Here is a 124,984-nt window from a genome sequence, read left to right on the forward strand (position 1 = left end):
CACTGCAGCTTTGCAATTAAGTCAGCCCAGCCCAGGAAAGAAACCCCATTAAAACATTACAAAAGGCAGCTGAGGAGAGGGAAGGAGGGAGCTGGGGCTCCACGGCCAGCCGGAGCGTGCGTGGGGAGGCGGGCTGGATGCCGGACCCGATTAACAAAGTATAAAAGCTCCTTGTTGTGTAACTCACTCATTAGCACGGGGCAGGGGCAGAGGCAGGGGGTGGGCAGCCTGCCATCCCGGCCTGCTCCCCAGGGTGAGCAGGACAGGTCTCTTCCACAGCTCCTGCCCCAAAAACCCTGGCAAGGTCCTGCTGTGAATTCGGCCATGTGGGCAGGGTCTGGCTGCAGGGATGGGTCTGTGGCAGAGAATGCTCCTGGGGCTCTCCAATTCCTCCCCTATGGGGCCTCCCAAACCAGCATCCATACAAGGCCCCTTTCAGCTTTTATAAAAAAAAGACACAGGCAAAATTTTTACAATGCCCTCAAGTGATGATTCACTTCTCGGAGCTCTGGGAACTGGAGATGCCACAGACCCATAAGGGAGGGGAGCCCTGGGATGTTGGAGAAACAAAGCTCAGTCCACATGTGGGTGCAGCAGGATGGCAAAATGGGTTTTCTGGGATGCCCCAGCATTCTGAAGCGACATAGGGCAGGAGAGCCCTTGCAGCCCTAATTCTTTGGGTCAAGGGTTGTGGGAGCTGTGTGAAGATGTGGAGAGGATGGAGCTGTGCTCAAGCCCAGGAGAGGAGCTTGGCCAGGCTCTTACCATGATGGGGATTTTGGGGAGGTGGCAGGGCCGGGCTAAGCACCAGAGCAGGGCTGAAGGGGCTTACACAAGGCATGTTTTGTAATGCCTCTGGGATTTACGGATTTGGTTTCCACACAGGGCTGTCCTGCAAGCGGAGCTGAGACCCCGATGTGAGAGAGGGAGGAGGAGGAAGGCACGAGACTCCAGATGAAAGGCTGGGGTGCTGCTGAGGGAAAATTCGGACCTGTGACAAAACCCTGAGCAATGCCACTGTGGCCTGAGGCACTGTGCACTGCTCTTCAGATGAGACACTCAACCCTCCCATCCCCTTCCCACACCAGCTGAGCCTGGTGCAAGGCTCAGCTCCCTCCTACAGTGTGCTGGACCTTTGTGTCCAGATCAGCACAAAATAGTGCATAACAGGGGTATATCTTCAGCATGGGGTTTCCCAAACAGACCCAATAATGCTCTGTTGGGGTGCCAGAGAGAACCTGTGATCCCTGGGGCACCTGGGCATCCTGGCCAGCACGGTCATCACAGGTGAAATAGTTTTGTAGACACATGTACAACACCTGGCATCACCAAGCTAGTGTTTTGTCCTGGGTAAAGGGGTCTCAAGGGGGACCCACCGTGATGTACTGCGACAGACCTCTACGTGCACCTCTCCTCCAGCTCTGGTCATCCCCCTGCCCACAGCCCCATGTTAAACACGCTCCCCTCGCTCAGCACCATCAACTCCCGCTCCACGTGAGCACGGGGCTTGCGAAATCCCCCACGCTGTGCTGGCACCGGATCGTTTGGCCAAATCCCGCTGCTGAAAGGCGGACTACACCTCCTGGTACGCTAAAGGCCACCCCTCATGTCCCCCGGAATTAAGGGGTTTACTCGAACCTATCCGAACCCCACGTGGGGGGCACTCGCTGTCGATGCGGGGCGGCCCTGAATGGGCACTTTGTGCCAAACGCACAAAGCGCATTGGTACCCCCGGTACCCAGCCGGTCCCCCCGGCTGTGCACCCCACTGCAGTAAGGTTTTCACTGCGCAGCCAGCACGGAACAGGCTGCCCAGGGAGGCCACGGAGTTTCCCTCACTGGAGATATGCCAGCACCATCGAGCTGCAATCCTGTGCCAGGTGCTCTAGGAGGACCCTGCTTGAGCAGGGAGGCCGGGCCAGGTGACCCAGGGCGGTTCCTCCCAGCCTGACCCACTCTGTGACTCAGTGTCACTGCCCCGCACGCTGCCGGCCCCCGCGGGACTCGAACCCGCGGCCCCGCGGGCGGCGGGGCGGGCAGCGCGCCGGGGGCGGGAGCTGTTCCCCGGGTGACGCGCGGGCACTTCCGGGCGGGAATTTCGGGGCACGGAGCTGCGGTCCGGCGGTCCCGGCCGTTCCCCGACCCCATGGCGCAGCGCATCCTGTCGCTGGCGGCCGAGGAGGGCCCCGAGCGGCTGCAGGAGGCCCTGCAGAGCCTGGCGGAGGGCGAGGTGCGCGGTGCCCGCGGGCCGGGCGGGGAGCGGGGATGCGCCGCGGGCGGGCGGCTCACAGCGTCCTCTTGTCTTGCAGCTGGGTGACATGGTGACCAGGCAGGCCCTGAAGGGCAAGGAGACTGCAGCTCTGCTGAGAGGGATCTTCAAAGGTGGGTGATGTCTGCGCTGCGCTCGGGGGGCTGCGGCCCGAGCCCTGGCGGGGGCCGGTGGGTGCAGCACACAGGAAAGTGCTCAGCAGCGCAGGGAATTGTCATTTCTGGTAAGAAACCCGCTCGTCAGGGCTGTCACAGGGAAGCACGACATCCAAAATACATGCGGGGAGATAGCAAAGGGTACTAGAGCCCGTGGTAAGTGCGATTTGCTTTTGAGAGCCCTTAGGTACCTTGCAGTAGCACTCAGCTGGCCAGGTGAGAGCTAATTGCCAAGCTGCTTCTTCTCAAAGTTTTGACACTTCCTGGTCTCCTGCTGCAGGCTGAGTGAACCACGGGATGTGGTAACAGGGTGGCCGACTATTTTATCCAAGTATCTCATTTCCTGTTCTCTGGGGTTTTTTATTTATTTTGCCAGGCAGGTAAAATAGGAAGTTGCCACCAGGTGACAATTTATCCCTGCTGGTTTCCTGTCGTTTCGCAACATGTTACTTGCATAACTTTTGTCCCCACTCTTTTGTCCCTCTATCTGCTTGCTGTAAGGCTCCCCCTGTTCCCAGAGAAGCGGTGTTCTCAGGAGACTCCAGGTTTACAAGCACTGCGTCCCACTAGTGGAGTCAGGGGACCTGCATTTGGGCAAGGTGTCTGAAATCATAGGACTGCTGATGCTGGAGGTAAAGCTCCTTTGGGCTGGCTTTCCTGGGCTCTGCTGAGTATAATTTAATTTGTAACTTGAGATACTTCACTAAGCCACTGAGGAAAATTAGTTGTATCCTTTCCATGGATCTTCCCTAGACTAAATTAGCTTGTGTTGGAATTGGCTCAGTGTGTGAACTTGATTATCTTTAGATATTTAATCCTAGGCTCAAAACTCTAAACCTATAATCACATAATCTTGATTTATTGCTCTGTTCTGTAAAGAACAGTACAAACCAGAGATATCAGGGCTGAATTCCTTGAAAGGGAGCATTTCCCTGTAAGAAATTCTGTTTTCTGCTGGGTTTTGGTGACAGTTTGGATGTGTATGTGGAATTCTGTGTGCTGCCTCAGGCTCTCTCCTGTTGTATGTTCTCCCAGGCCCGCCAGCTGCCAGGCCACGCATTAGCAGAGCTTGCCAGCCTGTTTGTGGATGTCATTAAAGGGGGCAGCCTGACCAATGGGAAATCCTTGGAGCTATTTTCCACTGTTCTCACGGCCCTGGCCAGTTCAAAGGAGAACCTGGCTTATGGGAAAGGTAACCCCCTATCAGCTCCTTCTCTGCATCTTGTCCTCCCTTCCTCTGGAATCAACTCCTAAGACTTTTGCTTTTTCAGGTGAACTAAATGGGGAAGAGTTTAAGAAACAGCTGATAAATACCCTCTGCTCCAGCAAGTACGTATGTCTGGCAGGTCTTGGTTATGTGTCAAAATACTGTGTTTCACATTGTGCTTGGAAAAGGGCATCACCATGGGCTGTGTGTCCTGTCATCCTTGAATCTGTGCCCTCTGTGACAGTGTCTTCTGTAGCTGGGAAAGCAAAGGAGCAGCCTGTTCCCAGATCTTGTGAGACTGTTGCATGAACTAGTCTCAGGAAGTGCTTGTTTTTTATTCCTTTTCTGGCATTTGTTATTAAAGAGGCTGGGGCAGTTCAGAACTATGGAAATGTGGGTGGTTGGATTGGTGCTGATGATTTCTGGTGGAAATCTGGCATCTAATTTTAGTATCAGAATGTAACAGGGAAGTGGTGACATTGAATAACTGTGTAGGAGGGAAGAGCTAAATAATAGTTCAGTTTGCTCTCAATCTTCCAACAAATCTTTGTTTTACCAGGTGGGATCCTCGGTGTGTAATACATCTTGCCAACATGTTCAGGTAATTCTTTTTCTCTTCAACATCAGCTTATGCCATGGTCCTGTCTGTGTCCTGTTTCATAAGCAATTTGGGGCAAGTACAAATAGGAGGTCTGACCATACTGGGCAAAGCACCATGGATGGTTGCTCAGTGAGCATTCACACCAGATTTGGATGCAAAACACATCTGGGCCATGGTATCGTGGTTTTTATTCCATGTGTGAGTGAGTCTTGGCAAATAAATTAATGAAAAAAAAAAATCTTTGATTCAACAGGGATATTCCATTATCAGGAGAGGAGCTGCAGTTTGTGGTGGAAAAGGTCCTTAGGATGTTCTCCAAATTAGACCTGCAGGAAATTCCCCCTCTGGTCTATCAGCTGCTGCTGCTTTCTGCAAAGGTAAAAGCTCATGAGGGCTGGGTTTCCCCCAGGTTTAGTCCAACAGAAAGAAAATGTCCAGAGTGATCTGTAGTCTGGATTTTGGCAGGGATTCTGAATGTTCCCAAACCATGCTGTAGGGACACAACAGAATACCTGCAGGTTTTGTTCCCTCTAACTCCCTCTTGCCTGAAGAAGCTCACTGCTCAGAGAAAGATGGGATCTTGCTCTTCCTTGTGGGAAAAGAAGCAAACCTTTGGGAAATAAGGGATGAGCACAGAGCTAGCACACAGCAGAGAGGATTGGTTTTTTTCAGTGTGGTTTTGCTCACTCTATTATTATGCTACAATAATAGCTAATGCACTGTGAGTGTCTACTGGGCTGTAGTCTGACTTGTAGTGGGAATGTGTCATCTCCTGTGCTCCTCTCCAGAGCAGAGGCTGCCAGGGACATCTCTGCCCTTTGACAGGGTGATCTGGCTGTTTTCCTTGCTTCATTTGTGACCAAGTCAATGCCAAAATGATCCAAAGACAAATTATATGTGTGTTATAGAGGGTCATTTGGGTCCCCTAGCCAAAATGTATTGTTAGATTTAAGGTTAGGAATTTGAAAGCCTTCCCAAATTGATTAAAACATAAAGAATCCTTTCTAATTAATAACAATTTCAAAAGAAGAAAAAAAAAAAGACAATCAGAACACCTGAGAGCTTGAGTTTCTTCCAGCTATTCTATAATGCAGTCAAAAGAAATATGAAAACTGGAAATAAGCCATAGAGGAGTGCTTACCTGCCTTAGCAATTTATGGAGGGAAATGAAGGATACCCTGAGATTTGTGAGAGGTGTGGGAATTGAGTATTGTTCTCTGGGACACTGCAGGCCCTGCAATGGCTTAATATAATGTCCTGCCTTGCAGGGCAGTAAGAAGACTGTTTTGGAAGGAATCATCAGTTTTTTCAATCAGCTGGATAAGAGACAGAAGGAAGAACAGAAGGTTCCAGAGTAAGTTCTTGCTCTGTCACCCCTTTCTTTACTACCTGGGTATTTGTAGTCACACTACTCCTGCCCAGGGCTCCTTGAATTTGAACACTTAAACCTTGTACAAGAACATCCTTCGTGATCCATAAGGAATGATTTCTGGCTTTTATTTTCTGGTAAAACTTACAGGTCAGTGGACCTTGAGGTGGCCACAACGCCCCTGGACCAGCTCCGCCACGTGGAAGGTACTGTTATCCTCCACATTGTTTCTGTCATCAACCTGGACCAGGACCTGGGCGAGGAGCTAATTAGACATCTGAAGGTATGGCAAAGATGGAGCAGCCACTGTTCTTGAAGATACTGAAACAGGGTTTAAAAATTTAATTTATTTTCTGGGCAAGGGATTTAATAATTTTTGTGATTGCAGTCATGTTCTCTTTAGGGAGTGCTGTGATATGTTTGAAGAGACATCTGCCTGATGGCTGCATGAACTTTCAAGGTGTTTCAGTAAAGACAACAAGTTTTCTCACTGCTCCTTGCTGTTTCCTAGACTGAGCAACAGAAGGACCCTGGTAGAGCCCTGTGTCCTTTCAGCGTGGCTCTTCTGCTGTCAGTTGCTGTAAAACACAGACTGCAAGAGCAGGTATGTGCTTGATAACCTTGCAGAGAGCTTCCATGGGGATGCACTCTGCACTCCCTGTAAAGGAAAGGAAGGAAAATGGTTAGGTCAGAGTCCCATCAGAATTAGCCTTAAAATGGTTTCAGGTTGCTCGTGGGTAGGCAATTAGATCACTGGTATGCTGTACTTTACTGAACACTGTAAAAGACCCCAGAGCAATATCACAATTTTCCAGAGCAGTGATTCCTGTGGGTTGGTATTATAGGATGAGAAGAAAAGCAGTCTATTTTTCTAATGTTTTGGCTCTGTTGTGGCCACATGAAGAGCATCTGGCAGCAAGTCACCCTCCTTGAGGCACTTAATGAGACTGGTGTATTTGTCCTGACAAAGAAGTGAGTTAAGATTTTTGGCAGGCTGTAGTGGAACTTGTGTCTGGCTGGTGCTCTTACTGGAGCACACCCAAGACTATACAGGTCCCATTTCAAAGATCATTTCCTCACACGTAATGATTTTATGTTCCAGATATTTGATTTCTTGAAAACATCAATCACAAGAAGCTGCAAGGACCTGCAGTTCCTTCAGGCCTCCAAGTTTCTGCAGGATTTGTTTCCTCAACAATATGATATAACTGCTGTCATTTTGGAAGTGGTGAAAAATAGGTGAGTTGCTGCCACGTGCTGCAGAACATTCAATGAGCTTTAGAAGCGGGGAGAGTTTCAGCTTTGTTAAAACACTCTAGGATGCTAAATACTTCTGACCATGTGCTGGCAGGGATCAGTGTCAAAATCCAAAGGTTTTAGCCCAGTTTTATATTAGCGAATTAATTAAAAAAACCAAACAATAACATGCGGCTGTATAAATCTGCTCCTTCTACCTCAAATCTCAAGCTCTGGTGGTACAAAGGACTAAACTGATCAAGGCCTAATCTGCAGTGTGAGTCATGTTGCTGGCTGTAGTTTGTGTTCTGATCAAGGGATGAGGAGTAGGTTCACTGTTTAATCTGGTTCACTGGTTATTCCTTTAAACATCCTGTGGGATAGCTCTGGTATGTCACCAGTAGTCCTTTAGTTTCATGGGAGGCATTCCTCTTCTCTTTTTCTCCAACTTGAAGATCTTGACATCAGTAGGGTACTCATGCATTCCAGCTGTAGCCTGCTGTTATGTTCAGGTCAGACCTGAGCAGCACATCATTCCCAAGGGTGAGGAAACCTTTGGGCTGGAAAGGAATTCTGATGGAGAACCAGGACTGCAGAGATGTGCTGAGCACCTGTCCCTCAGCCTGAGGACAGCCACAGGGTTGTGAGGGCTGTCATCTTCCCTGCTGTCATCAGGTGTCTCTCACTGCTGCTTTGGACCCTGGAATGACTGCACAAGATTTTACCTCAGCTCTAATCCAGACTTTCCTATGGCTAAGTTGTTTCTTTCCTCATCTATTTAATGTTTTCCTCAGTGCATTTGGTTGGGACCATGTTACTCAGGGCTTGGTGGATCTTGGCTTCAGCCTAATGGAATCCTATGAACCAAAAAAGCCCTTTGGAGGAAAAGCTGCTGATAACAGTTATGGCCTTTCAAAAATGCCAGCCCAGCAGGCTTGCAAACTGGGAGCCAGTATCCTGCTGGAAACGTTTAAGGTAATGTAGGTTTTGGAGAAGGTTTTTTTTTGGTGGGAGGAAAGCCACCAAATTTCTGTTCCTATTCTACCCTGGTAAACAGTGTCAAAGCCTTGCCTGCTATATCCATTGTGAGTGTTTTGCAAACAATACTAGATTTTGTCTCCTATTTGACCCTTTCCAGCTGGAAGAGGCCATCCTCATGAAGACCTAATTCTAATCTGTTCCAGCTGTCATGATACTTCTGTAATCCCTATTATTATAAACTGTATTACAGTTTCCAAGAAACTGCAGAAGTAGAGAAATTCAGAGGTACAAATAAAATCTGACAAGGTGGGATTGAAACCCATTCATCTTCACCAAACTGGTAAATTTTGATCCCATAGAGGACTGGAACCGTTGTGTTCTGAATGTACTGTGTGTGCCTTGATGTGCTGGTTCTGATTGTCTAGGGATGAAATCTGAATCAACCTGGATTTAGCTGAAAGACTTCTGGGGACCGTCCTTGCTTACCTGTCAGATCTGGATTTGCTTTGTACTGTACAATGCCAGTGCTGTGAAGTACAGGAATATCTTAAAGGTTTTGATTTTTATTTATTGTTCTTCCTCATTCAGGTTCATGAGCCCATCAGAAGTGATATTCTTGAGCAGGTCCTGAACAGAGTCCTCACAAAAGCAGCATCTCCTGTCAGCCACTTCATAGGTAACGAAAAGAGAGAGAAATGTGCTCTGCTCTGTGGACAGTCACAACTCAGCTCCTCAAAACTCATTATAGAAGCACAGAATTTGGTTTGGGTTGGATGGGACCTTTGAAGGTCATCTAGTCCACAGCCTTGTAATGAGCATGGAGATCTTCCACTAGACCAGGTTGCTCAGAGCCTCATCCAACCTAACCTTGAATGTTTCCAGGGGTGGGACATCCACCACCTCTCTGGGCAGCCTGTGCCAATGTTTCACCACCCTCACTTAAAAAATTTCTTCTTTATATCCACTTTGAATCTACCTTCTTTTAGTTTAAAACTATTAGCGCTATTCTTACCACAACAGCTATTGTTAAAAAGTCTGTCCCCATCTTATAAACCTCATTTGAGTACCAAAAGGCTACAACAAGGTCTCCCCAAAGTTGGCTTCTCCAGGCTGACCAACCCCAACTCTCAGCCCATCTCAATAGCAGAGGTGCTTCAGCCCTCTGAGCATTTTTGTGCCCCTCTGGACCTGCTCCAGCAGGTCTCTGTCCTGCTTGTGCTGAGGACCCCAGAGCTGGACACAGTACTGCAAGGCTGTGGAGTACTCTCAGGGCTCTCACCAAACTGGAGTAGAGGGGGAGAATTCCCTCCCTCAACCTGCTGGCCAAGCTGCTTTTGATGCAGCCCAGGATGTGATTTGGTTTCTGAAGCACCTGCTGAAGTGACCTGAACCCAAAAAAATCAGTTGTTCCTTCTCTGACTGAGGTATCAGCTGCATCAGATTGCCTTGTATTCATCACAGGTGAAAAATATGTTTGCAGGCAGTTGCCATGGAACAGCTGACGCACAGAAAATCAGAATCATCAGTCAGTTGCCTGTTCCACGTTCCCAGCCTTGCCTTCTCCTCCTCCTTGGGCTTGGGAGCCACTGGGACTGCTGGGATGTCAGTGCTGCAGCCTCTTCCCTTGAATCTCAGTGCCCTCTGGTGGGGTGAGGCCCTTCAGCTGGGCTGGGAGCATTTTTAGTGCTTGGTGTCTGCAGTAAACTCAGTTTGTCAGTGACCTATCAGTGTCATGGAAGGTCTTTGATTAGTCTGTAATTGTTAGCTCTGCAGACATCTTCTGCTCAGGCTTTTCTGGCCCCTTGACATCAGCTGTTTCTTTTTGTCCTTTTATTTTTCAGACTTGCTGTCCAACATTGTTGTGTCTGCTCCTCTCGTGCTTCAGACTTCATCCTCCAAAGTCACAGAGACCTTTGACAATTTGTCCTTTCTGCCCATTGACACAGTGCAAGGGCTTCTCCGGGCAGTACAGGTAAAGCTTTGCATTTCTCCATGGATCTCTTTGCTACTTTAGTTCCAGTGACAGCTCTGGGCCACAATTATATGCATGATCTGATAAGCCTCCTCATGAAATAAGCCTTCATTCTCTGCTGTGGGTTGTTTGCTGTAGCATGGAACTGTTCTTCAAGCATGGATTTGCATGTGCCCTCTAGCAAAAAGCATATGGTGTGGTCTGGCACAGGACCAAAACTGCTCTGTGCTGACCTTTCATCTGGAAGATGCCCAGATGCTGCACCCTGTAGAAAACTAAGTCCACAGTGTTTAGCTGAACAGCTGTAGCTGTCATATTGATTTTTCTCCTAAGCTCCATGTTAGTGTTCTTCTTTGCCTGGGCTGAGATACTGCCCTGGTGTTTTAGCTTTCATCTGCTTTCTCCAACCTGGGGATAACAGTTATTTTCCTAAGCCCTTGCACTGTGTCCTCACTAACCTGCTAAGGTGTCTCACTGTCACAGCTCTATGGGTTTTCTTGTCTATTTTAAAATGTTTTGGTCTTCCTACTGTACTGATGACAGTACTGGAAATGCAGGGCCAGATGGGCCTGAGGAAGATGAGCTCATATGCCCCAAGGGCTTGGCATGCCTTAGTGTTTTTCTCTCCAAAGGTTATTTTCCTTTCCAGCCTCTGCTCAAAGTCAGCATGTCAGTGAGGGACTCCCTGATACTTGTTCTCCAAAAAGCTATCTTTTCCAGGTAAGCCAGGGAGAGGATTCTTTGAAAAAATTTCTGCAACTCACTTATGGTTTTTGACCAGAAGTATTTTTTGGTTTTGGCTAAGTATCTTCTTACAGTGTTCTTCCCATAACTGGATAGTGACATCTCCTGTCCCTTTAGCCTGAAATTGTGGTACAGTCACAGCTCCACTGAATGGTAACAAAAATCCCAACCCCCATCTAAATGACTGGGATTTGCAAGTTCAGAAATCTGTTGGGAACTCCAAATACATAGGCAAAATTAAAACCAATTCCAACATGTGTCTAGCACAGCTGAATACATCCAGGGAAGGTCTGGGAGGAGCCACTGATCAAAATGCTGAGCTGCCATGTTCCCTCTGATCCCTTACAAGGTATTGTCTTGGTCATGCTTTGAGCAAACCATCCTGCTGTGATTGTAGACTGGATTTTGTTGGCCAGTGGCTGCCTGGTTATGAATATAGAATTCAAAATTCAATATTATTTTTCAAAGCAAGGGACTTGGTCTTGGGAAAGACTTGGCTTTTCTGTGAGTAAAGCAAAACACCAGGTTTCAATAGGAATTTTCCAACTCTGAGGTCTGTGACACTCTCTCAGCTTTCAAGGGATATTTAATACTTGGGTCTTGGCCTGGGCTTTCCCTGAGTGTGAGCATTGTAAGACAGAAAGGAGATTGACTATTGTGAGAGTGTAGAGCAGGGGAGTTTCCAGCAAGCTGCCCAGGTCTAGACTGTTTGGGACTGTACTGCCCTTTTGGGAAATACAGGGCAGGCCCCAGTCACTCTGTATTTGTGGCCTTTTTTTCATTGCTGAGTTGATATTTTATGTGCTTCTGAGCTTCTTGCTTCCACATTTCCTTACATAACCCTCTTTCCTGTCCCAATTCCCAGGCAGCTCGATGCTCGTAAAGCTGCAGTCGCTGGCTTTTTGCTCCTGTTAAGAAATTTCAAGGTTCTGGGCAGCTTGACCTCTTCCCAGTGCAGCCAGGCCATTGGTGCCACTCAGGTGAGTGCTGTTCTGCAGTCCCTGTGTGGCCATGTGACACAGTCTGGTGTCTAATACCCACTGTTTGAAACAACTCAAAAGGCAAGTGTTCCCCCGGCATGGAAATACTTCTTTAGTAAGGATTAGTGCTGGAAATCCAGCAAGGATTTCCTTCCTGTAAGGAAAGCTTTTTAGTAAAGAGAAGCTGGCCTAGAGATGTTGCTTCTCAGAGCCATTCTCTCCTACAGCACCAGTGCTCTGGGGAGCATTCCCACTGTTCCATGATAATGATGAGGAGCCTGGCAGCACAAGGACTATCTCAGTGATTGTTCAGGGGCCAGACCCTTATCACCTTGCTCCTGTGTTGTGATTCTGTAACCAGTATAACGTGACTAATGTTCCTTCTCAGGTCCAGGCAGATGTTCATGCCTGCTATAATTCTGCAGCTAATGAGGCCTTCTGCCTAGAAATCCTGGGCAGCCTGAGGCGATGTTTGAGCCAGCAAGCAGACGTTCGACTCATGTTATATGAGGTAAACATGGTTTCTTCTGTCTCCTAAACAGCCACAAGCTCTTCTGTGGTCTGATCTTCTCTAGCCTCTGGTAAATAACAATCATGTTATTGTGAAAAACAGCCTTTCAGCTCAGTTTTGTTCTTCGTGTGTAACATGTTTTCACTCCTGTTGCTGTTTTTTTGGCCGTTATGCACCCAAAGACACGTTGATATATCTTCTTCAGCTCATGCATTGTTTAAGAGCAAAAATATGTCAAAGTCTGTCTTGCTGTGGTAGGGCCTAGGGAATGGGAAGGATGTTTGATGTCCTGTGAGGAGGAGTGATATATATAACAGGCACTGGATAGATGTGGAGCTGTTGAGAGTTAATTATGAGCTCCAAAGAAAGCCCTGTCTGGACAGTATGGAGAAACTTCCTTAGAGACTGCATCAGGGATCTGTCTTTTCTCCTCTTCTTTTCCAAGTTTCTATAAAACTTGGCTGTCCTTAGGTCTGTTGTGATAGGCCTGTTATAAAGGGCCATTTTTGGGCGCATATCTTAGGTTATGTTATAACCATGGGGTACCACCTTGAGGAAAAAACCCTGTCCCAGTCAGAGAGGTTTTGTTTCCTTTTTGTCTTGGGTTGGATTGACCTTTGATGAGCTGCAAGTTCTGGGTGTATTCGTCACTGTTGCTAGAAAACTTGTGCTTGCTTTATCCATCCACTGAGTTTTCTCAGTCTGCAGGATCTCTTGCCTCCTACAGTTTCCCCACTGGCTTGTTTTGCCTTTGAAGCAGGGTTTCACAGTTTGAAGTTGGATCTTGTACTTGTGTTAAATAGCAGTGAAAGTCACTCTGGGCTTGATGCCACCGCTGCTAGGGAGATACAGCTTGTGAGAGGGCCCCTGTGAGGAAATTCATATTTTTTCTGATTCATACCTTCTTTCTGTGGTGCCTTTGCTTTGCCAGGTATGGAGTTTTACACTGAGCACATTGTTACTTCCTCATGGTTCCTTGCGGTGCCAAAGTGTCGTTGCAGCCTTATGACGCCAACTTCTTATGCCTGTGGTTCATTTTCTCTGCTGTGTCAGCCAACTTGTCCTTCCTTCCTGTCTCCAGGGTTTTTATGATGTCCTTCGCAGGAACTCCCAGCTGGCCAGCTCTATAATGGAAACACTGTTGTCCCAGGTAAAGTCCTGCTCCCTGGTGGGGCTGCAAAATTCTGCACTTCAACCAGTAGGGCAAACAGTTCAGGTTAAATATTGGAGAAATGGTTTTCCCTCATACTGGAAGCATGTTTGGGTGCTGTGACATTTCCCTAAGAAGGTGTTCAAACCTCTGCTACACTGAGACAGCAGAGGGTTTGGATAAACATCTGGAGACAAATTAATCTCCTGCGAAAGGTGGAAGAGGAAGGATCTTTTGGAGCTCTTTCCAACCCTTCAGTTCTTAGGTGTTGTGGAAAGTCTGAGCCCAGAGAAGTTCTTTGTGCTCTCCCTGTTCCTTAGCAGTGCACAGCAGTTACCCTCCCATAGTTCCCCAAGGATATGTGCTGACACAGTAATTATTATTGCTGTCTTCCCATCGGGAGAATACCCAAGTCCATGTAGGATCTGGGAGGATTAACTCATCCCCCAGCAGTGTTGCTCATGGCAACAAGACAATCACATTTCCTCAATCCATTGGACAGGCTGTGCTTTCTTTGAGACAAGTAATTTTCTTCCCTTTAATCATCCAAGGAGTTCATGCTGACTAATTCCAGCTTTCCCATGACAGTATAGGGTCTGGGAAAGGAACATGAACAGAGCCAAGACAGCTTTTGGGTAATAGAGAGCACTTAATAGTAAGTTGGTGTAAAGGTGTAAAATTTTATAGCATCATTTTGTATCTATAACTTTCAATAGCAGCAGCAGCTATTGATCCTCACTGTTTAAAGGAGGGGTAACACTGCAGGTGGGGTGCAAGTGATGTTACTTGTTGAGGCAACACAACAGCAAGTGGTCAGCTAATCTTGTTTGAGGGCACTGACGTGTCCTGGCTGAGCTACAGGAGCAACTCAAGAAGGGATTTTAATCACCAGTAGAGCAGATGACATGGCTCATGTACTTGTACAGTCCCCTTATCACAGTGCCAGGTTTTGCTCTCTAGAATGGGATACAAAGATGATTGTGCTATGTTTTCAAACATCCTAAGAGGCTCAGTTACCAAGTAACTGGTTATTTTTATTTCTTGTTTTCTGTGACAGATAAAGCAATATTACCTGCCCCAGCCAGACCTCCTGCCTCCACTCAAACTGGAGGGATGTATTATGGCTCAGGGAGATCAAATCTTTCTGCAAGAACCACTGGTAAGAGCTATATTGGTTAGCCACAGCTGCAAGCTCATCTGTTACTAGCATTTTAGTTGTCCTACATGAGCTGAATACCTTGTGCTTCTTCAGCCTCTTCTAGCCTGGAGCAATTCTTTTAATAGCAACAGAGCTGGACATCTCACCCCTGCCTCGGGCTATTTATTTGAGCTCCCCAAGCATAGTGGGGACCTGTGTGAAAAATGCTCTAGGAATAGTGTCCTTCTGTTATCCTCTATTGAGTTCACCCTAAAGGGTTTTTTTCCCACCTTTAACTTAATTCCACATAAAATAGTTGTGCAGTGTGTGTGTGTGTAGCAGGGGAAAGGATTTGTCCTTTGGTTTTGCTCCTTTGAAATTGTTGGAGATGAGACCTCAATGATTTGTTGGATTTCCAAGAGAACAAATTCAAATTAATAATTTTGCTTTTCCCTAAGGAAGCTTGTGTGCAGTAGCACACCCAGGAAGGGTGCAGACACTTCAGCTAGAGTGAGAGTCCCTTTGGAAATTCCCTTTCCATCTCCTTCAGTACCTGAGGTGGCTGGGTGGAGGGAGCAGTGGGAGTTAAGTATTTACATCCCGTCTAGAAAAGCTCAGGCACAGAGCACTGTCTGAAGCTGGAACTGAGCAGCTTTGTGTGAGGTTACTGATCCCCTCAATTTGGGAACAAGGCATATCCTCAAGACTGAAGGCAGTTACAAAGGCAGCCACAGCTCTTTACATCCCACCAGAACAGTCTGGCTCATGTCCACTGCTGCCAGTGACCTCCAGCTCAGAGGCTGAGTGTGACTGTGTGGCTACTTCCTCCAGGCCCACCTGCTCTGCTGCATCCAGCACTGTCTTGCCTGGTACAAGAGCACTGTGCGTCTGTGCCAAGGAGCTGAAGATGACGAGGAGGAGGAGGAGGGTGTGGGATTTGAGCAAAACTTTGAAGAGATGTTAGAATCTGTCACACGACGAATGATCAAGAGCGAGTTGGAAGACTTTGAACTGGTAAATCAGATTTTCAGTTTGACTCAGTGGGAGAAGACGCTGAGTTCTTGTCAGTTTTTGAAAAGATTTTTCACTTGTTTCCTCTACCTCTCAGGATAAATCAGCAGATTTTTCACTGTCTTCTGGTGTCGGTGTGAAAAACAACATCTATGCCATTCAGGTGATGGGAATTTGTGAGGTTCTGATTGAGTACAATTTCAACATTGGAAATTTCAGGTAAAACATTAAATCTTACCCTCTGGCACTAGCTGTACTATTATTTGCCCAGCTCTTTGGAGTACAGCCTCTTTGCAGGCACAGGATGGTAGTGCCAGCACAGAATCAGTGATCTGAGCGTGAGTGCCTCGTGGCACAGCCACTCACAGAGCCTTGGGGAGTGTTTTCCTTTGGAATGTCATGTGCTGTGGGAGATGGGATCTGACATTTTGTAGAAGAGCAGGTTGAGGAGGATTGGGTGAGGTGTACACTGTTAGGGAGGCAGGGAGATGTAACAGGTTTTATCATTTAGGCAGCGTTATTGTGTAATTTGGCAGCTGAATCTTCAAGTGGGAAACTCCAAGAATGCATTTTCTCCATTAATGCTTTCTATAATACTATTTTATTGCAGTAAGAACAAGTTTGAGGATGTCCTAGGCCTGTTTACATGTTACAACAAACTCTCTGAAATCCTGAGGGAGAAAGCCGGAAAGAACAAATCTGCCTCGAACAACAAAACTGCACGGAGCTTCCTGTCCATGGGTTTTGTATCTACTCTGCTCACAGCTCTGTTCAGGTGAGAAGGTGTCCAGTCCTCTGTGGAGCAGAGCCAGACATCAATTCAAACCATGTGTTAGTGTGCTTGGAAAGGCTGGTGCAGCTCTTACCCTCTGAGTGTTCACTACAAGCTACCAAAACAACAGGTCTTTTCCACCCTCAGTTCAGCCAGAGATTTTATTTGCAAGTGCATATTAAGTTTTGGATCTCATAGGCCACCCCTGAGCTTCCTCTGTGCATCCCCAGTTCTCTGACAGTTCTGGTCCTGCAGGGACAATGCCCAGAGCCACGAGGAGAGCCTGGCCGTGCTGCGCTCTAGCACGGAGTTCCTGCGCTACGCCGTCAGCGTCGCTCTGCAGAAGGTGCAGCAGCTGGAGGAGACGGGACAGACGGACGGACCAGACGGACAGAATCCAGAGAAGATGTTCCAGAACCTCTGCAAAATCACGCAGTGAGTCAGTGTGGCATGTGGAGATATCAGCAATGAATTTGGGGGATTTTTGATTCTCAGGTAGGGTTTTGAAGGAAGAATGCAGTCCGTAACGGTTTCATACTGTTGCTGTTGCTGGGTTGGGGTCATTGCCTTTCTGTGCTCCTGAGAAATCAAGTGGAGGCACTACAGTTTCTGTGCCATAGTGAGTGATACAGCTTTAATAACTTGGCCTGGAAGAACCAAATGCCATCAAACATTTTCAGCCTGTTTCTGACTTCTTGTTCATCACTCATTGTCACAGAGAAGGTAAGATGATTACAGGCTAGATTCTTGAGGCCTCTGGAATGCAGCAGAGTTAAAATTCACTTCGAGCTACAGAACAAAACAGAAGTGTGAGGGACACAAGCTTTAGAAATCATTTGTTTAGGACTTCTGCAAGATGCTTGAAGACATTCATGCATCTAATCCTTTGGAAATCCAAGAATGTGAACCATGTAAATGTCTTTTGGAATCTAGGTCATATCTGCATGGGGTCTTTTCAGAGCCCAGTCAGCAGAGAGCACAAAATGCAAATTACCCCTGCCATGCATAATGCCGGTTTTGTGTCTCACCCCAAATAATAGAGGCTATTTTTGTTGCAGTCATTAGGACTACATGTGAGCTACATGTTTTGCGTGATTGGACATTGGAACAGAATAAGATCATCTGTGCAGGCAACAGAACTAATGAGAAGAAAGGAGAGGGAACAAAAAAGGGAAGAAGTGGGGTTAGGGAAGCAGGAAAATGATGTTTGCCTACAAATAGAAAAGTCTTCTTTGGGCCAAACAATTTTGCTTTCCTTACAGGTTTTTACTTTGCTTTGCCTGCCTTTACCTTTCTGATTTTATTTATAGTGAGCCCTGTAGTGAATTCTGACATTTCACAGAACCAAACTGCCACGAGTAAAGCTCTTTTTGTCACTGGTGGATTTGACACCAGTGGTCAGGGTAGTCTGAGAAAAAGGGAAAGCAGGGTGGAAGAAATGAGTGTAAAAATATGGATTTGAAATGGGATTGGAAGGTCCCTTGGCACCTGGAAAGAATTAAATTATTTAGCTGTGCAGGAAGAATGCAGTAGCTGTTTTGCTGACATTGAAATAAAATATTCTTAAAAAAGATCTCTTCCCCACCATTTTCTATAGGTAAAAGACCTTCCAGTTTAGCTATATTAAAAATGGGATCCTAAGAGTAGATCTAGTTCTTTTCCTGTGCAGCCAGCTTTACTGGAGTAAATCTCATCTCCCATCCCACAGGGTTCTGCTTTGGAGGTACACTTCAATTCCCACCGTTGTTGAAGAATCAGGGAAGAAGAAAGGCAAAAGCATTTCACTTCTGTGCTTGGAAGGTTTGCTGCGGATCTTCAACACGGTGCAGCAGCTGTACTCTGCCAAGATCCCCCAGTTTCTGCAAGCCCTGGGTAGGCACATGGCACCATTCTGTTCTGGTTTCTACCCTCCAGGTTCCAGCCCACGTGTGGGCCGGTAGAGACCCAGCACCCTTTATCCATAACTAGGGAGAGATGGGTCTGGTTCTTGTTTCTCAGCAACAAGGTGGGCTTAGCAGCATAGATTTTCACACCAGAGACAGGTTCTAGAGATATATTTTACCTGCCTTTATAGAGCTCTCAGTCTGTCAGCAGAGGATAGCTGGGGTCTGACACAGCATTCATCTATTTGAAGTTTGCCTTTAACATGTTTTCAGCTCACCGTGGTTCTGCAGTCTGTATTCCTCCTCTAGCTGCGAGCAGTCTTTCCCACTTTTGGAAGTAAATCCTGTATTCTGCTCTTGGCATTTAGCTTTTTTTCTGCACCTTTCTGTCTCTGCCAGATATTACTGATGGTGACGCAGAAGAAACGGATATTAATGTCACAGAGAAAGCTGCCTTCCAGATCCGACAGTTTCAGGTGAGTACCACTGTGTGCTGCAAGTGTTCCAAAGCATTTGGGATTCTGGCAGGAAACACTGCTAGCTCTCTGTTGCTTGACCACAGGGTTGAGTATGTGATAGCAACTGTGGCACTGATTCACTAGCAGTTCAGAGAAGTTTCTGATCCCTGAGGAAAGCTACTTTAGGGTGGGTGGATGTGCATGTGTGTTTACAGAACTCTAGGTTCTTCAGTGCAGCATAAACTTGCCTGAGTATTCTAAAAGTCACACTGACCATATGCAGGCTGTATGTAAGCACTCCTATCAAAAATCAGCACTTGTTCTTGAGAAGAGTCCTGTTTTTGTACTCTCTGTCATTCTCCTTGCTGCTGATCCCTTTATCTGCTCGCAGCTTCTGGTTATTTGCTTATGCAACATGCAACATATATTCACACTCAGGGAGTGTTTTCCTTCCCCTAACCAGAGGTCCCTGGTGAACCAGCTCAGCAGTGCTGAAGATGACTTCAATGCCAAGGAAACACAGTCACTCATCACTGTTCTCTCCACATTGTCCAAACTCCTGGACCCAGCCTCACAGCAGGTACTCCTCAGCCTTCACACAGTGGCTGGGTGTCATAGCCATGGGTGTGGGAAGGAGATTATCAGATGGGGTTGGCATCTGTGGGCTCTGCCACGCGTGCCCTGCCTCCTCCCACAGACCACACCAGGTCAAAGGGACAGTTCTGTTACACTGTGAAGGGCTCTCCTGTCACACACCTGCAAGCACACTTCAGAGGAAGTTGTCTTGCCATCCCGCTCCTGCACGTCCTGATCCTGCCTTTGGGCACCTGAATGATTTGTTTGCCTGAGCAGGGACTCCTAACGTAGCCTAGTTGTGGTGTGGCCTCCACATGGGAGTAGAGGCAAACAAGGCCAGTAGACTTTTGTCCAGTCCAAACTGGCTGAGTGCCTAATTCCTTCCATGCAAGGAGTCATTTTCTAAAGTGCCCCAATTTTACAAGCTAGGAGCTGCACTAACTGTGCCAGAAGTCTAGAGTCATCATTTACCTTAAATTAAATGGAGCTGTTACTCTGTCCAAAGAGATGTATAGCCATTACCCTGTCCTGGGTCTCAGTTTTTGACTTGTTAGTAGGCTAAGTGTCCCTTGTGGAACTTGACAGAGCACAGCTGGGTTTCCTACTCATCTTCCTCTGCTATGATTCATTGTCTTGGATTTTTATTACCAGTCGTAGTTTTGTGTTATGAATTCTGTTTCAAAGTCATGGTACCTTTTCTCCTCTTAAATAGTTCCTTCAGTTCCTGACTTGGACAGTCAAAGTTTGCAAAGAAAATGCTCTTGGTAAGTAAGCTCTGAGGAGCATGTTTAGATGTGATGTGTCAGGTCTGACGTTACACCCTTACATGGTCTGTCCTGGTTTTACCTCTTTGTCAAGATACATTCAGGTCCATTCTGTGGCAGATTGCCACAACATTGTGATATAAGTACAAGTTTTAGAGAGGGAGCTCCATCTCTAAAACTATTAGCTTTTCTTAACTTTCCTTCCTATCTGAAGGAAAGGAAGCCACTCACTACTTGACTTTTCTTCCTTGTTATTTAGGCTCAAATCAGGATTTATACTCTAGAAAGACAGTACTCTTTCCAGGGTTTGTGTTGCACTTCCTCAGTGCTTTTGGTCACCATTTTTCTATGACCCAACAGCTCCAGTGGGCCATGGTTCCCCTTGCACTATTACAAGGGATGCCTGATGTTTTAAACCTTGCTTTTGTAGCTGGAGTATTTTGTTAGGATTTTCACCTACTCCTGAATCTATACTGAGACTTTCCCTCACTGGATGTCTGATGTTCCTAAGTAGCTAGGCAAGCTCTGCACCTGGCACTGTGTCACTTTCTCTCCCCCACAGAGGATATTTCTTGCTGCAAGGGTTTGCTGTCTCTGCTCTTCAGTGTCCACGTTCTCTACAAGAGCCCTGTTGGTCTCCTGCGGGAGCTTGCACAAGACATCCACGCCTGCCTGGGAGATATAGATCAGGTATGATGCAGGAGCAGCTGAGCTCTTCCTCACATAGTGCTGTCAGGAATGAGTGCATCTCTGGTGCAAACTGTGACAGCAGTTATAGTTTTACCAGGATTTGTTTTCTCTCCTCTGCCCAGGACATAGAAGTGGAGGGTCGGTGCCATTTTGCCGTAGTGAATGCCAAGACTGCAGCCCCCACTGTCTGTGTGAGTCAGAACAGCATGTCTGTGACACCTGCAGTGTCCAGGACTACTGTGCTTGGAGCAGCTTGCAGGTTCCTGTTGTGCCAAACTCCTCCATAAACCTGTTTTGTTATTGGTTTCTGTCTCAGCTGCTGGTTCTGGGTCAGGTGGATAAGGTCCTTGAAGAGGTAGATTGGCTTATCAAGAAACTCACCAGTCTGGGGTCAGACACATCAGGTAATGAAAGTGATCCATTTCTTACTGTTACACCTTTGTCAAAAACAGGTAAAGACAGAGAGCAAAAAGATATTTGAGGATTTTGAGATAGCACCATCTGAGGTCAGGTTAAACTCTCCCTTGAGCTGGTTCCACATGAAAAAAGTAAGATAAGGGCCTTGTCATAAAATCTCTCCAGTGGTTATTTTCCCTTTGCCCCACTGGGGCTTTATGCATCAGACACAAAGATGGTCTTTTGTGCCTCCCACCTGCACAACTGGATTCATTAGATATATATTCACCAGATATTAATCTCTTTCTTCTAGAAGACCCCTCTCAGGCATCAAACCAAACTCAGGCTCTGGAGAAAGGTGTAATTCTGCAGCTGGGAACTCTTCTGACAGTCTATCATGAGCTGGTGCAGACTGCACTCCCAGCAGGGAGCTGTGTGGACACACTGCTGAGAAGCCTCAGCAAGACATACGCAATTCTCACCTCCCTCATCAAACACGTGAGTGTGCTCTGCTGACAGTGGGCTGCCTCTGAGCTAAAAACCTTCTCCCCATCTGCTGCAGCAAGCTCACAGTGACCCCTGGCAGCAGCTACGCTCAGGACTGGCCTGTTGATCTCTTGAAGGAGTTGAGCCCTTGTTCTGTTGGCTTTCATGCCCTCAATTTTGTGACCTTTCTGAGCAGTGGCAGTTGTACCAGTGGAGATAAAAGGAAAGTTTCTCTCCAGCTGAATTAGGCTTTGCATAGCTTGGAGTTGCTGTTTCCAGTGTGTGCTGTGGGTTCCTCTGCACATTTGTGCTCAATGAAGGGCACTCACAGTGTTCTCACAGTGCTCACCAGCCCTGCCCTTGCCACTCATTCCCATTCCCTGAAGCAGGACCTGGGGGAACTGGGCCATGAAACACAAGCCTGTGGAGCTCCTTTGAGAGCAGGTGGGGACTACCCCAGAGCTCTCCTCTCACTGCTCTGGAATGCAGACAGAGCATCTGGGATATAACAAGCCACTGGGAAGGATAGCTGTGCAAATCCTGTCCTCCCCACTGTGCCATTGTGTGAGCTGCTTTGAGCTCCAGCTGGACACAGGATGGGAACAGCACACCTAGAAGAAACTCCTGTTTTCCTTGCAGTATATCCAGGCTTGCCGCAGCAGCTCAAATACCATCCCAGGAAGACTGGAAAAGCTGGTGAGTGTGAGCAGATTTCTGGGGAAATGGCTCATTGCCTTGAGTTAGGAGTAACAGCAGCCTCTCTGTCTGCTCCTTTACAGGTGAAGCTCTCAGGCTCCCATCTGACCCCACAGTGTTACTCATTCATTACTTACGTACAGGTGAGGCCTAAATTAACTGGCAGAATCACAGCCAGTCTATCTGATGCTGAGTGGTGTATCAGCTTCAGTACACAGGCACTCTTGGGGATTATTAATCTTCTTGACATGACCTGAGTTTCTTACAGTTCAAGCTTTACTTTGTCAAATATAGCATAAGATTTCAGCACCATTGGGACTGAACATGCTGATTTCTGCTTGAGCTGGGTTTTAGCTGGGTTTTTTTTTCCCCTCTGTTCATGTGGGGTTTTTTGGATGAGATTAATACTGCTGTTAACCACAATGGCAAATAAAGGTCAACAACACTGCAGTCATCACAGTGTGAAGTAATGTGGGTGCCAAAGACTGCAGTACTGGAGCTGGGATTTATTTGCCTGGAGAGGACCTGGGTACTTGTGTGAGGACCATAGGAATTTTGCATCATATTGGGGAAGGTTTTGTGGTGTGCAGAGCTATTCACTGCTGGAGATTTCTCATACATGCATATTTCTGAATGTATAAAATAAACTATGAAATTAGTTTCTTTCTTGGTTTGTTTTTTGTTTTTTTGTTGTTTTTTTTTTTTTTTTGAGATCACATCTAATTCTACCCTTCTATTGCTACCTTTCTGTTATCGAGCTGGTAATGCTGTTAGCTGGCTAGAGCAAGGACTTCTCTGGCCTTTCTTGGCTGGCCTTTCTTCCCTTCTTACCCTCTAATGACACATCTTTTGGCATTCTCCTTCAGAACATCCACAGTGAGAGCTTAAGCTTTGTAGAAGAGAAGAAAAAGAAGAAGAAAGAGGATGAAGCTGCTGCAGTCTCCACAGTAATGGTAAGACTGACTCACTCCATGAGAACATGGGCAGGATCATATACCTCGAGGTTTGTGGTACCTGGTGGCTTCTTACAGATCACCAGACAATTGGGCCTTTAAGAACAAAATTTAATATACTGTAATTCCAGAGAAAAATCTAAAAAAGCACAACCAAACAAAATACAACCAAAAAAAAAAAACCACAACCAAAAAGCCATCTTCACTAAATGCGGCTTAAAATCTCTTGGACATGAAACAAAGGTCAATCTGGATAGTCTGCCTTGTCTGATATTTTTACCATTTGGGGTAAGCTATGAAATTAGAGATATGGGCTAATTTATTGGAACCGATGTTGCAACCTGTTTAAGTGTTTCTTAATTTTATCAGTACATTTAAAGATGAAGGAAGGCATGGATTCCACTAAAGTAAAGCAGTTGAAAACGACTGGATTATTTGTTTGGGAGCAAGTGAGCAGGCTGGCAGGTTCCTGGTCCTTGATGTCCTTTGTTTGTGCTCCCAGACAGCATTTCCTCCGTCTCGTCAGCTGTCCCAGACATTCCTGTGATGTTAAGGGTTTAAAAAAGCCACAAGTATGATCTTCCTAGCATTTCCCTGAGTGTATGGAAATGGGCTGAAATGCTGCATGTCCTTCACCACTCTGTCACCATGGGGAACGAACACCAGTGGTGGTGAATAAGCAGGACAACAATGTGGTGAAACGTCAGGGTGCTCCTTGCTTGGATGGCTCGTGCTTGTGGTGCCTTGGGAGAGCAGGAGCAGAGGAGCTGCTGACAGGGATGTCAGGGCTGTGGACTGCAGGCAGAGCACAAAACAATGCACAGGAGAGCCTCACTGCAGAACCATCCTGGGAGTCAGTTTAAAGCTAGTGACAAAGCTGGCAAGGCTTCCTGGGTGGGGCAGGGCTGGTACAGAGCAAAGCTACTGAAGATGCTTTTCTAACCTGGGAACGTTGTGGTCTTCATGTCACACTACAGTGCCATTTTGCCCTTCCAAATCTGACCCATCTCACACCTCTCACATTTCAGGCTAAGGTGCTTCGGGAGACCAAGCCAATCCCAAACCTGATTTTTGCAATTGAGCAATATGAGAAGTTCCTTATCCATCTCTCCAAGAAGTCAAAGGTAATGTAAAGCAGAGAGATCTGCAACCTGGACCTGGTGAACAGTGGGATCAATGGCATGGTGGAGGGCTATCGTTAAAGTCTTTTTTAATGCTCAAATTAGGAAGGTGTAAGGACCTTTCAGCCCTTTCCCATACTCCTGGCCCAACACTGCTGAACTGTTGCCACATTGATACCAGCCCATGCCAATATCAGTCCTGCCTGTGACATGTGGTTCCTGGTGGAGCAGAACCATGCACACTTCATGCCAGCTTTCCTCACTGTCCCCCAGTTTATGTCATGAAATGTACCACAAGAAGTTTCTACATGAGAGTGAGAGTAGCTGGCAATCACTTGGCTTTTAGGAAAATGTAAATGGACCCCTGGACTGCACAGGGGCAGGTGCTTTTGAAGCACAAAGAGTGTGAAATCCTGCATTATTACTGTGATGGACTCTGTCCCAGTGCTGTACAAAGGACTAGGGAGGGTAGGAAACTAAAGATGCTCATGGCTGAATGTTTCCCCTGCCTGGTTTCCCCTTGGTTGCTGCAGGTGAACCTGATGCAGTACATGAAGCTGAGCACCTCCCGGGATTTCCGCATCAACGCCTCTGTGCTGGACAGCGCCCTGCAGGAGCGCAACTCCGAGGACGCTGAGAACGAGCCGCACAACGAGCAGGTCAGAATTCATTTAGCTGCTTTTACTGATAGGTTTCCTCCTCTTTAGAAGCCAGCTGTATTTGTGAGTTGTGCAGGAATGTGTGAGGTTAGAACAGCTTGTCTTCCCCCGGTTAGCACTAAGCTGATAGGAAGGAGTGAACAACTTCTCTCCGAACACCCCTTATACCCCAGCCCACTGCCTCTAGCAGCCTTTATTTTCATGCACCAGCTCTGTGTCCCTGGTCTTGGGGAAGGGGAACTGTTGGCCAGGATCAAACCTTTGCAGCACGATGCAAAGTGGTTTTGTATGTAAATTTTGTAGATAAAGACCTGGCAGGGCAAATTCTGCAAGGCATCATTCTCCTCAGACCCATCTCTGCTACATAGTGCTGGTGAAGGCAGGGCAAGACACTCGCTAAGAAAAATAAACAGTTTAGTCTGCTGATTGTCCAGGTTTTTATTGGTACTTCTGTCCGTATTTTCCTGAGTGTTGAAACAAGGCAAAACTCAGGACAGAGTCCCTGTCCTGTGCCACTGGTAGGCTGTGGTCTAAGTTCCAGCATGAACTGGGGAGGGGGTGACCTATGGGGAAAGTCTCAGTGGCTGACAGGAATCCCATATTCAGGTCATTTTGTTAGTGAGAAAAAAAGAGCTAAATCCTATTCTGCACAGTTGGCTTCTTGCTCTAGGTAAATATTCCTATTCACACAAAAACAAATCACACTCTACTGCTGCTCTCTCCCTCCCCTCTCCAGAGCAGCACAGTGGAGCAGAGAGATGAAAACCAGGAACCCAAAAAGAAGAGACAGAGAAAAAAATAAACAGGGGTTGCTGCTACTGCCTCCTCCTCCACTGCCCATTCCATGGTGGACTCGCCTTGGTCTCAGAAGCTGCAAATATGGAGATGATGGTTTATTGCTTGTCAGATGCTTATGCCTTCTTCCTTTGTGTCCATGGGAGCAACTCTGGCCCCTGCCTCAGGTTTCACAGCTGGCTGCTGTCAGCAGAAGTGCCTCTGCTATTTGAATCTTCCCCAGGAATATCCCTTCTTACAGCGAAATGGAAAGGGAGCAGCTGGGATCAGTCAGTCCCTGCCCAAAGGTCTGCTTCTGAAAGGACAGGGAAGCTCTGGCACGCGGTCTGGACAATTGTCCTGGCACTCTGGTGTCGTCATTGCTTCTCCAGCGAACCTTTGGTTATTTCAATTATCTGATATATATCCAGTGCTTCCCCTGGAAGACAAGGGGACAGTCAGTTCTCTGCAGTACAAACTGTGCAATGCAAGAGAGTGATGGTTGGGATCTGTTTTAGTTCAGAGTATCTAGCACAGACCACCCTAAATTTATTCAAACTTCTGTTTTGGGTGGTGGTGAGAATGCAGAAACCAGCACCAGTATGGAGCTGGGAACCAGAGCTGTTCTGCCCTGGAGTTGAAGCTGCTGTGTGCATCTCCTGAGCAGCAAGAGGCCACAGCTTCCTCTACCCAGGCTGGTTTTGCTGTTATGTTTTTGCTGACCTTGATTGTGATGCACTTGTTTAGTTTGCCCTGTTCTTGGTGAAAAGTGCCCACTTTGCCTACAGAGCACAAATCCTGTTTCTGAAAGCACCCTTTGCCTGTAGGAGTCCTAATAAAGGTTACTTAAGGGCAGAGCATCTGATGTGTGCAGTGACTGAGAGAACAAATATGAGGGCAGGTTCTTCCCTTATCTGGGGCGGAGCTGCTTTCCCAGCCAGGAGTTAAATGTTTGCTTGCAGCAATTGGAGGGTTACACTGAGTGCAGACAGGGATGACTTGAGGCCTTGGGAGTCTGAGGAAGCACCCAGCAACACCAGAGCAGTTCTCGGCTAAGGGACAGCAGGGAAGGAGGGAAAGAAATGAAAGATTTTGGGTCTGCAGGGCAAAACTGACCAAACAAGATTGCTGAGGTGCTTCCTTTCCAAGAAGAAATTAAATTTGGTTTGTGTTAAAAGTGCACAGGAGGGCTCCTCCAGGGGGCACAAAGCAAACCAAGTGTGGGAGAACAGAGCCAGGCCTGGCTCATCACTCACAAATATTTGGAAAGCAGCAGCATGAACACTTGAGGGCTGAGGAGGGGGGGCCAGGCTCCAGCACAGTGGCTGCCCTGTAGGTCAGATGATGTGTCAGGAGCCAAGGGGCTCATGAGGTGCCTCAGCTGAACAGAGCCCTCAGGGAACAGCTTCTTAGACCAAGTACTCTGCCTAAACTGAGAAGGCTCATGCAGAGGAGATTACAGGGGGCAGCTTGCAGGTGGGGAGGAGATTCCAGGGGACACTGCTCACCTTGAGGGATGCCATACTTCTCCATCCCCATGGGATTTGACGGTGTCACACAGTTCATGGTCACCTCTTTCCTTAAGCACTGGTCAATATCCACTGCACTGAAGAAAGCCACTGACTGTGGCAGATCCTGGAGGCCCAGTTTGTAGGCAAACATGCATCTGCAGGGCAAGAAAGCAGGTGGGACAGTGCTGGACATCACCCTTGGCCTTGCCACACCCAGTTCCAATCAGCCACATTTACCAAACACTGGCCAGCCACCCCTCACAGGGTATTAACACTCAGCAGGTGGGGGACAAGGGGCTTCCTCAGTCCTGGAGAGCAGGAGGGTCAAAAATTGCTACAGTGAGCATGGGAGGAATAGTAATGGTGCCTCCTTGAGAAAAAGGAAGAATCTTGCCCCTCACTGCTGGTTAATCCTCCCTGGCAGGCAGAGCAGATGCAGGATTTTCCCAGCAGGAAGCCCTGTGCTCACAGGAGCCAGCACAAAGGCAGGAATGTCAGGGTGTCTGCCCCGCTGTGGCTGCAGAAAGGCTTTTTGTGTCATTCCTACCTCCACACAGGAGAAACAGCTCACCTTGGCCAGCTCCTGTGTAACCAAACACCCCCTGGTGCTGGGAGGGGGATTTGGCAAAGCTGGCTGGGACAGAGCTGGATCACCAGGAGCTTTCTAGGCTGAGCTTAGTTCTGTGTGGGGCAGGGAAGCAGCAGGAACACCCCACGCTGTGGGAGGTGGGGACAGCACTGGTGCTCACAGCAGAGATGAGCCATGCCCCTTGCTGTCCCCTGAAGGCAGCAGGCGATGAGGGATGGGAGTTTCAGGCTCCCAGCTCCTCAACCAAGCCCAAAGGCTGCTGCCATGTGACAGCTCCAGATCTGAAGGGAGCATGAAGCAATGCATTTGCATCCCAGCAGAACCACTGAGTGGCCCCACCCCTGCAGGGCCAAAAGCTGATGATAAAAAAAAGCTTTTGTCAGCACATTATCCCTGGAAATCAAAGCTGAGGTCCATTTATAGCATGAAGGAACTGCAGTCTCCAGTGCTGCTAACTTGCCCTGAGCAGAAGAAAACTGCTCTGCAGCAGCTCACTGTAGGCAAAGCCAAGCCCAGCCCCTGGGGCTTGCCTGTCCCACTCTGGAGTCACAGCTGCTGCTACCCAGGAGACACCAGAGCCATCACAGCTCACCTTGTGAGAAGGTTGGTGATCTGCAGGGCCAGGGCAGCTCGGTAGCGATCCTGGTGCTGCACCAGGTACCGCACCTCGTCGTGGATGCTGATGCAGAAGCGCCCGTTGATGTCAAACTCCTCAAACAGCCACTTCATGGCAACCAACATGAGGTGCAGGTAGTCAACAGCTGAGCTCTGCACCACCCAGTTCACCCTGCTGGTCACAAACTGGTGAAAGGAAAGAGATGGACAGTAAGAGAGCACTCAAGGGCACGGTATCCGTACAGGACAGCTCCTGGGAGAAATCTGTTAAACTCAGGGTGGTAGGGTTTTCTTGGTGGCATGGAGATAAAGGCACAATGTTTTTCCTGGATAGCTACAAGAGCCTAGTGGGCCTCCAGCAATCTAAGAGGGGCTTAACATCAGGCACCCATTTCGGAATAGATAAGCAAAGCCAAAATCTCAGCATCCCAGAGCTGCATCCTTACCTCCCCCTTGACCATGGCAGGCTCCAGGGCCCTGCTGATGTGACAGCCCAGCACAGGGGTCTGTGGGGAAGGGGATAAGGCAATGCTTTCCAGCTTGTTGAACATCTCAGACTCAGTGCCTCCAGCCCACACTCTTTGCTCCACCACATTCCACTTCTTCTCCCTGCGGGACCTGTGGGGCAGAGGGGAGGTTTGCTGGAAGAGTGGGAGGGGGCTGCAGGTCCCCATTTGAGACCCTCAAACACCTCCTCCTGGTTTGGGGCAGCAGGACGAGACCCTGCTAACTGTTCACTGGGAAAGTGGGTGAGGCTGACAGCCCCCAAATCAAACCTCCTTGGCCCTTGAGGAGCAGGAAGGGCGGACCAGGACTAACCACCTCCATCTCTCTTCTCTCCTCTCTGCCCATCAGGCAGCAGCCCTCTCCCCCTCACATGCTGAAGCCACAGAGCCATGCAGGGTCAGACCATCTCACCCTTTCATGGCTTCCCTCTGGAGCCGCTGGACATCCTGGGCCGACACTGATCCATCCTCCGCCCTGTCCACAGCCAGGTCCAGCTTCGTCACCAGCCACTCCCCCTCCTCAGAGAGATGGAACCTGCAGCGGAGAGCGAGTAACCCAGCTCCTCTGGCTGGAGCACCGCCACCAGCCTGCCCACGCCATCCCCAGCAGCACCCACCTGCGGATGCCCTTGGTGACGGCGTACATCTGCTGGGCCTTGTCCCGCGCCTGCTGCGGCGTGAGCCGGTGGTTGAACTGCATCAGCAGCCGCTCGGCGAAGGGCTGCCCCGCGCCGTAGATGCGCCCGTAGTTGAAGACCTTGGCGTGCTCCCGGCTGATGCCCACGGCGGCGGCCGTCTTGCTGTGCAGGTCCGTGCCATTGCTCTTCTTGCCCTGCAGAGTCATCCAGCCGAAGGCCGTGCAGCCTGCGGGAAGGGAGGAGAGGTTGGACGCCCGGCGGGATGAGGATGAGGATCAGGGATCACCCCCTGCCTGGCAAAGCCCCGGCTCACCGTGCATGCCAGCGAACTGCGCCTCGCCGAGCACTGCCGCGATCCACAGCTCCTGGGAATCCACGTCTGCTCCCACCAGGGAGTAGCCAGGTGGCACCTGCACCATGGCTTTCAGCTCACTGCCCACCCTGTCGGCCTACAGAACACAACGCCCAGGTCAGCAGACCCCTCTCCTCCTCCATGGCACAGGAGCAGCCCTCCTCCCACAGCCATAGAGCGCTGGCACAGCACTCCCTGTGCTGCTACGTTGTCATCTTATTGCAGGGGTGCCATACTGTTGTCTCCTTATCACAAAAGTTCCATACATTCTTGGTGTTTCTCACAGGCAGCTCCTCAGAGGACTGACTCTTTCTTCTTCACAAAGCAGCCAAATAACTCCAGTCCCCTTCTCAGGCAGCCAGCCCACTCTTTTGCAGCACTCTTCTTCTCATTGGCTACAGCTGTGGCCTGTTAAAGTCAGGCCTGTTCCTAATCTTTGACAATTGGCCCAGCTGCAACTCCTCAGGGGTAAGATTACTCTGTACACTACCTTTTTTTCTTATATTCTATCCCCCTACACCTCTAAGTTTTGCTCTCAATGTCAAAACCAGTTTTAACTCATGTGGATCATCCCCCACTTGGCTACTCCAGCAGAGAAGAAAAGGAGCTTTAGAAAATATAGAAATTGGTATGTTGGTGTTTTGTTCCCCTTTCACCACATCCTGAAGCTCCAGAGCCCTTGCCAACTCTTTCTCCCACATGAAAGCACATCAGCAAGAGGACCCCAGCTCTGGCCCTGCTACCCCAAATCCCAGCATCCATATCCAACCCCTATTCCAACCCAAGCAGCTCCCATCAGTCCAAAACATAGAGAGAGCCCCAAAACACTCCCTCAAGGATCCAAGCGTGGCCATACCCGGGCGTTGCTGGCTGTCAGCCAGGTGGGCTCCACGGCCCGGCGGGTGACAGTGCCTGCAGTCACCACCTGTGGCAGGATGGCCCCATAACTGTCCTCCTCATTGTAGTCAGGATGCCTGGGACAGAGACAAGGATGAGCATCACCCATCACCTGCAAGAGCCCTCCTGGCACAGGGTAAAGGGAACAACAGTCCAGATTTGGGTACTGTACCTGGTCACCACACGAGGCAGCTCCCCCTTCTTCAGCCACACCACCATCTGGGAACTGAGGGGACACATGGCAGGTGAGATGCTGAGCCCCCGAGCATCCACACAAACTCCCCTGTCTCAACACAGCCTCCTCCCACAGAGGTGACACCATGAAAGCAGCGGCTCACCTGATCCTCTTGTGAGCATTCCTCCAGAATGAGATCATTTTGTTTATCTCGAGGGCTCTTGTCCCGTGGGTGCGGCCCACAGCAGCCCGCAGGGTACCGTCCTCCATCTGGGGCAGGAAATCCTTGGCAAAAGGGCTTCCCACATTGTTATCATTCCCATCCTATAATAGCAAAAGAGCTGTCAGGGCTCAGCAAGCCACCCCTCCACATCAGCAAAGCTCTGTGCATCCTCCTGTCCCAGCTACAAAGATGGATTTCCCCCACCCAATCCCACTGGATGAGATCACGTGGGTCCCAGCAGCACGTGGGAAAGCCTCAGGAGCCACAACTTGCCTTGTGAGGCAGCTTGAAGAACCAGCACCCAGGGATGTTGACATCGTTGTAGGGACCATTGCCATGGTGGAATGAGGGCTTGCTCTTCCTCTCTGTGCACCTCAGCTCTTCCATCTCTTCCTGTGACCAGCAAAGTGAGGCAATGCCAGGAACATCTTCAAGCATGGCAGGAGGGGGGAACCAAGGAAAGAGAGACCAATCCACCACCCCATTCCACAGGAAACCCCTCCTTACCAGCACCAGGCTCTGGTCTGCTTTGCTCATTTTCTCCTCTGGATCCACCTCAATCCGGCTCAGCTCCTCCATCTGCAGCAGAGAGGGACCGTGGGGGAGCCAGATCAAACACCAATCCTCCAGCAACCCTTATTAAAGGGAATTTCTTACTTGCAGCCCCTTGAGCTGCCCACAAGGCTGGTTACTGCATGCACACAGGAGGAAGAACAGCCCCACATCTCCCTCCCACCAGGGAACCCTCCATCCCTTCCTTCACCTTCTGCCATATCGTGCTGCTGTCCATCACCAGCAGCTCATCCTCTACAGCTGACTCCAGTCCTGGGGGCTGCTCCTTGCCCTTCTCCAGGCAGTGCTGCCTGTACAGGTTCTCAATCACCCTGGGAGAGAAGGCAGGGCTGATGCACCCACAATGGGCCCCAAGGCTCTGGGGCAGCACCTGGGCACAGTGCCAGCAGCCAGGGAGCTCCCAAATACCCCCGTGGGGCAGCTCCCAGCCCAGCACCCCATCACATCCCTCTCACCTGTGAGGGCAGGAGGGGCCATCGGTCTCTATAGGGGCTGCTGGCAAATTGTCCTGCCGTCCTGGCACCAGGTATCCCCAGCCATGTTTTTCTGAGTAGTGCAGGGGGAAGCCATCCCAGGCCAGGCGCATCAGCTTCGGGGTCACCCTCATCTGCAGGCTGATGAGGCTGGGGCCAGGCACCCAGCCCTCCTCCTCCAGCCGTGGGCACAGCTTGCGGTACCAGCTGGGCATGGGGAGCAGCAGGGTGGGTCAGAAAGTGCAGGGAAAGCCTTGGGGACACACAGGGTCCCCAACTCACCCCGGGTGGCCCGGCAGGTGCTGGAGTCTCTTGGGTTGCAGTGTGACCGTCTCCTTCAGGCGCTCCAGACAGAGCTGGCTCGCAGAGACTTTCAACTCCTCTTCCTCACTGGGGGGACCAGGGTCTGGTAGAGCAGGGAGAACTGGCTTGCAAAGGGCCCTCTGTGCCACCCTTCTGGAGACAGGGACATCAAACCAATCTCCCACCACATGCAGCAGCATGCGACGTAGCCCAGCAATGATTCACCCTGCAGCACCAACAAACCTTGTCCACCCCTGGGAAGGCAGCCCTGGAGCATCCCTCATCCCCAGGGATCACCTGTGCTCACCCTCCTGCCACTCCTGGGCTGACTCTTCTGCATCCACTGTTGCTGGGGAGACTCGGCTGTTCCCATTCTGACCTTTCTTCTTCTTCTTCCCTGGATTCTTCTTTTGCTTAAACTCCTGGGTGTCCCATTCGAGATCCCATAGCCAAGGGTCATCCTTGTACCTGATGACACACCATTGTCACACCACAGCTTTGCTCCTGTTCCTCACAGCCACTCACAGCTGGTGCCTGTGCTCCTTCCTGCAGCCCCAGCCCAGGGTACCTGTGCTCGTGCAGCAGCTGGCAGGCATCGTTGGCCAGGTTCATCAGGGACTTCTTCATTTCCTTCTGCAGCTCCTCGTAAATACCCTGAGCATCATTCAGGTACCTGTTCCAATTCCCATTGACTGGCAGGTAGGACACTCCCATCTCCAGCATTCCTGCAAACGTGACAGGGTGGGGGCACCTGGACCCCAAAGCAGCAAGGAATTAGATATCTGCCAGAGAGGACTGGCCCTGGAAGCACCAGACTACAACACACATGAATGTGTCTTCATCTAGAGCTTCCCAGCCTCACACAGCCCTCCATGCTCTTCTCCTAAACCTTAAGGATCCCTGTATCTTCTGCCTGCCCTGTGCAACAGCCCCAAAACTGTATCACTCCAGACTGCCTCAGGAAGCCTGCTCACCTCCCTTGGCCACTGTGCTGTTTATTCCTGCTCACCTACACAGGAGGGGTCTGGACTCCCTCCTGAAAAGAGGTTCAGAACACCCTAAGACAAGAGGAGCTACATCTCATGCCCAGAGGTACCATGACCCTCCCCACTGCCCACCAAGCCCACAGCCCCTCGGCCAACACCAGCCAGAACCTGGCAGCTCTCACCTCTCCATAAACAGTGGCAGCTGCTCTTGAAACACCTCATGGGTGGCCTGGACATCACGGGCACAATATGACACCAGGTCCTGGGGACAGCAGCAGGTGAGAGCAGGCAAAGCAGCCACCCCTCTGCCAGCACAGGGCAAGACATTGGGGCTGCAGGAGCACAGAGCAGGTCACAGCCCCACGCACACCCAATGCTGCAAGAAAGGGCAGCAAAATAGAAACTGCCCCAGCAGCTACTACCACCCTGCTCCCCTCTCCAGCTCCTACTGCCTGTCAGGATGGTGGGATGGCCTCCTGCACCTGGAAGTTACTCCTGATGTCAGCCATGGTGCCCTTGACAAACAGCTCCCGTGCCTCCTTCTCCAGCGGCTCCCCCCCGACGTAGAGCGCGTGCACATCCGCCAGGTTGTTGATGCTGCTCACGTGCACCCAGTCCCACGAGGTGACCTGTGATAACAGGGGGGTCACAAGTGTGGGAGAACACCCAGCTGCAGCCAAGATCAGCAGGGGTAAAGGATGCTGCTGCTCCAGCTTAAACCAAGGCCACCTTATCTGAAACGCGCTGGGAGAGCTTCACTCAGTGGAGCTGCTCCGACAGCTCCCACTCTGCCAGAGCAGCAGCAAACAGCTCCTGGCACGGGAGCACAGGGTCCCCTGCCACCCACAGCACTGCCAGCAGCTCAGTTCCCCTCACTCACCGCCGGCCCCTCGGCTTTGCTACGTGTTTTCTTCATGTGCTCCTTGACCTGCTGCAGCCCCCTCCTCTTGCCGTGCTTGGCAGCCATCCAGAGGCTGCGCTGGAAGCCCGTCAGCCCCGAGATGGCCATGTGCATGCTCAGGGTGTCCAGGAAACGCATCTTGGAGCCCTGGGACACAACACAGGGGGAGAAAAGAGAGGATGTGGGATATGTTGGAGGAGCTGCAAGTCCTCTGCTTAAGGTGGTTTTGCTAAGGGAAACTTTGCCTCCCACACTACCCTTCTGAGAGCCAAAAGCATCCCCAGTGCAGGCTGTCAGCTGCTCAAAGCCTCCTGTCACATCCCCAGGTGCCACCCTGCAGCCTCCAGCAGCCCTATAGGGTGCAAGAATATCTTCCTCTAAAGGGATCCAGCCTCAACCTGTTCTGCAGGACAAAGTGAGCACAAACCTGGAGTACCTGTGCAGAACAGCATATGCCAGAATAACCCTCAAGAGCCAATGCAAATGATTACCTGAGTAAGAAATTGCAGCTGCCAGTACAAATATCTTATCCAGGTAATCAGTGGATTACCTGGATAAGATATTGCTCCTTGATGAATGCCCGGTCGAAGGCTACATTGTGTCCCACCACCACTCTCTCCGTCCAGTCCTGTTTGCTGGCACAGCTGGCACCTGCTGGGCTCTCCATGGGAATGAGGTCAGCCAGGGTGAGGTGGCTGGACCAGGAGTAACGTTGTTCCAGCAGCCGCCTGCTGCACCACGAGTACCTGTGGGGGACACGCAGCACCTGCAGCTGTCACAGAGCAGCCACAGTGCCATGGGGTGCTGAGCAGGACCCACCTGTGCAAGGGGGGTGACCAACTCCAGGGAGAGCTGTTCTAGCTAAGCAGGACACACACCCCACATCCCAGAGCCACGCTCTGAGGCTTTGCTGTGTCCTCCCTGCAAGCCAGCATGGACTGCAGGAAGAGGTTCCGCTCAGGACCATCCCCATCCCCTCAAAACTGTCCCCTCCAGCCCTGCTGTCACCCCTGTGTCGCTGCTGGCACCACATCTCACCAGGCGTGTGGGGACACCGCCACGGCCAGCGTCGGGCAGTGGCCCTCGGCCACGCACACCTCCACATCCAGCACCAGCGCCCGCTCCTCGGGGAAGTCCACGGGCTCCGCCTGCCCCTGGGGGCTGTAGCGGGTCCAGCCCAGCTGCCAGGCCCAGCGCTCGGGCAGCGGGGGCAGCTGGCAGCGCAGCAGCTCCTCGGCCGCCTCCAGGTAGGGCAAGCTCTGCTTCTGTGCCAGCAGGCGAAAGTGCTCGTCGATGTTGCGGCCGTACATGCGGGGCAGCTGCAGCTCCACGTCGGGCAGCGTGGAGGTCTCCTTGCCCCACAGCTCGTGGCGCTGCAGGTGCTGCACGCTGCGCCGCACCTCCTCCGCCGAGTAGCGCACCTGGGCGCCCCGGAAGATCTGCTCGTGGAGGCTCCTGGAGAGCATCTGGATGTTGAGGGGGTTCATGCGCCGCTGGCCCACGGCCGGCTCCTGGCCGGGCTCCTCCGGCAGCGGGTGGCTGGCCGAGGAGCTGGACGGGTGCCGCCGGGGCTGGGGGCTGCAGCCCCTCACCGAGCGCATCCAGGATACGCGTCTCATGGTCCCCCCTGCTCCGGGGTGTGCCCCAGGCACGGGCAGCTGGAGCTGTTGGGGGGAAAGGGCGAGGGGTGAGTTCAGCACTGATCACCACCATGCGCTGTCCTGTACGGTCATGCACTCCTCTGTACAGCTGTGCCCCATACAGCCTTCCCCCCATATAGCTGTGCCCCCATAGAGCCTGCGCCCATATAGCTGTGCCCCATACAGCTGTGCCCCCATACAGCCATCCTCGATATAGCTGCATCCCCATACAGGTGTTTTCTCTCATTTAGCTGTGTCTCAATACAGCTGTTCTTCTCCCTACAGGTGTTTTCCCCCATAAAGCTGTGCCCCCATGCAAATGTTTCCCCATACAGATATTTTCCCCCATCCAGCCGTGCCCCCCATACAGATGTTCCCCCATACAGATGTTTTCCCCATCCAGCCGTGCTCCCCATACAGCTGTGCCCGCCGTACAAATGTTCGCTCATACCGATATTTCCCCCCATACAGATGTTTTGCCCCATACAACTGTGCCCCACACAGATGTTCTCACCCCCATACGGATGTTCTCCCCCCCAAAATCCCCCCTGGTCCCACCTGGTCCCAGCCAGCGCCGCCGGGGCCTGGACCGGCGGGCAGATCCAAACCGGGGCACCCGGGGGAGCTTCCGGCCGCGGTGACGTCCCGTCCCGTCCCGCCCCCTTCCCGCGCGTGGTATGGGCCGCCGGGATTCCCTGAGTAAGTCACGCGGGAAGCAGGCAGTGGAGGTGGCCGCGTGGCCTAATGGATAAGGCGTCTGACTTCGGATCAGAAGATTGCAGGTTCGAGTCCTGCCGCGGTCGCGCGGAGAGTACATTGTTAGTGCTCGTTCTTTTTGCTCCTCCGCCCATGTGCCGGCGCTCTGCGGCTCTGGTACCGGGTTCACCGCCCTCCCGGTGCCCTTTTTGCCCGTGAGTTTAACCGGCCTGAGGAAGGAGGCGGGGCGTGGAAAGCGGCCGAGTGCGAGCAGGCTGGGATGCCAGGGTGTTGGGGCTGGCGCGCACCGCATTTGCCACCCTAGCAGCTCCAAACCCCACAGATAGTCTCGAGATGGAGCATTGGGTGGGGAGCCGAAGATGAGCACAGGGTGTGGGATGAAGAGCTGCAGAGAGCAGGCAAGAGGGTGTAGGGTGCAAGGAATGGATGTAGGGGGACTGGAATGGGATGTAGTGTGCACGGAAAAAGCCACAGGTGCAAGGAGTAGGATGTAGGATGCTGAGAATGGGTGTTGGGTGCAAGGAATGGGATGCAGGTTGCAGGCAGGAAAAAGGCCACAGATGCAGGGATGGAAGGCAGGGCATATTGGGTGCAAGCAATGGGATATAGGGTGCAGGAAGAAATGTAGGGTACAAAGAATGGACAGTGGGGTGCAGGGGAAAGGCCACAGGTGCAGGGAATGAGATGTAGGGCACAGGGCAGGGGATGAAGGTGCTAGGAATTAGGGCGCAAGTTGTGGATGTAGGGTGCTAGAGATGGTAGGCAGGGTGCAGGGGAAAGGTCACAGGTGCAGCGAATGGGATGCCAGCTGCAGGGCAGGTGGGTGCAGGGTGCGGGGGATTCCGGGTGCTAGGAATGGGATGGAAGGAACGAGATGTGGGTTGACAAGGAAGGGAAATAGGACGTGCCAAGGTGCGGACAGGTGGGTGCGGGCTCCGTGGACGCCGCAGGAGCTGTTGTGGCCGGGCCGGTGCCTCCCAGCCCCGCGCTGACATTGCCGTGCCGTGCCGTGCCGAGCCGGCCCGGGCCGGGCCGGGCCGAGCCGCCAGGTGGCGCTGCGGCCCCGCCGCTGCGGGCCGGGCCGGGCCGGGCCGGGCCGGGCCGGGACCCCCGGTGCTGTCGGGGCGCGGACATCGCTCGGGTCCCGTCCCGCTCCCCGTTTCACGTGCGGCACCGGGCAGGGCCAGCGGGCACCGAGACTCCCCTTCGCCCCTCCCGGCCCCTGCGGAACTCCGCAGCCCGGGTGCGCCTCCTCTCCACCACCCCAGCTCCTCATCACCTTCCCACGGGGGTGCAGGGTCGGGGGGATGGAGGCGAGGGGCCGCTGCTGCCCTCCGCTCTCCGAAAAGGCAGAGCCAGCGTGGGAGCGGTGTGGGATTTGAGGAACACGCACTCAGGGCTCCATGCAGGGTTCTGCGGCTCGGAATGCGTTCCACAGCCCCTCGGTGCCCCCCAAAGTCCCTGCCGCCCCCCAGCTTGAGATTCGATGTGGGAGTTGTGCTTCAGCTAGTGTTACCCAGCAGCGGGAGGCACCCGCTTTGCCTGAGCCTGCCGGGAGCCACAGGGGTTGCCTGTCCTCGGCCACCTCCACACCGGCGACTTCTGCTTTCCGGGCTTTCTGCGGGAGCTCGGCGGAGCGCGGGGTGTGGAGCCGGCGGGGAGAGATGCTCCAAGACTGCGGGTGCTCTGGACGGGATGGAAGAGGCATGAGCTGCCCTGGAGTGAAGGGAAGAACATTTTAGGAACCCCTGGCTCCCGGGTGGCTCTAGGAAAGGACCTGTGTGCCCTCGATCTCCCCTCCTATGCATTGAGTTAACACCGATTTCACTTATTTGGCGTCTTTTATCTCCTTATTTTCATCGTGTTAGCAAAAAATTAAATTCTAAAAAATCCAAACCCGCCCGATCAAAAAAATTTCTCCTCTCTTCAAAGTGTAAATAGCAAAAATAAATTCTCTAAATGTTTCTCGCGGCAGCGCTCTGGGGAGGGATGATGACAACGAGCTCCGCTGCCTTGTCTGCAGGCAGGACCGGGCCGGGGCTGCCTGTGCCTCACCTGAGTGCAGGCACGAAGGTTCGGCAAGGCACGGCACCACTAAAAAAAAAAAAAAAAAAAAAAAAAAAAAAAAAAAAAAAAACCACTACTGTGAACATCCCGAAATAACCTCAAAAATCCGCCGTTTCAGCAGAGCTGGCTGCAATGCATAAGTGGGAATGGGGTGTGTACTGTCTTTTTTATTAGGTTTTTTTTTTTTTTCATTCCCTAGGTTTTTTGGTTTTCTGTCTGTCTGTCATGCAGAGAAGCATCCCCATCCAGGTGTGCCCCGTCGGGGTCCGGTACCGGCTGTGGGAGCTGAGACTTCTCACCAGCTTCTTGGAGACCCCCCTCCCCGCCGGGAGCTCAAAGCTGTCTGTCGGATAATGGGGCGGTGGGACTTTGTTTAACCCCGTTGCCCCTGAGGCCAGGGGTCAAGGGCTTCCTCTTCCCCCGGGACACGGCGGAGACGCCGTTGGTCACAAGGGGAGGACGGCGGCGAGGAGGGGGAAGTGATGGCCGCAGAGCACCCCTGTCCTCGCCGCGGCCCTCCCCGGGCCATAGCCGTGAAATCTCGCAAACCTCCTTCTCTCCCCGGCATCGAGAGGCTGAGCAGGGCTCCAGATGGGTGTTTTTGGGGGAGCAGGGGGAGGCCAAACATCACCACGGGGCAGCGGGTGATGATGCAGAGAGGCAGCCCCTGCTTTCTAGCATCCCGCGGTTCTGCTTTGCCCTCCCAGCTGGAGCAGGACGTTTTCAACGGGGTGCGGGTTTAAACGGTGTTTCACCCCCTCCCTCCACAGGTAGAGATGTCTCAGCTGCCCCCCCGGAGCCAAGAAACGGGAGAAACGGGCAATTTTTATAGGTGACGTACGGGCTTACGTGGGAATCCGTGCCCAGCACTTGCTCTTTCAGCTTCTTTTTCTCCTGAAATAACCCTTCCGTGAAGCTCGTACCCCCCTATTCCGGCTCACAACCCCTTTTTCAGGCTGGGGAGGAGTCGGGAGAGAGGGAATGAAAAGAGAAAAGCAAAGGACCCCAATATTCCGCTCTTTCCCTGCTCGGGAAGCGAGCCCCGGAGCTCCCAAAGTGAGCGCTGAAGAGGGCGGCAGGAGACAGACGGGAGCCGGCTCCGAGCTGGAGGGGTCGGGGGTGGGATGACAGTAGAGGAGGACCCTCCTTTTCGGGATCAAGGGAGAACCAGCGGAGGAGGGAAGCTGGCGGCACCGCGGGCATCCGAGGTAAGTGCCTCTCCTGCCCGCAGCCGTGGTACCTGAGCCAGGGGGCTGCTGCGGGGGATGCTTTGAGGGTTCAAAGGAGCCCGATCCCGGGGGTAGCCCCTTCCCGGGGCTGCCCCATCACAAGCACCGGGCTCTGCGGGGCCGGGGCTGCTTTGGCGGCTGCTGCTCCTGTGGAATCGGTGCCGGTGATCCCGGCCCGTGGCTGCCGGCAGCCCCTGCCCCGCTCCGTGCCCGCTCCCTCGGGGCTGGGCCGGGGTCCCCCAGGGCCGAGCAGCCCACGGATCCCGCTCCCAGCCCCCGGGGCTCCTCCCGTGCGTGTCTCAATTCGCTCAGGCTTGACTTGGCAATAAGCTCTCTCAATAGGGTGACAATAGAGCCCCGGTGGGACCCGAACAAAGAATTTGAAAGTAGTTAAATTGCAGGACACGTCCATCGCCTGGGTGCTTGAATTAAAAAAAAAAAAAAAAAAAGAAAAAAAAAAGAATAAGAAGAGAAAAAAAAAGAAAGAAAAAAAAAAGAAAAAATCAGAGAAAAGAAAAAGGAGAGAGACTTTTCTTTGGGCTGGTGAGAAAATGCTCAGGGTAAAAGTTGGTTTGGCGTCTTCATTTCAGCGACAATGGAGCAGAGCTAATTCAATAGGAAACGCAGGGATTTTTTAATGAAAAGACCGCCGGGGTTACACCGAAGTTAAGCTCTTGTGAATTAATTATTAGGGCAAATAAACTGGGAGGGGGGGAGCGCTCGGGAGGGAGTGTTGCAATTTCTTAATATTCTCCTTTTCGTGTTTAACGACAATGCCATTAGGTTTTCGACTCTGGGTGAGCAAAAGGATTTCTTACACTCCCCGGGAAGAGGAGAAGACGCGCTTTCTTTCTTTTTTTTTTTTTTTTTAATGGTGTTAATTGCTTTTAAAATAAAATACTACGGAATTTGGCAACGAGCTCCGATTTCTGCTGGCGGTGGCATTTGGGGTTGTGTTTCCTTTCGTGGCAACTCGCAGATGCAAAAAGGGAAAATAACGGGGGAATTTAAAAACACGAATGCAGAGGCGAGGCGGCGTGTTCGGCTGTTGCAGATCTCTCGGGCTCGATCGGTTTATTTTTTCCTACATAGAAAACCTGTCTGGGCATCCCTGTGTATTCATCGGGGCAGCGAGAGACTCCCCAGAGCCGCTCCGGGGCATCGGTGGAGTGAATCGGAGATAAAAATTAGGAGCCAGGTTAAACGCAGGAAGGAAGAGGAGAGGTCGGAAGCGCAGTAAAGGTGTGCCAGGAGGGATTGGGGTGTGGGGGGGTTGTGGGTTTTTGGGGAGGGCTTTTTGAGCCTTGCAGCAGAGGCTGCAGGCGGTGCAGTATGTGTGTGATTCTGTAAAGACGAGAGGGAAGATAGAGACCGAGGGGAGAGGAGGGGGGCGCGCCGGCGATGCCCGCGCCCCATTCCAGCTCGCAGGGCCACCGAGCCCTGCGCTGTGGCTGTCGGGGTGACCCGGGCTCCGGGCTCGGCCTGTCCGTCGGGGAGGGCATGGCATGGCATGGCCCGGCCCGGCACGGCTAGAGGAGGGACCCCTTTTCTAGGGCCGGGGACTCGGCCCGGGTGCAGCCTGTGCCCCGCAGGCTGGCCGTGTCTTGCCGTGCCGTGCCGTGCTGTGCCTTGCCGTGCCGTATCGGGCTGAGCCGTGTCGGGCCGGACCGGGCAGTCGCGGGTCTTTTCAGCATTTGGACAGCGGTGCGGGGCCGGGAAGGCGGCCGGGGGCCGGTGGGAGCTGCCCGGGCCAAGGGAGGTTTAGGGGCGGCCTCAGCCCTTTCGCTGTCCGCCGTCACGGGGTCCTTTCCTCACGGGATGGGGGGCACCACCAAGAGGGGACTCGGGTGTCGGGTTGTGGGGGGAGCTGGCCCCGCTCTCTTCCCGGAGAAGCGCTTCCCGGGGCCGGGGGCAGAGTGGGGTGCCCGGTGGGGCGGCCAGGTGAGCGACGGCGGCCCCGGGGGAGCGGGAGGCAGAGGGGCTCTTGGGGGGAAAGGGGGGTACACGGCTCCCTCCCCCGCGCAGCCCCATCCTCGGGGGGTAATTAAGGGGTGAGGCGGAGGGGCTGCGCTTTCTGCTCGGCGGAGCCTGCCAGCCACCAGCTCCTGCCGCCACCGCCGCCTTCCTCCCGTCCTCCTCCTCTCCCCCTCCCTCCCACCGCCTCCTCCCCTCCCCCTCTCCCTCCTCCTCCTCCTCTCCGCCATGGTTGGAGTGAATAGGCGGCTGCCGGGCTGACGTCAGTGCGGGCAGAGCCTGCCGGCGGCGGCAGCTCCCGGCCAGCGACCAGAGCCGGCACCGGCAGCAGCCGGGAAGACGCACGGAGCCGGGGCAGAGCCGTCTCCGCCGCCCCCGCCGGCCCGCGCCTGGGGCTGGGGGCTGTGGGGGCCACCGCTCGGCCGGGGACAGCCCAGCCCGCCCCTCCGCCCGCCCCGGGGAGGGGAATGGCCCCCTCCGCCCGCTTCTCCCGGGACCACCGTCCTGCCCTCCGCACGGCAGCAGAGTGAGTGTCGCGGCCGGGCATCGCCGCCTCGGCGGGGCGGCCCCGGGAGGCGGGAGGGTGCGGGGGGACAGTGTCCTCCGGGGGGGACACAGCAGCTGCCGGAGGGGGAGGAGGGAGGCAGGGAGAGAGGAAGGGGGATACGAAGTTGGGCCGGTCCCCGCCGGGAAGTTGGGCTCCTCCAGGTGCCGGCACCAGGCGGGACCGGGACCGCCCCGCGCCGCTGCTCGGCCCCGGCTAACCCTTGGCGGGGCACGAGTGAGAAACACCCGTCACCCGGCACCTTTTGCTGCCGGGGACGCGTTTGCTCCGGCAGCTTCTCCCTGGATGCCCGGCAGCTCGGGAGAGGGGCCCGGGGCGGGCTGAGCCCCGACGGGACGGCGGGGAGCTGGGGCCGAACGCTACCGGGGGCTGCCGAGTTTCCCCCAAACCTCCGCTCTCGCCGGTGGGAGAAGCGGCACCTGCCAAAACGCCCGGATGAGGCCGAGCCTCCCGGGACACCCAGGCTTTAGGCCGCGGGAGAAATCCCGGGCTCCCGAGGAAGTTCATCCTCCCAGTGCACTGGGTGCTGCTGCAGGGCCTGTTTTTAGGGATGAGGGGGAGGACATCAGGGTGTCCCGCTCCCCTGCTCGGATTTATCCCTGAGGAGCAGCAACGGGGCTACCGCTGCCTGTGCCCTGATCTCCCACCAGCTTCTGGTGCTGGTGGATTTTTTTCATTTTTCATTTGCTGTATGCATTTCCTTAGCTTAAAAAAAAAAAAAAAAAGAAAAAAGAAAAGAAAAAAATAAAATGAAGAAAAAAGGAATAAAACATTTTTATTTTTTCATTTCACCCTTATTTATTATAATTTTCTTTTTCTTTCTTTTTTTTACCCTAATTTTTAAAATTTTCTATTTTTCCCCCATTCATTCTTCCTTTTTGCTCCCTGCCTTCCAGGACTCCTTATTTCCACGGGGATTGTTGTTTTGTTGTTTGGCTTTTGTGTTTTGTTTTTTTTTTTTTTTTTTTTTTTTTTTTTTCCCTGTATCACCCTGGAAGTGAAACGCATTTTAGGCCTCAGCCTTAAGGAAACCCGAATCATAGCGGTGCAGGTGGCCTGAGAGTCTGCACCTGGTCGGATCCCTTCGACGTGCCTCCACCCCCGGCCCCGGACGGGCAGCACCTCGCCCCGCCAAGCGAGGAGGGTCCGGGGCGGTCCCCACCTGGGTCCCGGCCCCGACGGCCGGAGAGAAAAGAGGAGCCGGGGGTGAGACGCAGCCGCTTTCCCTTTCGGCGCCGGGGCTTGCTCAGAGGCGGCTTTTAATTACTAAACAAAGCGACGCGTTTCCTTCACGCCCGTCGGGAGCTGCCGCTTCTTTGCCAAGTCCCCGAAGGTGAGGGGAGAAGCAAATCTTCCCCTCCACCTCCAAAAAAAAAAAAAAAAAAATTAAAAAAAGAAAAGAAAAACCAACCCAAAAAAACAATTAGGAGAAGATGCAGCTCGAGGCTGCGAGGCGTGGGGGGTTACTCCAGGTTGGCTAAAAATAACTTCTCCTAATTAAAGAAAAGTGACGTCAGACGTGCAGGACGTAGAAGAGGGGAAGGCAGCGGACTCGTTCCTGGGCGATCACGTTAAATAATTCAGGGGCGGCCTGGTGACCGGGCTCTTCCGAGGTGCGGCCAGCGGGGCCGCCCGCCTTGCCTGGCGCCGGGGTCACCCGCGGAGGGAGTGGGCAGCGGGGCCGTCCTGTCCGCCGGTGGGGCGGGAGGTCCGCAGGGCCGGGGCCGGTGCAGCACCATGGCCAGAGCCACGCCGGCACCGCCGTCCCTCCCCGTCCCGTCGGGCCGCCCGCCGCCGTGGGGGCTTTTCTCTCGTGCAGATGAAGGAGAGTCCCGCGGCCCCTGTGGCGGCCCAGGGCAGGAGGACGCGAGCTGGCTCCGGGTGATGCCATCGGAGCTCCGGAGTCAGGGCAGCTCCGCCGATCCCTCCCCAGGCTTCTCGATGGTGCTTTGCGCTGTGCCAAGGAGCCATTTTGTACGCATCCTGCTAAAATTGCGCCAAAAAGAAAGCCCAAACCACCCCTACCTGCCACAAAAAAAAAAAAAAAAAAAAAAAAAAAAAAAAAAAAAAAAAAAAAAAAAAAAAGAAAAAACCCCAAAATAACCAGAATTAAAAAAAAAAAATCCCACAATACCCAAGCCTAAAACCAAACAAAAATACCCACAGCGCATGGTAATCTCTCCCACGTACTGGGCTCTGCCTACACGGAGAGAGAGGGTCAAGTCGAGACCTCCGAGCAGAGCAAAACATTGCCGAAAAGGAGCAGGGAAGAAAAATAATATCATATATATTTCTGACAATAAAATCACCTCCTTTGACGGGCACAGAGAGAGGGGCTCTCGTCTCCAGCCCCGAGAAGCCCGGTGAGATGCGGCGGTTTACCCCCAGCATCCTCGGCTGAGCGACACGGCTGCCCGGGGGCTCGGTACGGCCGGCAGGAGATCTCACACGGCGGCAGCCGGGCAGAGCTGCGCTTTAGCGGGGCTGGCTCTGCCCGGCTGGGCCCCCTCGCCGCTGCCGCAGGGACAACGGGGCTGGAGCGGGGCCGCATCACCGCCGAAACGGCCCCGGGAGTGGGGAAAGCTGTCGGCGGCGCCCCAAGCTTCTCCCCACCACCGGGGCCCCGCGGTGAGTAACGGGGCCTCCCCCGTTAAAGCGCGTACAGCGAGGCCGGTCCCCGGGCCAGGCGAGCTCGCCGTGCCCGCTCGGTGCCACCGTCCCCGCACCCCCGGGCTGCCCTCCGAGGCAGCGGGGCGGGCGGGCGACTTCCCCCGCCCCAGCTGTCAGCATCCTAGCAGCGACCACCCTAACAGCGAAACCGATAAATTAGGAGAAAATCCAAGGCCGTAAAATTAAGGAGATCCCATTCATGGCAATTTTTTCCCCCCTGTTTTCAGGACAGATTAAAATAAACGCCGGCCAAGTCCCCTCCTGAACGGCTCCGGGCCGCGAGGAAGGCACCGAGGGGCTGGGGACGGAGAAAATATTTCTCCCCACGTTCCCCAGCCCCGTCGGGGCGGCCAGAGCACAGCCGGGCCCGTTTCTCGTTAGGCAGGAGGCGGGAGGGAACGGGCAGTTCCCGGGAGCCAAGCAGCGGTGTCAGGGCTCGCCTGGGCGCCAGGAGCAGCGCCGGTTCGAAAAGGGCTGGCAGCCCTCGTCCTTTAGCTTTTAGCCTGATTGAGCTCGTAGATTTTATTTATTTAATTTTTAATTTTTTTAAGGGGATGGCGGAGAGGGGGAGGGCGAAGAGAGGGAGAAATAAATAATCCGAGCGGAGCTCGCCGGGAGCCGGAGGCGGCGGGACCGGCAGGCAGCGCTCTGCCGCGGCTGCTCCCGCCGAGATCGCTTCGTTTTCTAGCAGGTCACATTTTACCCTCGTCTGGGATTTAAAGAAAGCCGATGTTCAGAAGCGGCGAGGGATTACAATTTATTTTTTTATTTTTAAATTTTTTTTATAGTGAGGAGTAGGTCAGTTAAACACCCCAGATAATCATATTTACCTCCTGGCATTTTAGTCTGATTATTGTTGCTGTTATTATTTGTATGTGCCGGATTCGCCGCTATACGCACATGGCGTTAAGAATCTGTGCAGGAAATACCAGAAGCTGGAGGGGAAATAATTAAAAGTGTGGGGAAATGGGGAGCAGAGAGGATCTGTGGGGGATCGCGGGAGCGTTGCCGGGGTACGTTTTGGGGCGGGCGGGCTCCGCACTGCCTTTCGGGCTGCCCCCCAGGTGCGGAGGCCGGACGGGAAGGGCATTGCTGGGGGAGAAGAAGGTGTGAGAGAGGTACTCTGCATGGCGGGGTGCATGGCAAACTGAGGAGATGGAAAAATGGAAGGAGTCGGGAATAGGAAAAGAAAATGGATGGAAAGGGAAAAGGTGGGGAGAAAGGACAGGCCAGGGAAAGGGAGAGAGTGAAGGGGAGAGGAGATGGGGAGAAGGAAAAGGAAGAGAGAGGAAAAGGAAAGAGGCGAAAAGGAGAGAGGGGAGTGCCCAGGAGCGGGAAAGGAAGGTTAGTTGCAGGTGCAGGGCTGTGCAGGGGTGCTGCTGCTCTCCCCCGGCCCAGTGGAGGTGCCGCGGGGGCACGTCGGGGCGGGAGGAAGCGGGGAGGGGGTAGCGGAGGCAAGCGACCCGCGGCGCAGCCCCAGCACAGGCCAGGCAGGGCGGGAGGAGGGGGCCGGTGGCGGGGCGCGGCGGAGGGGCCGGTGCCGCCCGGTGCCGAGCCCAGCCGTGCCGGCCCGCCCCGTCCCATCCCGGCCCGCTGCACAGCCCATCCCGGGCTGGAAAGCGCGGGAAAGGGGGCGCTGATTTAAATGAGGGGTCGGGGATTGGCTGGGCGCGGCGTGACGTCACTTCCCAAAGGGGGCGATTACCATGCGAGGGGAGTAGAAGTTGGGCAGCGGGGCGGGAGCGCGAGTGCCGCTCGCCGGGCCGGGCCGGCTGGCTGGGCACCGAGCGCCGCGCATCGGCCCCCGCAGCCCAGCCCAGCCCAGCCCCGCGCTGCCCGGCCCGGCCCGGCCCGGCCTGGCTCGGCTCGGCTCGGCTCAGCTCGGCACAGCCCGACCTGTCTCGGTACGGCGCGGTTCGGCTCCGAGCCCCCGCGGCAGCCCGCCGTGTGTCCGTGGCTCTGCCCCGGCTCATCTTTTCTGCTTCGTATTTATCTTTTTTTTTCTCTCTCTCTCTCTTTTCTTTTATTTTCTTTTTTTTTTTTTTTCTCTTATTTCCTTTTTTTTTTTTTAATTTTTTTTTTTTTTTTTTTTTTTTTTTTTTAATGTGTGTGTGGTTCCCGGTGGCAGCTCCTGGCCGCCCTGCCCCGGCCGTGCCCGCACCTTGGAGCGGACGGACGGAAGGACGGACGGACGGATGGCCGGCATCCCCGACGGAGGGATGTTTCTGTCTTTGGTTATCTAGCTGTATGAGTGTTGTGGAGCCATCATAAAGCTAGATAACCGAAAGTAGAAATGACTTCCAGACCTGCTCGCCCAGGGGAAGCGGCCGCACCAGGACCGGCAGTGCAGAGACGGCCCGACTCGCCGCCTTGGGGGCTCCAGGTAAGGGCTGCGGGTCCGCGACCTCCCCGTCGGGCCGCTCTGGGCAGCCCGGGGCTCCGCGGCAGCAGGCGGGAGGGACGGGGACAGGGAGGCGAGCCCTGCTCCAATTCTTCCTTTGCCAGATAAATCGGGGGTTTAATTATCGGTTAAACGCACGTCGAAATTCACTCCTAGGCTGCGGAGTGTTGCGGCTCTGAGAGGATGGAGAGAGCGAGCACCCTCCCTAAATAAATCTTCCCCCCGTCCCAGCCTACGTGTCAGATCACGAAACCCCCCTAGCTTTTGGATATCTTTCCTTCTCTCTTTCCCCTTCTCTCTCTCCCCCTTGCTCTATTTTTTCGGCTTTGGATTTGATCCTGGCCTCCCTTTGGAAGGTCAAGTTGATGAGAATGTGATCACTTTTCTTGCGTGGTGGCTGTTGCTTTTGTTCGTAGCTGCGGGGGGATGCCTAGGGAAGGGGTCCCGCTGCTGGGAGCACCCCTCCAGCGTGCAGCCGCCCGGCCCTCAGGCTTCTCTGGGAGCCGAGCGCTTGGCAAGGCACAAAGCCTCCTTCACCTCCGCTGTAAGCCCCAGAAGTTGAAACATAATATGTATTACAATGTCTAGCAAATAAAAAAAAAAAAAAAAAAAAAAAAAAAGGAAAAAGAAAGAAAGAAAAGAAAAGAAAAGCAATTGGCACATCTGCATTCCGTTCCCATGGCGACACAAAGCACCGTGCTCTCCGCCGAGCCTCCCCGGCACGTTTTCCCAGCTGCCGTGGGGCGAGCGCCCCTGCCCGGGACCGGGGTCCCCCGGGCCCCCCGGCACCCTGGCGCAAGCTGGGAGCATCGCCACCAGCCCCTCGCCCGGCGCTGGCCGCTCGCATCCCGCAGGGATGATCCCCGCGCTGCCGCCAACCCACACGGGTCGTGACAGCTCCGGGAAGGATGCAAAGAGAAACCTTCCCGTGGCAGGGGTTGCGAGCGGGCTCTTAGCTGGCTCTCTGCCCCCCAGGAGATGCTGCGGGAGATGGGGAGGGCTGGGGAAGGCGCTGCCGCGTTCCCACTACTCGGCGAGGTGGAGCGCGGGTACCCTGCCCCATCCTCCGCAGCGGGCATCCCTTGCCGAGGGAGAGGGGAGCACCGCAGGGCCGAGCCGCCCGTGCCTGGCGGGGGCGGCGAGAGGCGGGAGCCCCCCGCACCTCGCAGGCAGGTTTTCCACCTTCCCTTGCACGGGGTAATGGCGTCAGATGGCACATAGGCCCGCAAAGCTAAATCTGCCTGTGCACCCTTCCAGGGCCAGCAAAGCATCGCCATAACCACAGTAAGGAAAAAGGATCTCAGCCTGAATTTGGCTATACCGGGAGAAAGAAAAGTTCTGAGGAGCTGTTATTATATATTCTAATGAGAAGTCATTGGAGAAATTAAAAAGGGCAGAGAAAGACGAAGACGCCAGCACTAATTCCGCAGGAAGCCTCCCAGGGAAAAGGCTGTGTGAGTGTGAACGCTGAAAAGCATGAAGGCCTGGAATTAGACTATCATTTAGAAAGCGTTACTAATCCGAAGTTACAGCAGTAATTCCATGATTTGCTGGGTCCCACACGCAGCGCCAGAATTAAAGATACGGATTTTCTAGAAATGTAACTCAACTGTGGCACCGAGTCTCGGCAAGATCCGAATGAATCATTCATTCCAAAGGCAGCGAAAGACGTGTCATTAAGAACCAACCTCCTTCTCTCCAGCCCATCTGGAATATGTATACTCGATGCAATCCCAGAAATTGTGGAAGAGATCGGAGGTGGGGAGGAAGGAATGTAGTCCTTTCCCTCCTTTATTATGTTGGCTATTTTTAAGAAATAATTTTCCAATTATTTTCACAATATTGTGAGTGGCGCTCAATTCTTCTCCTATTTATTTTTTTCCCCCTTTCGTGCGCTAGCATCGAGTCAGGTGCAAACGGTTTCAGTGGAGATGCTTTAAAACTAGACTGAACAAAGCAGGAGGGAACTGAGCAAGGTGGTTGATGAATGCATTTATTCCGGAGTAATGATTTGATGGGGGATGGAGGAAAGAAACATTCAAATTCCTAATGAATGTAATTCAGGAGGAATCATTCAACCAGCATGTTAGAGAAAATCTGTTTGGTGGGAGTGTTCTGCACTGGCAGAACCCAGGAGGTATTTCTGTCCCTGGCCTTTGTAATTGCAAAAGGTGAAAATATAAAAAGAGGATCTGAGGAAAAAAATATACACACATATAATAAATGTCTTTGTGTGTGTATATATAAATACATATATATATATACTTTTATGAAATAAAATGGAAATGTGGAAATCCGTGTCTACATGAGAACTCTTACAAAGGATTGATGCAAGCTTTTTCACCTCGCTATTCAATCAGCTGGTCAGAAACCACTCTTGACTTTTACTATTTTTTTTCCTCCAAAAAAATCACCTCTCCTGAGCTGATTTTTCAGGTATTTTTTCAGGCCATGTACTTGGTACACTTACCCCAGAGCAGTTCCCCCAAAGGGGACTGAGACAGGGACTGAGAAATTTGGCCTTTAATGTCCGGGAGAGAGAAATTGCGGTTGAATTTTTTCTGCTGCTTTAATGCTTCATTCCTGACCCCATTTTTGGCGTGACCCTATGGGTGTCTTGAGGAGGTGTGAAGGTAGCACCCCCTCAATTAACAAGGGAGGTGGCAGTGAATGATGGGGTACAGCAGGATGAGGATCCCCAGCTCATGCGTGTGTGGGTCAGGGGTGAGGCAGTGGATGAAGCCCCCCAGCAAATCTCTGCTTGTGGCATACCCACTGCATCTAGAGAGTCTCTGGCAGCCCACCGACAGGTCTCTGCTTTCTGTCTTTTTTTTTTAAGCGCCATATTGGAAGGGGGGTCCCCAAGGGTCTGTCCTTGGGCCGGGGATGGATTTTGGCTGGACACAGTTCCCTTTGTGCCTTTGCTTTTTGCCCTGTTAGGGTAGCTGTTGGTTTGGATGGGTCTTTGCCCCCGCATAGGCAAAACCCAGAAGGGAAGGCATCTTTTTCAGGTGTGCTGAGATGAGAGTCCATGTCCCAGCATTCCTGGTTCTTGCTCTTCTCAGTGGGACTCTCCTGGTGGAGCAATAGGATGCAGCATAGGCCAAACGTGGGTGAGGTTCCTGGAGCTGGGTTGTGATGTCTTTGTTCTTCAGGCAGAGCTGGGGATGGGCAGAGGGAGACAGAAACAGAAGAATCAGCATGTGCCATTAGGGGATGAATGGAAAATACAGTTTGCGGGTTTCACCCCAAGGAAATGATGCTCTGGGAGATCGCGTGCTCCAGCTCAGGATTTCCCACCTTTTCCTAAAATTTGTCTGCCATGCAGTGGGTTTGGCTTGGTGCATGAGATGAAGGGGGTTTATACCAAATAGCTGGGGAAGCCAAACTCACTGGGGCTCGGGGTCAGGTGGAGAAGGGGTTGTTCAGGCCCTGCTGTTTGAAGGAGCTCCCCTGGAAGCCAGGCCGTGTGAGCATGCACACTTGGTTATGGATGAAATCCCATCAATGGGCATTTTTGTAGAACTGTCTGGCAATGGCGAGTTCCACTCTCGAGGCTGGGCTCAGCCATTTCTTTTGTCTCTCTTGGCTCCCATGCTCTCCCTGCACCCTTGATGCAAACAGACAGAGCTTCCTCTTACCTGCTACTCTGCTCTGGCTTTGTCTGTGCCACTGGAGAAAGGGCAGAGCCGAGGAGGTTGGAGGGTCCATCCAACCTGTGGCCATGGATGGGTGCTGCTCATCCACCAGGGAGGGATCACAGCTGCCAGAGGGAAACACTCGTGTGTTTGGGTGGAGGGAAGGTGCTGGTTTGGCATCAGAACTGAGGCTCCTGGCATGAGGTGGTGCACACACACCGTTCATGGTGTGGGTACCGCGTGTCACTCTGGCACTGCTGCTGCCACATTGCAGCCCCTCAGTCACCCTGAGTCTCTGGGTGTCACCGAGGGCCACCAGCATAAGATGGACATGAGGCTGCCCACAATGGCTTCCCCAACACACGGTACAGGGAGTCGCCCTTCCCAGGTCGGGGATTTTGGTGTTTTGTGCCCACAAGCGTGGTCACGTTGGAAAGATGTTTCCCAGCACCCAAACTGGAAAAACATCTCAGGCTTCTCACCATCCCTCTGTCCCTCTGAATGCACATGTTTGGGACCAGAGCTTGCAGACGAGGCCGGGCCATCGCTCTTCCCACAGGCGGGCTCCTGCAAAGAGTCAGGACGAGGTTCTGGCTTTCGTGTTTTCTAATATTTATTCAGGGGCTCAGGTTTGGTTAGGAGCGTTTGCCTCGAAAGCTAAGGAGTGGGGGTAAAAAAAAGAAAATGGGGGGAGCAAAAGAACACAATCTCCGGCAGTTAGCTGTCTCTTGGAAACTCAGCTTGCTGTTCCTATAGAGGCTTTCTCTTTTCCTTCACCCTGGTCTGGCCTTAAGTACCACTTTAAGCGGGCTTTGCTCATTCACATCCAGGCTCCTTAGAGCAATTGAGCCCGCGGGGGTTTGAAAAGAAGGGACAGTCCTTCAATGGCAGGACCTTGGGCCAGGCTAATTGGTTTTGGTTCAAGGGGATACTGGATTTGTGAAAAGCCCAAAGACATCTTTCCCACGCCAAATCCCGGCTCTTCAGAGGGGGAAGTGAGGGGTGCTAGGTGGAGAAGGGAGCTGAAAGAAAGATGGTTTAGTTGAGGAACCTCATAAGGCCCCGGATGCCCAGCAGCCTCGGCAGGGATGGGTGCAGCCAGGGGCAGTGCCCAGGGTGGCACAGCAGCAGGGGCGCAGTGCCCTTCCTCCTCCTCCTCTGGGTAGGTGGACAGTGGTGGCTGGCTCCTGGTGGCATGCTGGCAGCAGTGTCCTGGTTTCATTAAAACCAGGATTTTTCAGTTCATGCCAGACTCCCATGGAGATGCCACAAATGCAGGAAGGATGGGACATGGGTCCAGAAGCCAAATTGTGTCTGCATGGTCACCTGTGCAGCCGTGGGGGGAATTTGTTGAGGTCTATTGTATCTCATTTTGATTTAGGAATTTATTTATTTTTAAACGTTTACTCTCTCTGGCACCATTCCAGCAGTCCCACGACCTTTACTCTCCCCAATCCATAAAAATCACTTAATTATTGGGCTGAAAATCAAGGCTTGGAAACAAACCCAGCTTATGGGACCATCAGTTCTTGATATATTTCCTGAGAGGACATATTTCTGGGCACCTTCAGAGCAGAGCACGCAGCTTGTTGGATATGAGATATCAAGCCATTATTTATTGAGGAAGTCTTCACACTCCCTCATCTGTTATAATTAACTGATGACATTTTTTCTTAGGTTCAAAATATGGTGAAAAAGTATAATTAGCACGAAGCTGAGGCACTGCATTAAAATGTCTCCTATAGTTAATGTAGGGTAGTCGTGCTATTTATTATAGGAGGAGCTGCCTCTGACCTCTGTGTTGCCTAACACTTTTTATTGTAAAGATTCTTGAACTTTTTTTTCTTTTTGAGAACCTCTGACACTCCCATTGTTTGCTGTGGGCCCTTGAAATTCGTCTGGGGGAAGCTCTTCGAGTCGAGAAATGCCTGTTCTTTGTCCCTTAAATTCCTTTCAGGTTTAGCTGAATTATGAATTGTTCAGAATCACGATTTCCCTTTGCTTGCCTCTTGGGGGGGGGGGGGGAATTAAAATTTATTGTTTCCCTGGAATAATAATAACAGATTAGGAGCAGGGTGAAACCATGGACTCCCACCACTTTATTACAGAGCTCTGGACCAGCCAGGGAAGGTGGGAGTGTGTTCACAGCCAGCTCCATCACCCCTTTCCACCTTTAGGTCATATCCTTCCAGCACAGACCCTTCTCCTGGGAGAAAACTCCTCCGTGTTCTGTTGCCAGGAGGGAAAAGTGAAGGCTACGTGGGTGCATTGGCCTGGGCACTGCCAGCCCCAGCAGTCCCCTTCTCCACCGGCCCCGGGAGAGCAGCCTTCTGCCGCTGCCAGATAACATTAGTCCTGTATTTCATAGTGGCAGAAATCTGTGCCGAGGCTTGGGGCTTGAAAATCTCTCTGCCCGCACAGGATGAAGCAAGGATGGGTGCGGGGTGGAGGAAGGGGAATTTGTTACACTTGCCTACAATTGTTTTTCTTTTTGCTTATATAAACAATCTATTATTTATTAGCTATAAATAATGCATTTTTCTGTATGTTTAGAATGCACGTGATTTCTGTATATTAAAAATGTACATGGTTGAAGGCACCACAGCAAGCGCTGGCAAGTCGGGGGGTACCTGATTTCATTCTGGCCATGAGATGTTAATTCAGCCTCTCCCTGCCCATGCCCTTACGAGGCTGACGACACGGTCACAGCCTATTTTTAGCTCACTCCCTCTTTTCCTGTCCAGAGTGGCTGCACAGCGAGGTGGAATTAAGGTTGCGTGGACAGCCATAAATTGGACCCTTCCTAACTTTGAAGTGCTTGACCACGCAATCTAAGCAAGGGCTCTTCAGGGCAGTATTTCTGCATGTGGCATTAACTGCATTGGCTGGAGATGTCAAACACAGGGGTAGAGAAGCTGTAGAGCAGAAAAGACCTATCAGACTATTGAAAGTGTTCGTTTGAATAGATGGGGGAGTCAACAGAGCCTACACTTGATCTGAGCTAAATGGCCAAGAAGATGTCTCCAAGCTGAGAGGGGGGAAGCCTTTGTTCCTTCAGTCCCTGCCTTGATGTTTTCTTTGCCTTTGGTTTTCCCTCGTTCCTTCCTAAGGAGGTTTGGGCTCCTGCTCTATAGGAGCCTTTTGCTTGCGTAGTGAATTCATGTGCTGGTGGAAGCGAGGGTGTCCCTAGGAATGTGCACACACACGCACGCTCCCGTCATCACACCAGCAGACGTGTGCTACCAGCTCTCCAGAAGGTACCTGCTGATTGGCGTCCTTGCCTTGCCTTGCCTTGCCTTGCCTTGCCTTGCACACTCCCTCTTTCCCATGTCACTGTCAGGAACCATTCCACACGTTGAAGGGAAAGGAGAGGCCTTTGTGTTTTACATAGGAGGGATAATCTCCTTTTTAGCTGCTGGAAGAATTACTCCAAAGGTGATTATATGCAAAGCACATTTATCTTCGCCTGAAATAGCACTTTTTTGTTTTATTTTTTTCCTTTGTTTACTGGTGGGTATCTCCATTCTGGCTCTCAGTAAGATGCTTGGCTGTGTTTTTTAGTGGAGTGGACACCTTGAGCAAATCAGTCTCGCAAGTAAGCAGCCCTTTGTTTTACTTTCCCAGGTATAATGCAGTCACAGCCCCTTGCACATACCTTGTGCCAGTACCAGAGCACTCTCCCCCAGCTGGCAGTGTATTTGCCCTGGGTTATAATTATTTGACTGAGCAGTTTTGTGTTTCCAGAATTCCTGGAACCTGATACCTGCCTGGGACTGTTTCTGGATCAGCACAGGTTTCCAAGTGTCCTGCGTTTGGGTTTCCATTGTTTGGGTTTGGCTTGTGTTTCATGAGCATCTCTTTCATAACTTTCCCCCTCTCTCCTGCCTCTCAGTTCAGCAAAGGGCCTGTCTATCTGAATGCAGGCAATAAACATCTGTTCTCACCCTCACTTCTGTTAATGAGATAGAGACAGGTAAGCATCACACATACCAACTTCCCTGCTCTCAGCAACATCAAGGAAACGGTGACAAGCTATTAATGGAAAGTGATGGTCTGGGTGCTAATTAGTGCTTCCTTTTCAACTTTTACCTACATGTCTGCCGAGATGCCCATCCCAGCCTCTCCTCTCTCCCTGCATCCCTTTGTTTCCAGCACGTTGTATTCACTGTGCACATTCCATGTCAAAGAGTCTTTTCTGTTTTTTCCCTACCAATCACTTTCTGCATCCCTTCATTCCCTTTTTTTGCCCTTTTCCCTGGCACCCTCATTCTTCTGTGGTTGTTCCAGCCAAAGAATAAACATGATGTTATAGTAGGATCTGAAAGCTTGGGGATGGGATATATGAAGTTGGTCAGGAATTGCTCATCTTCATCACTGGGTTGTAATATTTTCTTGTGGCACTAGTGCACGGGGTCAAATTACCCTGGGGATGTGAGGTCAGAGATCTATCCCCTCTTCCCACAGGTAATGCTGTAGGGAGCCTCCCAGCAGCTCACAGGTCTTGATCATGGAGCAATTAGTATTTAAAGTAGATCTTCTGCTAATGCCCAGAGACCAAGTAGGACAGGCCTCCATGGTGTGAGCCTGCAGGAGATGACAGGTCCTGCCCCAGAGAGTTTGTGATCTAAACCCTAAGTGGTTTTGCTGTCCACCAGCCCCTGGTTTTTTAATGGCTGGTTTTTGAGATCCACCCCAATTTATGCTGCTGCAGCAACACGATTCCTGGTCTCAGCTTGGTGCCCGGTCTCTCCCTTTTCTCTTTCTTCTGGTCCCTGGGCTCTGCCCCTTCCCCAAGGACACTAATCATCCCCTCCTCACCTTTTCTGCACGGGCTGTGGGTTTCTTGCTGCCAGGCTTGTGTCCCAAGGAGCTGCCTAATCTGCCCCTGTCATTCCCAGTCACAGGATCTGCACACACCATAGCTTTATGGGGAATGCTTGCAGGGCAGTAGGAAGAGGCAGCCATGGTTTGCACATCAGCTAATTAATTTTCATGACTGAACGATGCTGCCTGGTCTCTTGTTTATACTCCTTGCCTCTCCCCTTCTCCCCCTCCTCGCTGACACACACACAAGACGACACATCTCGTAGGAACGTCAGCATCCTTCCACAGCCTTGAGACGCGAGCGGTTATTCTGTTGGCTTGTCAAACGTGGGTTTCCCTGCTTCATGGTACACAGGGGCCCCCTGTTTCACATTTGCTGATTCTTATTAGACCCAGCGCGCCAGGGCCCTGTCTCTCCCTGCAAAGCAACGCGCCGCATCCCATCCATAAATCCAACCCTGGAACAAAGCCTCTTCTACCCTGCCCCATATTTCTACCCAGCCTGCCCGCTTTCCCCTCTCTCTCTCTCTCTCTCTCTCTCTCTCTCTCCCCCTCTCCCGTGCTGAAGGTTTCCTAGTGCCAGGGAGATATGATAATTCTTGTGAAGAGAGCATGAAATGCCTCTGCTCTTTGTGTCTGTTTAATTCAATGAGAATCCCAGCCCCAGATGTCATGAATGGTGGGCTTTGTGCTGGCCCTTCCTAAGCCCTAACCGCCAGCCCAGCTCTCTGTCTTTCTTGTTTCCCACCACTGGATACTGATTAACAAACTAAATTATTTTTCCTCCCTAATGATGTTTTCCCACTTTGCCCACCAGGCTGGAAGAAGCCACGGGGAGGAAAGAGTTTGTGCAAAGGATGAGATAGCCAGGGAGAAAATTAAAGAGACAGTGTTGCTGTCTGGGGTCTGGCAATGCAGGTCCACTCGGCTTTATTTCCTTATTAGAGAACAGGGTCGTGTCTGGCTGTATTTTACGTGGCTGGGTGTATTTCAGCCGAGGGATGGGCTTGAAAGCATCCACACAACGTATGCTCTGGAGCATGCCAAGGTCTGTAACTCACTTGCAATTGTGTGTGCAAGTTTGCACGGCCCCAAATTTAAGGTCTGTTTTCCAAACACAAGTGACATGCGGTAATTACTTGACATCCGTCCATGCATATGGGAACCTCTTTCTAATTGAGACAAATTCTCTTTTTCTTAATCAGACATGACTGAGAGTTCCTGGAGTGGGATGCCTTGGGAAGGGCTGGGACGTCTCCACCTGAGCAAGGAGAGGTGAGTCCCTGGAAGTCTTGCTGAAGGATTGAGTCCAACTCATGCATGGGAGACCAGCTCTTTTACCTGATCCCTCCCTCTCTCCAACAGCCAAATTCCCAGCCAGGCTTTTGAAACAGGGCCAGTTGTTAGCTGCTGCTAGAGAAGACCAGCAGCGATAATCCAGGGAGCCTGGATGGAGCTGGAGGCAGGTGGCCAAGGCAGGATTGTGCAGAGCCACCTGCTTCTTGGAGCCCAGCAGTGCCTCCTGTAGCAGTGAAAGAGGGTGAGTGTCATCCTTGTGAGTAGAAAAGATGGTAGGGAAGGAGAGAACCTTTTAACAACAATCCGGGGCTCTGAGCTGTGCTGTTGGGAGTAATTGAGAGGGGGTTGGTTTGGCATTTTGATTTAAAAAAACCCCAAACAAACAAAAAAACAGAGGAGCCTCTGTGTTGACGGTGTGGACTCCTCTCAGCTGGCACGTGGGCAGGGACAGGTGTGATGGACAGGCACAACAGAGAGCTGGGTGTGCTTAGGAAGGCTCTACAGTGGTGCAGTGCTCAGCCCTGCACTTATCAGACAATGCAATATATGTATTTATCTCTCACAATGGAGAACTCAAGTCAGAGAAGGCTAGAGCCTTGTCTTTCCCTGTGCAGATCTGGGAGGCTTGGCTTGGCAGTAGCTGTTCCTGTCAGAGCCACACCAGTGCTGCGGTACCCAGCCATGGTTCCCTTTTTCCTCAGCTTCGACTCAAAGGGGGAATACACAGGGAAAAGGGAGTTGGTTGCCTGCACCCACCAAGCCCCTGCAAGCTCACCCAGTGCATCCCACAAAGCACTGCCTTGTGCACGGCCTTTGCTTCCCACTGCAGTCACATCTGACCCTTATTACTCCTGCAACTTAGAACAAGGCAGGAAAAATGGCTGTGCAGTGAGTTTCTTCATGCGCCAGGATTTATTAAGAACAATAGGGGAAATCAATCCATCTATGTAGAATACATCACAGGCTGCAATGGGATAAAGCATTTATTCCGCTCTTGAAGGGTAGAGCTATAACTCATGGGAGGCAAAACCCTTAGTGCTCTGGAGTCCCTTCCCTTCATGTGTGCAAAGAAATGCTTTAGCCCATGGCAACCTACCAGCTATTGAATTTGTGTGGAGAATCTGCCGTCCTTCCCCTTTGCCGGCCCCTTTTTGGAAGGCGAGTCACTCATTAAAACACACCTCTGGAAAAATGAAGGGGCTGTCGGTTCGAAGGCATCTCTGCATCTCGGTTTTACTTTAAACAGAAAGGGAATAGAAATGTCTCAGTGATTTGAAAGCAACCCCCCACCAATTTTGAATGGACAGATTGTGCTTTAACCAACGTAGGATTTGCTGCAACTTTCTGCTGATGCCCAAGGACCAGGCGCTGCAATTACAGCAGAGAGGGATGGGTTGGGGTGTTGTGACAAGGCGAGATGCTGTGCAGGGAGATGTGTGTTGTGCAGCTGAACACCTCCAGTGCTGACTAGATAGATGTGTGTGTATATATATAAGTACTCCCTGTGCCCAGCTCTCTACTCGTGGTAGAAGGCATGCGGTGCAAAGACTGGAGCAGTAGTTAGCAGGGGCAAAAGGTGACCAGGATTTGTTATAATCTTTCTGGTTGTGAGAGAGTGTGAAGCTGGGGGGGAGTTGTGGAGGGGTGGCTTTAATAGTGAAATGGTCTTTTCACTAAGCCTATTTTCACTGGGTCTAATCTATGTTGTGGGAAGAGGATCTCTTCCACAGGGCAGACCCAGAGAGGCTGGTGAGCTGTTTGGAGGGGTCTGGGCTGCCAAGGAGTGTGGGCAGTGGGAAGCCAGGCAATTGAGCAGACACGTCAGACAGCCTTCCTCAGTAGAGATGACTTGGTAGGTAGCGTGCTGTTGGGCAGATGGGGTTAATTCTTACACCCAAATCAAAAGGCAACCGAGGGGGGAATGTTTTATTAATGAAAGCAGCCCTTTGTGAGTATTCCTCCCGAGGCACGTTCCCTCCACCCGCTGCCTTCCCCCCTGGCTGCTGTCTGGCCCCACGTCTTGCTCAGTACCTGCTCAGCTGCCACTCACCCACTGATAGGTTTTATCAAGAAATGTCTCCATATGTGTCTGAGTCCTGAACCTGGGTGTGTGGGATGGGAGGAGGAGGAGGAGGAGAGATGAGTCCTTGGCCATGCTGGAGACAGGGGTTTGCCACAGGCAGGCAGAGCTCGGGCTGTCACAGGTTGCACGTCAGCCCATCAATTGCTGCAATGGTGCTGCAGGAGTCACCTCTTGCTGGCACAGAAGAGCAAGAAGATCAGGGTGCAAGGTAAAATGCAGGTTGAAAGTGGGTACTCCAGTGGGTAGGGGATGAAGGGAACAGCTGGAGACTGGGTTGGAGAGGTTGGAAGTGCCTTGCCCACCATCCAGTCCCCTTCTCATCTCACCACCTCTCTACCTGCCAAGCAATGGGCTCAAGAGAGGAGCAGGGGATTTCTGTGCACCTGGAAAGCAGCCTCTCCTGGTCTTTCTTACCCTGCTGTCTCCCTGTGCCCATGTCCTCAGGGGCCCCGGACACCTTGTTCAGTGAAAGGACAGGGCCGTGGGACTGTCAAGGGCTGTGTGTGGAGATTATTTCTGTCGCTTTGTTAAAAATAAAACAAAAGCTGGTTTATGACAATTGATTCAGGAGAAAGAGGAAGTGGAGCTCAATTCCCAGAGCACTTTTTAGCGAGGCTCTGCATGCGTGCGCGCGTGTCGTACGCGTGTCAGAACTGAGCACCCACGGAAGGCCGGGTCGGGAAACCTCACATGGAAGCGGGGAAAAGACCCCAGTGCATGGCTGCTTCCCTGAGGGAACCCCCGCAGGGCTAATGTTTGATCTGAGGCTCCGTTGTACTCCTCTGAAACCTTGGGATGTCAGGAGCTCGAAGGGAGCCTGGGATGGAAGAGGATGCTATTTGCATTTTCCTATGAATGCATCTATTTGTATAAATCTGGTGTCTCTGTGCATGCGCACATTCCCCTACGCATGCATTTGTTTGAAGAGCAACACGCTGTCCCTGTAGTGTTCTCTGCTCAGGGCCAGAACTGGTTAGTCTGAAATTCAGACTCTTCCTGGAGGAGCTGCAACTCCCCTCCCCACTTCAAATCTAGCAGTGGCTATGGACATAGGAGTCCCGAGATGGTTCACCATGCGATAGCAGAGTTTCATTGTGGGGGATGAAGGCTCCCCCTTTCAAATTTGCACAGACATCAAAAGAATCTGGAAGGTTCAAACAGATCACAACGTAATCAAAATGCCAAGCCACCGTCTGCTTCTGCCTTTGGGTTGACAAGCAGGATTAGCACCCAAGGGAAGCAGGGTGTAATAGTGTTTCACGGGCACTGTGAACAGCCCAGGAGTGTGCGGAGTACAGAAAGGTTAGCCGAAGGGCAGGTCTGGCTACAGACGTACGGTTGGGGGGCGGATTTTAAAGCAAGGAGCTGTACTCCTACAACCTCCGTGGGTATTTACTTTAGCAGAAGGCAGGACTCTCCTGTATACCACTGCTGGAAGCAGTTTAAGCTAAACTGGAGAAAGCCAGTTTAAGAGTGAGGATGTGCACCAGCGTGGCGAGGAGCAGCAGCAGTTGACCTATAGTGCTGTCATTATAATGGTGTGGTTTTCCGTGTAGACAACCCTGGAGCAGAGCAGCTAGCCTGCCATCCCTTATGTTTCACTGTCTAGCTGAGATGTATAACATGGCCCTGCCTGCATGCAGTTGCAATCACCCTCTGGTTCTCCACAGAGTACTGGAGCAGAAGCCGAATTTTCAACGTGCATTGTGTGCCTACTGCACCATCTGAAGTGGTCCCATCATAGCTAAAGACACATGAAATGCTTCCCAAATACTGCTTTAGTGTCAGTCATTGCTGGTCTTGTCCAGGGCAGCCTGAGACTAGAGATGAGGGTTCCTTGTTTGGTATTTGGTGTTGCTCATTTGGAGAACTGAGCAGCCCTGATGTGTCCACTGTAAAGCTCCCATGGAGTGAGAAATGTATCTGTAGCTTTGTCTATGTCGTCTGTGTAACCATGCATTTTATAACTGACCTTGTTTTAAATTTGTGTTAAATTAAGGTTTAGGAAGCTCATGTCTTCTTTACTGATATCGCTGCAGTTTTGGTTTGGGATTTATTTTGTTTCAGCCAGGGGAAAGGCATCATTTTCCCATAACTCACTCTCTGATGACTGGACAGGTAACATCTTGCCTTGTAGCATTTGGAATGCTCTATCTGTCCAGGCCGTGTCTTCCAGGGCCACTCCAGTGCCTGGCAGCCTTCAGAACTCACCGGGACACAGTGAGGCAGGCGGTTGCCTGGGTGGGGATAAGCCCGCTCGTGTCCAACGGTAAAGCCATGGCAAGGGCACAGCCGCCTCTGTGGCCACGGGCAGGGCCCAGGCAATGTGTGCTGCCTGGTGAAGGAGAAGTGTACCAAGATTGTTCCAGCCAGGAGGGCTGGGGAGAGAGCTGTGGGAGTGCCGCGTGCCCAGCGCCTTGGCGCCGTGAGCAGGGCCCGGGCTAAGATGGCCGCTCGCCAGCGCACTCTGGTCCACCATGGCAACTCCTTTTCTCCTGGGGCCCCCTTTACTGGCTGCCACTGCTCCCGGGTGCCCACTGCCTCGGGGCTGGCGGAGGGGAGCCCGCTGGGATGGGCCAGCTGCGGGCCTGAGGCAGTGTGGGCCCCGGCGGCCATTTTGCGGGAGGCGAGCGCCGCCTGTAAGATGGCCGCATGGGCATGAGGTGGGGTGCAGCGCTGCCTTGTCCTCGCCACGCTGCCTCCCTCACGCCGTCCCCTCCTTATCTTGCTAATTACCGATGAAGGCAGAACAATAACGGGAGCTGGCATGCCCCAGTTCTTTCTCTGCCACCTCCTTCCTCGGGCGGAAAATCTGCGCACACACCTCCCCCCCACCGCCCGCCAGCCCCTCTGTGATATTAACTGAATTAACATACTTCCTAATTTGCCCTGTGTTTTTCCTGCGCCGGCTTCCAGCCGCCTCGTCATGGCTTCTCCAACTGGTGGGGAAGAGGCGAGCGCGTTCATCCCCTCCGCTCGTTTGGTTGTATGCGAAAAATCCTTAATGACATCTAAAAGGGGTGGCGGGACAATAGCCCACGCGGGGTTTGGCAGGAGACGTGCGATATTTACCCCGCCAGACCATCCTCGCTGCCTCTTTGCTGAGGGATTACGACGGCCGCAGTCCCCGCGTTCCTCCATTTATTTATTTTGCTGGTGGCGGGGGGGACGCATTGGCACGCGGCTGCTTTGTGTGCCTTGCTTCACCTATGAAAAGGACATATTAAGGTGTTGCCATAAACCCCCGGATGACAAAGAAAGCGCCTTTCTCTTCTGCTTGTGGGCAACAATGACAGAAGGCTTTTAAACCAAGAAATTTTTTTACCCCCAGTTGCAGAAGGCTTCCCCTGAAAGGAACTTAAATACCTACCATTAATTGTAAAGCGCTGAGCTCCTGCTAACTATGCCATGCTTTTTGTTTCTGATAGTATTTGTCCATTGCAGAGAGCAAGCCAAGGATGCGGAGCCTCCCCCGCCCTCCTCCCTTTGTTTAAGTGACAAAATGTTTCCATGTTCTTGTTTAGAAAATAAACCTTTGTGGGTTTTTCAGCTTTTAGTTCTATTTTTTTTACCCATTTATCGTGGTGTGAAATCCAAACTCCCCTTCTTCCCAGATCTTGGGAATCCATGTTCCTCATGATCAATTTTCCCTCCTTTATCTAAAAATACAACATTATTTTATGGCATTACTCTGAAAATGCAGCAGTTATATTTTGAATTTGAGTATTCAGAGCTTCAGGATATTGCAATATTTTTTTTTACAAGCGATGAATGAAATGCAATGATTTAAGTGTGTAATGCACAATACAGATGCCATGCATTGTAAATACATTTCAGGGGCATAAAATCCAACACAGAGAGCCGGTGTTCCACGAAAGCCGGGAGTCCAAAAATAACTGTAAAAATGAATTGTCTGTCGGGACGAATCTCTCAGATCCAAGCCAATATTTGCAGGGTTACAATATACAACTGGCTTACTTATTGGCATAAATATCTCATTTTAAAATGCCGATGATAAACTGAAAGAGAGGTGAAGGAGATATTTGACTGATTACTGGATGCCATGGATTCCCTGCATTTAATTTCATACTTACATGCTATTTACTTATCCCATGTTTATGGGTATGTGCTTTAGCTTCATATAAATCTCTCCTGTCTGTCTGTCTCATTGCGTTCTTTTCTCTTCTGCCATCCCATCTGCTTCTCATGGTCCTTCTCCTGAAACCACATCACAGGATCTGATGGGGATAATGGGAATCCGCCTCTGGTCTCTATCATAAACATGCCAACGTGGGCTATTGTGTCGGGAGCCGGCGGTCACCAGATGGTGCTTGGTTGCCCAGGGTCTGTGTCACTGGGTTTGGTCTCTCGATAAACCAACAGCTCCTTTAGCGTTGTGTTTTCTCCCAAGATCTACCTACCCTGGCTGTGGAAGGTGTAAGGACCTTGGGTAATGAATCCCTAGGGATGAAATCCTTCTGGGTGTGTTGGGCGCTTTGCAGCCTCAGCTATGCAGCTATGAGCTGCCCTTGCAGAGCTGAGGTTTGTTAATCCCTGTGCTCGGCTGTGTTCACCCTGTCTGCATTCCTGGAAAGGAAAATGAGTGTGGTACTTTGGGACTGAATGCTGTCTCCATGTGAAAAGCGGTCCATGTCAACCTAAGCAGACATCTTGCTACCTTTATGTACCGGGCTTGGGAAGACAGGGCAGAGACATCTCTGTGATGCAGACAAAATCAAGCCGTCTCCTCTTGCCTGGGCTCACAGACAACTCTTGAGTGTCTGCAAAAGGACTGGCTTGTGGAGGTATCATTGAGAGATGTAGATGTTACAGAGTGACTGAGGTATGGGGCTTTCCCTGTGAAAAAATGTCCTCCAGCCAGGAGAGACCCAGGGACAAATCCTGCTCTTCATTATGTGTCTGTATGTCCTCAGGAGGTCCTGGACATTGTTGTACATGTGAGCTGCAGAGCGGGGATTAATGCAGAAATAAAGATTGAAGATAAAAACAGTGAGAGCAATGTCTCTTCCTGAATGCAGACAGATGGAGAGAGCCTGGCATAATTACATTTAGCAAAGGGCCGCCATGAATGAAACCAATTAAAGGAGAAGCAATGCTCATATGAGAGATAGAGGGAGAGAGGAAAGCAACCACCTCTCTGGGTCTTCTTGGGCATCCACCTTCTATGGGGGGTGTGTCATGCACAGTCCCCGAGTCAGGGGTGAGCTCTGCATGCACCTGCCTCCTGGCTTAGGGGGACTTAGCTTATCTGCCCTGGTGAAAAAAGAAGGAAATGGGAAACATCGGGCGCTGGCGGGGCCGGCATGGAGCTGGCTTGCAGCCAGCCCCAGCCTCGCCGTCTCCATTGTCTCATGGCTTTAATGCGTGCCTAGAAATCCAGTATTTAGGATTCAGGTTACCATTGTAAAGCAGAAAGGTCGTGCTCAGCGCCGCTTGGTGTGGATTCCTCCGGCAGCTCTTTTGCCTGCGTGCCCCATGTTGGGATGGTGTTGGCAGAAGGCCTGGGGCCAGGAGGCTGCAAGGAGCACGTCTTCACTGCCTCTGGCATGGTGTGCACCTAGCAAGGGATGCTGCTGGCTTTAGGATTTAGAGAGGGCAGCGGGAGGTGTCCAGAAAGCCACACAAAGGAGAGGTTTGCATTTGCTGGGCAGCCAAAGCTGAGCGTGCCTTGCTGACAAGCTTGGCATAAAATCTAGCAAGGCAGGATCAATGTGTCTCTTCCTTTGGCTCTCACTTGGTGGGAGCTTCATGAGTAGCTGCTGCTGGTGGCCAAGGCTAAGAAAGGCTTTTGGGACTGTTCCTCCTGATTTCATTTGTAGTCCCAGAAATGGCTGTTTTCCAGCTTTCTTCCCTTCTTCTACTATCCTGCTCTCAAGGGAAGGTGCCTTTCGGGTAGAAGAGCAGCTGGCAAGGCTGGACTAGAATAATTCACAAGGGTTTTAGAGCAAACCTTGGGATTTGGGGTGTCTGTTGCAAACCTCCAGCAACTGTAATCAAGGACTGTTTAAAAGTCTCAGTTCTCACTTAAAATTAATAGAATTATGCTAACAAGAAATGTTTTTAGGGACATCTTAATTGCAGGGAAAACTCTGAAAACAAGTCAAAGACCTTGTAGGGCTTAGGCATTATCAGTCTGAAGAAAACTCCTCCAATTAGTTGGTTTTTGGAATGAATCTTAGCAATTTTGGGGATCAAGACTCAAAGCTCGAGGCTGATAGTGCAGGATGCTGCATAACACCTGAACAGGGAGGAAAAGAGAGACTGACAACTCAAAGTGTCATGGATCACACTGGGTTGGATAGTGGCTGGCTTGGGTCTCATGTAAGCCCCTAGACATACTGAGGACTCTCAGAAGTGGTCCCAGCCACTGTTGTATGGCCCTGGGCACAGAGTCCTGTGGTCCAGAAGGTAATAATTGGTGATGTTGGTCCCTGGCACCCTATTCTACAAGAGAGGGATGCACATCTCTGTATGTGCTAATGAAGGTGGTGGGAACAAGGCTGTACCAATGCAGATTGGCTGTGCCTGTGGATACATGTGGCTCTGTCTCATTCTGGGAACAGCTTGAAAAACAGTGTTTGACTTCCACGCTGCCAGGACTCAGAAAAAAAAATGCTTTTTAAAATTTATTTGCTCTTTGCTTTAACTGAGAGGTCATGTACTGTGTGCAGCGCTGTGGAAGACTCTACTTAAGAGCCAGAGGATGAGATGCTGTCTCTGTGGTGTCCTCATGGTACTGTGCAGGATCTCCCCAGGCTGCTGCAGACATGTCCCAAGCTGCCACTTGGACCAGTGACTCAAGGGAATGTGCTCCTTCAGTCCATTTGTGATACATTTCATAGGTATTGCCTTGGTCCCAGCGGCCACTTGTCTGAATGTGCTGTTGCCAGTGTGAGTTTAATGCATCTCATGCAGAAGTGTACTGAAGCTCTCCAGAAAGAAGGGCAAACTGCATGTGTGAGTCCGGACCTGTACCGGGCTCTTAAGGCAGTTGTGGTCCTGCACAGTCCCTAGGCTGAGATTTCTGATGGCGTGGCACTGAGGAGCAGAGTAGAAATAGAGGGCTTCTGAGTGGGTGCAAGGCTGGGACCCATCTGACTCATTTTGCTTGCAATCAGGGGAATGGGTGATGTGTCAGAGCAAGCTGAGAGCTTGGGGAGGAAACAAATGGTTCATATAGATAAGTGCTGGCTAGGGAGCCCATCAGGTGCCTGTTCCCTTGCAAAGGAAAGATACTTCCTGCATCTTGTTGCATTTCTGTAGGCTCTGACTGACTTCTGCCTCCTTGCCTCCTTTTCATCCCCAAAGGACAGACTCTAAAGGAGTGCCTGCTATTGCTGCAAGAGCTTGAGGATGTGGTAGGAAGTGGCTGGTCTCTGCTACCTAATTAACAGCATGGCTGAGTGCTGGGAAACAAAGCCTCCGGTTTCTACATTCTCTTCATCCTTCTTCCCTTCCTTCCTAGCCCCTAAAAGAAACCTCCCTACTGAAGCCATGGGATGTTTCCATAGATACCTCTGTGGCTGTGGGGATGTGTGGGGGACTGTCTTGCTGTGTGCAGTGGGATGAGGACAGTGATGGTGTGCTTTATTCCAGACTTGGATCAAGCACTCCAGGGAAGGCGTGGCTGGAGGAACAGGGATGCATCTCTTCTGCTTGGGCTATTTCCAGCTGCAGCTGTCTCGAAGGTCTGCAGAGTGCCCTTCTGCCTCCTTTGGGAAAAACCTGCCTGTGTTGACCCATTTGGGCATGGAGCAAGCAGAACTGGCCACAGATGCCTGCTGCAAGAAAGGCTTTGCCTGTTCCATTCTCCAAAGGCAATGCCAATCTACTGGGATTGTGGCACCAGTGATCAGCAGGGCCAACACACTTGGCTGAGGGGCTGAGAGCTGCAAGGGCTCTGCTGAGGAGGGATTCTCTGCATCCTGGGGAGTTTTCACACTTCCATCCCCTGATCAGACCCACTCAGTGGGAGTCCTGGTGGCAGGCAGAGGGACACGGGGGTGTTTGAACTGCATGCTGTACTCCTGAGGGACTTGCTTTATGGCTGTGTAGAATTAGTCTGTGTTTTCTAGGCCACCTTTGAAAAGCAGATGAAAATTTGATTTCCATAGCCTAAAAACTGAGCTCTGTGTTTGTCTCCTTAAAAGACAGGCAAGGACTAGAAATCTGCAACCTGAGAGCCCAGTCAAACTCTGAATGGCTCAGTGAGGGTGGAAATGGGCTTTGCAGTTTGCTTTCACCACAGTCAAGTTTACTGTTGTTGTTCCCCCAGTTTGTGCACAAGTGCCACACTGAGGAGCTTCTCAGCTTCTCTCTGCTGCCTGAAGTTGCTAGGGCAGAAAGGCTCCTTTGCCAGGGCTGCTTTGGGAAGGACTGGAGTGGTGGCTGTCAAGACTGGCACCTCTTTAGTGCTCTGTTTTCATGGCTGCGCTTGGAAAGGGCGGGTGGGCATGAGGCCACCAAGCCCTGAGAGGAGGGATGTCTCTGATGACGACCACTCATTTTGCCATGCAGCCCTGAGGAGAGGGAGGCTGTGTGTCAGCCCGATGGAAGCTCTCTGCAGGTCCTCCTGCCCGAGGAGCAGGCAGTGACACATTTCTGACACAAACTGAGAGGAGATGCCGGCGTGAGATCCCGGTCATGTCATCTGGGATCAGGTACCAAACCCAGCCGTGGCTGCAAGCAATGAAGGAAGCAGCTGCCCCAAGCGATGGTGAGCATGATCCAGAGCTAATCCCGGGGCGTCTGCTCCCTGTGTGTGCCCGTGGCAAGGTGCTGTCCTCAAGGTCTCCCAACCCCACACCATAGCTGCTCCTGTGGCTCTGCAGAGTGGAGCTGTGGATGCCGGGGGCATGCTGGCTGAGGATGTGACAGGTTCGCACTGGGCTTGCGTTGGATGACGGGTGCCGGCTCCACAGGGTGCAGGCACAAATATCTCAGGGGGATTTGCTTTCCTGCAGAGCCTATTGCTCTCACAGGAAGATGGAAAAATTCGGGTCCTAAAGGGATGAGTACTGCCTGCACTTTGAAGGCAGACATCCCAGGAACCATAGAGAAAAAAAGACACCCACTGATTTTTTTTTTTTTTTTATTTCTCCCTGTTTCTGTCTGCCTATCAGCCTGTCAGCCAGCTAGATGCTAATCCACAGCAGCAGCAGCACAAATAAAGCTAGGCTAGAGGGATGCTAATTTATGCCTGGATTTCATGCTTTGTTTTACTTCCCCACTTTATTGGACAGAGTAGGCTTTGTGAGTGACGTAAAATGTTGCGTGTGCTCTCCCCATGGCAGGTTTCTGCACATGCAGCAGGAGAAGTTCATTTCTCTGTAGCCCTTGCAGCCTTGCACATGCCTTTCTTTGCCTCCCCTGGATCGTTTTTTTTTTTTGGGGGGATCATTCCTGATAAATCCCCATCTGATGAGGACTCCCTCTAAGTTTTGTTGCACTGTATGTGAAACCCAGGGATGTGTTTCCAGTCTCATCGTGTCTTCTCTCATGGTGCCAGCATTTATGCATCTAAACTGTAATTTTTTATGCTCTTGCTGGGTAACTAGACTACAGCCTCGGCAATTTGCATGAATAAATGTCATGTAAAATCATCTGCTCGTGGGCAGTGGCCAGCCGAGAAGTTATGTTGTGAGGCAATCTGTTCTGAGTGATCTGTTTAATGAAATGTTGAGATTTACAGCTCTCAACGTCCATGGGGAAAAGCATGTATGGATTTAAGATCGCAGCCCTGAGGTGACTTTACCTGTGTGGTACAAGTAGGTGAGGAGTTCTATTACTTGTTGCTTGGGAAACTGAGCGTGTTAAACTGTGCTGTTGGGCAAAAGCCTTTGAAATGCCCTGTCTTGAAATAAAGGGAAATGTAAAGAATAGTCAAAGAGGTGTTAATAACAGAGGGTCTTGCAGGGTTTCTTGCAAGAGTCTTGCATGGGATCCCCACGGGGACCCTAATAGTTTTGGAAATGAAGGATCAGCCACCAGAGGCAGGGAATGGATGTGTTGGGGCTTTGCTGGGGTTTTCAGTTCCCATTAGAGGAACTGAAGGGAAGGAGATGCCCAAAAACCATTGAGTCTCTGTGCTTGCCAGGCTGGTACTGACTGTTCCCTGCAGCCAGAGCTCCATGAGCAAAGCAGCAAATCACTGGGGAAGGAGAGAACAGGCAAGACAGAGCTGAAGGGGGCTTTGAAATGGCCACACTGGCAGGGATCTATGAATTCCCTTGCTTTTTCACTCAGTTTTCTCACAGCTCCTGCTGGCCTCTGCAGAGCAAGTTGAGGGGAAGAGCTCAGAGGTGGGTCTTTGTAGCAAGGTCTGCCCTCAGCTTCACCAGGTTAAATCCTAAGTGAGGATTTAATTGCGTTCAGTAAAAGCCGCCCAAATTTACAGCATGGAAATGAGAGCAGAATCATGAGTGTCCTTGTTTCCTTTTACCATCAAATAGATTTTCTCAGCCTTGAGTTCTGCAAGCTGATCTCTGTAGGGTTTTATTTCATTCGCTGTCTTCATTGCCCTATTAAAACAACAGCTCTGTCCCCGAGTCCCTGCGTGTCGAGTACTTATCCCTGTGTATTGGGGCACAGGAATGTGGCAATAAAACTGCTCACAACCACTTGTTTGGATAAAAAGCACAGATTTGCTTACCTTGCAGTAGTTTCCCTTTTTTAAGCAGAAGTGTTTGCACAGGTGACTTCTGGTTTTGCCTCGTGTACATTCTTGGATTTCTGCGTGACATTTTGCCCAGCCTTGTTTAGTAATGTCCAGGAATTTCCCAGCTTTCCTCTTATGGAAATCACACAAAGGTCTAGGGGGTGGATCTGACTGCAGGAGCAATGTCGGGGGAGCTGAGCTACCTCTGCCCACCAAGTCAGGGCTCATGTGGGTTTGCATCACAACTTTTCTCTTCTCTGACTAAGCTAAAGAACGGGAATAGTTCTGTACTCCTAAGGTGCACCTGTTTGTGTAGGAGGCTGTGGGATTGTGGCATTTGTATTTGCAGCTTTCACTGGGCTCCTCCACCAGGCTTTCTTTAGGCTGATATCTGCTCAGATTTGGGGGGAACCTCTGGGCAACACTGCATCTTGCATTGCACAGGTCCTCGTGTGCAAACACTGTAGGTATGCAGAGGTATCTGGCTTTGTGCGGGTCTCAGAGCCAGCCTCTTTGAGGTCTCTTTGTTTTGTCTCCCTCTGGGTATCTTGTGTGGATGCATTTGCATATATGGAAAACGTTGTCATCGTCTTCTCCCCCTCCCCAGCTCCCTTTGCCTTTGCTCTGCTGGCTCTTGGGCATTTCCAGCTGAACGGAGCCTGCCAAGGCCAGCCAAGCGCGGTGGGGCTGGGGGGAATACCCCCCATCTGCACCTTCACTATTTCCTTCCCCAGGCGGGCCTGGGGGTGGGCAGGGCATTGGGGTGTTTTTCCCTATTTTTTTTTTCTCCGGGTATTTAATAACTAGCAGTAGGCAGGCAGTGGGGTCCTGAAGGGAGTCTGGTCCATCCTCTGAGCCCCCAGCTCCAACACCCTGCTGCTGCCCCCCCTTTCTTCTCGTGCTGTAGCGTGTCTGTCTGCCTGCAGTACCAAAGAGAGCGGTCCAAACCGTGCAGCAAGGCTGCTCACTTTTTCTAAATCCACGAGGCCAGGTTTAAGCACTTTTTGTTCCTGCTGGAAAAAGCCTTGGAGTGGTTATACCAATAAATCTCTTGCTCCTCCATGAAGATGTCCTTCCCAGGACATTTTAAGTCCCTAATCCTCTCCGAGGCATCTCTGGCTCTATCTTCTCTTCTCTAACCTGTACCTGCCCCCCTGCTGCCAAAGACTTGAATGCCCTGAGGCTTCATCCCTTCAGTCTGCCTGCTCTCTGTGCACCTCCGAGCAGCCCTGCGCCCACTCCGCTGTCCCGACATCCTGCTGCCCGCCTCGAACTGCGGACAGGCTGGGCCATTGGAACGGCCGGGGGCGGAAGAAGGGGGTGGAGGAGAGACGGGGCAGCTGCGAGGCTTGTGTTAGTAAACACTTCCTTGGGTTCACATTTTAATTCCTTACCCCCCTTCCACATCTTCTCCCCCATCCTTTCCCTTTTCTATATGCTCACACAATGAGACCATTGTCAAGGGGTGATTTGAATGAGGGGTCTCCGGGCATGTTCCCAGCATTGTCAAACAGAGTGGGAAAAAAACCACAACTCCAGCCCAGCCAGGAGGACCAGACCAGACTGAGACAGATGCCTAAATTAGTGACAAAGCCTTTTGAATGTCCCCCCTAGACAAGGGTTGCCTTGTGCATGCGTGCGTGTGTGTGTGCATGCTTGTGGGTGTGTATTTGTGGCTGGGTGGCAGCTTGCATGTCTCCCCATGTTAATTAGTTTTGCATGCATGTCTGATAAGGTGCCAATGAATATATTTGTACTCCTTCCATTGGTGAAAGCTGTCTCGGCGGCGGGGGAGATGCGGGGTGGTGGGGGTGTGCTCAGTGCAGCCTGGCAGCCTGGGGTAATTGAGCTGTGCGGGGCTGGGAGAAGGGGTGAGGGTTACATCGCCAGAGCTCAGCTTCCCAGCGATGGGATCTGCTGCTTTCCTTGCAAATCATGGAGAGTTTAAAAGAGAACTGAGGCTTTTTTTGGTTCACTGGCTCTTTCTCTTCATCTTGGCTGATTGTCTGGCTGAGGGTCTGTAGGCTCTTTCTTCTCCTCTGCCCTGTGTGTCTTTCTCTCAAGTCCCTTAAAAGGTGTTTATTTCCAATGGATTTGTATCCATCTTTGTATACACACATACACATGCAATCACTCACACAAAGCCCCAGTAACAAAACCTCCGCCTCTTTCTCCAGAAAGGGAGTCAAATCTGCTACCAGTTACAAAATATGGGAGGGAAGTGAAGCGTGTGGGTGCCAGGGGTGGAGCAGTGGAAACAGGCAAATAGAAATGCAGAACAGGAGTTGGAGAGACAGAGATAACATGCTCTATGAAGGATTTATCAACATTTGCTCAGGATATAGTTATTAATTAGCAATGCAGAGAAAAGTCTTTCTACATCCCCAGCGTATGGACCAGCATATAATGTCATTCCTAGACTGCTGTTATCATTCATCCATCCATCCATCTGCATTCTGTAGGTTCACACAAGAATTCATTGTATGTGTAGGGATGTAAACATCAGTTCACATCTAATTAATTTTCTGTCTAAATTAATTTTGCATTCTTTCCCTTAAATCAACAAGACTTAAGAGCCCACATACATTTCTTGAGCAAAATGGGAAGAAACTCTTGAATGGGCCAAGATGTCTTTTTTCCCTGTGGTCCCATGTGAGCAGCTGCCAGATGCTGAAAAAGCAGCGATTTACATGGCACAAGGCTGCTCTGAAGCAGAGGTCATTTTGGGAAGTTTACTGGAGCACAACTTGCCTCTTGTGAAGGTTGGTAGCACCCAGCTTCACACTGGCTCCAGTTTGCTTTGCCTTCTCTTCCATACTTGGGTTCTGTTGCTGTGAAGGAATGAAGAACGGGAGCTGATACACAATGGAACAGGGCTGGCCTTGCAGGGAGCCTGGGTGAGAGATGCTTGGTCCAAGCAGCAGAGCATGGGGTTTACTCCTGGTGGGCTTGCTGGGGAGGAAGGGGAAGGTCATGAACAAAGTAAGGGGGCTGTTGGCATCAGCAGTGTTTGGGTTGGGTGGGGCTGCCGCCTCTTCCGCCACTGACTTTGGAGCTGCACTGGGTTTTGCTCTCCTACTTGGAGGGAAGCTGGGAAGTGACATGGAGAGAGGGTAAAATAGCCAGGAAGCGACAAACCCACCTGCCTGGAGGAGAGCTAAGTCCCTGCTGGGCTGCACAAGGAGCAGCTCCCCTTTGTGCTCAGAGAAGTCCAGGGACACAGGCAGGGCCAGGCTACACCTCCCCATCGACCTGCATGGGATATCTATGAGGGCCAGCCCAAAGAGTGCCCCAAAATCCTCACTGCCACTTTAGCAGTAGGTACAGTGGGCAGCTCATCAGTAATGTGCAGGAAAAAAGGGATTCCCATGAAATGCAGGTCTTCCAGTTGGAGAACAAAGGCAATTTCACCGACTTATCAGCGGTGCCTAATTGCACAGGGTGAATAATGAGCAGCTGGAGAGGCAGCACTGCCGTCCCTCCGGCGGGCTGCAGCCGGTGGCCGTGGCTGGAAACCCCAATCAGTGCCAGCAGAAGGTGGGCATCCTCAGAGAGCTGCAGCCCCAGCACTCTGTGCCTCTTTCAGAGCTGTTTGGGCTCCTCCATTGCAAAGTAATTGTGTTAATCCCACATGGATGCAAGAGGGGAACCTGCTGTTGGAAAAAGTCTCTCTGCGGTTGCTCAGACCTTTCATTTACGCAGAGGGTGAATGTGTCATCCATGCCTGACCCAGATGCAAGGTGGCCTTTAATCACAAAGAAGAACCAGGCACCAGCATCCTGCAAAGGGCTTGCAGTTCCCTCCCTGTCTGGTACATCATCTCTGAGCAGTGGCCATGCTAAGGACCCCTTCCAGCTTACCTGCCACCCCCGTGCCCTCATCTCCTGTTTGCACATCCCTATCTCTCCTTAATTCTGCTCCCAACTCTGGGCAGGGCTCTGGAAACCGCTTTGTCAGAGCTCCTCGCCAGGTTGATCTGCAGAAGGGGTTTTTTTCCCTTTCCCCATTGGGATGACTATTCCCACACAAGCAAAGCCTCTTAATGAATCCGTGGCAGCAAAGTAGGTAACGTGCTCTCCCTGCCAAGGCTGCTTGGCACAGCTGGAGTCACGTAATCAGGCTAGGCTGCCAGTCGGGGACAGAGTGGGAAGAGTTAAACTGAGGACAGTGCAGGGACAACTAATCCCCAACAGGAAGAGCAGCAGAGACCTCCCTGTCCTTCATCATCCTCCCCCTCCATTCATGCACTTTTCCTCCCTCTCCACCACATCCTATTCCTCTCCCACATCCTCCCTTTACTTATTTCTTCTTCCGTCTTTCTCACCCTCCTCTCCTCCGTTGCTTTCTCACTCCTCCCCCGTGGTTCCCCTCCGCCCCCCCATCCCCGGCCCCGTCTCCTCTCACATGCTCTGTCATGTCTCCAGAGCTGGTTTTCGAGTGGGACCGAGGGACGGTGTATTTGGGCTGCGGTGGAGGTCACAGCTATATGGGGATTGTTTAAAAGAGATTTGCCCACATCCCAGCCCATGTGACCAGCCTCAGCTGCAGGTCTCTCTTTCTTAATCTGGAGATAAGCGTGATTATCCGAGGAAGGGCTGTTCGGAGCTTTGTAACTGTGACAGGGGAGCTTTCAAGTCGCACTTTGCTGGCAGAGCAGCGTTTAAAGCCGGGGAATCAGATTCCAAGCGTGGCTTTGCATCTCTTTTCTGCTGGGAGCATGGTGCAGGGCTGGCAGTGGGGATGGGAGCTTTATTAGGACTTTGCTTATGATGCGGAAAAGGAGTTAGGGGAGGGAAAATGGGGGAAGAAGGAGGTGAAAAAAATCCCAATTCGCTGTTTCCCCATCAGTGGTGGCCCAGGAGAGATTGGCACTGATTCAAGGGGACAGGCCAGCCTGAGCCCTGGTGCGGAGCAATAAGGTCCATCAAACCTGGGGTCTGCCTTGTTTTTAGCCTGGGGTTGTGTCTCCTTGTTCTGCTCTACCCCGCCTCGCTCTGTTGAATCCTTCACACAAGAGGTCTCTGGGGCCCTGTTTGGAAATGAAATGCTGTTTTAGCAGCTCCCATGGCACAGCTTCCCCGGGAGAGATGGCAGGGCCAGCTTTGCTGCCCGATAAACACATCGGCCCCAGCACTCAAGGCAGCCAACTCCCTGTCCCTGTCCAGAGAAATATTTGCTGGACATGAGCCCTTGTGGGGCATCTCTGCAGCCAAAGTGGAAGTGCAGGGACATATACAGCAATTGTGTAGTTCAGTATTGAATCAGTGTCTTGTATTGCTGGAGGTTGGAATATGTAACATCTCCTACAAGTGACACGGTCCCAAAAGATTTCTTTGGCCGGGACAGGCATCGAAATAGGGTTTAGTGGAAATGTTCAGCTCTGGAGCAGGTGCTGCTTTGCTTCTATTTGTAGACTAGAAACTCAGAGCAGAGCCTCATAACAGCGCTTCTTTTGATGGAGTTGGGTCAAGGAGAAAGAAACCTGGATGTGAGCCAAGGGCGGGAATCTGGGGCGAGGTTGAATCAGGACGAAGTGCCAGCGCTTTGGACAGTCACTTGGGCAGGACTCACTGTTCTTGCCATATCCTCCCTGGAAACGCTTCAGCTTCCAGCACAGCAGCTGAGGCCAGCCTGATCCAAAGGACACCCTGAATCCCATCTGCTCTCCCCACACCACCCATTCCTAGTGGGTGGGAATTTGCAGTGAGAGCACCAAACAGCCCCTCTGCCTGGGTTTGTTCATGGAGGGGCAGTCACTTGCCTGTGTCAGAATACCAGGGGATAGAGTACATCCCTCTTCTTCCTCTCCCAGGAAGGCACATCTCATTTTTGCATCATGCTGCCACAAAGGCCAGCCAGCCTTAAAGCAGCCCAGAACAAAGTCCTGTGCCTGAAGATTGAAATGTCTCTCTGTAGGGCAGGTAGCTCAGTGTACCTCCAGTGGCTGAAGAAGGGAATCGGTTGCAAATGTATCATTTTGAGAGCAAGCTCTGAAACATCTCCCACGTTGCCTGCCTGTCTCCAGAGCCCCACACAGCTGCTCTGTGGGTGGAAGCTCTGTTTTTCGTGTGCCCCCGTGAACTTTATTTTTTGCTATTTTTCTTTGTATTCTGCTTAAATGAATCCTGTTCAGTGCCTACAGCTTATTCCAGGGCTTTACTGAGGATCTGGCCAACACTTGTAGCCTTACTCCAGGGCATGGTTCTTGAGGAAACCGAATGGGTACAGCATCTTTTTAGTCTAGTGTCTATAAGACCAAACAGCCCAAATCCCAACCTACAGCCGTGCTGTGCAGATAATTCCTGTGCCCCATTGGAGAACAAGAGCTCCCCTTGAAATCCCAGAGCCTTGGATGTGGCAGCGGGAACGTGGGCAGGAACATGTAGGTGTTGGCATGTGCAGGCAGGAACACGTGTATGCCAGGGCAAGCGTGCCCATCTCTGCAGGCACAGGCCCACGTCTGTCTCTGCACCAGCCTCTCCTGTGCACTGGCCTCACAGGAATCTTCCTCACACCTGCCTGAAATGAGGGTTTAGGGGCACAGGGCTGATGGTCAATTAACCCGTGGTAAGTGGAGGGAAGCCCAGTAGATGGGTTTAATGGAGTGATCCATTTGGGATGCAGCAAGGGAAGGTTTCCTGATGGAACAAACAGAAGGAGCTAGAAAAGGGAGAATTGTGGCAGATATGGGTGTGAGATCAAAGGCTGTGACAGGGCCAAGAGTGATGAGAGGTGGGAGCCAGGAGCAGTTTGTGTTCCTGGGTGTCGAGCAATGCTGAAGAGAGTGAAGGAAAAACACTGGCTGCTCTGAACAAAAGCCACTGAATGGGGAGATGGGAATGGCACAGAGGGGACAAAGCAGGAGTCACAAAGCAACCAGCACCAAGCATGGTCATGTGTGGCTTTCCTTGCTGGGTGGAAGATGGGCTGGAGAAGGGGGCTTGCACCCAGTGAGGATGTGCAAGATGGTCATGTCCCATGACACGGAGCCAGCAGAGTGCCACAAGTTTGGGGCACAGAGTGGCTTTGGGAAAAAGAAGCTGTCACAGTGACAAGGTGGGTGTTTCCCCAAAGGTGGTCCGTGTTTCCAGGATAGGGAAAGGAGCTCTACACCGGGGTTGGGAAGAGATAAGTTATTTCTCCAAACATTGCGTTAGGCCAATGCTGGAGTTTGAGCACAAGCTGGGCAGTAACACAAGCCTGGACAGGAATGCCTGCACAGCATCCCTGAGCTGCACTGTCCCTGCAGCTCACCCTGCAGCACCAGGGCTCTGCTGGGTCCAAGAGGAAGGGAAGAGCTCTGGCAGTTGAATTTGGCTTCTCCATTCACTCACCCAAGCATCCACCTTTACTGCATGGCCAGCTGAGACCCAAGGGCAGTTTGGGCCCTTGCTATCATTGTTATTGATCAGAACCTTTTCTTACAATGCCCTGGCACCTTCTTACATGAATCTGGTTTTTGTGACTGATGACAAGCAAAACTCTTGTCCAAAAGGCCGTAATGTTTGCTTGCAACCTCATTGCTATAGTAACAGAGGTCCTAAGGACACCTCTGAAGTAGGTCACCACGGACCCCATTTTGCCGTGTCTCCCAGTGCAGCACAGCTCCAGAAACAGAGTGCACCCACCATAGTCCAGCTGGGCATCGCCCTGGCACAGCCCAGACCCTCTCAGGGAAGGCCAGGCTGGAGAACTGCCCTACAGTGACAGCACCCAAGGGTACAAAGGGCTGTCCTGCACCTGGTCGTAGGAAACTTCTGTTCCTCATACAGCCCTGTGCCAGCTAATGGTGTTCCCCAAGTCAGGGCTCACTTCCAGCCTCCTGTCTCCCCATCCCCCACCTCCTTGCTGCCTCCCTCCCCCCTTTCCCCCAGTGCCTCTCCTCCTGCTTTGCATAATTTTCCATTTTCAGTGTCCCCTTTTCTTTTTCTCCTCTCCATATGGTGCGTCCCCCTCTCTGCCTGGCGCAGGAGCCATCCTTAACAAGCTCGGCAAAGCCCTCTCTCAGGGGCTGCACATGAAAGATGCTCTGTAAAAACAGAGGCTGGGATGGAGCTCCCCCTTTTTCCCCCCTTGATTTATATGGGGCTGGGATGTGGGAACGTTTCTGGGTCGCATTTTTAGAGCCGCCGGGTGCTTGTGCCTGTTCTCTCCAGCCATTCAGTGCAGACCCCTAAGGCCAGCTCGTCCTCAGCCTTTGATCTGCAATGCAGAAAGAGCATCCAGGGCAAGTTTGTGCCTCTCATCCAGCCCCTGCCCTCATTTTGGCTGGCAGGGAGGGATGCCCTGTCCCACCACACCGGGGAGAGGCCATGCCCTTTCCTCTCAGTGTCTGGTGGCCTTTTCCAGCTGGCTACTTTGGCTCCATCCCACATCTCTGGCACCACAAGGACCTTCCCACTCACGAGGTCCAAGGCACTGGGTCATGGTGAAGCAGCAGGTTGTGGGATTTGTGATACACAGCAATTCTGCACGTCTAACCCACCCCTGCCCCTCTCCAGCTCCACTGCAGATACTGGCCAGTGAGCACCCAGGGGTGCCTGGAGGGTGCTGGGGCTGAGCAAAGGGTGCTGGGGCTGGCAACGCCTGCCCAGCATTTGATGGGTTAAGCCAGTCTCTAGCTAATTTCTCCCAGCGGCTCCCCTCCTCCTCCTCGTACTTCTGTATGCAGCAGGCAGGGCCTCAGCGCAGGTTCCTGCACTGAGCTGTTGCCAGGGGAGTAGTTAGGCGAGTCTGAGCTATGTGGGGAAAAGGCCCGGGCTGTCAAAGTGTCTGAGATGAACCATAGCCCGGTCCCCCTGCAGCTGGGCCCAAGCATGCATCAGCCCTTGTTTGGAGCCTGGGAATGGCAAAGCCCAGGGAGGTTCAAGGGCAAACTTGCTATTCATTAGTCAGGGGTCCTTGACGTTCCCACTCTCTGTCTCCCTTCTTCTTCTTCTTCTTCTCTTTTCTGTCCCTCTTTTGACAGATTCCTGGGTGCTTTTGGGGAAAACTCCCCTCCTCCTCCTCGCCCCAGCAAAAGCCCTCCACATAAACTTCCCCAGCAGACAAGGCAGGAGGACAATAACGTCAGGGCCACGATGCAAACGAAAGCCAGCAGAGCAGCCGCATCCCCCGGGTGTCCTTTCTCCCTGGCCCTTCCCGCGCTGCTGCGGGAGGCTCAGCCGCCGCATTCATTTCGCTCATCTTGCCCATCTCCGATGTTTTATTATCTTGATGCTTGCAGGAAATTGTAACTTGAGATAAGGAAAATGTCAGGCGCCTTCTCCTCTCTCCTGTAGCCCAAAGCACCGCGAAGTTGCTCCGTAGGAAATGTAAATGCTTGCCCAGGTGCAGAGGATGAGCACGAGATGGAGGGAGCCTCGAGAGGCCGCGCGAGCATCTCCGTCAGGAGATAAAACTCGCGGCGTAGGCGGAACACGGAGCCTCCCTCCCGCCCCGCTGAACAGAATATTTCATAGCTCTTAGAAGCCGAAGCTCCCTTGTAATTATCCAAAGCAAACAGCACGTGTTATTAGTTTAAAATGATTTTTTTTTCCCCCTCCCCGGGCCCCTGGAGCAGAATGGAGGTGTAATTGTGCTAAGGAGTTAGCAGGGGAGAGCACAGCTTTTGGTCACATTCAAGTTGGAGGGCTTGAGCCAGGGAGGCTGGTATGAAAGGCTGGTATTTGCATAAGCAGCGTGCATCCCTACAAAAAAGAAAGATATCAGGGGCTTGCAAAATTCAATCAAGGCTGGGAGGGAAGAAAAAAAAAAAAGGGGGGGGTGTGGAAGGGAGGGGGGGAAAAAATTGACAGTGAAAAAGGTTTTTCTAAGTAACACCCTGTCGAGATTAAATTGTCCAGAAAGTTTCTCCATGTGAGCCGGTGAAGCGGAGGCTGGGCTGAGGGCAGGGGAGGAGCGGGGTCCCTCCTTCCTGGCCTCAATAGGGGACAGGAATCTGATTAGGCAGAGCGTTCTGCATCCATTTACCATTATTTGAGCGTTTTTTTTTTTTCCTCTTCCCACCGCCCAGAATTGCTGTGGCAGGGCAGTTTATCAGCATATAAACCTCAGTGCTGGCTTTGTAAGGGCACAAGGAGGCACAGGAGCAAGTGCTGGGGCAGAGGCTGAGCTATGATTTCAATTGTTTATTCAGCTTTAAAAAAAAAAAAAAAAAAAAAAAAAAAGGACAGTAAATCCTCACACAGAGTGATGTTTTCCCTGTGCAGAGCACTAGGGAGGGAAGGCAGTGTTGGGGCTGGAACTGGGTCCTAGTGGAGGCCTATTTTTGCAGGCACCCTCAGTGCAAGACTGAACTTTGCCCAGAGAGAAAGTACACGCAGGAGATTTGAGTTTTCCTGAAGCTTATGTGGAATCAGTTGGGTTGGCCCAGCCCCTCCTGCCCTCAATTACTGAGTCCCAGAAGTTTCAAGCCTACCAGGCAGGCAGTGGGTGATTTCCAGGCTGGATTGATGTCTGGTACCAAAGAGCATCCCCTCTATCCACACTACAGAGGAGTTTCTCTGTAGGCCAAAGCAAGCTTGGCCTGTCCCTGCAGAGGGCAGGGGACTGTCCCTGCCCAGGACAGGGGACTTAACCTGCCAAGTAAAGGCTGGTGAGAACAAGGGTTCAGCTGCCTCCTCCTCTCCTGTGCTTGTGAAAGCATCCACCGTCATTCAGATCTTATCTGTCCTGACCTCAACATCCTTTCCAGGCTCGGGGGAACATTCGGGATGTTCTCCTAATCTCACATAGGGTAAAGAAGTGCTGAGCCTTGGCTTTTTGCATCCTGGGTCTCCCTAAACACATGCAGCATGGGGTCTGTCCTCTCAGCACCCAGAGACAGACACAGGCCATGGTCCTTCTCTAAATCCAAGCACATGGAGTGGGTTTGGTCTCTGCCTCTCTTAAGTTTTAGGCTTGCTTCAAAGTTGCAGAAGGAAAGGGATTTTCCTTGGATTTCCATCAAGTGCTTTATGAATATTGCAATAAAGGGGTTACAGAAGATCTATTTTTAAGAGAGAGAAAAAATACCCATGAAAATTGCAGCCTGGACCCCAGAGTGTAGCGTATTTGCACAGTTCAAAGAGTTACGGTGGTTCATCCAGTCACAGCCTGGGAACGTCGCGGTGCGACCTACAGCAGATCACATGCCGGCTACTCCCAGGGCGGCTCATTAGAGAGCCACACAGAAGATTTATCTCTTAAAATGGGCTTGCAAATATTTTATAAAATTTGCAATATTTTATAAAATTACAGTTTGGTGCAATAAAAAGAATAAATTAGCCAGCTGATGGTTCCTTTTGCAAGTGTACTCAAGGATTTGTTATATTAGTCTTTGCTCCTTCCAATGTAACAGTTTATGGGCAAAGCAAAGGAAAAGGATGGTTTTGGGGGTTTGGGGGTTAGGGAATACACACTCAACATGGATAAAGAGTAAAGGAAATAGATGAAAAAAATAAGGAATAAGGGAGGAGAACATGCTGCAAGGTGCGAGATGTGTGGGGCAAAGCATGGGAGGCGTGGGGAAAGCCGAGAAGGGGACTTTGGCTGAGCGTCACAGCTTCGGCTCCAGCTCGGTGGCTTGGTATCACTTTCTCCAGTCAGGCAAGGGCGCCGAGGGCAGGGAAAGTTAACACGAAGATTAAAACATCAGAGGGCTGTGCCTTTAGTGGCTCTGACATGCAGAGTAATCCCATGCCCCAAAGCCTAGGGAAGAAGGACAAGCCGTGAGCCCTCCCCTGGCTGGCGGTGTGCGGGGCAGGCAGAGGTAGGGGATTGAGGAGGGTGCAGGGGAAGCTTGGCACCTTGGGGACTACAGTTTTCCCAGTAAGGAAGAGGGTAAGGTGGTCCACAGCCATGAGAAATGTGTGGTGGGGAGGGAAAGAGAATTGGAGTTCAGCTCCACAAGGGACAAGTTGGTCTGTTCTCAGCCAAGCGCTACTGGACCATTTCTCTGACAGAGATCATAACCACTCCATTTTCTTTCTTTCCTTCCTAGATCCCAGTGAGTGGACGAGGGACTTTTGAAGCCTGTGAGTTCCTTCTTCCACCTGGCTACCACCAGACTTGCCATCTGACTGCTCTGAGTTTCTCCCGGAGAGTCCCAACCTGCTTCTCCATTGGCCCCGGAGAGGAGACAGCTTTGTCCCGTGAACACACTGGATTTCTGCATCACTTCGAAACAGCGGTGCAGCCATGGGGAGGGAGCCAGGGCAACACAGGCAGCCAAGGGATCATCCCACCTCACTCCTGTATGTTGCCTTCAGTGCCCTCAATACCCCAGAGCAGGACCAAAGTGCTTAGGCAGAGAGACCTGAGCCAGTCACTGTCTCACCTGATGAAATACTATGTGTGTGAAGTTTGGAAGGAGCTTTAGCCCCTGGCTTTGCTCATGGAGCAGAGCTCAGCCCTTGCTGCTCTTGATCCCTGGGTCTGTGGAGCTGTGGGAGCACAGCCTTCCCGAAGGCACTGTGTTTGCGGCCTAGAGAACCATGAGCTTTTCCAGGCCAGGCAGCCCTGCTGCTGTTGTACTGCACCCTCTCTGTTCCTGTAAGAGAAATGTACTGCCTGTAATTCTCTCCCATTCAAATCCTCCCAACCCCATGCACTGTTGAAAATAAACTCTCTCTTTTGCAAAAGCGAGCGTGTGATTTGGTGCAGTCTTGAGACAGAGGAGGCAATGGGCACAAAATAAAGCCAGGCAAATCAACAGGGAAGGGGGAGCAGCCGAGAACCAGGCAGCCGGGCTGCGCCGTGCCCCGCATCAGGCACATTTCCCTGAAAGCCCGAGCGAATCCCTCGCCGCTCAATGATCTTTATTTGGTCTGAACCCCGTCTGGGAAGTAACCGCTAAACCCAATGCAAACAGACCCCCGTGAAAGAATATAATGAATATGTCTCTCAAATGATTTGGAGCCCTTCTGCCTGCAGAGCAGGGTTCCCCATTGTGCCCCGCTCCCGGCGTGCTCGGGGCAGGCTGCGCGAGGTGGCCGCTTTCCCAGCTGAAATCCGAAAAAAGCAAACAATGGGTCAAGGCCGGCATTGTGCGAGCCCAGGCAGGCAGAAGGAGCGCAGCCCGGCATGGCCAAGTTCAAGGCTGGGCAGGGGGCCGGGCGCGGGGATGCTAATGGGGGCTGCGCGGGGGCTGCGGAGCAGGGGGGCCAGGGGGGGTCTGCGTGCTCTTACCCTGTGCAGCCCTGAGCACCCAAAAACCACCTTACAGAGAGGCAATGACTGCCAAGTGCAGCGAGGGGTGCTGGGTGGGGACACCGGTGGTACTGGGAGAAATTTGGGTTGCTGGGGGGCTGATGGTGCTTGTGGGGGTGGTATTGCTATGGGGGATTAGAGTGAGTTGGAGGAGAACTGATGCTGCCGGGGACAGACTGGTGCTGTGGAGGTGTTACAGGGGGAACTGGTGTTGCTAATGGATATTACTGGGGGAACTGGTGATGTAGGGGGGCTGCAAGTGGAGATGATGGCACAGTGCAGGGCCCTGCTGGTGCGGTGGGCGTCCTGGGAGTGATCTGGGCTTCAGAGCTTCGCAGAGGACACCGCCTCTTTGGGTCTGCCTGCCGCTCCAGGCCCGAGCTGAGACCCCCCCACACCCCCTCATCTCCCCGCCGCTCCCCCCTCCCCGGATGAAGTGTGCGGAGACAGGCGGAGCGGCCCGTGGAAAAACACCATGGAGGGCCTGCACAAAGGGGGTTTTATTCAAATTTGTTTAGAGTTTAGCGGATTTGCATGAAAAATGTGTGAGAAAAGCCGGCTCCAATGACCTCATCCCCAGCTGCCATTAATGTTCAATTAAGTGCTGAATAGTAGCAAAGGGGGGACCGGCCGGGACGTGCAGAGAATCCAGGCTCGGGCGCAGACTGTGAGAACCGGGCTGCCCCCCCGACCGTCTGGCCCCAGCCAGCCCCGACGGGGTCCCCCCGCCGCCGCCCCGCTCTGCACCGGGAGGTGCGCTGAGCCCATCGGGTCTCAGCCCGTCTGGGTTATTCCCCGGATCAGTCGCATTCTGAAGCAGGGTGCCCCCCCGCCGCGCCCAAGGTGGGTGTTTGGAGGGGGTAATGCCCCCTCTCTGCGTTGCCGGGGCTGTTGTCATTCCCCCCGCAGCCCGCCTCGCCCGGCCCGAAGCCGCTCTCCGCCTGGCAGACGGTGTCAAAGCCCAAGTTCAAGTCCACGCCGAGGGGCTCTGCCCTGGGATTCCCAGCTCCTTTCCATCCTCCGTCTTTTGTTCGCTTCTGACAATTGCTCTTTATTTCTTACACACCCCCAGCCTCCCCCCCGCACCCCCCCTCCCTGCCCGCACTTGGCACCGTTTAGCTGTCTGCCTGCAAACTTAACAACCCCGGTTCTTGGTATAAGCACTCAAATTACCCTTCTTTCTACATATAAACACGGCCCGGGGTGTGCGGCTCTCTCCGGCCGCGGGGTCCCCCCGGCACAGCCCGGCTCCCCCGCACCCATCCCGACCCCGGCCGGAGGAAGTTTCTGCTGCGGGACACGGCAGGAGAACACGAGCCGAATACAGAACCCCCGCTCTGCGTGGCTCCCCCGGGCTAGCGCTCAGGTAAGGGAACACACCCCCCCATTCGCTTTTGGGGGGCTGCCTCTGCTTCGGGGCGTGATGACACAGCAGGTTTCGGGGAGTGATGGGAGGGTGTCTCTCTGTAGGGGTTCCCACATACTCCTGGCAAAACCAGCCCTGCCTGGGGCACGCTGATGAGGAGCCCTGAGCCGACCTCCCCCGGGCGTGCGGACCCACCCCCGGCCGGGGTGCGGCGGGGACACTGCCTGGCGGGGGCCGTCGGAAAGCCAGGGGAGGTGGCCTTCCCAAAACTGCCTCTGCCCCGGCCTGCCTCTCTCCGCCCCCCTCGAGAGGGGAACACCCACCAGGGGAGCGGACCGCGGGGCTGGGGGGCCTTTGAGGGCCGGCACCCCCCGGGCTCCCCAGCACCGACACCCCCGGACCCGCTGCCCTCCGGGACGGGGCTTCTGGGCAAAGTCCTCGCCGAGGGTCAGCGTCACTATCCCAGCTGGGTCACACCTCCCTCTGCGCAGGTGTGATGACATGGGGCAGGGGAGGCCATAGCGTGACCGAGGGAGGCGCTGACTGACCCCACAAATAAACCCCTTCCCCTACCTGCGGCTGGGTAGTGCTGGGATAAACTGGTCGGGACGGGGCGAGTCTGGGGGCCTCGGGCAGATTTAGTTTTTCGGCTGATTTTTTCCCTAAGACAATTTCGGGTGAAGGAGAGGAGGGTGAACACACATGCCCCTCCACCTCCCGCGGCTAAAATAGAGATAACGGATGGAAGGAGCGAACACACCTTCACCGGGGAAGTGAGCAAGGTTTGGGAGAGCGAGAAAAGAAAGGAGGGGATAAGAGGCCGAGAAGGGACAGGGAGGAGGGATATTGGGTGGAGACACAGGAGGGGATCCCCCGAAACCCGTCGTCGAGCCCAGCGTAGAGACGCGGGCGCCCTTCATCGGCGCCTCGGGGCGGGGCGGCCCCGCGGCCCGGGGACACCGGCGGGGCCGTGCCGTGCCGAGGGCCGAGGGCTGTCACGTCGCATCGCGTCACGCAGCATCGTGTGTATAATACGGCGCCATAAATGATAGCGGAACGTAAGGACATACGTGTTCCTTATATATGGACGGAATGGAGCGCATATAAGGCTGTATTGCACTGCAGTCGGGAGTCGTTCCAGCTCCCAGTGCCCCGAGGGGTGTGTGGAGGTCGCGCTGTGCTGCGTCCCCGCCGAGGGTGCGCTGGGGCGGCCGCATCCTCGCTCGGAGAGCGGGGGACAGAGCACTCCCCGCTCCGCAAAACAGAGCCCTTCTCTCTCACGTGCGTGTTTGAAAATAGCGGCGTGGGCGCACCCCGGTGCCGTGGGAGAGGCCGCGCTTTTTTTTTTTTTTTTTTTTTTTTTTTTTTTGGTGGCTATTTCAAAAACCCACACTCGCACCAGTGCCTCCAATGTCCGTCCCTTCCGTGGGCCCGCACGCGTGAATGTACGCACGGCTGCTTCTCCCCACTTGTGCCTGGGGACACCTCTTGCCCCTCTCAGCAGAGAAATCAGGGGTGAACCCTTCGGGGCACCCACCCGCGGCTCTGCACCCACCGGGGACTTTACACGGTGCCGACGGACCCACAGAGGTCACAAATTGCCGGGGGCTCAGCACCCGGGCGAGAGTCGGAACCCCTTGGAAGGATGGAAAACATTTTCCCCCGGTCGGTGGGAAATCAGGAATATCCCCGTGGGTGCAAACAGTGAAGATTGGGCTCTGGGTTTGGGGAAAGTGGGACAGAGTGGGGGGGAAAGGAGGGATGGAGGCGAAAAAGGAATGGAGAGTTGAAGGAGAGGATGGAGGGATGGAAGGGGAGAAGGAAAGATGAAAGGATGGAGGGGGAGAAGGAGTGATAAAAGGTAGAGAAGAAACGGAGGGTGAAAAAGGAGGGATGAAGGGTAGAAAAGGAGGGATGATGGGTGTAAAATGAGGGATAGAGCTGGGATAAATAAATGGATGGAGACGAGAGAAGGAACAATGTAGAGTGGGAGAAAGAGGAATGTAGGGTGGAAAATGAGGGATGGAGGGGAAGAAGGAGGAATGGAGGATGGAAAAGGAGGGATGGAGGGAGAAAGGAAAGATGAAGGGAGAAAGGAGGGACGGAAGGGGGAAGGGTACCGCGCCCCCGATTGGCTGCTTAAGCACAAAATCCGGAGGTGGGTTTGCGGGGTGGGGGCGCGGAGGGGCCGGGGACTGCCTGGGGGGCAGAGATGGGTGCTCGGGAGGCTGCAGGCCCCCCCGGCAGCCATTTTGTGGCAGTACCTGCCTTGGTGCCAGGGCTGGGCGGTGGGGCCGGAGCAGAGCCTTGCCCGACCCTCCCCGGCCCGGTGGGGCGGTGAGGGGCGCGGGGGGGGGAGGCCTCCACGCCACGGTGGGAAACGTATTACCGCGCCCGCCACGCTTGCCCATTGACAGAGATAAACATGCAAATGAGTCTCTTTGCATGTCATTAGCATACAGGCAGATTGTGGGGGGAGGGGCCGCAGTGTGCGCACTGCAGCGTGCTTTAATGCAACACCCAAACAGCCATTGCGGGTCTCTCCCGCCAGCAGCACCTGCGGCTCCCCGCCCCCCCCGCCGCGGGCAGTGGGACCCCATCACCCCCTGGCACCCCCCGGCCCGCCGAGCTAACACCGGGGCTGTCCCGCCGGGCACCCGGCTCGTCCAGCCTGCCCAGGGCTGCAGGGCACAAGGATACGCAGGGATAAATAAAGCCGAATCTCGGGAAGCGGCTCTTTTTGGGGCTCTTTCTGTGTTTTCACCTTTTTCATGTTCTTTCACCTTGTGCAGGGAAGGAAGCGGGCGGGGAGCCCTCAGCCGCCGCCTCTTGCAGCCCCGCTCCCGCCACCGCCCTTAATTGAGTGGGTTGGGTGGAGTGGGGAAAGGGAGTGACAAAGCCGACGAATTTGGGGAGGGAAGGTGCAGGGGAATGGATACCCTGGCTAGGGGGTCCCCGAGGCTGCCAGAGCTGGGCAGCTGCCGGGTTGCGCCCTGCGGGAGTGCGTTTGCAAACGACGGATGCGAACCTGGGGTCCGTGTCCGTCTGTGGACACGGCGGTGACCGCGACCCCTGCGAGTGCCGCCCCGTGCGTGCCCGCACACGCGTGTGGCATCCCCGCGCCGTACGCGTGTCCCCACTCGGGTGGGTGTGTCACACCGGCCGGGCACCATCCGCGGGGTGTATGTGCGTGTCCCGCACACGCGTGTGTGCACCAGAGCGGAGGGGGTTCGCGCACACCCCGGGCACCCTTTCGGAGCATTTCTCCCACGGGCCAGCACCGCACCCAGAGCCAGGGGGGTGCGGGGAAAGGGATGAGATGAGGGATGCCTCCCGGCCGCGTTTCCCCTCCGTGCCCGCCGTCCTGCGGCGAGGGTGGCACGGCAGAGGGCCCCGCCGACACCGCTCCGTGTTTTCGTTGAAGGGGGAACAGCTCTCCCGTCCTTGCGAGGAGGGCAGGCGAACAGCGTGCGACGGGCCGCGGAGCGAGGAAAACCCATCCGAGTGGCAATTCAACCTCAGCGGGAAAAGGAGGGCACTTCCCGGGCACCTTTGTGTCTCACTCTCTCCCCCCCAAATTCCCCGCACATCTGCGGGGAGAGAGCGAGGAAGTGCCCTGGCGCCGCGGCTGCGGGGCAGGGTGCGGGACCCCGGCGCCCCGGGCAGCAGCCCCTCGTAGCCCGGGGGGACCCGCTGGGAAATGAACCCCAGCCCCATTTAGGGGGCATTCGGCAGGGAAGGCACCCCCTTTCTTCTGCGTGCCCCCGAGACACGGCACAGCCACCCGTCCCACACCTCCCAGAGCAGCGGCTCCTCCCTCTGCAAAGAAACCGGCTTTTTGGTCCCGCAAGTACACCCGATTTTTATTCTTGCAAAGAAACACACTTTTCATTCCTCAAAATAAACACGATATTAAAAAAAAAATCTTGTAAATAAGCCCTATTTTTATTCTAGCAAATAAGCCAGCTTTTCTCCGCCCCGGTGGTTTATTTCTGGCCGGGAATGACAAGGCGGGGAGAGGACGTGGGGCCGGACCGGGCAGTGTTTTGGGGAGGGAAGAACCCAAACTCCGGCAGGCGTTGAGAAATGAAATCGCCCTGGCTCATCTCCGTGTCCCGCCACAGAGGAGATAAAAGCACCGGCGAATTTGTTTTCTAACACAATTTTTAAAACCCCGAGTATATCCTTTGCCCGTATGTCCTCGGGAGAGCGAAAATTCGCAGAGCAGCCCCGTAATGAATTTTTTTCTGCTGAAAATTCCTTCCAAAATCAGTTAATAGATTATAATTACAAATAATGTCGCCTCTTTTTTCAGCGATTAACTATACAATTGGAAATTAGAAACACCGATGTTTTAGTATTATTAGTAGTATTTTTATTATTATTTTTATTATTATGTGTATGGTTTGTTTTGTGTGTAGTGGGGTTTTTTAAGTTTGGAGGTTTTTTTTTTTAATAAACCTGAAATATAATTTTCTTAAGCTTTAGCAGCCTTTCAGAAGAAGACTCCGGATAAAATTCGGAGCTTCTGCCTTTGAAAACGACAAAAGTATTAGGCGAAGGTTCTGGGAGAAGATCCGTAGCAATGACAATGCCGAGCGGGGATGACTCTGTCCGGCGTGTGCCACTTACGGAAATCATCCTTTTAATTTCAGTCTTGAGTAAGAGAATTCCAAGAGTCTGAAAAAGTGATTTATGGAGACCTTGAGCCCTGCGGCCGCTGGGGCGGCCCCAGCAATCCCGGTCCCGGCCCGCAGCAGCCCCCGAACCCGCTCTTCATCCCCCTGTGCCCAATTCCTTCAGGATCAGGTCGTCAGGGACAGCCCTAAGCTACCGGGCAAAGTTGGCAGCGCTCGGCAGGATTGCTGCCAGGGCTCTGTGGGGCTCAGAGTACGGCCCGGCTCTGTGGAGCCGATCCCGGTCTCGGTCCAGGGCTGTCACCATCTCATGGCGCCCACCCCTGGCACAGCCCTCACCTGGGGCATCCGTGGCTCCGGCTTTGGGGCAGCCACAGTCGGGGAGGAGGAAGGGAGCGCGGTTAACGAAAGAGGGCTCTATTTCTGGCAGCAGGGCCGGCTCTTTGTCGCTAGGACCGGGCAGGGCGATCGCGGGTCTGTGGCACCCCGTTTCACCGTCGGGGCACGGCGAGGAGTCCACACCGTCCCCAGTACCGGGAGCAGCCCGCATGCCGACGAGGGCGGCGGCGGCTGACCGAGCCGCTCGATAGTCATTAAAACAGCCCCTTGGCTGCACTGGCGTCCCCTACCCACGATTTCCGCGCTTTGGCCGGTGTGTTTGTTTTGGAGTGGGCTTCGACCGGTGCCAAACCACAGCCCGTCCCCACAGTACGGCCCCGAGGCTTGCCGGCCGCTGCGGCGGGTGATCCCAGCCCGATAACGCAGGGAAAAGGAGGCGAGAGCTCCAGATCGGGCCGGACCAGGGCGGACCACTCCTCCCTCGGCCCGTCGGGACGTGGCCGGAGGATGAGAGGGGACCCTGCGGCGCCGCGCCCCGACGGCGGCCACGCCCCTGTCCAGGGTCCTGAAACAGTCCGGGGCCGCCGAGTCCGCCGAGCAGCCGACGGGACGGGCTAGGGGCGGGGGGCGGCGGAACCCCGCGGGGCGCGGTTGGGACCCCTCTGTTGCGGGGAGGAACTCCTCGGGTGCGGGGCGGGAGGCGTCGGTGTATGGAGCGGGAGCCGGGAATGCCACCGAGGAGACAGTGGCTCTCACGGCGGCGAGACGGGCCGGCAGCTGTAGGGCCAGCCAGTGGCCCCGACGGCGCGTTTCCATGCGCTATTCTTCCCCGATTTACTGCTTGTCACCGGCAGCTCAATGGGGGTCCCCCCGTCTCCGGGACCTACGCTGCCTTCCCCCTCTCCCGCCCCCGCCGGCCCCGGGCCCGCGCAGAGCCGACCCCCCCCCCCCCCCCCCCCGGCACACCGCTCTGCCCGTCGGCCGCTCCCCTGAGCGACTTCGGGGAAGTTCAAGAAGTTGCCTGGCCCCGCTCCCTCCGAGCAGAGCCAGCCCAAACACCAGCGCCTGCCCCGGAATATTTCACCGTCGGGCAGAGGGAAGGGAGGGGGGAAGACGGCTTAAATCCACCCCCCAAGCCCCTCGGGCTCTAATCTCCCATGCATCGTTACAACTGTCCGCAGCGAGGCGGGGGAGGCCGGGCTGCAATTAGCTATAGAGCCGCTCGCCTTGCAAACAGAGGGGCTCGGATTATTGCAAATTCATTTCTATTTTCCAGGCCAGCGCTTGTATTCTCTGTTAGCATAAGAATAGAGCCAGGCCCTGTGAACTCCTCCGACCTACTGACCCCTCTCCCCAGAAATGAATAGCAGCACTTTCCGTCCCCCCCCCTCGCCAGCCTCTCCAGCAGACTCGAGCCACGGCCTAAATTCCTAATCAGGGTAATTTAATATATCTTAAGCCCCTGGCTGCTTTATTTTCACTCCTTTTTTTTAGTTTGTTTTAGGCATTCACTGGCTCTCACCCCGTCATTAGAGATCCTTATTTGACGGATATAAGAAGCTGTTATGAGACTACAAGTCTCTTTTTATCTTCTAAATAAGCTGTGCTTCCCCGTAATTAGAATGGTGTTCCCAGCCTTTGAGGCCTTTCAGGGCCGCCTAACAAAAAACTTGCAGGAGCTGAATAATCCCGAAGTACAGACTCCCCGGCCCAAGCAAAGAGCCGGGACACAGAGCCGCGCCGGGCGGGGCAGGGGGGTGGGAGACGGCGGGGGCACCCACGCGTGGGCTGCCTCGGCTCCGCCCGCAAGTGTGCAGAGGTGGCCTCACCCGCACCCCCGGAGCGGCTGCGGTTTCGCTGGGACCGGGACCACCGCTCGTCCTTTGTTTGGGGCTCTGCTCCTCGCGCCTCCACCCCTCTGCCAGGGTCTCGCCGCCTCCCACACCCGCCCTTGTGGCAGCGTGGCCCAACCCCAGGGGACAACCCCGCACCTGGCGCTGCCTTGGCTCCCCACGGCCCCGCGGGTGTCCCCGCTCCCCGCACCGGGACATGCGGCCCCAAAGCGGGCGGGGGGGGGGGGCCCGGAGGGCCCCCCGGGAGCCTCGAGCCGTCGAGGGGATCCCGCCGGGGCGCGCCGCCCGCCCCTCATTGGTCAGCGCGGGCTGACGGGTGCGCCCGGGGCTCGCGGATTGGCTGGCGGGGCAGTCGGGCTTGGTGTCGTCACGGCTGCTCGACGGGGCTCCCCCGGGCGCGGGGACACGGCGGGCGGTGGGCACGGGGGGCCCGTCCCCTCCCGTGAGCGGCCCTGCAGAGCGGCAGCCCCGGCTGGGCCGTGAGAGCACCGTGTCCCCGAATATAGATATACATAGGTGTGTGAAATAGATGTGGAAACGCCGGGAAAGTGGCTTTGGGATAATTAGCCTTCTTGATGTGGTTGGAGAGTTATCTAATCCAGAGGAGCCTAAAGGCATCATTACGGAGACAATATTTCAGGAAATCCAATTCATTGGAGCAAAAATATGACATTCATTTTGCTGGTTATGTTATTACAAATATCCTTCAAAGCCGACATTTCACACGCCCTCCCTCCCCCCAGAAAAAAAAAAAGTGAAATAAAATAAAATAAAATAAAATAAAATAAAATAAAATAAAATAAAATAAAATAAAATAAAATAAAATAAAATAAAATAAAATAAAATAAAATAAAATAACCAGACTAAAAGCCCCAAAACTATGGACTGGGAGCTGGGAGGAGGAGGCCGACGGCAAAGGGATCAGCCCTCAGCTTCCAGGACCTGAACGCAGAGGTCTGGATAGAACACCAAGGTCATTGATGCTGGAGGGAGCTCCCGGAGTGGGGCAGAGAGCTGTGGGGGGTTCAGACAGAAACAGCCCCGAACACCGGACACTAGCGTTCGGCTGTCGGGGGGCCGGAGGAGGCCGCCCCATGCACGCCTTGCGCTGGGCTGCGCGCTATTTTCAGCTCTTCCGCGGAGGACTTTGCGGTGCGAGCGGCGGTCGGCGGCGGGCAGCGGGCAGAGGGCAACGGGCAGGACGGCTCTGCCTCGTACGACCGATCTCGAAGCCGAGCAGCGTAAAACCACGGCCCCTCCGGGCACGGCTTCGCCTCTGCCGGCCCTGCCCGGAGCTCCGCTGCCCAGGCATGGCAAGCGCCAGTGCCACTGGTGATACTGGTGCGACTGGTGCCCGCCGGGGAGCAGCTGGCCGAGAAAGGCTCTGCTGGGGTCTCCCTGCCCGGATCAGACCGTTTCCCACCTCTCGTGATTAGGGCCGGGGACAGGCGCGGGGCCGCAGCCGGTGATGGGGTGGCTGTCAGCCGTTCAGCATGTCCCCAAATCCCACTCAACGAAATCCGCTCCTTGGAGGGTCCCTCGCCTCCACTCCGCACCTCAGACCGCCGGGCACCCGTCCTGCTCCACGCCGGGGCAGGGACACGCGTGGGCCTCCGCCGTCGTGCTGCGCCCCGCGCGTCTTTTTGTAAAGAGACGGGCAAAATGGGGGAGGAAAACGCTGTTTCCCGGCCCTTGCAGGCAGTCTCGGGTGGGAAGCCGGGCCGCCCATCCAGCTTCGGTTTCCCGAGCCATGCCGGGCTCCGAGAGGCCGACGCCGGCTCGTCCCGGCGGGGCGGCGGCGGGTGTAGGTCCCGAACCGCGCCCAGCCCGGCTTCTCCAGCTGCTGCCACGTCCCCGCTCCAACTCGCAGCCTGGTTGTTTTGTTTAATTAAACTCAATGTCAGTGTTAATTTTCCGCCTGGCCGGGCAGCCCTGCCTTTGCCGGAGCCGGAGTTTGGTTACAGATGTCAACGCGCCCCATCGGGGCTGCACCGAGCCCGTGGAGACGCGCCGCGCCGGCCACGCATGGCCACGGCCACGGGTTCATGGCTGCGGCCGTGGGCTGCGGGACCGGGAGAGAGCAGGGGCCGGACTAGCCCGGGACCCACCCCCGCCCTTGGCGTCTAGGTCCTTGCAGGGGCAAAAAGGGTGGGCACTCATCGTTGTGATGTGTGTCATGCAAAGAGCTGTCCCTGTGTGTCTCGCATGGATTTCCACGGAGAACAGGGAAACTGGTGACAATCCGCCCCTGGAGGGTGGGGGCGAGACGCTGGGAAGCCTGGAGGTGTGTTTTGGGAAGGAGGAGATCCTTCCTGGTGCTATAGGAAAGAGGTCCCATACCGAGGTTCATGCCTGGCTCTGGAGGGTAGAGATGATGCAGGGACAAGTGGAGGACCCTGGGCCACTCCCAAACCAATGTCTCCCTCCCCAGAGGTGTCCCAGGCCAGGCCAGGGCACAGGACAGTGACAGGGAGGGGACACTTTCTTGCCTGCTCTTGCCCTACTTTCTGCAGAGCTCTCAGCCCCAGCTCGTTTGGCAACTCTCTGCTCTCCCCAATTACTTTTCCAACCTCTCCAAACTTTTGGTGATTGCAGCACCCCAGGTGGCTGCCAAAGCAGCTTCTTGTGCCAGGCATCCAGCTGGAGCATCCGAGCCCCTCTTTCTGCAGGCTGGACTCTATTTAATTCCTCCTCAGTCTGCAGCTATTGCACAATTCCAAGATGCCTCCTCACCCTGCCCTGCTCCCCCCCACCCCAGCCCCTGTGGGATGCTCTCAATGAGGGAGTGACTCACATGGCACAGGAGCCTGTTCCTCACCTATCCTGCCCTCTTCTCTGGTCTATCCTGAGTCATTCCTGACATGCCATGTGCCTCTGGGCTCTTGTCAGTGCCCAGGCTAATCTTTTCAATACCCACGTCTTTGAGTGCTCTTCCTCCTTGGATGTAGCTGTTTCCTTGCTGTGTAGGTAATGGACTTACTTCCTCTGTGCTCAACACTGAATTCCTCCTCCACTTGAAGGCCAAGTTCATTAGCACGATGAGTTCCTTTCCATAGCCCTCTACACAGTGCCAGGTCTTACGTTGGAGCAGCAGTGGATATTGTCCTGTTGCTACTTCCTCCCTCCTCCCTGGCACTTCTGAAGGCTCACACTCCTGTCTGCTGCGGGGGCTCCGGCACTGACTGCTCTGAGCTGGGAACCCCTCGGGTTTGTTATGCCACTTTGTCTCCTAACTTTTAACAGGTTATTCATTCCCCAGCTGCTTTTCAAACTTCCCTTCTCGGCAACAGGCTCAGCCTTATTTACCAAACAATCAGGTTTATTGCTGTTTCTCCCCATTCTTTGTTACCATTTCTATCTGTTTTCCCCATTAAACTCAGGACGTTGTGGTTTTCCGGACCCCCCGTAGAGCCCTTTTGGGGAAGTTGGCTATCCTCCATTCCTATTTACAAAGACCGATTCACACAGGAGGCTAAACTACAGCTACTGAAATAGCCATTTCATATTTAGCTTCTTCTAAAAGCCTCCCCTAAATCCCATCTTTTCTCACTGCCTGTTTCTGTGCACTCGATCAAGCTGTTTTGCAACCAGGGCATCCAGGCCCCCATAAGACTGGGAGATTTTCTGTGAGATGATGGTAACAGTATCCAGTGCAGGAGGGTCTTCAGGGTAGTGGTTCATACAATTTTCTTCTCCTTCCATTCTCTTCTCCTGCAGATTGCAAGCCCCCAGACATCCACCTTTGGTGCTTTTTATTTATTTGTCATCAGCAAATCGTTCCTAGAAATTCCTTTTCTCTTGCTTTGTTGTTTTATGTTGATACTGGGGAGTTCACCTTGGAGAGGAATTGAGAATGGGATCTGGGGGCTATAGTGGGCCACAGCCCTTACATGGGTGACTGGTAGAAACAAGCCACCATATGCCTACCACACCCTGATGGGGGGGATTTACTCCTACCACCTGTCCCTAAAACTCCCACACAGATCCCTCTTTTTTAGCGGTTGCCACGGTCCAAATATCCCAGTCCCTTTTTCAAGGCAGACATCACATCCCAGGAGATAGAGGATGGATCATGGTGGACTCAAAACAGAACCCAGAGGGGCTTCAGGGTTGGCCAGTGCTGGTCCCTGAGGAGATCCAGCCCCCTGGCACGTGTCCACCCTCTGCCTTGATGGAGGTGCAGGTGTGAAGAGGAGGAAAGCAGGCCCTGCCTTATTGGAGCCGCTCGTAAACAAAGCCACTTGAGTGGAGAGGATTCAGAGAGCCCAACAGCCGCAGGAAACTATAATTACGTTTAAATATTGTTAGCATCATTATCTTTTATCCGCCATCAGATTAAAACAATTATGGCATTTTCAGGAATCGTCCTTGGCATTCTCTTGACCGACGTTATCTGTCAGGCAGGAAATGTGATTTTCACTTGGAGAGGTGCCAGCCACCGTGCGGCCGGTCCCAGAGCCCCTGTGATGGGAGAAGCCAGCAGCCAGGGTGAATTCCCATTTTATGGAGAAGCCCACATTCATCCCATTCTCTGTGGTCAGGCATCAGTCACTCCATCCTCGTCCCCTTATAGAATTTCTACCAATTTGCCTTGGGATTGCCAAACGATGGAGAGGGGAGGCAGAGGTGGGGACACCAGCCTGTGCCATCACCTCTGCCTGTGGTTGTGGCAGCGTGCCGGAGCGGGTGGCCTTGGCAAACACAGCTCCGTGCCTGAAAGCTGTGGTGAGCAATTTACCCGAGGAACTCATTTCAGGAGATCTAGTCTAAGTTAATTAAAGATGGCTGGCTGGGGTCATCGCCTTGGTAACAATTAAGGGCAGGAAAGACGCCTCATTAGTAATAGTTTTTAACAAAAACCATAATTTTTCATATCAAGACAATCCCGGGCACATAAGACGGGGGGCAGGAGGATGCTTTTTATCTGGCTTTCTCTCTCCCCACCCTGTCTGTGGGTTAGCTCACAAGGCAGCTCTGAGAGATGAGAAAACAGGATTGAGAGGAAAAGCCCGTTTGCAGATCCATGTGCTGGCGAGGGTCTGGTGGCCAGTGGTCAGTGCCTGGGCAGCAGCACCAGAGCTGTGGAGAAAGGGGCACATGGATAATGCGGGTTATGCCTGGAGGGTGAAATCCAGTTTCTTGGGAAGGGGAGAAGCCACGAACTGGCCATTGCTGCTGTGCAGGGGCTGCCTACATATCCTGACCCAGGGAACATCATGCCAGGCTGCCACCCCCAGCCACCAGTGATGGGGTTATTCCTCCAGCTGTGCCTTTGTTTTTTAATTTCCCCCTTGTACTCCAGAAATCTTAATGCCGCTGCCTACTAATGCCAGGCTGGGCAGAGCAGCTTTATTTTCTACTTAATTAACTGTCATCCAGTGATTGATCAATTAATGATGGAGCCATCATGGTAATGCTCTGGGAGCTGGTGCGCCGGGGCCAGGCCGAGTCATGTGCTCGCCTTCCCACTCCTACCTGCTCTGGTGCCCGGCATGCTCCCCCCGGCACCAGGGCTGTGCCGACTTCTCTCCTGACAGCAAAGGACACTGTGACAGATGGAAAATCCCTTGCTCCCAGGAAATTTGGCCATTTACAGGGCAGCTGCATGAGGGATTGGGGATGAGCGACTGGGGACTAGGAGTGATGCTCCTGCCCTGCCATCCCTGACCGGTATCTGGGGGTGGCAGAGGGGCCACTTCCCTGCTGGACACAGTGCCTGCTGCTGTGTAAAGCTCTAGCTCAAGTATTTCTGCGGCTTCCCCTTGCCTTAGTGGCATTTTGGCTGATTTTGACCACCTGGGTGATGCTCTCACCGCTGACCAAAAGGAGTCAGGGTTCAGCAGAGCGAGCAGCAGGGTGGTTCTGCTCTTGGCCTCCTCCTTCTCCTCCAAAGTTGCACACATGGCTCAAACGGGAGAGATAAATATAAACTCCACTCAGATATCCATAGAAACAGAGCTGGAGATGGAAGACCCCATGCAGATAAAAACCTTTCTCCTTCCCACACGCTGCTATTCCCAGTATTATTCCAGAGCATTTTATAAAACCAGTAGAGCTGGGCAGGGAACAACAGAAATGACCAATAGGGTGTTAGCAGGAAAATCCCGGAACGGGGGAAACACTTTTTCTGCTGAATAATTCATCTGTTATAAAAAACCCCGTCAGGACTGAGTTTAAGAAGGGGTGAGGCTGCACCTGGAATAGTGGGGCCCTCCAGCACACACGTGCACAGGCCTGAAAAGGATGCAGGGAGGAAGTGGTGTAAGTCCTGTCGCTTAATTACTGTTTCCTCTCGGCGCCGTGCAAAGTGCTGAGATGCGGATTTGATGTGCTGAAAAGCGTCTGGCATCTTGTCATGCACCAGCCCATCTCCAGCATTCAACAGCTGGAGAACAAACCTCCCCACGCACCCCCAGGTGTATTCCTGCACCTACAACATCCCTGCCTGTTTATCTACGGATCGGTCCCGATGATAACGTGTTTGTTCAGACAACTCTGACGGCTGGTGGGAAAGAAACCGAATTGGTACCAAAGGGAACCAGCCGCTGCTCAGGGCTGCGTGTGCAGCTCCTCCTCCCCACCGGCTCCAGATTGAGTTGTTTGTCTCATTACATCCCTGCACACACATCCGCACCCACACACCGACACATATATAATCCCGTGCGTACAGCCAGGAGAAAACCTTATATAGTATTATAAACATCATGCTATTTTTTGAATTAAAGCTCAAAACCGTTCATTGGAGATGACACATGCAACACGTTCAAGCCCAAGAATAGGTTTGGAAGCAACTCGGGAAAATATCAATATTCTCCAGCGTTTCCTTACATCCCAAAACCAATCCAGCATAATTTCTGCTATCAATAATGCATGTTTACAGGGAGAAGACATTCAAGGAGGCCCATGGCTCCAGCCCATCCTCCCTTTAGGGGTGATGCTTCTGCACTTCCCTGGGCTGGGAGAAAGATTTATTTCACCTATCCTTATGGCAAGGAAGCTGTTTGCGGAATTAACCCCCCTGGGAGTTTTTTGGGTGAAGAATAGAGCCTTTTCTCTGCCTGCTCGGTGCCTGGAGGTGCTCGGTGGTGTGAGGTGTGGTGTGCCAAGAGAAGCTTAGGCAGTCCCTGGGCTCGTGCAGGCTGCCGAGCTCCCACATGTCGTGGCCATGTGGAGCCTAGAAATAAGCTGAGGTTTGGGTGGCAAGGAGGGGTTTGCAGTATGCCAAGGTGGGGGATAAAGTGGGGAGTGGGTGGCAAAACAAATCTCCCTCGTAGTCACACAGGAGAGAGCAGAGAGCTGGAGAAATTGTGAATTCATTTGGAAAAGTAATGGCTGAGCACCCTCAGCACCTCCTTAGCTGGTCTCCCCATTGGCTGCACCCTGTGTGAGGCAGTGGGAGCTCTACAGATCCTGGGGAGCTTTTGTAGGACTGACCATGGGGTGGAGGAGGGAGAGGCCACAGGGAGATGAGCTGGCTGCTCACCCACACAAAGGGGCCTGGACCAGAGGTGCCCAGCATGCCCTGACCCCATGTGGGGCAGTCAGGAGGGCACAGATATATTGTGGCCAGCTCAAAAAGATGGTTCAAGACAGAGCTGGAACAATTTAAAACCAATTAATAACTGCAAACTGTCCTGGCCGTTGCTGTTCATTAGGCAACCACAAAGAAACTTTATTTTAGAGTTGCAAGTCCTCTTTTTTTTTTTCCAGAGAGAAACTTTTTAAATATGTAATTGGCTCTGGGAACCAGGACCCAAAGGGGTTGCAAAAGCAAGGGAAGCAATTGCCTTAATCAGTCCAAGATCTCTGATTTATTTATGTATTTATTTCTATTTCAAAGCAGTGCTGCTCATCATATCAGAGCCTTTAGAAGCACAATTATTCTCTCGACAGAAGAGCTAACCTAGGCTGCGATTATTTGCCTTTCTGAAAGGCAGCGGTTCCCCGTCAGCCGTCCTTCCCATGAACGCAGTCCCGCTCCCGCATCTCTCCGAGCGATTTCAGCATCTGAGAAACATTCCCCCCAGCCTTCCCAGAGCCACAGCCTGCCTGAACACCCAGCCTTTCTGCCGAGCTTCCCAGCTTCAAAGAGTGGGGCGAGCGTTCACTAAATAATGATTCTTTATTCCTGTTCTTTGGCTGCTTTTCAATCAGTGGTCGGGAAACGTGCTCACGTCTTTATGGCTTGTAAAAGACACTCGAGGTCACAGGTGGAAGGAGCTGGGCAGACCCAGCCCCAGGTGGGTTTTGGAACATGAGGGTTTGCTTGTGTTTCACCCCTGAGAAAAGCTTTATTTCCAGGCTGTGCCTGGAGCTGGGATTGGGGTGGAATTCAGAGGCGATGCTCTGCTGGCCTGCAGAGACAGAGGGTGTTCCAGCAGCGGAAGGGAACAAGTGGAAAGACAGGAAAAGAGGGAGCTGTCCTTTGAAAAGAAACCTTCTGGAAGCTGCAGCGGGATGCCTGGGGTTGGAGCAATGTTCCAAGCCCTGGCTGCCCATCCTGGGAGCACCCCTCACCAGGGTGAGTGGGCAGGTCAGTGCTTGGGGTGGGCAGACTGGTTCCTGCGAGGTCAAGGGGCCGCTAGGGTGGATCCTACTCCATTCCCTCCACCAGCTGCAAATTTTACCCCATAAAGAGACAAATCTTTTTTCAGTGATGGCCCTGCAAGGATCCCCATCTCGGGGGGCTCAGCTGCCCCATCCCTGGAAGGTTCCCACAGCCAGCAGTGATACAACACCGCGTCCCCAAGCCACCACGGGGCTCCTCCGCAGCAGCACGAGCCATCCGTGGGCTCGGGAGAAATCCTCGCGTGTTGTTTCCCCCCATCCCCGTCCCTGCAATGCATATTTTGCGAAGGTTTAATTGGCAGCAATTATTAACTAGCACAGACCCTGGAAACCTGCCAGTCAGGAAAATAATGAACCATTTTAATACACATTCAGCCCGTAAACAAATGTGGCTGCCAGAGCCATTGCGGCCGCCTGGCACTGGGAGAAGCAGCACAGAAGAGCAGCAGGGAGACCCAGGGCAGCCCCACTGTCCTTCTGGCACTGGGCTAGTGTCTGTGTCCCCACGGCCACCCCGTGTCTCTGTGGGAAAGGCCTCGTCTTTCCCTGGGGGCTCTCCACAGGACCCTAACACTGCCCTGAAACAGCAGCATCAGTAATGGAATGGAACCAATCCCATGTAAATTTATGGTGTAGATTTGGGCTTTGGGATAGTTTTGGTGGGTGGAACTCTGTGCATTGGGAAGTGGGCACAGGAGAGCCCCAACATTGAATCCTGCAGAGCATCCTTGCTCCCTGTCTTGCCCTGCATCCCTCCCTTGCTCCCACAAGTCAGCTGGGGTTCTGGCCCCTCCACCCCGACTCACAGTCACTGGCACAGGGAACAAACCCTCTGTCCCCTGGCAGATCCCTAAGATCCCTCCTTTATCTGCCGGCAGGCTCCCCCCTGACAGGCTTCCAGGGCATTCACACAGTGGGCAAACAGCCTCTCTGCCCGCTGCAGGCAGGAGAATGAGATGCTCTGTCCCTAGAACATCCCTGAGGCACTGGCGTCCTCCAGCACCCCTCGGCACTCCCCTGGCATCCAGCTCAAAAAGGCAGGACCCCCCTGCTAAAAAAAAATGTGTGGGACACAGGGTTGAGATTTTTCATTCAGGGAAATATTTCTGCAAAGGAGCCGCTTTAGGTTTATTTTACAAGGGATACATTTTTCCATGATATTTTTTAATTTTCTCTCTCTTTTTCTCTCTCTCTCTCTATTTTTTTTAATAGTAAAATGGGCTGATGGTTCTTTTAACTTTCAGTAATTTGTGGAAATTAAAAAAAAAAAAAAAGAAAATCATTTGCAAGGCGACCCAGATTTAAATGGCACTCTGAAATGGATGTCGCCTGGCTTTGTTTTTTTTTACCTTTTTTTTTTTTTTTTTGATGAACACACTCCCAGAATGGTGAAAAATCTCTCAAATCTAGATCATGAAAGTGTAATGAATTGTTTTCCTGATTTTTTTAAAAATATTCCTGACAAATAATTATTTTGTATCTGAAAGGAGATTAAAATAATCTTTGTTTTACAAAGATTCTGTAGCTCACAGAAGCATATTTTACCATTGGAAAATAAAGTAAAATGGTATAAACCAGAGAGACTTAAAATAAATAAATTAGTAAAAAGGTGGAATCAGTTCTTTCCTCAGGTTCATGTGTGTAAAAAGGCATTTTTATATCTTGCCTGAGCTAAGACTATTGCTGCCTGCTTTCAGAAGTGGTTTCTTCCCTTGAATTAAGTACCAAGGTAGTAAAGATACAGTATTTATAAGCCAAAAAATAAAGCAGGCACAATTTATTAAACAGCTACAATGTGACAATAAATAATTTTAATGTCAATCAAAATCAGATTATTGTCACTGAAATTTGGATTGAAAAGATAAAAGCCTGAAAGGAAGAATTGAAATCCAACACTGGAGACGATTCCAATATCTTTGTTCCTCGCAATAAATATTTTGGGTGAGAGTTTAAACCAGCTCATTCTTAATTTGGGGGGAAAAAGGTTGACTGCGGTAGACTTTTAAGAAATATACTAAGAAAATATATTCATGTTTGGGATTGGTGAGAAGAGTTTTTTTTTGTTTTTCTGAGAAATAAGACAATTTTATTTTATTGTATTTTTAAAAAAACTGTTTGTGTTTTAATTTTCTGTTCAGTGTCAGGCAGTGGTGGGAGAGGAATGTTTTTCTTGACCCAGTGAATATTCCCCCTTCTTCCTGTTTTGGAAAACCCAAACCAGCATCTCTTGAATTAAAATCAGGCACGGCCGCCCATGATTTGGGACGGGCAGCTGATTTTTTGGTGCAGCCTCACTCCAAAGGCTCAGGGAGCCCCGGCTGCTGTGAGGTTCTCTGCCCCCACACAGCCCCAGCCCCAGCCCCAGCTCCCTGGCTGCCCTGCTGGGCCTTGGGGGCAAGGGCCCCTTTCCAAAACCCTCTCTGAAACCTTCCCCTTTGCTCCCAGGGATATTCACGGGGGTAGTATGTGCATCCAGGGTGAAAAAAGCCCTTTCTCAAGGTGGTAAAAACTGCAGTGATTCCCCCGGTGGGGAGCAGGGCATGTGGGAGAGTGGAGGCCAAAGACAGAGCTTTGGGAGACACATCCTAATCACCTATTTTTTACCCCCAAAAGGAGGATGATGAGGATGGGGTGCAGGCAGGGCTCCTGGCCTCTGCTGGATTCCCCTGAGGGGCTGAGACCCTCTGGGCAGGAAAAGGGTCCCTTCCTGACAGCATTGCCCTGCTGCCCACCGGCCTCCGGCAGCGGCTCTGCCATGGCACTGAGTTTAAATCGTGCCTGAAAGGGCAAACATTTAACTGGAGTGGCCGAGGCAGGAACACTCCGTGTGTCTCTAGGGCAACGTGCTTGTTCTGCATCCCAATAATGCCCAATCCCTCCTTGAGACAAAGCTTCCACTTCTTTTTACAGGGATTTAGGTGCATGGTATAAATAAATACGCATATTTATATATATTTAAAGGTGGGCATGTGCACACTAAATTAATATCCAATATTGGTGTAAAGGCAGGGTGTTAGAACACACATGGATGGAGGTGTGGGCTAGGAGTGGGATGTCTAAGTTTGTCCCCAGAGCAGCTGATGGATGGACAAGGAGGAACCGGGGGGTTTTAATCAGCATGTGTGTGTGTGTGACAATAGTTGGGTGAAGAAGGGGACCTGACACCGGCATCCTTGATTTGTTATAAATCACACACATAAAAATTGAGGGGGGGGGAAATTAAATCTTGGGGATAGCAGTGCTTTTAGTGCCAACTCAATCCCTAAGCTGGAACAAAGCTTTGCCAGCCCTGAAATAAATGATGCTTCACCTAATGGCTCTTATCCCTTCCCCACTGCATCCGACCAGGCAGCTTTGGGGTTTTAACGATGCCGATGTGATGAGAAGAAACGTCTGGGCCTGGTGCTGATTTTTACCAGCAAAGGTAGCCCTGCCAGGTGGGGTGGCAGCCCTGGGGGACTCGTGGAGGGGAGGGGAGGCTCGTCCCCATGTCCCCAGGTCCCCGCTCGGCCGTGGCTTCGCTGATGCTCCGCAGCCGCCGGGCTCCTCTCTCTGCTCAATTGCACAGCGCGCAAATGGAATCGCTCTCCTCGCTGTGTTTGTGGCCATGGGAGTGGAAGAATTACATTGGGCTGAAAATAGTATTTACTTTTACTGATTGAAAAATAGATGTTAGGAAAAAAAAATAAAAAAAAAAAGCAAAAGCAGGAATTGAAACTATAATTACAACAAACCATATGTAAACTCCCAGGTAAACACTGATTATACTGTGTCATTTCAGCCAGACTTTATTAGCAAGGGAAGAACAGAGTCTTCTTTCTCTCTCCGCCTGCGGCGGATGCAGCACGCAGGATCCCACTGCCTGCCATTTGCAGAACACTTTTCACCCTAAAAAATCTCAGGTTCGTGGCCTGATCCTGCCTAGCTCTCATCAGCTGCATTCCCTAAGTGAGCCGTGCCATTTCCCTCACAGGGCTCCCAGGGTGCTGCTCTGGATGCAGGTCTGAGCTTCCCCCTGGCATATCCTCTTCTTTGGGGAGAGGCGGGGAAGGGACTGGAGTGTGCCAAGGGAAGAGAAACTCAGGGCGTGGGACCTGCCTGCTCACTCCTACAGTGTCGGGATGGGATGGGATGGGATGGGATGGGATGGGATGGGATGGGATGGGATGGGATGGGATGGGATGGGATGGGATGGGATGGGATGGGATGGGATGGGATGGGATGGGATGGGATGGGATGGGATGCCCCAGCTGCAGAATCCCCTTTTTCTCAGGCAGTTCACAGGCCCAGCTGCAGGAGGACAGGGCTGGCCAGATCCATCCTTGGAGGAAAGCTGGAGGAGATGAGTGGCTGTAGCCTTGCCAGGCCCTTTGCTTGCTCCCTAGCAATGGAGCCAGACCCCCTTTGTCGGGGAGCTGCATCCCCAGAGCAAAACACCCCAAATGCAGGAGAGGAGCATGGCTGGAGTATTGTTCCTGGACATCTGTGTTACACAGCAATCCCCTCACTCACTGCCACGGCACAAGGTCCCACAAAGCCTCCAAAATCTCTCCTCCGTGCCCAGTCTGGTGGAGACAGAGCAATGCCATCATGACACGTGCGTGTCCACTGTGTAACTCTCAGGACACCTCAGAGCAGTTGCAGCATCCCCTCCTCTGCTCTGCAGTGCAAGGGTCACCCAGCAGCACTGTCCCCTTCGGATGAATATTTGGGGAGCTCTTGGTGCAGTTTCCTTGCGGGGTGGATGAGGGGAGATGGGAACGGAGGGGAAGAAGGAAACCACGAGCAGCGTGAGGAACGCCAGGTAGTATCCTTACACAACGGGGCTGAGGGCTCGGCGGCCTTACAGCTTTGCCATAGTGGCACCCTGTGGCAAAACGCATTACTACAGCTGGCAGCGACTCCGGAGGGGGACACGGCCTGGGGACCTCGCCCTGGGGGCTCACACCCTCTGCGGACACTGGCATGCAGGGATGGGATGCCGGGGGCTGAACAGTCGGGGGTGCCCTCCACCGTGACATCCCAGTCCCCCGTGGCGGGTCCCACCCATCCCCACGGGGTCAGCCGGGATGCTCATCCAGCCCAGACATCCCCTGGGATGGGGCTGGAGCACGGGCAGGCTCGCTGGCCATCGCACGCCGCTCGCTTGGGGCTTTCTGGCGGCATCCGAGAGGCCGGGCGGCGCGGGCTGTGTGGTGATGGGGAGCGGGGTGTGTGCGTGTGTTGGTTTTCTCCTCCCGGAGCAGACCCGGAGTGACGGAGCGAGCTCTTTGTCTGCCTTCGCCTGCCTGTCACGGCTCCCGGCGTTTCCCAGCCACCTTGCACGGCGCGCAACCACTTTGGCAGGAGCTGTCTCGGAATTTTAATGCGGCTGATTAACGCGCCACGGTGTAATCGTGGAGCCAGCCGTACCCCTTCCCTAGCCTTGCCTTTTGGGGGAATAAATAACCAAAGCCAACCAGGCGCCCTCACTCACGGTGCCATCCTATTCTGAACTGAGCGAGAGAATGGCACCTAACTGGAGGCAGGCGGTGATCCCAAAGGAAGAGATCCTGATGTCTGTCCTGTGCCAGCCCAGAAAGCTGAGGGGTGTGACAGAGATGCCTCTACCATCCTGGCACACGGGTGACAGAGGTGGTTTTGGGGCCGGCACAGGGATGTGCCAGGGGTTGTGGCACTGCATGACACGACAAGGAGTTTTGGGAGGGGTCATCTCTCCCTCTGGGAACAAGGGTGAGCAGTGGAAAACTCCAGGCAGAAGGGGAAGATGGTGGAGAATAAGTCTGCATGTGGAGCAGGGAGAAGATGGCTGAGCAGATCTCTGTGCCACCCAGGAGATGATGAGGGGGAGTTATTGACACAGAGGACACATTGCTAAATTTTCAATCTGTCCCTTTCTTAGGTGGTGTTGACAGAAGAAGATGGGTAGGAGATTTCAATGGCAGGCACACGTGTCCCAGGAGAGGGTGAGACACCAACAGAGATGGAGCAAGAAATGAGCCTTGGACAGCTGCAGGAGAGAAACCCAAACCTTCTTTGGAAACTAGGGTCACCTGCAGGCTGGGGACACCTTATGAAATACCCATCCCTCCAGACACCTGGGAGCATCAAGCAGCCACCAGGAGCTGGCATGGGTCCCATCAACACTGGGGAAGGTGCAGAGCTGAGCGAGGGGCTGGGAGAGACTCTGCACCCCTTGTCTGCAGCTCTTAGAGGAGAGAGGGGTGCAGAAGGAGACCCCTCCTGAACATCAGCTGCTCTGGTGGGGCTGTGCCAGACCTACACTGCAGCCAGAAATCATACGAGGAAGAAGAGACACGGAACCCCTCTGCAGCAGGGTGGGGCTGCAGGTTAGTGTGAGGCTGCAGGTGCCTGCCAGGCTCAGTGTGGGGATCCCCCAGCCCCACTGGCCTCCCTGTGGTACCCTCAATTCCCATGCAGGCTGTCGAGCCAAGCCCAGCAGAGACGTGAGCAGCCAGGAGTGTAAGGGAGGAAGGCGGGGCAGCCGAGGTGGCAGGGACCAGAGCCTGGGCGTCCCCTGTGCTGTTCGTGCACCTGTGCCTGCGAGCGGTGACCGGGTGCATCTTCTTATGACACGGACATGCAGGGCAGGAGGCTCCTGGAACAGAGCACAGCAACGAGGGTGGGTGGTGCCACTCACCACGCTGCTGGGATGTGCCCACGGATAGAAGAGAAAATGTGAAAGGGATAACAGAGAATCAAGGGAACACAACAGCACCCCAAGTAATGGGGTGAAGACTGAACGTGTGAAACAAAGGTGGTTTGGGCTCAGATGGGAGAGAAGATCCATACCTGGAGCATCTCCTTCAGTGGGAGATGATTTCAGACGGGTTGTGAATGTTTGAAGTAGCTCAGGATTTGGCTGGGAAATGTTAGGCTGGTGTTTTCTAGTGTTATTGCAACCAAGCCAGCTCTGCTGGGGATGGCTGCAATGTTTATTCATGGTGGAGAAGAAAGGAACCAGCTGACTTTTAGATCCCCAAAAGCATAAAGAGGGGGAATGGGCCCTTTCCCATGATCATGGACAATGATTGTACTACTTAACCTCAGGGCTTTTCAGATGTCAGCCAAAAAATTAAATTATGAAGAAAAGGGGAACAAACCCCAGTGCAAGCAAGGCAGCACAACCTCCTCCCCTGTCTTAGGGCTGCCCTTACTAAAAGCTCAATTGATCCTATTTTGGGGACTGAAAGGTGAACTCCAAATGCAGAGCAAACATCCCTTTATGGGGGTCTGTCTTTTCACCCTTAGAACAGAGACCTCCCCATTTCCACAGCCGCTGGCTGCAGCCTCGTGGTCCCACCATCACAGCCTTTTGTCCCAAGCAAGAGCTTCCTTTGGGAAGGCAATTTCATTCCCATGCACCTTTCCTGGTTTTCTTTGGGTCTGTGTCCCCTCTCCAGCACCCCTTTACCCTATTAATATCCTTTGACTGTCCTCACACCTGCAGACAATCTGGTCCCCAACCACCTCCACCTCCCCCCTTCCTCAAAAGCTTCCCTCAGCTGTCTTTAAGTCGTAGCTGAAATCTGTGGTATGTAGGAGGAGAAATTCAGTCTGACAGCAGTTTAAAACACCGCACTACTTGGCAGATTTAAATGCTATTTTAAATATAAGCTATGACACAACGGACAAAAATAGCATTGAAAATACCCTGTCATGTTCCATATTGCGAGGAATAGGGAAGCAGACCAGGCTAGAAAGGAGCAGAGAGAGGGGCCAGATGGAGAGGAGAGGTTATTTTGTTTGTTTTAAAGAAACTGGATAAATGTATTTTGTATGTGACTGAGTAAATGTGTTTTATAGAGCAATGAGCCAAAAAAAAAAAAAATAAACCTTCTCATGAAAAATCTACATATTTTATTTGATGTGGGATCTGCCAAAGCAGGTTTGGTGCTGAGAGGATATATTTGTTATCAGGTTGTTTTGGAGATGCTCAACACCAGCAGCCACCAGCTATTGGAGACCACTTGGTCTCTGCTGAGTCCTTTTCTTCCCTTTATTCATCTATGCTTTTATAGGAATTTGCTCTTCTCAAAAAAAAAAAAAAAAAAAAGAAAAAAAAGCCATCCTAAATACCTGGAAGTGACTTTTCCCAGCTTGGTGACCTTGCACTGTAGGAGCTTATGGTTTGCTGCACTTGGCTGGGAGTGTCCCTGCAGGGTCAGCCCAAGGGATGGAGGGAGGGATGCAGGCTGAGCCACCACTGACTGCCCAAGGTGCCTGGGTGTGTGCCTGGGACATCCTGGGAGCTCTCCTGACCCTGAAGCACGGTTGCTTTCTGGCATGGGTAGGAAGTATCTGGAGCATCTGGGCCCTGAAACTGCAGGGCTGCAAGGAGAGGTTTCTTCATCATTCTTCCTGAACACAACCTCTGCTCCAAGCTGCTCTCTCATCACAGCATCTTCTTCCCCACCACTCCACACACTCTGTCTTACAGGGCAGGGCAAACATCTGTCCATGCTTTGGGTTTGTCTCATGGGGCTGGGTTTTGTCTCCTTCCAGTCCCCCAGTATAACCAGCAGTAAATCTGGTTATGAGAATGACCTGAGAAGGGTCCAAGAGACTGGGGAGAGGTCAGAATGTGAGCAAGTCTCAGGCTGCAGCACCATGAGACACACTGGAAAGCCTGGAGACAAGGGCTGGTGTTCCACACTAGACTGTCCCTACCTGGCATGGCATGGAGATAGGTAATGGGGCAGAATGTGAGGTTCTCTCCTAGGTCAGGATCTGAGCAGATCTGATTGCAATAGCAATTGCCCCTGTTGTGCTGGGGTAAGGATTTGATCCTGACAACAGCTAACAGCACAAGTTACAAGGGTGGCTGAGCTGCCAGTTCTCTGAAGAACACCCTGGCAGGAATTCAGGGGCTCCCCAAGCCTCCTGCATCCACTGCTAATCCAGCTGCAGCAGCTGAAACCAGGGGCAAAGACACAGAGTGAAACATTTTTGCTATCATCTTAAAAAGGTCTTTTTTATTTTAAACCCAAAATGTTATTATAATGGAAACACACAATTTGAAGAGCTTAACAAAACAGTTCAGTGAAGCCAGGTTGGTATTAGAAATCAAAGACTGAGATCTTTCAACCCCTTGCAAATCATCATGGCCTGGGAAAATGTGTCCCCCAGGCAAATTTCTCTGACCATTCAGTGGTGGATGCAAAAAAAGCAAAAGCTTTTTATTAGGAGAGAGAACAGCCCTGAATCTGTGCTCCCTTCTCACCTCTGGGTGCCCACTCCTAGCCAGGGGCACATGGCTCCTCCCCACCCTCTGTGCCCACCCTTGGGGTTCCTGTGGACAGCAGCTCTGTGGGCACTCTGGAAGGAAGGGAGACCTCAGGCACTGCTCGGATCAGGAACAGCATCGCTGCTCACAGTGCCAGAAAGTCCGTGACCTTTTCTGCCTCTAGACTAAGGCAACTGGCAGAGCAGGGCACCCACACCTCCACATCTTTATTAAGATTTTAAAGACTCCCAGCTGCCCTGTCTGCTGCAGAGCAGAGTCAATAGACAGCAATTTCAGCATGGAGTTTGGCTCCACACATGTGCCAAGTGGGATGTACTCAGCTCTCAGCCCCTGTGCACCTTGCAGAGGGGACTGTGCACCCTCCCCAACACCTACCTGCACATACAGAAACCCAGAATTAGAGGGAAACAGGAGGAACCCTGGTGAGAGGTGAAGAAAAACCCCTGGTAGGGCCAACAGAGGCTTTGCTGTGTTACAGCCTAAGAAGCATCACTGCTGCCAGAGCTGGGAGCTTCACTCACCAGTGATTTTCATGCCCCACTCAGAAAAGCAGAACCATAGCTCTGTAAAAGCAGCTCTGTTGTGCTTCTTTTTTATTTCAGATGAAAATAAAAGCATTTCAGTGTCTTTTGATCTCCCTCACTTCCTTACTGACACATTCAGGATGCTCACAAGCATTTTGGTGTGGTGGGTCCCCATACCTCAGCAAGGTCCCAAGATTCCCTTGGGAATTGCATCCATGCCAGTACAACCAGCAGCAGAGTAGCAAAGCAAGGATGTGATGTCTCCTCAGCCTCCCTGCTTTTTCCCAGGCTGTCACCCCTGCTGCAGTACAAGCCTCAGGGTGCAGAGTTACTGATGCTCAGGTACTTGGCAGGCCCAGCTCTGGGGCTATTCCAGGCTCCTGCCCACCTGCAGCAGGTATTGCAGGACCAAAGCTGCTCGCTGGAGTGGTGGCATTGCAGTCCTTCCTCCTCTTACCGCCCTGCCCAGCTGCGACAGCAGCTCAGCTCCCTCCCTTGCTCTTTGTTAACCACTGAATTCATCTGACAACTCAAAGAGAGAGAGAGAGGGGAGAGACCCTGCGGCCCGCCGGCGCGGTTCCCCGGCTCCCCCTCTGCCCTCATTTGCAATGCTTGAGTGGGGATTTCTCTATTTACTAAGCTAACAATGTGGGTTCCCAGGGCCTGGGCTGATGATGACATCCCGGCGCTGGTGGGTGGTGGGGCCGGGGGGGCGGTGAGGGCTGGGGGGGATTGCATAATGCCGAGGCAGGCGTGGGAAACCACAGCATCTGCGAGAAAAGTCTCTGCCAGCCGCTTTGAGCATGGCTCAAAGGGCTCCGGGGGAAGCCACGGGGCAGAGGGAGCCCTGGGGACCCGGCGGCAAGGGGAGATGCTCAAACCCACATCTCACGACCACGGCCCTGCCGGCACGTCCCCGCAGAGCGGCGAACGGCCCCGCTGCCACCGCCTCCGTCCCCGGAAGGGTTAACGCGGGCTGCCACGGGTCTGCTCATTACAGGGTTAAGGGGGAGATGGCACTTGCAAATCCCTCAATTACCCGGGCCAGAAGGCTGCTCAGGAAGAGCTTTATTAACGGTTGCCGTCTTCATTAACCGCTTCTCCACAGCTGCCTAATTACGGCCGCCATTAGGCTCGCTGGGTCTCCCCACCACCGCCCTGATCCCCGGCCCCCTGATTAACCTTAATTACACCTCCATCCTCGGAACCGGGTGCTCACCTGAGCGGGGCCGCGGCCAGGGGCTCGGGGCTGCCTAATTGCGGGCAAGCCCGGCGGGGCGGCGCGGGGAGGGGGCCGGGGCCGGGGCCGGGGCCGGGGCGGCCGTGGCCAGGCGCCCGCCGCACGCCAGATGTTCGCTGCTGAAAAGGCGAGGGCTGCCCTTGCACTGAGCTAAGCGGTGGCAATGAGATCGGTAGCAGGGCATTGAGGGAGGCGGTGAAAGGGTTTCCCACCTGAGCCGATGGGGCTCTGCTGGGAGGAGAACGGGGCCTGCCGGCGAGGGAAGGCAGAGGGTGAGGGTTAGGAGATGCTGTGGGTGCTGCTGTTTGTCCCCCAGAGCTCATCCCCGCCAGGAGACTCAGCATCCTTGGAACGAGGTGCTTGGAACTAGATGATCTTTAAGGTCCCTTCCAACCCAAACCTTTCTACGATGATCCCTCTGGGTTTCTCCCCAGCCTTGTTCCTTTCCGGTTAGGCTAAGGGATGTCTCCGGGGCTGGATGCAGCACACGTGGGTACCAGTGCCCGGATGCGGCTCTACGGTGCACGCCCAAGCTCAGCGTTTCAGGCAAGGCCACAGAAGCTACGGAGGTAGCAGGGATCCAGCTGCCCTCCAGCTCTGCTGTCCCCAGCATGCCACCACTGCTCCAGGATGGCCCCAGTGTGATGAGCCACCCGAGCCTCCTTCTTTCACAAAGAAGATGCTGCTGCTTTTTCTCTTTCCCTCACTGAACAGGGTGAAGCTCAGCTCCTCAGACACGGAGAAAATGGAACCGCTTTCTCCCTCTCCCTCGAGATGCCCCTACCACCTTCTTCCCCCTCCTCGCCAGACACCTCCCTTTTGGGAGGAAAAAAAAAAAAAGATAATAAAGTTCTTATTTCCACCACATTTGCCATTTCCTGGTCTAAGTAAAGAGTGTCATAAGAGTGACAAGCTAAAAGCCACTGATTACTGTGGATTCATGGCATTTATTCTCCTCGTGAAAAGAGCAAACATCAGAAATAATGTGGTCCGGCCTGCCTAGGAGCCTAACCCTGCAATTAATCAGCATTCATGTGCAGAAGGTGCACGAGCATCTGATATGTAGAGAGGGAGTAATTAAAGGCAGATGCAATCTCTGCTTCCCGCAGGCCTGGGGGAGGTAACCACACTCCCCCCTCTTTGGGGTGCAGGCCCCCAAAATCACGCTGCCTCCCCTTTCCCTTGGAACAGCCGCTCCCGCTTGCCCCGTTCACCTTGGCCGGGTGCCCTGGACCGGCTCCGCTGCCCGGAGCGAACGGGCCGGCAGCAGCCCTGCACCGCTCGGCTCTCGGCAGAGCGAGCAGGAGGGCTGGGGATGCGCTATTTAGGCGAGCTTCCGATGCCTTGAACCCTGACATGGCTCGGTGACACCGCGAGGTCCCCGGAGAGGGGGATTGCTGCGGGTTGGAGCTTGCCCGGGACTATCACTGGCCTCCTCCCGCCGGGGTCTGCCCCGCTGCTCCCGCTGATCCTGTCGAGACCTTTAATCCGTGGGGGATCAGCAAATTAATCCACTAAAGCATGAAGGGCCTGAGCAGTGTTTAATCGCTCCCTTTTGTGTCAGGGGACGGCTAAATGACCATACAAGAGAAAAACCCACAGAGGGGTCAGAGGGGAGGCGGTGGGCGATTAACCCCCGTCACCTCCCTCCAGGCTGCGGCGCGGGGTGAGACGGGGCCGAGCCCGCAGCCGCCGGTCCCGGCACCAGTTGAGCTGGTGTCCCCTTGTGCCCCTATAGCCCGTGTCACCCATCGGGGGTAGCACTGCGGCCCACGGCGCTCTGCAGCTCCCCAGCACGATCCGAGCTGCCCCAGCCGCGGGCAAGATGAGGCTTCCGAGGTCTCAACCTGGCTCCCAGCAGACAAGATGTTATCACGGCAATTACCCCCCAAAACATCCTTTGGGAGCTATTCCGGCCGAGGGGTCAGCGGTGCTGAGAGCGGCCGAGCGCTCCCGGCGGAGGAGGAGCCGTGCCGGGGGAGGCTGAGCACAAGCCGTCTGCCTGCTCCGGCACAGATTGTGCCAACGCGTGGTAGAGCGCGGCGAACGCTCGCAGCCAGCACCCTTCAAAAATATCACTCGGGGAACAAATGACACCACCTCCCCCTCGCCATCCTCGCACACCAACGCCCTCGCCCAGGCAGGGGCGGCCACGCTAGCCTGGGCGCTCTGGCCCCCCGGTTTCTCCCCCTCCCATTTTCTTCAGAAGGAGAATAACCTGCAGTATATATATATATATGAATGTATATATATATATATTTTCCTTTCTGGAAACTAATGGACTCCTTAAATAGCAAAAATTGCACCCTGTAATTAAGATCTTGCTTTTTAAATGATTAATCATTCTAACCCCTTCCAGCGGCATCCCACTTACTGCTGCTCTCATATTGAAATGCAGATCTGAGAGGGAGGGAGCCGAACAGGTCTGTGGAGAGGAGCAATTAAATCTTCCAGCTGTCACTGGTCCACCCCATCCTCCATTTTTTTCGGGAAGCCCTGGGTGTTGTCCGCCGGGCTGGCTCTGTGCCCTGACTCACATCCCCCTTTATCATCCTCTCATCTTCATCCTCCTTCCCACCTCCACCCCTTCTTTCTCTGTTGTCTCGTGGTTTCTGGGCTCAGTGGCACTTTGTCACTGCAAGGTCTGACCTTCCTTTCCTTGGAAGTGCTGTAAACTCCCCAAAAATCTGCCTGTGCCCCTCTTCCCAGGTGAAAGGGGAAAGGATGTGAGTGCATGGTAACATAAGCCTTGGAGAACCAGCAATTGCAGTTCAGCCCATAACAACCAGATGCCTGTTCAGGTCCTGCTGCTCTGCATCTCTGCCTAAGCCAGTCTTTGCAGCCCTATGAGGCTGCACCCTCCTTCCCTTGGCTTTCCTCTGAACCACATCCTGCTGCAAAAAAATCAAACCCTGCAAAAGACACTCATGAACATGTGCGACTTTCCTGCAAGGGGTTTCCACAGCCTTGGCACAGCACTTCATTCACACTTCCCCAGGACCAACTACAGATTTCTCAGGATGCTTCACCAGGAAAACTGCTCAGCTCTGTATAAACCATAATCAAAAGAACATCTTCTGGCCTAAATCCATCCTGTAGATTCTCTTTGTGTTGAAGGGTACCCTTCAGGTGTTTTCTAGAAGCATGCTGGGGGTTTTTCAGCCCCAGCAGTGTCAGGATAATGATTTGGGAGGGGCAGGAATCATCACCCAAAGGGAAAGGATCTGGGGTGTGCATTTCTGTGTCAGTGTTCTGCAATAAATTCCCCTTTCTGTCAACTCCTCTATCCAGTCCCATGGCAGGTCTGAGAGATAAATGGGACTGCATCCCCATGAGCCAAGGAAGAACCTGGTACTCTGGATCTATTGAAAATAGACAAGAGTTTCTCCAAGAAATCAGAAAAGTGACTCTCTGAAGTTTCTGTGCCTCTCTGCCTGTCTCATTTTTCTGATATGGAGACAGAGAGGACACAGGAAAGTATGTGCTCATATGAGATGGGGGAGAGGGAGTGGCAGAGAGTAAAAGAAGGGGGTTAAGATGGGGAGAGAATGCTCCCCAGAGAATGGAAACAAGAGGAGGAGAACATGCTTTCCCAAGGGAGTGGAATGGAAAGGGCTATGCTACTGTCACCCCTAAAATACTCTCCTCTCAAATGTTTCCAAAATAGAAGATTCCCAGAAGATCTGGGAAGGATGGAACTGGAGCTTCTTTGGACCATCCATCCCACAGTCGCTGCAGGGCACATTGGGTCAGCACAGTGCTGAGCCCCAGGGCAGAGCATGGGAAGGATGCTCCATGATCTAGGGGAGTGAGGAGTGAGCTTCCTCCACAGCACACAGACAGCAAGCCCTCAGCATCTGCACTGCTTCCACTCTAATTTCCAGGCTTTTTCCTCATATTCTGGGCTGCAACATCTGGCTAGGACATGGCTATGCAATAGGACATGGTTCTCCCCACCAGGCACTGACCCATCCCAGGGCACAAGTCAATCTGCTAATGAGGCCAAGGTGAGTTCCATCCCTCCATCCTCAGCCTCTTGACACTGATGTATCCCAGAGGGAAGAAGGTCCTTATGTACCTTGTCCCATCTGAAGTGTGTTTTGGTCTCTGTGGTCACCACCATGTCTTTTAATGGCATGGACAACACTGACCAGGGGCTTCTTTCCCCCCACCCAGCTAGAGCTCAGAGGCCTTTTTCCCATGACAGAATCAAAACAACACCAACAGGCCACATAATAAGCAACTGGGAGACATGGAGAGCATGAACTGCCCTTCCAAAAGGAATCATTCCTTGCAGCCTCTGAACTGTCCTGACACCCTCTCTCACATAGTCTGGATGCTCCAAAACACCCAGTGATCATCCAGGATTTTAAAGCATTACATGCCTGGTTTTTTGCTGTTTTGTCTTTGGTCTGGGAAAAACATAGACAGCCAGGCTTATATGGCCAAGAGCACCACAAGGGTTAATCAGTGGGAAGCAGAGTCGGATACAGATGAGTCTTGATGAGACCAGATTCCCAGGGCGCCACGAGGAAAGTCAGCAAACCCCACCAAGCTCTCTATTTATGGATCCCTACTTCTCTGCGTGGCCCCTTTCTTCTTCCTCTTTGCTTCCCTCTTTTTACTCCCTGCCCTGAGTTGCAAGGCACAGGACCCCATCCCGTCCCCAAGCCCCCTCCATGCCGTCATTTGCATTTTCACCAGCCTTGATTAATGCCAGAGCCTGTTTATAGAGTTACAATCTCCAAATTAGGTTGCCGAAGGCATCCCGAACCAGCCCTGGAAAAATCTCGGTGGTTGAAAGGAGCCATAACTAAGCCTCAAGCAGACGTCTTTATTCAGCTGTAATTGACGTTTAACAGACGTCTGTAACTTCGTCTGGACTTATAAAAAACCCCGAAAAAAAGTTCTCCCCTCTCTTTATGTTCCCCCCTTTTATCCAGCAGTCAAAAGTGTAAGAGCCCACCACACCGGCCCCACTCGGTCAGTGTGCAGCAGGGGCCGTGACAATAGTGGGGCTGAGACAAAGCCACAGCCCACGCTGCACACACTGGCGCCTTGTATGTCTATTTACCTCCTAGAGTGGTTTATGCTAATTTATTGGCGAGCAGCGACCACTCCTGCATACTGATGTGCCGCCACTTCTCTCTGAGCGGGGGCCCTCGTCTGCAGGGAGGCCTGTGGGGGGACCCCCTTCCCCGCCAGCAGCGCCCCAGAAAAGGATGCTGCAATGCTCAAGGCTCCCCGAGTGCTCCCAAACCATCCAAGCTCCCATTCTGATCCCATGGTGGCTCTTTGTTTTGGTTTCCTTCGGACACAGGGTGCTGATGCTGTCCCTTGCACAGGGATGCTCCAGGCACTGGAACCAAGCAGGCAAACCCAACCCACAGCCACAGGCGCTAAGGGCAGGGGAAGAAAAGCTAGAGATAGCTGTGGAGACAAATGGATTTTCATATAAATATATCTCCGTGGTGTTCTGCTGACATGTGTGAGTATGGAAGGGTGCTCACAAGTCAGGAAGACACTAGAAATCAGGATAAAATTATTTTCTTCTTTCCTGAGTGCTTACATTTTGTACTATTCTTTGCTGCACAATGGTTTATTTCATCGCTGGGACATGAATTCTCAGATCAGGTTTTACCTGCTAGTTCTTGAAGGCAAATTTTCCTTTCTTCCTCAGGAAGACATAGTGCTGCTCAGCCCTTGCCATGGAAAAGCCCTTGTGCTCTCCTGCAGATGATCAGACCATTAGGATCAGGAGGACAGTCAAATCTCTCTGCAGACCACATCCTTCCCAAACAAGGCTTTTATAGAGCATTTCCAGTGTAGAAACTAGCCAGAGTTACAGACTAAATTGGTTTTAGTGGTTCAGAATTCCCCAGAGGAAAGTGAAGCCATATGGGATGCTCCTGCTCTCATTCACAAAGCACCTTCCAGCACCTGCCAAGCACAATCCAAGGCAAAGCCAAGGCTTGGAAGTAAAGCCAGCAGACAAAATTGAGACAAAAGGAATAAAGTCAGGAGCAATTAATTCTGATGCTGTGGATTTGCTGTGTGTAGCATATGGAGCTCCTAAAAACCTGGTCAGTGCTATGACAGTGAGAAATTCGGGAGCAGTCAAAAATTGGTCTTCATGTCCATGGTGTGAGCATTGGGTCATTGTATTGCAGATGGTGAAGTCAATGAGTCAGAGAGCTTATCCAAGAGGAACAGAGGCCATTTGCAGGTTTAAGCAAGCAATGGGCCAAGAAACTCTAAGATGTATGTCAAAAGTCATTCAGCCTCCCCAGGAGAGGATGAAGGGAGTTGTGCTCCAGCCCCCACCCAGCTCTCTCACTGCTCATTCACACAGGTGATTCTTGGCCGCAAAGCAAGGCAGGAGACCTGTCTGTGCAGTGGAGAGCATGACTCATGGCTGGCAGAGACGCACACAAAGAGTGAGAAATCTGGCCTGAAGTACCAGAGCACTGCTAAGGTCCCAAAGCTGAGAGCTTGCCCATGCCAGAATGGCCAACAGCCAGGAAAAAAGGGTAACAGAATTAGGTAGGATTGTGTGAGAGACTCAAAAGTCAGCAGACCTTGCCTGTGCTTTGCTGGCTCAAGCCTAGAGAGATTTGAGTATACCCTTCAGAAGCTGCTGGCTAGGAGAGATTTATTTGGGGTGGGTGCTCTCTGCCAAGCATGGAAAAGAGCCCACGTAGCCATTGCTGCCCATGGCAAGCACAAACTGATAGAGCACCTACACCCATAACTCCACCTTCCTCCGGAATGCCCAACATAGGTACCTCTGTCCAGGGAATACAGGAGAAAGTCATCATGCCTCTCATGTGACTTAGGACAACCTCTAGGTCCTGGGGAAGCTGTCCCATTGCCCATGGCACTGGAGGTGGCTGCGACATCAGCACTGGTGCTGCCCCTTCAGTCATCCAGGGACCTTCCACAAACTGGACAAGAGCTCACTAGGCCAGACAGGCCAGTCTGTCAGCTGCTTTGTGCTGCTAAAAATCCAGAAAGGGGCTGTATCACAGCCATGGATCCAGTATTTTGTGTTTCAAATCAGGAGGCTCAGGGTTTCTTTCCTTTTTGTGCAGCTGAAAGCAGCAGTAACTTTTACATCCCCTCTGGCATCTTTCCCTGGGGCTTTCTGCGCCAGCTGGGCACAGGGCATGGCCCGAGGAGAGGGAGCAGCTTGTGATGCTGTGCCAGAGAGGTTTATCTTTCCCCTGGAAAAGGAAACAGCCTCTCTGCATGTCTTTTCCACACTCCTGCATGTCAGTGGAATGAACCCTGGTCACTTCTATCAGGATATCAAGGGCTTGCAGGAGTCTGAGGTCAAGCAAGACTTCCTGGGCTGAGGCAGGAATGAGTGGGTTTCTCCAGGCTTCCTACAGCAGTGGAGAAGGAGATTTCCTGCACAGGGCTGCTCACAAAGAGCCTGAGCTGCCGTGCATCAGCAACACTGGGATGCCTTTGCTCGGGGCTGCTGAGGGAGGCTTGGCGGCAGCACTAGAGAGTCACTGGAGGGGTACACGAAGGACTGAGAGCCCCCTTCCTCTCCCCACACTCTGCCTGAGAGCGAGGGCAGGCAGGGCGGGCAGGGCTCTGAGAAGGTGCCAGCCCCGGCCCTGGCAGCCCGCAGTCCTGTCTGCACCGCTGCCTTGCAGGAGAGGAGGGGGATGCGAGCACCATGTCTTAGGCGAGGGCACCTCATGCTGGCAGCTTCAGAAATAGCCTGGAAGCCTTTGTTTTAGTGCTTTCCCTTCTTTCTCCCAGGGTCACAGGGCTGATGCTGACAGGATAAGACGGTTCTCGGGAGCAGAGGGACGCTGTGGGGACTAAAAAAGCATCCCAAAACTAGAGATTATCCTCCTATTTCTTCTGCCACATGTTCCCCTCCAATACCATGGCCAGAGCCACCCCTGCATGAGGCCAAGACAGGTTTTTCTCGGACACCAGCACCAAGCATCCTCCAAGTCCATGTCCCCATGGTCCACTGTCCCCAAAACCACCAGGACACGGGGGCTGTGGGGTGGCTGCCTTTCCACAGCCCAGATAGGGACAGCCCCACGTGTGGCAGCAAACCCCAGACATTTAGGGCTGAATGCCTGACCCCAAAGCCCCAACCTCCCCTCCAACATTTTCTGCATTTTCCCTTTCCTCCCAGGGCAAGCTGCCTCAGCAGGAGCATCCCCGGGCCTCGCCAGCGAGCTGTTATTTGCCGGGCAGAGGTGGGTGAGAAAAGAAACACCCTCCCTAAAAAAACAAGATGTCTGGTGTGAATATCTTGATCCTGCTAACCCGAGGGCCCGGCTGGAGCTGGCCGCGTGCAAGCAGCAGCCCCGGGTCTCGCTTAGCAACAGGGCACGGAGCAGCCCGCGGCTGGCAGGCAGAAAAAAGGGTCTTTTCTTGTCGGTGAAAGATTCATCGTTGGGCTGAAAGTGGCCCCTCCCCTCTTTCAAATACTTGTCAGCAGGGAGAATACAGCTTAGATACTGGGCTGATCAGATCATGGCTAATCTGTTATTCCTGGCCGGGAAAACTGCCGGAAGACTTTCAAACAACTTCACCAGGAGCGTGTGCGGCGGGAGGGAGCGGGCAGGAGGTGCCGAGCCCCTGGCAGCCCCATGCCGGCATCCTGAGGGCATCCCCTGCTCCTGAGGTGTGCAGGGAGGGCAGCGCTGGTTCTGCACCCCATGCTGACCGGGGCAGGGGTGGCAGAGGGGAAGGGGTCAGTGCTGAGCAGTGGAAGATGGGCTGGCCAAAATGTCCCTGTGGTGAGAACAGGCTGTCCTGGTTGCATGGCTTTTTCTCCCAAATGAGGTGGTTTGAAGATGCTTGTCACCATTGAAGGACTTTGGTCACTCATGTCTGGGAGCCTCATTGCTGCAGAGAGTACCAAGAAAACGATGGCCAGCTCAGAGAAAGGTGCTTTCCTCCCTCTGGGCTGAGCTGTTTGTAAGGGAAAAGACAGACTAGACAAGTCAGAAAATTGTGTACTCAGTGGTTTGCAGAAATGTCACATGGTGGCCCAGATTCTGTTCCTGTACATGGGGCACATCAAAGAGATGCAGTATCCTACAACATCTTCTGCATGTCCTGCTATGCCCAGCACTGGGGCCAGTGTGTCTGGCCAGCCCAGGGAACAATGGCAATGCACCCCCACTGCCAGAAACCCACTTCTCCCTACAAAACCAGGGTAGATAGAGCTGCTTTAACCACTGCCACTGCATAGACAGGTAAAATCTCATCCCTGGGCCTGGCACATGCTGCTCTACCTCTCCCCAGATGCTCTGCATACCCATACATCTTGGTCATGCACCTTGCCCTGCTCCCTGACTTTCCTCCTGCTGCCTTGTCCGCTGCATCCCACTGTCAGCTTGGCTTTAGCTCTAAATCCTTCTCCAGGCTCAGCAGTAGCCCAGGTTATTGTCCAGCACATGCCATGAAGATGGACCTTTGGTGGGACAGCTCTGTGACAGAGAGGAAAACTACTCTGAAGTGGCCGGAACTGATGGTAGCCTGTAGGAGGGGGATGGATGCCTAGCGAGCCTGGGGACTGGCCTTCACCTCAGCAAGCTCCTCTTAGTCAGGAATAATTAATTACCTTCTCAAGGATCTTAGCTTCAGCCCTTCCCTGCTCATGCCCCAGCCCAGGAGAGGAGGGAGGAGGAGACGGCAGCGAAGAGGGTAGAGAATTAATTGGACATTGTGTTGGGAATCGCCTCCTGGTTGCTGTCAATCTTGGGAGTGAACAGCCTCTTGTCTCACTCAATAGGAACTTTATATGCTCCTTTAATCCTTCAGTCTGTATTGTCAGAGCTTCCCCCCTCCTCCTGTCTCTCCTTCCCACCACAGGACTTTTGATGACCCCAGCTGTCTGAGGCAATACAAAGAAGCCCCTTAACTAACACCCTGTGATCTATACAGGCAATAAAGAGGGTCCCCTTGACAAGGATTTGCCGGCAGAATATATGCAAACGCTGGGAGGTGAGTGGGCGGGGAGGTGTGCCGGGAAAACCACAGTGCAGAGGGCAAGGCTCCTGGCCCTGGGGATGCCCTGGCCCAGGAGGGCATGTGGCACAGGTGAGGGGTGGCCAGAGAAAGCCAGGGCTGGCTGGGGCTGCTCGGCCATTGCACACCCTGCCACGGGGTAAAGTAACCAGGAGAGCCCTGTTCAAGGCCAAGGCGTCCATGGGCACATAAATGGGGGGCTCCTGGCCCATGCCCCCCTGTGCTCTGCTCCTTGACGGCCACCTCCCGAAGTCAGGAGGCCATGCTCCTTCCCACATTAGCACATGAATGGGGTTAGGGGTGGGGGGGAGGTGTGAAGGGGGGCAAGCCCCCACTGTCCACTCAAGCAAACAATTTGGCTAGCAAATTGACATAATTACAAGGGACAGAGAGAAAAGAAAGGCGAGCCCCCTCCCCTGCGCTCCAGAGGGCCCGACCCCTGCCGAGTTACTTAGACCCTTTGTGCGACTCAATGCTAGGTACTGATGAGGGGACGTATGCCCTTTTCAAGGGCCCTAAGCGACCGGCTGCCCTAATCTGATTACAATTTACAGCGCTCCTTCAGAAGGGCTGGGGCGGGACTCACGCCGGCCGGGCCTGGACACGCCGGCCCAAAGGTAGCTGGGTGTGCCTGGCACAGGTAGCACCATGGCCAACGGTGTGTGAGCATCACCAGCAGCACCAGCAGTGTGGCTTTCAGTGTGCCACCACTGCAAGGTCAAGAAGGCTGAGGCCATGGCTGTGGGGACGTGTGGCTTTGTACACGTGGGCAGGCAGGGCCTGGATATGCCGCTCGCGCTGGCCCCAAGGTGTGCGGGGCACAAGTGGGAGGATGTGCATGGTGGCACCATGGCTAACAACGTGTGTGAACATCACCAGCAGCACCTGCAGCATGGCTTTCAGTGTGCCACCTCTGCAAGTTCAAGAAGGCTGAGGCCATGGCTGTGGGGATATGTGGCTTTGTACACATGGGCAGGCCGGGCCTGGACACGCTGCTCGCGCTGGCCCCAAGGTAGCTGGGTGTGTGTGGCATTGGTGGGAGGATGTGCCTGGTGGCACCACAGCACATGAACATCACCTGCAGAGTAGCTTTCAGTGTGCCACCTGTGCAAGGTCAAGGATGCTGTGTGGATGTGGGGCTTTGTACAAGTGGGCACACTGCCAGCAGCAGATATGCAATGGCCAGTGGCTGGGGTGTGCAAGGAGCCCATTTCAGCCCAAATCTGGGGTTGACACTATGTATGTGCACCCGTGCATACCAGCACACACATGGGCACAGGTGTAGGAAGCAGGCAAACCCCCTTGTCCTGGGCAAATCCACAGATGGGGCCCCTCTCCACCAAGAGTGGGGGACAGCAGAGATGAGCAAAGGCCTTCTGCCAAAATCTCTGCAGCAGCTTGCAGGAGCAGGAGTGCGAGCAAAGCCCACCACCTGCCTATTAAAAGAGGGATTAAACTATGCTGTTCCTCCCCCCACCTCCTCCCTTCTCTCTCTAACATCATCCCCTTGGGGAAACCACCACCTTTACATGAGATTTTCCCTTTTTTTTAACCTCTTTTCTGCTCCATGACACAGAGATCCCAGGGGATTAGCAGCCAGGCTGGGCCTTCCAGCCTCCTTGGAGGCAGGTTGTTTCAGCCACCCCCCCCCCCCCCCCATGGGAACCTGCCCCAGGACAACTTTGGTCAATGGCTCCGGTGCTTCCCAGCCAATTTGTACCACCTAATCCCCGCGAGTATCTCCAGCCCCTTTCTCACATGTTCTCCCGCCTGCTGGAGCAGCCCAATCCTCTGCTCTCCACGCTCCCCCATTGAGAAACCTTCCATCCACCGCTGGGGCCGCGACCGCACTTCAAACGCGGCAGCCCGATGGCGGCATTGTTTGGCAGGGAATTAAAGCTGCACGGCCAGCCCCAGCGAGTGATTTAGGCACTGAGACCAGACTGAGCCCCGCCAGAGCACGGGCAATAAAACGCTTCGCTGCCCAGCAGCCCCGGCAATTTAGGTGTCTTCCCACGAGGAGGAGGCACAGCCCAGAGGGCCGGGGAATTGGGTCAGGGCTTCTTCTTCCAGCACGTGCACATGGGACAGGGCCATCTCCCAGGGCTCACAGAGCTGCCCCATCAGACATGTGGGTTGGCCACCTTGCTGAAGGAATGAGGGTCACCCAGTCTTTGCCGTTACTGAACCCCATGGACCCTCGTAAGCTGCTGGGAGGAAAGACCAGAGGCCACGAAGGTTGGACACACAGATTATCTGGGACACGGACAGAACTTGAATGGTGTGGGATAAAGGTACACCAGTCCAGTCACACAGGAGGAAATGCAGTGCCCAAAAGGTCTGCTTCTGCTTTTAGATTTTGCAGACTTGTGGGGAAAAGTTTTGTATTCCCTTTCTGAAATGTCATTGTCGATGGTGCCTGTCAGTAAGCATCCCTATGGTGATTTCTGATGCACTCTCTGGATGAAGCTGTGAGCAGAAAATGGCTGTTACATCCCTTTCCCAGTGCAGAGAAGCTGGGGTGAGATCTCCCTCCTTCAGCAGATCCCAGCACAGGGAAAACACTTGCCCTACATTTTCCCATCTCTGTCTTAGAGAAAGGATGCAGCTCAATGTATGCTTCAGCCTCTGCAGGGATCATTCTCCAGAGACCATTTCTAACCCCTGTCAGGCCTGCCTTTGCCATCATAAAAGAAATATACAATACACTACTTGCTGGCAAGCAGGATGGAGCTCCAGCTGGCCCAGCTACGATATTTCTGAATTTCTCCTTAGCCAGCCAGCCTTTTCCCTGCATGCCACACTGCTGCTGTGCTTTAGACCAATCCTGTGGAGGATTTTAGGCCTTTTATTACTCTTCTTTTTTCAATGGTGAGGTTGTTTCAGGCCAAATGGAGGCAATGTGTGTACAGGAGAGAGCGTCTCTGTGCCTGGCTGTCCCCGTCCCCGCCATGGCAGGGGAACACAGTGTTTCAGCACCTCCTCCTCTGTCACAATGTTTTTCAGCTCCACCAAGCAAAGTGTCCAATTAGAGCAGAGCCTCTTGCTTCCATCTTTGCCGACATTTAATTAACATGCTGCTGCTGGCAGCCGCTGACAAATTCCAGAAACATGTTGTAAAGGGTTTTTGTCTTTACCCAGCATGGAAAATGAGGGTGTCATATCCCAAGGGGATGTGAATAGCTACTTTTGACTCCCCCCCTCAGGTGTAAGAATTACAGCTAGATGCAGTGAAGAGACCTATCAGCCCTCCTACCTCCTTTTACTCCCTCCCTTTTCCTTTCCTGCTCCTCATATTATATCACCCTGGAAAACACACAGAATTTTAGGCCTGGTTTTCATCCCTGTGTCCTCCAACTCTGGCTGAAGCCTGATGTCCAGCTAAGAGATGGGAGCTGTCCTCTTCCCATCAGAATAGCACCAGACAGTGGAAAGAGCCATCCATCTGATGACACTGGAAGAAATGGATGAAGCCAAAAAGGAGGGAAGGGTCCTGTCAGCCTGTACTGTACATGCAAACAAGGTTTCCGAGGAGCTGATGGAGGCCTCAGTAGGGCAGCTCAAGGGAAGTTGATGGCAGAGGCCATCGTGTAGAAGTGTAGCTGGACTCACAATGGCCCTCTACCCTATGTGGATGGCAGGATGAGTAGAGGCTCAGCTGCTGCAACATAGCATCCTATCCTCAAAAAGAACCAGCCCAGCCTGTGCTTCCCATGGCGGGGTTGTCATCTCAGGGTGCCAGCTCCCAAACCAAGTACCCCAGACTGCATTATCTAATACATTGTCTAATACACCCAGCCTGTGTTGCCACCGTTCATGACTCCACTTTGTCCCCAGGGCAGCAGGAGTGTCCCAGAGCCTCTGCTTTGCCCCGGGCAGCCAAGAGCTCTCCTAGCAGCTGCTGTGCCG

At 52.9% G+C, this 124,984-nt stretch overlaps 2 protein-coding genes, 2 long non-coding RNA genes and 1 other non-coding gene across 5 annotated transcripts; 4 read left to right on the forward strand and 1 right to left on the reverse strand.

Annotated features, from left to right (window-relative positions):
• Window positions 1-2,077: 2,077 nt before the first annotated feature.
• On the forward strand, window positions 2,078-26,406 carry FANCI (FA complementation group I). The gene is made up of 37 exons (XM_009090004.4): window positions 2,078-2,229; window positions 2,309-2,381; window positions 2,925-3,055; window positions 3,459-3,615; window positions 3,695-3,752; window positions 4,190-4,231; window positions 4,485-4,608; window positions 5,500-5,585; window positions 5,751-5,883; window positions 6,112-6,204; window positions 6,703-6,839; window positions 7,631-7,811; window positions 8,406-8,493; window positions 9,659-9,789; window positions 10,439-10,509; window positions 11,399-11,513; window positions 11,902-12,024; window positions 13,106-13,174; window positions 14,232-14,333; window positions 15,144-15,326; window positions 15,421-15,542; window positions 15,934-16,098; window positions 16,351-16,530; window positions 17,804-17,967; window positions 18,378-18,454; window positions 18,900-19,016; window positions 19,725-19,776; window positions 20,339-20,466; window positions 20,589-20,657; window positions 20,783-20,870; window positions 21,176-21,360; window positions 21,988-22,044; window positions 22,128-22,187; window positions 22,911-22,997; window positions 24,026-24,121; window positions 24,652-24,777; window positions 25,514-26,406. Exons 1-37 carry the CDS (start codon window positions 2,146-2,148, stop codon window positions 25,577-25,579), a joined length of 4,020 nt encoding a protein of 1,339 aa, XP_009088252.3. The 5' UTR covers window positions 2,078-2,145; the 3' UTR covers window positions 25,580-26,406.
• POLG (DNA polymerase gamma, catalytic subunit) lies at window positions 25,201-36,575 on the reverse strand. Its single transcript, XM_018913915.3, has 23 exons — window positions 36,492-36,575; window positions 35,332-35,957; window positions 34,844-35,039; window positions 34,273-34,440; window positions 33,875-34,021; window positions 33,575-33,654; window positions 32,975-33,157; window positions 32,714-32,874; window positions 32,386-32,509; window positions 32,086-32,310; window positions 31,821-31,941; window positions 31,565-31,636; window positions 31,331-31,450; window positions 30,998-31,158; window positions 30,832-30,885; window positions 30,619-30,736; window positions 29,724-29,859; window positions 29,390-29,636; window positions 29,185-29,307; window positions 28,713-28,884; window positions 28,244-28,452; window positions 27,060-27,217; window positions 25,201-25,990 (listed from the first exon to the last, which is right to left on the reverse strand). The coding sequence occupies exons 2-23, from the start codon at window positions 35,910-35,912 to the stop codon at window positions 25,929-25,931; spliced, it is 3,618 nt and encodes a 1,205-aa protein (XP_018769460.3). The 5' UTR covers window positions 35,913-35,957; window positions 36,492-36,575; the 3' UTR covers window positions 25,201-25,928.
• Window positions 36,573-39,901, forward strand: LOC127060021 (uncharacterized). Its single transcript, XR_007778536.1, has 3 exons — window positions 36,573-36,715; window positions 38,917-38,966; window positions 39,488-39,901. It is a non-coding gene; the product is annotated as an uncharacterized LOC127060021 (long non-coding RNA).
• TRNAR-UCG (transfer RNA arginine (anticodon UCG)) lies at window positions 36,664-36,736 on the forward strand. Its single transcript has one exon. It is a non-coding gene; the product is annotated as a tRNA-Arg (tRNA).
• Window positions 39,902-47,445: 7,544 nt separating the features above from the next.
• LOC103816068 (uncharacterized) lies at window positions 47,446-82,384 on the forward strand. Its single transcript, XR_003944884.2, has 3 exons — window positions 47,446-47,538; window positions 57,224-57,293; window positions 82,062-82,384. It is a non-coding gene; the product is annotated as an uncharacterized LOC103816068 (long non-coding RNA).
• The last annotated feature ends 42,600 nt before the right edge of the window (window positions 82,385-124,984 follow it).

The sequence above is a fragment of the Serinus canaria genome, chromosome 10 (genome assembly GCF_022539315.1).
Source record: "Serinus canaria isolate serCan28SL12 chromosome 10, serCan2020, whole genome shotgun sequence".
Taxonomy (NCBI): domain Eukaryota; kingdom Metazoa; phylum Chordata; class Aves; order Passeriformes; family Fringillidae; genus Serinus; species Serinus canaria.

Bases quoted from the DNA above. Each gene is read 5' to 3' on its own strand.
- FANCI (XM_009090004.4), top strand. From the start codon at position 2,146: ATGGCGCAGCGCATCCTGTCGCTGGCGGCCGAGGAGGGCCCCGAGCGG. The intron at 18,455-18,899 runs GTGAGTACCACT...TCCCCTAACCAG, and splicing joins TCCAGATCCGACAGTTTCAG to AGGTCCCTGGTGAACCAGCT. The intron at 19,777-20,338 runs GTAAGTAAGCTC...TCTCCCCCACAG, and splicing joins TTGCAAAGAAAATGCTCTTG to AGGATATTTCTTGCTGCAAG.
- POLG (XM_018913915.3), bottom strand. From the start codon at position 35,912: ATGAGACGCGTATCCTGGATGCGCTCGGTGAGGGGCTGCAGCCCCCAG. The intron at 35,040-35,331 runs GTGAGATGTGGT...TGTCCCCCACAG, and splicing joins GCGGTGTCCCCACACGCCTG to GTACTCGTGGTGCAGCAGGC. The intron at 27,218-28,243 runs GTGAGCTGTGAT...CTTGCCCTGCAG, and splicing joins ATCACCAACCTTCTCACAAG to ATGCATGTTTGCCTACAAAC.